General features: G+C 41.9%; 9 protein-coding genes across 16 annotated transcripts; 5 read left to right on the plus strand and 4 right to left on the minus strand.

Annotated features, from left to right (window-relative positions):
• Positions 1-5459: 5459 nt before the first annotated feature.
• phc2a (polyhomeotic homolog 2a (Drosophila)) lies at positions 5460-14561 on the plus strand. 4 transcript variants are annotated; one of them, XR_009783828.1, is made up of 8 exons: positions 5460-5743; positions 7201-7363; positions 9542-9620; positions 10011-10122; positions 10446-10572; positions 10927-11158; positions 12530-12883; positions 14305-14561. XR_009783828.1 is itself a non-coding variant. In XM_061735598.1 (7 exons), exons 2-7 carry the CDS (start codon positions 7226-7228, stop codon positions 12682-12684), a joined length of 843 nt encoding a protein of 280 aa, XP_061591582.1. In that variant the 5' UTR covers positions 5460-5743; positions 7201-7225; the 3' UTR covers positions 12685-14561. The 4 variants fall into 4 exon arrangements, 3 of the variants coding, with proteins under 3 accessions (XP_061591582.1, XP_061591583.1, XP_061591584.1); XM_061735598.1 differs by having other exon boundaries at positions 12530-14561; XM_061735599.1 differs by having other exon boundaries at positions 10945-11158; positions 12530-14561.
• An 802-nt stretch (positions 14562-15363) lies between these two features.
• On the minus strand, positions 15364-24467 carry kiaa2013 (KIAA2013 ortholog). Its single transcript, XM_061735602.1, has 4 exons — positions 23799-24467; positions 22126-22723; positions 19476-20329; positions 15364-17535 (listed from the first exon to the last, which is right to left on the minus strand). The coding sequence occupies exons 1-4, from the start codon at positions 24147-24149 to the stop codon at positions 17494-17496; spliced, it is 1845 nt and encodes a 614-aa protein (XP_061591586.1). The 5' UTR covers positions 24150-24467; the 3' UTR covers positions 15364-17493.
• A 9590-nt stretch (positions 24468-34057) lies between these two features.
• On the plus strand, positions 34058-41419 carry LOC133456305 (tumor necrosis factor receptor superfamily member 14-like). 3 transcript variants are annotated; one of them, XM_061734776.1, is made up of 6 exons: positions 34058-34289; positions 37272-37397; positions 37483-37641; positions 37748-37832; positions 38434-38460; positions 39854-39983. In XM_061734776.1, the coding sequence occupies exons 1-5, from the start codon at positions 34154-34156 to the stop codon at positions 38438-38440; spliced, it is 513 nt and encodes a 170-aa protein (XP_061590760.1). In that variant the 5' UTR covers positions 34058-34153; the 3' UTR covers positions 38441-38460; positions 39854-39983. The 3 variants fall into 3 exon arrangements, with proteins under 3 accessions (XP_061590760.1, XP_061590762.1, XP_061590759.1); XM_061734778.1 differs by having other exon boundaries at positions 38434-38446; positions 39854-39917; XM_061734775.1 differs by lacking the exon at positions 38434-38460 and having other exon boundaries at positions 39854-41419.
• Positions 41420-48082: 6663 nt separating this feature from the next.
• plod1a (procollagen-lysine, 2-oxoglutarate 5-dioxygenase 1a) lies at positions 48083-69473 on the plus strand. 2 transcript variants are annotated; one of them, XM_061735604.1, is made up of 19 exons: positions 48083-48416; positions 50353-50444; positions 50656-50789; positions 51649-51812; positions 52783-52895; positions 53152-53215; positions 54567-54664; positions 55021-55122; positions 55225-55356; positions 56846-56967; positions 59890-59994; positions 60181-60306; positions 60445-60586; positions 60682-60795; positions 62281-62346; positions 62438-62542; positions 62682-62828; positions 65463-65588; positions 68345-69473. In XM_061735604.1, exons 1-19 carry the CDS (start codon positions 48326-48328, stop codon positions 68498-68500), a joined length of 2199 nt encoding a protein of 732 aa, XP_061591588.1. In that variant the 5' UTR covers positions 48083-48325; the 3' UTR covers positions 68501-69473. The 2 variants fall into 2 exon arrangements, with proteins under 2 accessions (XP_061591588.1, XP_061591587.1); XM_061735603.1 differs by lacking the exon at positions 65463-65588 and adding an exon at positions 65818-65943.
• Positions 69474-69725: 252 nt separating this feature from the next.
• LOC133456908 (targeting protein for Xklp2-like) lies at positions 69726-83241 on the minus strand. 2 transcript variants are annotated; one of them, XM_061735606.1, is made up of 17 exons: positions 83184-83241; positions 82638-82773; positions 78175-78288; positions 77950-78067; positions 77718-77780; positions 77472-77600; positions 77099-77232; positions 76849-76994; positions 75730-75901; positions 75366-75504; positions 74395-74617; positions 74197-74292; positions 73918-74091; positions 73279-73425; positions 73075-73186; positions 71458-71624; positions 69726-70080 (listed from the first exon to the last, which is right to left on the minus strand). In XM_061735606.1, exons 2-17 carry the CDS (start codon positions 82744-82746, stop codon positions 69970-69972), a joined length of 2154 nt encoding a protein of 717 aa, XP_061591590.1. In that variant the 5' UTR covers positions 82747-82773; positions 83184-83241; the 3' UTR covers positions 69726-69969. The 2 variants fall into 2 exon arrangements, with proteins under 2 accessions (XP_061591590.1, XP_061591589.1); XM_061735605.1 differs by having other exon boundaries at positions 71458-71642.
• Positions 83242-88060: 4819 nt separating this feature from the next.
• On the plus strand, positions 88061-97193 carry LOC133456909 (rho-related GTP-binding protein RhoA-C). Its single transcript, XM_061735607.1, has 5 exons — positions 88061-88116; positions 91961-92116; positions 93401-93521; positions 93605-93735; positions 94760-97193. The coding sequence occupies exons 2-5, from the start codon at positions 91961-91963 to the stop codon at positions 94931-94933; spliced, it is 582 nt and encodes a 193-aa protein (XP_061591591.1). The 5' UTR covers positions 88061-88116; the 3' UTR covers positions 94934-97193.
• A 572-nt stretch (positions 97194-97765) lies between these two features.
• On the minus strand, positions 97766-102687 carry tpk2 (thiamin pyrophosphokinase 2). The gene is made up of 8 exons (XM_061734779.1): positions 102523-102687; positions 102182-102423; positions 100647-100710; positions 100440-100570; positions 100238-100356; positions 99194-99326; positions 99029-99125; positions 97766-98946 (listed from the first exon to the last, which is right to left on the minus strand). Exons 1-8 carry the CDS (start codon positions 102587-102589, stop codon positions 98900-98902), a joined length of 900 nt encoding a protein of 299 aa, XP_061590763.1. The 5' UTR covers positions 102590-102687; the 3' UTR covers positions 97766-98899.
• A 1283-nt stretch (positions 102688-103970) lies between these two features.
• On the plus strand, positions 103971-111672 carry gmeb2 (glucocorticoid modulatory element binding protein 2). The gene is made up of 10 exons (XM_061734780.1): positions 103971-104221; positions 105688-105853; positions 106139-106224; positions 106398-106522; positions 106640-106743; positions 108398-108555; positions 109027-109095; positions 110338-110475; positions 110578-110700; positions 110790-111672. The coding sequence occupies exons 2-10, from the start codon at positions 105720-105722 to the stop codon at positions 111356-111358; spliced, it is 1506 nt and encodes a 501-aa protein (XP_061590764.1). The 5' UTR covers positions 103971-104221; positions 105688-105719; the 3' UTR covers positions 111359-111672.
• Positions 111673-115329: 3657 nt separating this feature from the next.
• On the minus strand, positions 115330-117340 carry pdyn (prodynorphin). Its single transcript, XM_061734781.1, has 3 exons — positions 117201-117340; positions 116751-116887; positions 115330-116237 (listed from the first exon to the last, which is right to left on the minus strand). Exons 2-3 carry the CDS (start codon positions 116871-116873, stop codon positions 115662-115664), a joined length of 699 nt encoding a protein of 232 aa, XP_061590765.1. The 5' UTR covers positions 116874-116887; positions 117201-117340; the 3' UTR covers positions 115330-115661.
• Positions 117341-141736: the final 24396 nt, after the last annotated feature.

A 141736-nucleotide genomic window follows, 5' to 3' on the forward strand; every position in this document is an offset into this window, starting at 1 on the left:
TCCTTGTTTTGGTTTATTTCTCAGAATGTGTTGAATCTACTTTCTAAAACTGGACACAAAGTACAATTATACAGCCTCCTCATCTTTGTCTTCACCCATGTAACACCACGCTGCATTTGCTGAACAACGGAACTGGATGAAGTGAAATAGGATTAAAAAATAGGAGTAAAAATATGTGAAAATTATACTTTTGTTCTGTATCCTTGCGATTTTCTGACCAAATAGTAAGACTTCAAAATATTGTGTCAACTCTGGAGAAAAAATGTGTAATATTATTAGGAAATTGCACAAGTTAAAGGAATGCCTTTAATTTGTGCAATTTCTTTAGGAGGAACGGAAGGGAATATTTTCTTTTGCTGTGTATTTTCTATTTTCAAGGTATATAAACATAATAAAATAAAAGAATACATTCTTTACTGGAGACTAAGCACATCTCATAATGTATCTCTCTAAGCACATGCATCATCTCCACTGGATGCTATTATAATAAAGGCTTATTCTGAATAACTAAAGTTGCTGCGCTTCTCACCTGCACAGCTCGCAGTCAGAGTCCGCATCCTGCCGCGCCCGCGGAGCGACCCTCCTCTTCTTCAGAAATCTTCTTTTCAGAGAGGCTGAAGTCGGGCTCATAGAAAAACACTGCTTTTTCATCAAGTCCAGCGTCGATGTGAGACATTTCCTGCAACTGGAGCAAAGCCTCGGGCGGCGGCTCCGGACTCATTGCAGGTGGACGAAGCGACCCGTTATTCTGTCCCTCAAGTGACCGCCTTACTTCCGGCCAAATATCTATTTAAAAAATATTTAAACAGATAAAATCGAGATGTTGCTGACAGCTAAACAATCCATAACTCCCTGCTTTACTTTTAATTACTAGACTTTCCAAACTGCCAGTATTTGTTTAAAATATTTATATTTATTTTATTTTGAAAGGGTCCCTGGGCAGGAGGTGTAACTTTTAAAATACATATTTTTGTATTAATATTACTATCATAAAATTGTATATAGTGTTCCAGACTACAGCTTAATTTTGTGTTTTATAGTTTTATACAAAAAAAGATGAAAATAAATAATCAAAATACATTAAATGACCAAATATATTATTAATAATAATAATAATAATAATATATAATTGTGTGTGTGTGTATATATATATATATATATATATATATATATATATATATATATATATATATATATATATATATATATATATATATATATATATATATACACAATTTAGAAACTTTAAAAGACAAAATTGGCATGTTTTTAATTTCAATAAATATTTTTCTTATATAGGATTTTTTGTGTATTATTTAATTAAAAGGTGATTATTGACCTTTGTTTTGCATCCAGATTTGACAAACACATCCCGAATAGCATATTATTTCAGATATGAGCGGGATATCCTGTCAATCAGCTTGGAAATGTCTTGTGTGTTAGTGTACTTGGGACGCCAAACAAAGTTAGCCTGATAGAGGAACGGTCTTGATGAACCTGGTATTGCTGAATGTTAGAGACGTTGTCCATTTCAGGTGCAATTCAGCAAATAAAATAAAAATCAAACAAGAATGCTGCCAATGATTGACACATAAACCATGCAAAGCATGTCTGACCAGTTCCATCTGATCACCCTGGTCACCACTCCAACAAGCTGTTTCAAATCTACCGCTCTGGGTTAACCGGCTCTCTGACTCCTCTGCTCCTTCAGACTTAGACCTCGATGTTGCAACAGTTTTTTAAACTGTCCAACAGACATCTGAAGTCTTGAAGTGACTGTGAGCTCCTGAACAAACAGTTCAACTCTCCAACTTCTCTTCCCTTCATGAAAAAAATGGGATGTACCCAAGAATGTTATTTCCTCTTTTTAGTCACAAAAGCAACATGAGATCATCACCTGACATTGACTCCATCCACGTGCAATTTTTTATTCTACAGAATTTTAACATTTTATTTACACATTTGTGTCACATTTGGTGTGAATAAGCAAGCAGGTCCACATGTTGTACCTTTTATTCACTTCATCTTCAGTGTGCAAAGTCCTTAAATCTGATTTATTTGATCATTTCATTTTATGTATTTATTTATTTATTTTTGGCATATCCAATCAGAATCCAGTCTTCCTGACTGACCATTTATATTGTATATTGTAAGTGATCCACTCTGTGTGTCTTTGCTGGTGCTTCTTAATTGTTATGGGAACCTGCACACAAACCAAAGTAGAGGGTGCTAAACTCACTTTGCTGTCACAACTTAACCCTTACAGGTCAAGTGACCATGTTTGGTCACTTCAGTAGAACCAGTCTATGGCTATTACAAAATAATGTTACAATGTTAATAGTGGGCCTTTGATCTTCTCCAGTAGCCCTTAAGAGTTGAAACATTTAAATTTTTTAGTATTTTATTGCCTGCCCTATGAAGGGTTAACTGCTTTGCATCTGTCACTTCCACCTCTGGTAGACCTAGGCATGGGGTGTTATTGTGGTAAATGAATGCGGTCACATCTGAAGCCACCTACGGCTGTGTCTTTGAAAAATCTCACTCATCTGGTTTTTGGCTGTTCAAACTGTCATGAAAAGTATTTAAATGCAATCAGAGTGTGCACAGACACCCTTAACTCAGGCAGTACTGGACAGACGAGACAGAACGGGCAATCACATCAGCTCCATGTAGATGCCCGAATGAAGCCTTCAAAGACAAGAAGATTAGCTGCTGTGAAACATGGATGAAGCTGCGACTGGTACAGGTGGTCTTCAGTCTGCAGTGTACACAGAGCATCATTTCAGGACCGTCTGCTGGATTTCCCCGACCCTTTCAGCTCCTGCTGATGATGAATATTTGCAGCAAGAGCTCGTGTTGGCTGCTATTGGTGAAGCTTCGCCCCCTGACCCTTCCGGGCCGACCACAGCCAGTCACAGTGACATGAGTTTGAAGAAGAAACCCTCAAACCCTCAAACCTGGAGAAATTTGCTCCTGACGGTGGGCCAAAATCCCTGCCCATAGGTGCAGACGTCTCTTCTAGAGTTACAAAAATTGCCTGTTTGTGGCGATTACCTCAAAATGTTGTACAACTAAATATGAAGTTGAGGGTCGCATCATATTTGTCCAAGCCAGTTTCATTAGTGTGGTTTATTTAAATTTACATTTATTTAACTTTTGTTGAAACACAATTCAGGCGTCACTGTATATTACTATATTATTACTCAGTTATTTTAAAGTTATTTCAGTGACCATTGTGGGTTTTCTTTCTTTTATGGATGGGTAACAACAAATGTGTACATGTGTGTATCGTGCACATAACAGGACTTAATGACATTCTGTTGCACCACTGAAAATTTGTAAAATTTCTATTGAGCATTCTCATTCAGTGTCAAAGGTGCAACCTCAAGGGGCCTGACACTCATATTGATGTTAATCGCCTCAAAACAAACTGAATTAATTACATTGTTTAGTATAGTTACACACACACACGTGATCAAACTGATAGATTTTATTCCAATAAGCTTTACTTACTTACTTACTTTACTTGAACTTTGAATGAGTGTACAGGCCAGAGTGCGCTCGGACAGCACACCAATGGCAACCTAAAACCACTGACCCCCCTAAAAGTGTGTCTAAGATTAAAACAGCATCCCATATCCTTAAACTGGTCCCACAATGCGGTTGGGTGGTAGATTTAGGGCTCTAAAAGCTCCACCCTCTGTCCCAAATGCTTAGGATCAGTTCTTCAACATAGAACAAAACTGGGGGCTGTCAGATAAACCTCTGTTTTCATCCGCTGCTGCAACAAGCTTCACAAATAAAGTTGCCACGCGTTCATAATCACGATAGTACATTTTTCAAAATAAACGCAACACATTGGGTTCAGTATACGCCAGCGGGATCCGTGGAGGCTTTTATTTTGAAGTCCAGGACCGGATGTTTCCCTGTCAACGTGTTGCGCTTGATCGTCCAGGACGCGTTTGTAGCAGCCGAGAGTGCGACTCGGAGGAAAACGGAAAAGTGAAATTAATCGGTGCCTAAGTTTGGATAGATTTTATTCCAATAAGCATGACTTACTTACTTACTTTACCTGAACCTTGAATGATTGTACAGGCCAGAGTGCGCTCCCACAGCCCACCTAAAACCACTGACCCCCCTAAAAGTGTGTCTAAGATTAAAACAGCATCCCATATCCTTAAACTGGCCCCCATCCTCTGTCCCAAATGCTGAGGATCAGTTTTTCAGAGTTCAGACCAACTTTGGCATAGACCAATCCTGGGGGCTGTCAGATAAACCTCTGTTTTCATCCGCTGCTGCAACAAGCTTCACAGATAAAGTTGCCACGCGTTCATATTCACGATAGTACATTTTTCAAAATAAACGCAACACATTGGGTTCAGTATTGGGTTCTCGATCACACCAATCCTCTATTTCTTAAATTACAGACTTTGAAATTTGTGGACCTAGTGAAAATTAGAACAGCAATAATAATGTTCAAAGCAAGAAATAATGCACTGCCTGAAAACATTCAAAACATGTTTCAAGCTAAAGAAGGACAATATATTCTAAGAGGAAAATTACATTTTAAACAACCATGTGTACGCACTACTCTTAAAACCACGTGCATATCAGTCTGTGGGGTTACTTTGTGGAATGGTCTGGATGATGAAATCAAACAAAGCCCTAACTCTATACAGTTTAAAAAAAACATACAAGAAAGCAATTCTTGACAAGTATAAAAATGGGGACCTCTAAAAAAAGTAATTTACCTTCCATATGTATTTCTTTGATTATTATTTTGTTCTTTGTGGGATGGTTTATATACAATACAAATATAACTGCCTGCATTCAAGGCTGTTCGTGGATCATTGTAGAGGTGACTGGGAGATTGGACTTTTGAATTTAGGATATTGTAGGAGACCGGTTTAATTATGACTGATATTGTTTATTGGTTGTTTGTGTTGTATTTATTTTTTGTTATTTTGTCTTTTCCTTCTTTTCTTTTTCTTTTCTTTTTTATTTTTATAGGTTATATATGATATGATATTGTGAGGAAGGGACGGGACTAAATAAGCATTCTGCTTCCTCCTGTTCCCTCTCGAACACATTGTTTTGCTGTATTTTATTTTTGAATGAGACTGTTAAATTGTTTTGCTTTTTTATATTTTGATGCTTTTAATTTGATTAAAATATATTTATAAAAAAAATTATATTTATAAAATAAATAAAGAAAGAAAGAAAGAAAGAAAGAAAGAAAGAAAGAAAGAAAGAAAGAAAGAAAGAAAGAAAGAAAGAAAGAAAGAAAGAAAGAAAGAAAGAAAGAAAGAAAGAAAGAAAGAAAGAAAGAAAGAAAGAAAGAAAGAAAGAAAGAAAGAACGAAAGAAAGAAAGAAAGAAAGAATACGCCAGCGGTATCCCTGAAGTCTTTTATTTTGAAGTCCAGGACCGGATGTTTTCGTGTCCACGTGTTGCGCTTGATCGTCCAGGACGCGTGTGTAGCAGCCGAGAGTGCGACTCGGAGGAAAACGTAAAAACACGGTGAAGTGAAATGAATCGGTGCCTAAGTTTGGATGTGTCGGTGTAACGGGCGGGTGTTCGGCGGGTCGAGTCTCTGTCGGTCCCGGGCAGCACAGCGGCTCCTCGCCGTCCCGGCGGAGGGAAGAGCGGGTAAATGACCGCGGTGTTCGGCTGGAGCCGCGGAACAAAGAGCTGGTCTCGACCATTGTTACCAACACGGACTCGGCTGCTTTACCACTGCTCAAGTAAGACAACTCCCCCAAACTCCCTCTGGGCTCTTTGTTTAGTAAAGCAAAGCCGTGGAAACATGTGGTTTAATGATGAGGAGTCGTATCCATTTAAATGGGCTTATCCTCGGCAGATAAAGTGTTTTGGTTCGGGAGTATTAAGTTTCCACAACAATGGGTTTGACATCTATCTAAGCTATTTAAAACTGTTTGGAGTAAATCTAAAGTCCCTCGCTCATTTACATTTACGCTTTCAAATTTAAAACCAAAGCAATGAAGCTTTTTAAAGTTTAGAAGTGGCTATAAATCACAGTATTTAACTTAATAACTGCGATCTGTTACTTACGGCTGAAATGTTGCTTATGTTGTTTGTGGCAAGTGTTTAATTAGCTCTTCATACTTTACATCTCCTGGTGGATGTGAGCTGAGATTAACAACACCAGTCCCTGAGCTGCTGCTGTCTTCCAGATCCATCCAGAAATCTGTCAACTTTAGAGTAATAATATAATAATAATAATAATAATAATAATAATCATATGCTGTAACAATGCACTTTTCACTAACCATGACCACCTCATACTGCTGCACCTTTCACTTTTACATTGTATATATGTTAATAAGAGCCATTTTTCTATTACTGTTTGTAACTATTTAAATCTGGGTTCAGTGAGCAAAAAAAAAAAAAAAAAATTCCCTGTCTGGCATGTTCATACTTGGCCAATAAAGCTTTTTCTATTCTATTCTTAAAACACTGAAAAGATAAGTCCCACAGTTCCAGTGTAGTCAGATGTGTCATATTGGGTTATTGTCTCAATATAGGCTAAAATTAAAACTCAAAAAAAGGTTGTTGAACACACATAGTTTCTGCATATATTGAGAAAGGTGCTGCTAAAGGTGCATTTTCATCCATGCCAAACTTAAAGGTTTTTAGTCACAAAAGGCAAGGAACGTTTATTTATATAGCACAATTCAACACAAGGTAATTCAAAGTGCTTTACATTGACATTAAAAGCAGCAAGACACAATTGATAAGTACGCTTCAGTAAACAGTAATGTTTTTAGGCCTGATTTAAAGGATCTACAGTTGGAGCAGACCTCAGGTCTACAGGAAGTTTGTTCCACCGGTGAGGAGCAGAATAACTGAACGCTGCCTCACCTTGCTTGGTTCTGGTTCTGGAACCACAACAAACCAGATCCAGATGAACCTCAGGGGTCTGGGAGCTTCATAGGAACTAACAGATCCAGCATGTATTTTGGTCCAAGACCATTCAGGTCTTTGTAGACCAGCAGTAAGATTTTAAACTCTATCCTTTAACTCACTGGAAGCCAGTGTAGTGATTTCATGACTGGTGTGATATGAGAGAGTATTCTTAAAGCTATGGCAATATCTTCATGCATTCTTCGTGTGTTTGAACAGGCGTCCAGATCCACGTGGCTGCGTCTTGTTGAGATTTCCGTGCTGCTTGTGTTGACAGGTGAGGGGCGGCCTGTGCTCCAGTCATGACCTCTGGGAGTGGGAACACTACCAGCAGCCAGCACAATGGAGACAGCAAACCAGCCCAGGCCGTAGACACGTCCCACATCCTCACCCATCTCATCGAAGGCTTTGTTATCCAGGAAGGTGCTGAGCCCTTTCCTGTGAGTAACATGAATGCAAGTAGTCCCTGTTTGTGTTGTGAAAGCGTGAAAATGCACTTGATGACATAACTAAATAGAAAATTAGTTTTAAATCACCGACATCAAAGTCCTACCTGAAAACGCATGGCTTAGTTATTTATTATTTTAATGTCTGTCGATGATAATAACACCAAATATTGTTAAAGAAAAAACTGTTTTCAGTGTTTGTTTTAAAACTTTTTATCTTAAAATAAAATCCTGGGTCGGGGAGTGGAGATATTGCTACAGCTAAAACTTTTATGTTCCAGTTTTTTATATACTGTATATCTTTAAAAAAAATAAAAATAAAATTTGAGTCCCCCTGCCAGAATTTACTCTGAGATGAAGTGTGTATCTGCGGTGGGTGTCCTGGCAGGATGGCACGTCTTTAATTTGAATACTTTTAGTTGGGAATGTTTTATTGCATCTACAGAGGACTTATACATATACATTAGCTGGTCTAAAGCTGCATTACAATCACAGCTTGAGGATGAATGAGAAAAGGAAGCTGTTCATCAGGGCAATAAAATGGAAATTTCTCATTGGTTTCTAATCTCACAGAAATGTGAGATTAACAGGTTGTGGCCGAGTGCAGCTGACAGTTCTGGTGCACTGATTTAGCAACGATTTTCTCTCGTCTCACTAGACCGGATTCATCTAATCTTCCCCAGGTGTTAAGAGAAACTTCGGAGCGTGCAATTTTTCTGTGCCGTTGCGTTGTTATAGTATGAAAATCAGACAACATGGTTGTCTTGTTATCAGGAGTTTTCCAGTAGTGATGAGCTCGCACTAAACAGTTGACTGGCCAAAAGGGGTCAAGAATGCTGGGTATTTCAGTTTAATTTATATAGCGTCTATTACAATACAAGTTAACTCTATGTGGTTTCCACAGAGCAGAACATGACCCCCGAGCAATTATTACATAAACAATGGCAGGTAAAAACTTCCCAGGTGTGAGGAAAACCTTAAGCCAAACAGTGGCAAGAAAGAGTCCTCTTTAAAAGGGAAGAAACCTGGAGCAGGACCTGGATCATAAGGGGGAACCTCCTGCTGAAGACCAGCTGGGTAGCGCAGAAATATGAGACACAGACACACTGACAAACCTACAAAAGACAAGATATATTAGTATTAACTACCACTATAGAGAGCACTAGAGACCACTATATGAACAGGTGGAGACAGTAGACATTGGGATGATCAGAGGGGGGACTGCAGGTCAGGATGCAGCTCTGGAAGCTCTGGCCTGCAAACATGCACAGAAGAGAAAAACAGGGGGCAGACCAGCACAACAAACTACAAGAACAATGGAGAACAATGATGGTGATGAGATACTTCCAATTAATAACTGAGGGTTGATCTGAGGAAAGGAAAGGGAAGAAGAGGAGAGGGGCAGCGCTCAGTGGATCACGCTGGCGTCCCCCTGCAGCGTAGTTTCAGAGTCTGTGATGTGGTGATGACTCTCACAAAACCCAACTTGGAAGCGCTCACAAAAATGGTTTGGTGACCAGCAATGGAAATGTGGATTTGTGTCTGAACTTAACTTCTGTCAGTGCTTTCGGGTAGTATTTCGGGGGCTGGATCGTTCACCAGCGTTTCCATTTCCAGGAACGTCCCTGCAAAAGTGGCCTTCAGGAACTTTTGTGTGGCGGAAAATATTCCTGTAGTGGGAGAGGAAGTCTGATCAGCGTGTCCAACGAAGAGGTCCAGGCCGGGGGGGTCTTTTAATCTCTATCACTACCAAACCAAACAAAAACGCAAGAAACATCCCTATCCCTTCCATGTTCACCTGTTTCTTCTTCTCTTTCTTCACTCTTCTTTTACCTCCACCTTGTTGTCGCTGTGTTGTTTGTTCGGTCGGTGGTTCTTGCGTGGCGATACAGGGTGATGGAGACCCGGCTGTGTTAGAAAACACTGCAGTCAAAGCTCTTTGCAGAGGTGTAAACAAGACAAAAACAAACTGAACCTGCACCGTTTTTCCTTTTCTTTTTTCTACTGCCATTTATCATGTCAAAGAAAAAAACCTTTAATTTTTCAAATGTTCATACCAGAGTACCCAGCTCAGGAGCGTGTCAGTACTTGTGCAGTCATCTCGTCTCACAGGATGTATTTTACTTTCATTCAGTCAGCTGCAGTAGCCTTTTTTCCCTCCTCTTTCTGCAGGTGGAGCGTCCATCGTTCTCGATAGAGAGCCTCCGGAGACACACGGCTGACTCCAAGATGGACGGCCTTCTGTCAAAGGGTACACTTCTTTAGATTGTTCAGCAGTTTGCAGGAAAGGAGCAACGCTTCCTTCTGTCAGATTTGTCTTTTCTTTTCATATCAAAGATTCCCTGCTGAGGGACCGGGTGTGTCATGAAGTTGAAAGGATTCTCAGGCTCATCACGTTCTTAACATTAAGATTAATTTGTTGAACATGAGTTTCAACATTAAACCTAAACGAGTGACGCATGAGGAAAAGTGTTGCAATCACGTCTTTGCTCCGATCCTGCTGTCATGTTTCCACACTCAGCGTTAAACATCACCAGTTAATGTTCTCCGTTTATGAGGCGTGTCTACGTGGCGGCTGAGGGGTTTTCCAGGAAGGAGAAGAAGCGACTTATCTCTCCTAACAAATGTGTGTCTCCCTCAGAGATGAAGGCCCAGCAGGAGCCCATGTTGACCTGCGAGCTGTGCGGCAGAGTGGACTTCGCCTACATCTTCAAAAGGTCCAAGAGGTTCTGTTCTACAGTCTGTGCTAAACGGTACTGATGCTTCCTTCATCTCATTTTAGTCACTCCCATCTGTTATTTGTATTTACATCACTGTTGTGGCATAAAATGTGTAGATCAGTTAGTGTTTGTCATTGTATTTATGTTTGAAAAGCTACTTTCAGGGGATGAAAAGAGGTTTTTGACAAATTTGACTGGTTTTTGTGTCAGTTTTGGTGACTTTGTGAACAGTCTGGATCTGGTGTGGTGGGGATGGGGGTTGAGGTGTGGAGGACGGCTCTTTAATGACTCCAACAGTGTATTTCTGAAATGACTGCGTTGTTTCAACTCCCACGTGTGATGCAATGTGCTTGTAGCTACAACGTGGGATGCACGAAGAGAATGGGTCTCTTCCCAAACCGCAAAACCACCCTGGACGGCATGAAGAAACAGCGAGTGCTGAACGGCGGCCACAGAAGCATCAGCCTGGAGCTTAAAAAGAAGGTGAGGCGGCTGCCGACATTGGACGTTATTTTGCTAAAAGATATTTTGAATTTGAGTGTTAAATGTATTGTTTTCTGACACAAAGACACACACCAATGTTGACTTCTGAAGTTAAAAACATGTAACCCCCGACTTATCAAAACCGACCGGATATTGTTTTATGTGTTGAAAGAGTCTGAGGCTCCTGAAAGCAGCAGAATATCTAAGTGATACCATCAGGAAGTTTAAAAAATGAAATGAAAAGGTCCCAGCCTGAAATGTCAGGGCAACACGGCAGCATTGAGGACCATAGATGTGTGTAAATGATTTTTCTTTCTTATCTTTAGTCCTGTATTAACCAGCTGCCTGTGTCAGCCCTCCCCCTCTGTGCAGAAGCCCCCGGCCGCGGCTCAGTCCCCCCACCCTGCTCAGGGAGAGTCCAGCCAGTGTTCAGACTTGTCTGCCTACAAAAGAGCCCTGTCCCCCCTGTCGCTGGCCCAGCGGGTCCCTGATCTGCAGGACTTTGAGCTGCAACACGCCTTCCTGCCCAGTGACCCGGGTCTCTGGAACATAGAGGACGTCTACGAGTTCATCTCATCCCTGCCAGGTGGGTGGCGCCCGCCGTGACGACCATTACTCCTCCGCACCTTCTCAGAGGAGACGCGTGTTCTGCCAGAACGTTTTCAGACTCTGAACCTGTCCGCTGGTTTCTGTGCAGTGCTCGGATGTCGTTAGAGGAGCGGGACTCGTTCATGTTTGCGGTCTTCTACAGGCTTTTTTTTGTAAATGTCACCCACTTACAGGACTGTCTCAGAAAATTAGAATATTGTAAATTTCTGTAATGCATTTGCAAAAACAAAAATGTCATACATTCTGGATTAATTACAAATCAACTGAAATATTGCAAGCCATTTATTATTTTAATATTGCTTATTAAGGCTTACAGTTTAAGATTAAGATTCCCAGAATATTCTACTTTTTAGAGATAGGATATTTGAGTTTTCTTAAGCTGTAAGCCATGATCAGCAATATTAAAATAATAAAAGGTTTGCAATATTTCAGTTGATTTGTAATGAATCTAGAATGTATGACATTTTTGCATTACAGAAAATAAAGGACTTTAACACAATATTCTAATTTTCTGAGACAGTCCTGTAGATGTTACTAAACTCTAGAAAAGAGGACCTTCACAACGCTGAGCTTCGAGTCCCGCTGAGCAGATTTCTTAAATGAAACTTCATATGACAAAGTAAATGAGTTTGTAACCCATTTGTCACATTACTAAGATAGAGCGCTTTTATTGATGTATTTAGTTGTGCAGCACTTGCATATGCCTCATTATAAATGTGGACATTCTGATGACCTTTGACCTATGTGAAGGTCATAGAAATTGCTCAAGTCATAATCAACGTGATAATAACTAGCAACGTGGACGGGACGCAGCACAATGGGATGATACCTGGGTACAGTGAGTGCCTTGGCCACATCGTTTGTGGAAAGACGTGGTCGTGACGAAGAGTCGCGGCGGGGGACGTGTCTGATACAGCTTTCAGGCCAAGGTAGAAGCTGGTGATGCAGCGCCACGGCGGTGAATCTAAGCACGTCCAGAATGCTACAGCACGGACTTGCATGTGTTCAAATATGAGTTTTCATATTTGCTCACATTTATGAAGCATAGTCTTTACAGAGTTACACGTTCTCTCTTCTGCTGTGTCACAAACAGGGAAATTAATAGGATTTATGTCTGAAAGCAGAAAAAGTCAATATAAAAATTTAAAGGGCTGAAAAAACAAATCCCAGATTCCTCTCTTTTTTTTAAACATTAAACATCTTTAATTGAAGGTACAGATATTTAAGTGCGCCACAAAGAGGCTGAGAGAGTTTTTCCTGTGTAAAGGATGGACATGCAGATTTTTAGTTTGCTTTTGTGTGTTCAGAGCCGTGCTGAGAGCCGACTGTCGTTGGTCTGCGTCTGCAGGTTGTCTGGAAATCGCCGAGGAGTTCCGCTCGCAGGAGATCGACGGCCAGGCGCTGCTGCTGCTGAAGGAGGACCACCTCATGGCAACCATGAACATCAAACTGGGTCCAGCACTCAAAATCTTTGCTCAGATTAGCATGCTCAAAGACTCGTAGCCCATTTCCACGCACGTTTGTTTCTGCTGGTAGCAGACGAACGAGGTGCACTCAGGACCCATCTCATCCGTCTGAGTTCAGCTTCCACAGCGGAGCCGTGCGTTTGTCGTCTTTGAGTGACCTCAGCTCACTTTTTACACGTCCACACAACTTCAGTACTTCAGGAAATAGCAGTCCACGATCAGAACGACACGTCATGGTAGGTAGGCTGTCACGAATACATGTACTCTTCATAGTGCGTCAAGTGTACTGTAGATGTCAGTGGTAGTGGAGCGTCTCTCGCTGTTTCAGATCTGTGCTCCGTTTTTAGTGAACACACCCACTTTATTAGATCAGCGACCTCTCTGTGCAGCTAGTCCACATCCTGGACATCTGTAATACCCACCAATGTCCTTCAATCATAGATACAAGGAAGAGTGTTTCTTTTCCACCAACAGTAGGAGTTGCTGACACGATAAACACAGCGAGGCTGCTGCAGTTTCCTTCGGTGCTGCAGTATCTTCTTTACTTGTCATTTTGTGCACCACTCTCTCTCTGGCTGCAGGACCTTGATGGTTAACACGACAGTCATGGATCAGGGCTAACATGCAGTCCAGAGAGGGTTTATAGTCCAGAACGCATTGAGTAGCCTCGTCACAACACCGAACAGACGGGTCAGGGTGTCTCATGATGGTGACGCTGGTTTGCAGTGGGAGTCGTTGAACGGCCAAGAAACCACAGTCTTGTCAAACAGGACAGTTGAGGGTTGTTGGGCGTCTCTTCTCCCAGACTCAAACCGTGCTGTTGATAGGATGCGTACGTCGAGGAAAGCCGCCATAAAACCCCTTGTTGTCAGAAAGTAAATGAACCTCCGGCCAAAACCCAGATCACATCATGGCACTGAAACAAACACAGAATAAACCTCACGGAGCAGAGCGGGCAGCACGAGGCTGGCGCCGCTGCTGCTGTCGTAGCCGAGCTCCGAGCCGGAGCGCCGGCCGACGCCGGGATAATCTGGTCTGACGGGAGCTCCACAAGGAAAACACTTCATCTGGAGAAGAATCGGAAAATAAATGAGGAAATGTGCGGATGAATAAGTACATGTGGAAAGATTAAGTCAGAGGATTTTAAGTATTTTCACTTATTTTTATTTGTGTTTATAATTGTTTATATTTTCAAATATACGTGTACATACGTTTCTTCTGCATGTGCATTATTTTTCTCTTTCTGTCTTTTTTTCTCTATTTTCTTACCCTTTTTTTTTTCCTTTTGAGGAAAGAGGTGAAAAAATTATAGGAAGAATAGACATTTAAATTATAAAGGGAATAAAAATGTACATGCAAAATATAAAAAGGACAGAAAAAATACTTGTTCCTTTGTCTTAAGAATTCCACATTTATTGTTTCTTTAATTTCTGCATATTTCATTTTACTCGTTTATTTCATGAACTTATGGTTCTTTAGGGTTTAAAAAAAAATCTTCCCCAGATGTGTTCTTTTCTCTTGTGGCTCCCCCCAGGCTCATTCCAGATGTTTCTCTGCTGTTTGATGATAAACCACTTCACTGTGAACGCTGCGTTCAGCCTCAGCTCTGCTGCTCCGGACGCGAATGAAAGGAAATGCGACATTTCTCCCGTTTCAGGTGTTCGGCTCAGGTCTATGCACGCAGGAAGAGACGTCTGCAAGCGGCCACATGTGGGCGCCGCAGCGCCATCGAGGCTGGAAAACATGGAACTTTGTTTCCTTTAACCAAAGTCGAGTGGAGATCAAGCCAGAACATCTCTGCTGACCGATGCTTCGTTGCTGTTACTGATGCTCTCCTCTGGAACCACGAGCAGTTTTGTCTTTTAAATGTTTTTTTACACAGAATTTAAACTGTAAATAAAATCATTAGATTGCTTCTCGGTGGTATTCTGTGCAGTGGAAACATTCAGTGCCTTCGAAAAAAAACCATGCAGATGTTGAACAGATGCAAAACTAAACTAGCATCAGATTTAGTTCTAATGTATATTTAATACAAAATCAGGTGTTTTTGATCTGAAGCTACTTATTTCTGCATTTCTTTCACCAGTGGCTTCAAGTCCCACCTGACCATTAAAACAGCTTCTCTTTTACTGATGTCTACTGGTGATGTCCACACGATGTAATCACTTTACAGATTAGAAATCAACACACCAGCTTTGAATGTAATTGTTTATGGCCTGCAACGCAGGAAGAAAGGTGGGATGGGAGAAATCGACGGATGTCAGCGGGGGATTGTGACTGATTTGGTACAGAACCAGTATCCGTGAAACCGTGTGCAGCTGCTTTTTCTTCTCAGGGTCATCCACACGTTATTCATAGAAAACACATTCACCACTTATTATAAACTGCTCTGTGTACAAAGAAGCTCCACGTCAATCCTGTCCAAAGGCAGGGACATCAGTAAGACGAGATACTGTGGAGGATTTCAAAATAAAAGTATTAATGACCCCCAAACGGTTTACCTTCAGATTGGATCTAAATATCACCTGAAATTCCTCACTTCATACCAAAATGTCCCATTAGAAAACTTTTTAACTTATTGCATACAATAAATAAAAGGATGTGTATTAATAACAAGTAAGTCTAACAGGAAAAATAATTTTCTTATTTGGATCTTCAACGTTTCAAATTTGGGGGTTTTACATTTAAATTTTAGGAACAAACGACACACATACTCAATAATTTAGTGATTTATTTATTCTCCCCAAAGTAAGACAAAGATCAAACTTTTTTTGCTTCATTAATGGAAGACCACAAAGCATTCAAACACAAATCAATGGATATTATTGCAAATGTTTAGCCACAAACTCAATAAATTACCTACTTTCTTCATTAAGGCACACTCAGTAGTTCACATTAAAGTAAGAAAAGAAAAACAGAAATGAATAGTCTAATCTGCTCTCAAACATGCTGAAACACCACGAATCAATAAGCGGATGACGGGGTCATCTGCACCACGGATTTATTTACACGGCAGGGGGGTATTAAAGGTTGAGTAAATGCACACTGGACCCGTGATGTGTGATCCGCTGATGGGAATCAATACGCTGGCAGCTAAAAAAACCCTACTAGGAACTACACACTGGCGTGTTTGGATGTTTGAACCAGCGAGAGCTGGATGCAGCGTCGCCACTTTATCTGCAACGAAAAAGGAAAAAACAAAAACATCCTCGGCCAGAAACAGGAATGAACGACGACTAAAACAAGCCCAATTACCACCCCGAGAACATTGGTTTTGACCTGCATCCCATCATCAACTCTAAGTGAAAACGTGCAGCCTGTTTGCATGGCCAGCACAGCGAGGAACCTCCTGTTCCCCCTCTAACTTCACCAGCCCAGTCTCACCTGGCCGCGTATCGGAGGATCCACCTGAAATCACACTCTAAACTGGTGACTATTTCCAGAGGTTTGGTTCTTTCAGGTTACCGTGACCATCAACTCAGTTAATGTGCAGTGAGAGTTCAGAAAAACAGTTAAGTTTGACAACATTTATGTTGTATGATGTAATTTAAGACACGTAGGGGATGGACATGAGGAGAGAGCCAACACAGGCTCGAGGAACCTTCAGGGAATGGGGCTGAAGTGCTTCACACTTCTCTTATGATGCAGCACAGATCTAAGACGACCCGACACCTGCTCTGATGTCACACACCAAGTCCAGTCATCACCCTGAACTGACCCCGTCGCCTAAATGCATCGCTGCTGGACACCGCTGTTTACCAGACAATGTGGGTTCCTTATTTATGTGTCCATCAGGATGGTTTGATTAGGAAGAAACGTATTAATCAGGTCAGGGGCCTCCCATCCCCCCGGCCCCTGCAGGGGCAGCAGGCCTGACGACGACAATGAGCCGCTTTGTGTCTGAAACTGTTTAGTTTGGTCAACTCAGTTCTGTTTGCTGTGAGAGCTGTCAATCAGCCTCCTCACTGGACACGCCCCCTGCAAAACTTAAGAGTGTGATTATAATATATCATCATTATTATTATATATATATATATTTATATATTTTAAATCATTCAGTGGTTACATTTTTCTTCAGAGTAAGAAACTGTCAAATAGTTGTTGGGGGCTGCTAACATCACATACGTGTAAATTGTATAAATTTATAATCCAATATTTACATATGGAAATAAAATGGATCATGAATCTATATCGTATATATTCTATATTATAATCAACATCTTTAGATTTGGGCAAAAGAGAATCCATTTCAATAAGATAACTTACAAATTATGGCGTTAGTAGTAATTGTATTTTAAATTAAGACGATAAGCAGCTAAGTAAACACGGTGGCCCTTTGTGTTGGGTTTGAAAGGAGAAATATTTTGTCTGGTGCCTGAAATGACTCGAAAGTAAAACCTCAGAATAATATAAACGAGTCCGTATTCAGGAAGCTCTCCTCGCTTCACGCCATGAAGCACTCACGACATTAAAAGCAAGTTGAAACTATTGTTTATACAGTTAATTTAGTCCACTTAGTCTACCAAGGAAAGTGACTAATGATGCCCTAGTAGTTTATTCAACATGTTATATCCTGATCAGGAAGTCTGACTTCTAATTAGCTTTCTTGATGGTTTCCACTAAGAAGTTGAAAACTTTAATATCCCACAGGTGAGTGAACGCAGCACTACACCGGGACCAACAGCTGTTCACATTTAGCTGTAAAAACTGAAAACACAGAAGAATGCAGACGAGGAATTATGACATGATTGTTGCTGGCGTATTAGTCAGTGGTTAGTCTTGCAAAACGTTCAGCACCAGCAGGTGAACAGCTCCTCTACGCTCAAGAAAAACGCTGAAGCTGAGTTCACACAGCATCCAAGGTGTCATCCTCGCGTTTGCTGGCAACCTGGTGAAGTCAGAGGGGAAGGTTAGAGTAGCTGCAGGAAACAAGCCCGGCCCACAGCAGAACAAGCAGGCTAGGGAGGAGAGACGTGTGACTGAAGCACAGCAGCGCCCACAGGCGAGCAGAGAAGAGACCAACACCACCCACGGATTTCTTGTTAATTTAATTGACAGAGTCAATATAAAACATCATCAAAAAAGGCAAGAAGAAAAAAAGAGAACAGCAGAAAAAGACTCTTGGCAATGTGAGTTTCTCAGTCCATGCTGATCAGAGGAGAAAAAACAAAAAGATGAAATAAATAGAATAAACCTGCAACTGAGGTCTGCAGGTCAACGGCCGTAAACGAGTACGCAACAACACGAGCGATGAACGTTCAGAACCAACAGACTGTTCTTGGGTGTCCACACCAACGACCCCAGCCTCAACTCAAACAAGACTAATTCAGGACTGGAGAACGAGAACATTGAACGATCAGACAGGACGGATCCCCCTAAATGTGCTTTAGAACTCTTCATGTGGCGTATTAATCGTTTTGATCTATCAAAGCGCACCCTTTATTTATATTTAATTGGATTTAACCACTTAATAGTGTAAGCAAAAATGTTTTGATTACTAATATCTAACATGACTTAATCTAATGAATTTAGTTTTGATCTGAAGGACTAGACCAGGAGTCGACACTTTCAGGCAGTAGATCGCGATAAGGGCGAGCGTTAAAAGTTCTCCATGAAACATCCTCGTTAACGACGCGTTTTATCTCCATTCAGCAACACTGAATCTTTAAAGTCTTGTTGCACTTCATCCCTAATAAGATTATTCAAAAAGGCCAATTTCAAGGTTTCTAAGTTTTCATGCATTCATCGTCTTTGACCTCGATGTCCATGCTTGTGTTTTCATCAAGGTTTTTAGATGCACATATTAAACTAGAGCAGGTAAGAAAGTGTTTTTAAACTTGCCGCGGGTGCAGAGAAGCCAAGCTTTTGCCAGTTCTGATGCAGCCAAACTTTCACTCGCATGACTGATGAGCTGTGCTGTCCCTGGATGTTTAAAACGCTCACATAAGGAAATGAGAACAATGGATAACAATCCCTGAAGACCTTCCCCAGTTTTCTCTCACACGTGACCAGAGACAGCTGGGTTTGTTTGCATTCTCTTCCACCAAGTTTAGTTTTGGATTCGACACCACTACCCTGTTTATTAAACGCAGCTGCCGACAAAACTAGACGCTCTTGTTTATCCTCTTCCAACCAGCTGATGGACACGGGTCTGATTACAACATTAACTTGGTTGGGTGAGGATGCGGCAGCTGATATGTCTGAATTAACTGGGGTGTAAATAAAACAAAAACGTGACATTTACAACAAATAAAAGCAGACTTTAAGTCGTACCTCTGGAAATTGACCTTTACATTGTCATAACATAAAACTAGATGCTATTGTGAAAGCAAGAGAATTTGTGGGAGAAAATAAAACTTGACTTGTGCTTCTTGCTCTTCCTTCGCTTATCGTTACATTCCACAGAGGTCGTGAAGTGCAGTCGAACAGGTGGCGTGAGCAAGTGGCGCCGCTGGACAAACGGTTAACTTTGAGGTCTCTGAGCTGCTTTTTCATCGTTCACAGTCTCATTGAGGGGAAAGACGCACTAAAACATCCCCCATCAAGCTCACTCAACACAGAACAAGAACTGTAGAGTCATCTTCAGTGAGAGGGGGGGTGGGGAGGGTTATAAGGCTGTTGAAGAATAAACACACACAAAAAAACCAACCCACTCCAAAGGTGTCACATGAGATGGAAAAATAAATTTCACTCACAGAGAAAGTCAAAGCTGAGAAGCCGACCCACAGACAGAGCACTTTTTGAGAGAGAGGAAACCTTTCCAGCACACACAGAAACCGGAGCACGTCAGATCAGATTGCAGTTTCGTCTCATCAGCGCTGATTATACCTTGCTCCTGAAGAGGGGCTTCGCGCCGGGGCCGCAGTACTCGTTGTATATGAGCTTGAAGAGGAAGAGGTGGAAGAGCGTGATGAGCGAGGCCACGCTGAACCAGAAGATGAAGGGCAGGCCCGGGTACCTGTTGGCCATGTGCTCCTCGTGGGCCAGGATGGCCTTGAGGTGCAGCGTGTGGCGGAGGTCCTGCAGGTGCCGCAGGTCTGTGGAGATGTAGAGCAGCGGCGTGATGGGCTGGGTCACCATGACGGGGAAGGTGTGGCCCTTGATCTCCGAGGTCAGCTCCACGGGCTCGTTGAGGCAGCCCGCCTCGCAGGCGTACAGCTTCACCGGCTTCTCCTGCTGCTTCACCGACACGTGCAGGAACGGCTTCCCCTCCGCGTCCAGCAGCACCGCCAGATTTATGAGGTCCTGGTTGTAGTGGATTCCTCTCAGGGCGTAGCTGTTGTGCAGAACATCTGGATCCGCCTGGAACTGCAGGTGGTTCTCTGTGAACTGGAGGCCTCCGAAGCTGAGCACCATGCCCTGCATGGCCCCGTGGGCCCCGGCCGCCACCAGCACCTTGCAGCCCCTCTTCTGCAGAGTCAGCGTCCATAACGTGACCAGCTGCAGGATCTGAGCCGTGCTGCTCACCCTCTCGGGCCACAGGTTCTCTGCGTGCATGGTGGCGTGGCCGCTGAAGCAGTGGTCAGCGTAGTTGAGACTGGACTCCAGGCGTGCACGCTCCTCGCCGCTCAGCCTCCGGTCCAGCAGGGGAGCCGTGGAGGAGGACAGGATGTAGTACAGGGTGGTGTTCACTGTGCGGCTGGATGGCGTGTGGGAGTCTGTGATCCTCCTCATTTCAACACCTGAAGAGACAAACATAAGAGTTTATAATCATCAGATCTAACCTTTCTGGTAGTTTGGGCTTTTACGTCAGCTCATGAATGAACAACAAATTACATCTTAAATAAACTACAAATGTGGATAATGTTTGCCTGACCTCTTGAATTTTAATGTAGCCAGCCTGAAAAGTTTAATTCACTGAGTCAAACATGTACATTTACATCTATATAAAAACAGGTGGATTACTTCTTTGATAAAACATTTATTTTACTTGACACTGAGACTACCAGCTGAAACCATAGCCATCATTATAAATTCTGCCATGATGTAGCTCAGATACAGTTGGAGGCAAGTTACATTTTCCTCCTCCATATCTTAGTTGTCCAGTGAATCGATCTCTAACCCATTATGGATCAAAGCGTCGGCAGGAAAGACAAAGGTCACAGCAGCACAGCCAGGGAGAGACGGCTGCAGACGTCTCTCAGAAAGAGAGCGATTACAGCGGGTCAGCCAGACAGGATGAATCCCTCCAGCCCATCACTCCACCACAAGCAGCAGCTTCATTTCTCTGTGTCACACAGGAATTACTCTGAACCGATGGGGCAACGTGCAGCGACTGATGGGTCGACACAGCTGCAGCGTCGTCTCTCTTCGCCACCATTCATTCATGAGGTACTTGAGGAAAGCACCCAGAACCCCCGGCACTTCTCATGTGTGCATGGATGACTTTAATTTCTCGTTGCTCTTATTCTGTCTCCAAAACTTTTAAAATCCTGTACACAGGGGTGCCACAAGGCTGTGTTTTAGAGATACAAGATAACCTCCGACACAGACAACATGCAAGCAAGATGACGCCACCGCTGTCACACATGATCCTACACACCCGCTCCACCCTTAACTCAGCTCCTCCTCCCCACGGGTCCCTATAGGGCCGTCCGGCAAGGACAAAACTTACTGAAAAAAAGTCATCTACATTATTAACAACAAATAACGGACTGTGTTTTTAATCTATCTGCATACTTATGCGTGTCCTTGATGTTTTTAACTGTGTCTTCTTAACTTGTTAGAGCTACGTCAAAGACAAATGTCCACTGGTCTTGCCTTGGACAACTTTTTTCTGCATCTGAAAGACAGTGGCGCTTGCAGGCAACTAGCAGCTTTTAAACCTCTCACGGCCTGATGTCCAATGTGGACCTGTCAGAGATATGACCGGAATAACATTTCCTCTGAAAAAAAAAAATAGTGCAAAGCATACTGGTCTTTACAGACTCTCTCCTGTTGATGTATCATGGTAAACAAAACATATACCTCGCTTACACTTGCAGACCTTGGGGCAGACTTCAAAATTACGTTGCTGAAACCCCGGGTGGTACAACGGGATGAGCAACAACTAAAAACAAACCCAACCTTCTGGTTTTATGACTGCATGTCAAGTACCATAAAACAGAGTTTGTTTGTGCAGCTTTGTCCAGAGGCACTTTTACAACGTGTCCTTTAGACTGCACTGAAACACAGACATAACTCATGTCATTTTCACTTTAACATCGGAGCCTAAATATGTGTTTCACTGCAAGGGTCAGAGGAGTCTTTGAAGGACTGATGGTATGAAGTTTGAAAAAAAAAAAAAGTTAGAATGATCTTTGGCCATCTGACAAGCTTCACTAAAACAGTGTCATCAATTGTGTACTTTTATTACTGGCTCAATGATGAAGGCCATGCAGGTATACTATGTAGGGTGTGCAGTGAGTAGTCAAATCTATTTAAATACTGCTCCAGGGCTGTAAAAGCAGGAAAAGTCAGTTGTTGAGTCGTAGCTCACCTGAAATGAAGAGGTCGGCCCAGGCCTGCTGGTGATCCGTCACCAGATCCTCCACGGAAACCCTCAGCAGCTCCTCCAGCTCCTTCTTGGCTCCATCTCTCAGTGTGATGAAGGTCTCCTCCAGTTTGGAGGACTCGATGGGATCTGACGTCCACACCACTGACAGGATGTTGTCTTTGTAGTCAGACTTGGCAGGGACCTGGATCCTGGGGCTCAGTTTCTTGGTGACCACCACCACCAGCACCATCCGGCCGTTCTCCACCTGCACCCGGCCCGAGGACAGCGTGATCTCCCGATCGTCCACCTTCTCCACGCTGCTGGAGAACTTGGTGCCGAAGGAGGAGCTGCCGGTGGAGACGTCCAGGGCCACGTCTCTGTCCGAGGGGTTGTTGATGTGGACCCGCTGCAGGAGCACGTTGGCCCGGCTCCTGTGGGCCATGAACTCCTCCCGGACGGTGACACAGTCCCGGGAGGAGTGGGAGACGCAGCGCACCGACAGCACGGAGCCCTTCCTGAACCACAGCATCCTGGCCTGGGCCTCGGCCCGCCGCTCCTCCAGCTGGATGCTGACCCTGGGCGAGTACTCCGTCTGGTGCACCTGTAACAGGTTTGGATCCGTTGCAAGAAATGATGAGTCATAAGTTGGTTTTGCTACATTTAATTCTGCAGAAGACAGAAAAATACATGAATAAATCTTCTGGACCCTCTTTTAAACTCCTGCTCCACTCAGAGCAATGCAGCACTGAGGAGCTGAAGTAATGACCTACGGAGCCCAGGAGGTACAAAAAGAGGGTACAGCCAAAAAAGCAGTTTCCTCAAAAGACCAGAGGTGTCAAGTAAAAGTACAAATACTTCGTTACCTTACTTAAGTAGAAATTTTGGTTATCTATACTTCACTGGAGTAATTATTTTTCAGACGACTTTTTACTTTTACTCCTTACATTTTCACACAATTATCGGTACTTTTTACTCCTTACATTTTAAAAACAGCCTCGTTACTCTATTTCATTTCGGCCTTTAAAAAAAAACTATCCAGTTAAATTGCTCCATCCGGATAGAGTGAATTTGGTTGTGGTTGTTTCAGATGTTCTTGTCCAGTTTTGTTCTTACATCCGTTCCCTCAGATTCCTGCAACTAAACTTGGATGTACATTCCAATAAAGGTTAGGATAAATGATAACATGCCTCTGAAGTTTGACTTTTTGCACCATTACAATACTTATAGGCAACTAGTCATCATATCTTCTGCTCTCTGAAACACATGTTAATGCTCAATAGTACACATATATGGTTCTTTAATATATTTGCATTATACTAAGATGCATTCATTTTCAATGGCTTTTGTCCTTAATGGCTTTTTTCCCCCTTACATTACTTTTACTTTTATACTTTAAGTAGTTTTGAAACCAGTACTTTTATACTTTTACTTGAGTAAAAAACTTGAGTTGATACTTCAACTTCTACAGGAGTATTTTTAAACTCTAGTATCTATACTTCTACCTGAGTAATGAATGTGAATACTTTTGACACCTCTGCAGAAGACGCAAATAAAAATAATAAAATAAAACAACTAATTTAGATAAAATTCAAAAACATTCAACAAAATAAATAAATGATAAATAAGATCCCTAAATGGAATTTGAAAACAAAAATGATTAAAGTGGTGTTACATACCGGGGCCGAGCCCGGCTGCGAGGACGAGGCGACCCACAGCCGGTTCTGCTCCACGTCCATCAGGATGTGTCCGTTCCCCGACACGAAGGGCATGTCCAGCGGGTCCTGCTCGGGGGTGCTGTACACCCCCTCGCCCCGCTCCACGATGGACCTCCAGCGGTGCATCTCGGCCAGCAGGCACTGCCCGGCCGCCCCGCTGGGGGCCCCGGGGCCGCCCAGCAGCCTCCAGCGGCGGTCGGAGCCCAGGTACCAGTAGAAGATGAGCAGCAGCAGCAGCCCGAGCAGCAGCCTGCGGGCCCAGCTGCTGGACAGCAGCCCCGGCAGCCCCTTCAGCCGCTGCTGCAGCCACATGTTGGGAGCAGACAGCGGTCCCCGGTCGGCCCCCAGCGTGCTCTCAGGTCAGCCCGTCACATGGAGGCTCCGCCCCGGCGGAGAGAGCCTAGCAGCGGGGTAGGGAGCTGCTGCTCACGGGCCCGGGGCCGCCATGTCCCGCCTCGGCTCGGCTGCAGGAGTCAGGAGCATACAAGGCTTTGGAAACGAGTTATTTTCTAGGAAACTACGTTTGTCTGTTTACGTTTGAGAAGAAAAGCGCAGAGGACTTCGTGCTGGATCTGACACTTCTGGGTTGTCTCCACTGCCGTCAAGCGAAACGGTGCAGCGCCGCATGGATGTATTATATAACTGGATACCGGATCGAAAATGGCCGCCCATTCATTTCAATGGAGTTTGCTCACCCAGCGCATCCGCCGAAAAAATTTCTGACTTCCTGGTTTACTTCCTGGTACACGGGCCCATAGAGCATGCGCAGTTGAGTCACCTCCCATGATGCTCTGGGGCCTCCCATCATGCCCCGGGGCAATGTGAACGAGCGCTGCGCGCTCTGGACAAGCGCTGCGCGCTCATGAGTCCTTCAGACCGGTAATGATAGATGTACACAATGAAATTAGGGATTTATAGGGCAAATCAACCGATGCTGTTCTCAAAGTCATGGTTATAGACTATACATGGTTCATTTGTGTGTGTTTTTTTAATTAAAGATAAAACGAGTCATTTTTATTTAAGATGAGACACCCCAGGTTAATAGGCTAAAATAGGGTAAAAATGTAAGTATCACCATGAAACTTCCCAAGTTTATTACTTACATTAAGACAAATATTTTTTGTATTACAAGTTTTGTCAAGTATTATGTTTAAATATGTAAAATATTATGTTTAAATGTGGTTAATTTACTGCGTTACACAGAGGCTACGCCGTAGGCTCCGCGGCTCCGCGCACCCTACGGCGTAGGAGCCGCGGAGCCGCGGACTGCCCACTGCCCACTGCCCTGCGGGCACTGCCCGGCTTCGCAGTGCCCGCGGAGCTGCGGAGGTGCAGCTTCCCCGGGAGCACTGTCATAAAATAAGCTGAGGATTAAGGGTTAAGATGATGTTAAACACATGACATCTAAAACTCCACGGCACCGTCGCAACAACTACGACACATCTCTCTCCCTGCACGTTTGCTCAAACCTGATGGAGGTCAGTTTTATTGTGAGGTGGGGATCTCACGCCACAAGCTCATTTTGTTAATATTGACCCTCATTTAGTCCCGTGCAGGGCGCTGCCTCCAAATGAAAGAGCAACAGAAGAATACATATTTGAAGTGCGTTAGGTGTGTGTGTGCAGGAGGATCTCAGTGGAAACACCCACACCTGCGCCTCCGCGGAGCCGCAGATGATCTACAGGATCATTAGAATGCTTATGAATGTGGTCGAAAACGCAGATCTTCGGTTATGTGTGGATGCAAATGTTTTTATAAACGGAGGGGGGGAAATATTCGTTTTTAAAAATACCCGGCTACGTGTGGACAGGGTCTTAGACTTGTGTTATTCCTGCCTGATATCTTATTTTCACAAACCATACACCGTTGGCTACAACGGAAATGTTTAAGTATGAATGAATGAATGAAAAACTTTATTTCGAACATGCTAAAAAATATATATTTAAACCAAAGAACAATAGTTAAATAATAATCATGATAAATACAGTATAATACAAATCATAACAATTTTTCTTTTTTTTTTTCCTTTTTTTGCATGCTCGAAATGGAGCAGGGAGAAGTTAAAAAACTTATTTAGCCCTGCCCCGGTTATTTACAACACAAAATATAATTCGCCACCCTAAATTAAGCCGTATACATATACACATACATAAACCTACATACATACATACATACATACATACATACATACATACATACATACATACATACATACATACATACATACATACATACATACATACATACATACATACATACATACATACATACATACATACATACATACATACATACATACATTATAATACTCAATTTACACCATGGAGCAATACATTATACTTTATATATTATACATACATACATACATATATATAAGTACAAGAATGACAAACCATTATTATTCTTGCTATTAAACATTTCTGTTTGGTGCAAATTGGCAATGCAATGTGTTTCTAGGCTCCATAGTTTCTGAGTGATTATTCCGCCGAACGGCTTAGTTTCAGCCATCCTCGTTCCCGAGACACACACGACCGCGCTTTGCGAGTGCACGGCACAGCCGTGACGTCACGCCCAGAAAGAGACTTTTCTTTGACTTTTCTGGCCGTTATAAAACATTTTTGACGGATATAAAGTCCATGACTTAAAAATATAGAATACAAAGATTAGTAATTGGTGTTGATTACAGCTGGAGGTGTCCTGTGAACAGTTTTAGAGGCTTCTCTTTTACTATTGCGGTCTATGGAAAAAAAGCTTTCTGGGCCCCATGGGATTTTTTGTTGCAGTACCGCGGCTGGCCACTGGAAAAAATCGGCGTGCCTGCTGAGCGCGAGACTGGGGGCCTGCAGCGCCGAGATAAAGTGTCGTAAACGAGGTCATGTGGGCGCATGCGACAAGCACGTGACACACACACACACACACACACACACACACACACACACACACACACACACACACACACACACACACACACACACACACACACACACACACACACACACACACACACACACACACACACACACACACACACTATACCCGTCAAGTCTCCCGTTTTGGCCGGGAAACTACCGTATTTCACCCCTCTTTCCCGCCGTCCTCCCGTATTAGTATTTTCCCGTAAATTTGCCGTGTTATAATATAATAATTTTTAAACTGCAAACCGAATTGTCACTAGCCTCGCGAGAACTGCCACCCAGGCAGCAGCAGGTGGCAGTTCTCGCGAGGTTCTTGCCACAACGGGGGCAAACCATGGATGTATTATAGAAACTGGATTGGAAACTAAAAATGGCCGCCCATTCATTTCAATGCATTCTGTCACTACCTGATGTGAGTCCGCTACCCGATTTGAGTCACGCATGCGCAGTCACGTCCAACATGTGCATTTCAGTGGAGAAGTAGTGTTGTCATTATCCGATTATTGATTAAAATCAGCGACTTTAATGTTTTCCATCATCTCCATGCCTACATGGAATCCGGAAGTCTCATCCTAGTTTGGGAAAAGCTGACAAATGGAAGATTACTCGTTCTATGAGTAATTACATCTTGAAAGGTAATTTGGCTATCATGTTTAGCTATGCTTGCTAAAAATAATATAAATATTTTTTGCCAAAAATAATATAAAGATTTTTTGCATCAATACCCTTATATAGCATAACATTCCCTGTTGTTGGACGCAACTGCGCATGCGTGACTCAAATCGGGTAGCGACTCACATCAGGTAGTGACACATTCTGCTCAGCCAGCGCATAAACCGAAAAAATCTCTGACTTCCGGGTTTACTTCCGCATACAGCGGCCCATAGAGCATGCGCAGTTGAGTCACCTCCCATGATGCTCTGGGGCCTCCCATCATGCCCCGGGGGAATGCCGCGAATATTAATATAATATGTATTAATATAATACATAAATTAATGTATATTATTACATGTATAGCATTACATATAATATTAATGTATTAATATAATATAATTACATAATATATATTAATATAATCCATCCGTGGAATGCACGGACACGGCTGTGACGTCATCCGTGACGTCACGCCCAGAAAGAGACTTTTCTTTGACTTTTCTGGCCGTTATAAAACATCTTTGACGGATATAAAGTCCATGACTTAAAAATATAGAATACAAAGATTAGTAATTGCCGGTGATTACAGCTGGAGGTGTCCTGTGAACAGTTTTAGAGGCTTCTCTTTTACTATTGCGCTCTATGGGAAAAAAGCTTTCTGGGCCGCATGGGATTTTCTGTTGCAGTACCGCGGCTGGCCACTGGAAAAAATCGGCGCGCCTTCTGACTGCCAGACCCGGGCAAGAGTACCTGGCTGCAGGCAAGATGGCCGACAAGGGCGCGGCCATCTTGCCTGCAGCCAGGTCCCTCTCGACCCGGGGGCTGGGGCAAACCATGGATCTATTATAAATCGGGGCAAACCATGGATGTATTGGGGCAAACGGGGCAAACCATAGACATATGGTTATATATATATGTATATATATATATACGTATATATGTCTATGTCTATGGGGCAAACTCCACAACAAACAACAAATCAGATGGATGGATTTTTTTTAAAACTTTATTGAACAAATGTCTGTAAGGTGTCAATAAAGGGCACATGAAACAAACAATCAATTATCCACAGATATTCAACACTTGGAAGGGGGGGGGGGGGGGGGTGAGATAAAAAAAAAAGAATAAATTTACTGACTTAAGCGATGGGAAGTGTATTAATAAAATTTAAGAAACAAAGAGATGAATGGATGAAACGAGAGAGAAGACATTTCTGCATAAAAAGTGAAGACTTCGTGTAAATATCTCTAAAAATGGGGAACCGAATTTACTTTCCTAAAGAGGAGGAGGACGGGGCAGAGAGCCACATGAGTGAAAATTACAAATTAAAAGAAAATATAAATGTTTCACTGGAAGACAACCAATGTGTATATACACTGAAAATATTTAATTCCCCTTTGTATTTACATTTAGACTCTATTATAGTAATTACATACACATGAATGTCCACATCATCTCAGTGTCAACAAAGGTCTGATTATCAGATTCTGAGCACATAATTGTAGTTTGTAAGTTTTTGACAGGTAGTTATTTTGGATTTCTCGTAAATCTATCTTAAAATGTAAGATACTGGACCTCAGACAGCGGGGAAAATTTCTCGTATTTTTAAATCCAAAACTTGACACACGCACACAAACATAATAATAATAATAATACATTTGATTTGTTAGGCGCCTTTCATGGCACTAAAGGTCACCGCATAAAATGCACGGAAGATATCATATTTACCTAAATACATTATTAAAGAGGCAGGTTTACTTTTATAGCAGTAAGTCATGTCAAGGTGCTTTACATAATGAAAGCATTAAAAGTAAAGGAAAAAGAAGAAGAGTGCGTGTTACAGTGCAGTGGCATATTAAAAAAAGTTAGACTTAAGCTAGAGTTACTATATTAGTACCAACATTAACACTAAATAAACAGACAGATTGGGGACATGAAAACAAAAACTCTGGAAAAACAAGAGGTGCTAAAAATATTAAATGATAAAATATTACATTTTGTAACAAATTGAAAGTACTTGGCACAGATCGTCTACCTGCAGTACCGTGACGCAGATGGGTGGGAGGAACAGGCCTGGGTAGCCGACAGGACCACGCCTACTTTATGTCAATCAAAGTTAACTGTAGCTACCAGCTCCTTACGCCAAACAAGTGCCAACCATCTGACTTCCAGATTGAATCTCATGCGGAGTCCTCATCTGACCATCAGAGGCTGGCTGCAAAAGCAAGTCAACCTCCATTAATTCCCACGTTAAAATGTCCAACTCTAGAGTAGAAATAAACATGTTAAAAGCCTGGTTAAAAAAAAATAATTCATTTTTTTGGTCTCCATCGTTTGATATTGAAAGTGCCATGTAGAAAAAAAAATGTATTGCCAAACTTATCCTTTGACAACTCTGATGGGGGTGCATTTTTTGTTAGCACTTCAGGAGAATTTATATAAAATAATAAATTAATTTCTAAAAGGATTGATTGACGGACAATAATCCTTTGTCTTACATTCTGACGAAACCACGCTTGGATGCATGTGATCAAAGGTGGGTTGGATGTGTTGGATGTGAACAGTTCCTCCCCTAACATGTTTAAATTAAATCCAATTGCCCTAAACAGATGCCTGCGTTCCCATAAAATGTTAAAATTGTTGATAAAATGCAAATGATTGGTGAGCACATGCCGATAAAAGCCATTCATCCAGTGCCAACAACCTCCTGAATTTTTCCTCTCTGACATTTGCAAATAAATAATAGCTAATTCAATGAATAATTAATATGTGATCTTTGTGATTCAGGGAAGGGTAAGATCATGTGGGCCACTAACAGGGGCGTAGCACCAAATTCTGGGACTTATACGTAAGCCTCATGCCACCCCAAAACAAACTCCCAGCCGCTCCACAAACACACACACGTTATAGTCTACCCTTAAGTTGTTTTACTTTGTTTTGTGAATTATGTTTGAGTTTACAGTATTTCTGATCAAAATACAGGTGTTTTAATGACCCCCAAAGTAGACTATTACATGATTCTCATAGTTTCTTCCTAGAGGTTACTTCAAAAAATGTCTTAGGCTTCTGTACAATAAAATACAACCAGACAAAACCTGGGCGGCGGTCAGTCTGATTTGACTTTCAGGAGTGCAAACAGGTTTCCTTAAACCCACACACGACTTAACACTGCTGTGATATCTGTAAGGCCAGATTCCTCTATCAACTTTATTCTCCAGTTTTGTGCAAACAAATAATTAAGTTGATTTGGAAAAATGTGTCACTCAGGGTACAGTATAAATAAAATTAAGAAATTAAATAAAATGATATATAATAATAATAATCATTGTTGTGGAAAAACCTATTAAATGGTCTTTAATATGTTCTTTCCCACTAGGTGAATATCTAGACTGAAACCGAGTGCATCTAAGTTATTAAGAATAAGACTTGAGAGATGAGCCACATTTCAATAGATCTAATTAAACATTTGTGAAAATTCTTTTACAACACCACAGACAGGTTGGAACGGGCATTTATTACAGAAACACGCCCCCTGCTGGTTTCATCGCAGTCATGCTTCTGTGATGTAGAACTTGGAATACACAGAGTAGAAAACTTGTTTTTACATACGACAAAACAATTAACAAATGAAGCTTTAGCTGGAAAAATAAAGTAAGTGAACAAATACATAATACATCACTCGCTGTTTGGCGTGAAAAAGGTTTTACAGCTTTAAAATCAGTTATTGGCAAATTTACACTTACAAAGGCAGAAATAAATCAACACATGATCAAAAAGAAGTAAAAAATATATCTTAACTTCTGTTTACATTAAATATAAATCTCACAAAATATATTTTTATTTATTTTATTTTATTGTTGGCTTTGTCTCGAACAACAACAAAACCCATCAAATTAAAAGCCTCAAAATATCAAAAAAAGCAAAAACAATTTAACAGTCCCATCCAAAAATAAAGCGAAACAGCAAAACAATGTGTTCGAGAGGGAACAGGAGGAAGCAGAACGCTTATTTAGTCCTGTCCCTTCCTCACAATATCATATCATATATGCCATAAAAAATATATAAAATTTGAACAAAATTATTAAACAAATTACAAATATGAGAAAGCTTAACAACATTTACAACCTCTGAAATAGAGCAGCATAGCATAGAGACAGCACTTTTAAACCAGAAAGTTAAAGTTTACAGTGATTCCAGTACAAATAAATTAATCACAGCTGAAGTCGGTAACCCCATACACCAAGACTTTGTTATCTTTTAGCTAATAATTTTGTTTAAAATTAGTTGAAATGTTTTAGTTCTACTTGCTTGTGCGCACATTTAGATAGGCTATTATTTGTATAGCTGTGCATCAGTCACTATGCAGGGAAACAAGTGAGATTACACCATCATTCTTTTAATTTATGTATTAGGGACATCAACGACTGGATGTCCGGAAATGTTTTGCTTCTAAATTCAGATAAAACAGAGGTTATCATTTTTGGTACAAAGCCTCTTAGGAAGGGATTAGATGCTGTTGCGATGGCTTCCAGTGCAACTGTGAGAAACCTTGGTGTTAATTTCAACCAGGATTTGTCGTTTAAACCATATGTGAATCAGGTTTGTGACATAGCATTTTTCCATCTCCGTAATATCACAAAGATTAAGAAAATCCTCTTGCAGAATGATGCAGAGAAACTAGTTAATGCATTTGTATCTTGTAGACTAGATTACTGTAATGTGTTATTAGCAGGATGTCCGAGTGATTTACTGAATATCCTCCAGCTGATCCAAAATGCAGCAGCCCGAGTGCAGACAGGAATCAACAAGAGATACCACGTCTCTCCAGTCTCCTCCATTGGTCCCCGTAAAAGTCAGAATCCAATTCAAAATGTTATTACTTGCGTATAAAGCCCAAAACGGCTTAGCTCCACAATATTTAGAAGACCTGATAGTACCATATGTTCCTAACAGAGCTCTCTGTTCTCGGAGTGCAGGTTTACTCGTAGTTCCTAGAGTATCCAAATGTAGATCTGGAGGATGGTATTCTGCTATCAGGAATCTTTACTATGGAACCAACTTCCAATCTGGGTTAAGGAGGCTGACACCACGCCCCCTTTAAAACCAAACTAAAACCTTTCTGACCACCTCAGCGTCTGCTGTCTACATCTGTTTATATAGTCATCCCTGTAGTGCACCAGTTAGCCATTGTGTCTGTTTATCTCCTTTCTCTGTTCTTCATTCTCTCTGTCTGTTTTCTCTTTTCCTGCTCTGCCCAGTCTGGCCTTCGGTAGGAGGGTCCCCCCCTTATGATCCAGGTCCTGCTCAAGGTTTCTTCCTCCTAAAGGGGAGTTTTTCCTTGCCACTGTTAGGCTTAAGGCTTTTCTACCAGTAGGGGAGGTTTTACCTGTTTATGTAATAATTGCTCGGGGGCAGAGCTGGGTAGTAACGAGTTACATTTACTCTGTTACATTTACTTGAGTAAGTTTTGTGAAATTTTGTACTTTTAGGAGTAGTTTTGAATCACTTTACTTTTTACTTTTACTTGAGTAGATTTGTGAAGAAGAAACTGTTACTCTTACTCCGCTACATTAGGCTACGTTGAACTGTTACTTTTCTTTTATCCCTTTTATCCGCGAACGCGTCAATCTCATGACATCACTGGGTGATTCTTTGAGAAAAATGTTTGTTTTTGCATGTTTTGTCACATTTACACAGACTCAAAGTGAGTTCATGGGCTTGTTCTAGTTCTGCCTGGTTAAAAAAAGAAAAGTACAAAGGCTTGAAATTTTGTGCTACTTGTGCTTAATTTATTTTTTTATTCTGTTATTATTTTATTTATTAAAGTACTTGAATTTACTTTAAGATTATTTTAATTTTAGCTATTTTTTATTAATTTTAATTTATTTTATTATTTTATCTATATAATTTGCCTGAAGATGATTATTTTGTACTTTTGTCTGTTTGAATGGTTGTGTTAAAAAAAAAATCAGACGTTACTCAACAGTTACTCAGTACTTGAGTAGTTTTTTCACCAAGTACTTTTTTACTTTTACTCAAGTAATTATTTGGATGACTAGTTTTTACTTCTACTTGAGTCATATTATTCTGAAGTAACAATACTTTTACTTGAGTACAATTTTTGGCTACTCTACCCAGCTCTGCTCGGGGGTCATGTTCTGGGTCTCTGGAAAGCGCCTAGAGACAACTTCTGTTGTAATAGAGGCTATATATAAAATTGTATTGACTTAAATACGGGTATTAAATACCCGTATTTAAATTGAATAAGGCGGGGGTATTTAAATACCCCGCCGGTCCGATGTTTTCCTCGGTAAATGAGCAGCAGCCAATGAGCAAGGAGGACCTTGCGCCAGTATTTAAATTAAATGAGGCGTGTCCGATGCCTAAAGCCTGAATTATGGTTCTGCGTTAAATCGACGCAGGGGCTACGGCGTAGGGTTACGCAGCCACGCGCACCGTACGGTGTGTGTCACCGCGTAACCTACGCCGTAGGTTGTGCGTCGATTTAACGCAGAAGCATAAATCAGCCTTGGTAAAGCCTCGGTAAATGAGCAGCAGCCAATGAGCAAGGACCTTGCGAAGCCCCCCCCCGGCCCGCAGGATGAATGAACGCCTACGTCTTCATGCTTCATGCGCGCTTCCTGCTGACCGGTCTCCCTGCCGGCCCGGCACGACTCCGTCTCCAGGCTGCGGACAGACTGCACTCCCGGTGTCATCTCGTTGTGTTAATTTCCAACTCGGATACAAATGATGACCGTACTACGTGTGGTTCTTGCATCCGTCGCCGCGGTCTCTACGGCCCACATCTCCCCACCAGCGTCCTGCCAGGGTCACGAGTACTCCTCCTCGGATGATGGCCAGTGCTGCCCGCTCTGCCTAGAAGGTAAACAGGGGGGGGGGGGTCCGTGTGGTCGGGGGTCACTGTCATGCATGTTTTAGCTGACAGACAGACTTGTAGACCTCGATCCTCCTTGCTAACTTGGCAACTTTGTAGCTTCATCTTAGCGAGTTTTCTTTTTTTTAAAAGAAAAGCGACGTCAGCTATTATTGGGGACTTGTGGCAACTCTAGTGTGAAAGCACATATATGTTAAATCGACGGCGTAGCCTACGGCGTAGGGTACGCGGCGACGCGCACAGTACGCCGTAGACTCTGCGTTAGTGTAACGCGGAACCATAAATCAGCCTTTAGGCAGCTCAGCAAATGGGATGCGATGGGGGAAGCCACAGTCGGCTGCTCCTGTCCTGGCCCAGCGCTATTAAATATTTATTTATTTATGCATACATACGGATTCATGTCATAGAAACACTGGGTCTTATTTTCCAGAGAGATGTGTTTTACACTTAGTAGGCCCGTTTGCCCGACCTCTGCGTGCCTGCTGCAGCGCGTGGAGGGCTCATTCAAGATACAAAAACACATCTAACTGACGTCACATAACTCAAAAACCACAAGGTTCTCTGAGAGAACTTCTCCGACACCAGAGACATGCGTTTGTGGGTATGGGAGTATGGGCGGGGCTTCGGGATGGGGGCGGTACTCCCCGGCCCGGGGCCCAATGGGGCCGCTCCTGAGGCAGCAGGCCCCGCCCGAGAGAGATGGGTTTTTTTTATTTTGTGGAACCACTTTTTTTTTAGGATAGGATTCAACTTTAATAATCGCCAAAGGGGAAACTTCATTGCCACCATGGCCACAACAATACAACATAAAACAATCAACAATACACATTAACAATGTCTCCACCTAGGGACAGCAGTGGATCAATATAACAGCAAAATAACCAGAAAATGACCCCCCAAAAAAGGGTGATAAAAGAAAAAAAGAATACAAATCCATTTAAATGTGCAAGACAAGTATAGCAGCAAATTAAACAGATAAGAATATAGCTGCAATTTAAAGTGCAATGTACAAGCAAATATGGCAGCAAGTTATGACAGCCTAAAAGAGTGGCTGCAGTTTAAAGTGCAATGTGCAGTACAAGGGTTAATAGCAGCAAAACATGACATCAGCAGTCCAAGTTAAAAAGTCTGGTTGCTGCAGGAACAAAGGACTTCCTAAATCTCTCTTTGGAGCATCTGGGCAAAAGAAGCCGTCTACTTCTGCTACTTCTCGAAAAAAAGCTGTACGGGGGATGATCATCTTGGGACAGGATAACTCTGAGCTTCCTCCTAGTCCTCTGCTCGGTTCTGACCTCCAGAGAAGAAGGGCTCATACCAATGACAGATCCTGCCTTTTTAATAAGTTTGTTAATCCTGTTCCTGTCCTGTCCAATGTCAGGCTGCCGCCCCAACAAACAACCGCAGAAAAAAGGACACTTACCATTATAAAAAAACATTTAAAAGGAATCTGCTGATGTCAAATGATCTGAGTTTCCATAAGAAAAATAATCTGGACTGGGCCTTCTTAAAAAGAGCATTGGAGTTCATCTTCCAGTCCAGTTTACAGTCCACATGCACACCAAGATATTTATATGAGGGTACAATCTCTACGGACTGTCCTTTAACCAAAATAGGGTCACTTGGTTCATATTAGGTATAAAGCATTGTATTATGTTGTGGTGAGATTTTCACACTCACAGTTAACATTAAAACAAAAATTGCAAGTGAATCTCTTAATGTATTTTGGATAAAATCGTTCGTAATCAACAGCCATCTATCAACGTCATACGTCATCATCGATCACTTGTCAACAGAGCACAGTAATCCTACAGCCTAAACATGAGCGGGAGTTAGAAACCCAAAAGTGGAGTGATAAAACGCAAAGAAAAAGAAAAAAGGGAGCAAGAAAAAGCCAAATTGCCCAAGCTAGACGCATATTTTGTTCACCCTAATCCTCCTCCTGTGGGAGATGAACCACGTTGTTAGCAGCGCTTCATCTCCGGGGATAAATGACGAGAGGCTCCGGGCTGCAAAGGGCCCGGTCATATGTCCCGCCCCCCGGCTCTGATATGTTCCGCTACTGATCACCGACTATAGGAGGAAACCCAGCTGTGCTAAGGTAATATCTGCATCTCTGCCAGATGACCTCAACAGCTTTTATGCACGTTTTGAGCCCACTTTCCTGGCTGAGGTGGTACAAGCGTGCCCCTGCCCCCTAGTAACCTGATGGCATACCTGGCCGAGTTCTCAAGGGCCTCCCTCAGGACAGCCAGTAGCTACTGTTCTTGCGGAGGAGTTGGCAACACTGCTTGATGACAAGAGGGTGATGATCTTTAATTTGAATCAAGTGTGCTGAAGCAGGGAAACATCTAAAACATGCAAGCCAGTGGCACTCCAGGACCAGGATTGACTTAGACTGAAACTTTGTGAATTTTATTTTTAGTGATGGGATGTGGGTGTAACATTAATGATGGGAAACATCAAGAAGCCTTGTGTATGTCTTTGTACACAGGATTAGGGCAACACGAAGTGCCCGATCACTTTTGCACGAAAGTAAACCAATCAGAATGTTCTCAAAGATTTGACTTTCAAAAGTATTGTAAGAGGTTTAATTTAGAATATGCTATTTATCATTTAAGAATCAGTCATTTTTAGAGAACCAACTTATTGTTCACAATCTCACAAGTACTTAGACTAAGTCACAACTGTAAATATATCTATGATGTTTAATACTTGGATGAAAAATCTTTACATTCGGATTGCCTGCAACTCGTCACCAAATTCAGATTTTTCTCTCTGGTCGTGTTTTCTCACCTCCACTGCAGTCGTCTTCAGTTGCTGCATGTTTGTGGGTCTTTCTACCTCCAGGTTTGTCTTCAAGAATTGAATCTACTGGGATGTGAAGTTGATTTTCTGAAAGGCATCGTCTATTTTAGTGTAGCAGGGCTTTGGTTGGTTCTTTACTAACCCGGACTGGGGTGTCTCACACAGGAATGAAAGTTAACAAAGACTGCACCGAATACAAGGGCACGCGGTGCGGCCATTGTGAGACGGGCACCTTCATGAACAAACCCAACGGTCTAAAAGAGTGTCGTCCCTGCACTTCCTGCAACCAGGGTACAATCGGGGGAAATGTTTCAAATTCACATAAAATTAAAAGAAAATGTTAAAATAATTACAATAATTGCTTCTATTTTTTTAGGTGACGGTCTCCTCGTCAAGCAGGAGTGTACAAACACATCTGACACGGTCTGTGACGCTTTAAGCGGTTATTTCTGCAGAAATTACTCAGACGATACAGGTTGCAGTTTGGCCAGCAAACACTCACGATGTGCAGCTGGACAGAGAATAAAAGACCATGGTGAGAAAAATTAGAATCGACCCGTTTTCAACACTTTCTAAAGCTGATTGGCTTTTTTCATTAATCTGTGGTTTAATCTTATGTAAACATGTCGGGTTTCTCTAAGGAACGGCCAGACGTGACACAGTGTGTGAAGATTGTCAGCAGGGGTATTTTTCTGTGGATGGCGTGAACTGCACCCTCTGGACCAGGTAAGGCATCACTTCACTCACATAGTCCATCTGAAATCAAATAACTGATCTTGATCAGTTCAGTTTTTGGTCAGTGTTGTCTGAGAATGGTTTCTCCATGTTGATCGGGGTACTCCGCCTGGTCCAGTCACTCAGATCAGGACCTGTAGTGTTTAATTTTGTTTTCTCCACTCGTCCTCGTGCATCCTGGGGGATCCGGCCACACCTGGACAGATCTGAGTATCAGTGGTCACATCTGGCTGTGGGAGCCGTCTCCCTGTAGAAAACCTGGGTGCAGAAACCAACATAAAAGATGGGACGGGAAGCTTTGTGTGAATGAGAAATCCAGATGTTTTCTCTTTTTTCTTTCTGGAAATTTCCTTGGGGAAACTTTTGCTTGTGCAGAGACGCATCAGATCAGTAGATGGCCCTCACACCTAAATAATCACATCCTGAGATTGTGCTCTTTTATATTTTCTATCTGTCTACTTGTCATCAGATTACCCAGGATGCATCACTGTTGTAGACTGCATTCATAGTACTGGTGGCCTGTTGCTTGTCCTCCTGTCGCGTGGTCTTTCGGCACATCACTAATTATCCAATTTGTTTGTTTTTATGCCAGCCTGTAAGGACCTGTAAGTAAATTCAGGTACATTTAAAAGTGTAAAACATTGAGAACAATTCATAGTTGATGAAAGAAAAGGAATAATGCATGATGGACAAAATATTTGTGAAAAACTCGCATCAAGTTAAATAAACTAAATTTCCTTTTTTTTCTTTTTTTCTTTTTTAAATGATTTGAGGAAGTATAATTGATAAAATCTCTCCCCTACCTATCTATTTGGTTGTCAAGTGCAAGGTCTTGGCTTTACATGAAAACATTTAAAAGTAGAGTGTGCAAAAGCAGAATAAAGAACTAAAGACAGACATACCTTAAACACATAAAATTAACAAAAAAAAAGTTGCGATGCATTGTGGGAGATTACCGAAATGCAGCAGTAAATAAAACATTTTTTTTAACCTGGATTTAGGTCACTAGGATCGCTCAGATCCATAAGAACCAGGCCTGAGTTGATGCCGTTATCGGCAGCGAAAGTTCAGAGCATCTAATAACAATCCCGAGGTTCAACTGCAAATTGCCCGCTGTAACATTTAGTAAATACTCCATTACAAAAAATCTCTAAATATAATAAACTCTATATATTTGATGCATCACAAATGTAGTTTTTTTACAATGTAAATAGTTTTGGTCCTAGTACTGAGCCCTGGGAGACTTCACACCAATGTCCAAGCTTGTTCTTCAATTATCTTTCATCTTTAAGAATTGCTGCCAGTGGTTTGATATATTGTTTCAACATTTTCAATCCAGCACCCCAATAACATGCCATTTATGTCCCAGTTATTTTATCAAATCATCTATATTGTTGTTGTACTTGTCTTTTATTTTACTGCCTGTGATTGTGTGTTTTGCGTTCTGCTGCCTGCTCCCCGTCACCAATCTATTAATTTATTTTATTAATCTGTACCACCACTAAAGTAACTTGAGTTAATTCCTCCCTGCTGAGTCCCGGTTGACTTCCTCCTGAACTCTTTTGAACAAATATGGTAATACTGCTTCTTAAGTGGAGGCTGTTTTCAGTGTGCTGTAGGTGAAACTGTTAATAGTTCAAGAATCCAGCCATAATCATTTGAGGCACATCACTAACCTACTCCTCTGGATCCAAGGCCTTGTTGTAATCTATGACCCGATGTTTGGTGTTTGCAGCAAAAAAAATTCTAACGGGCATCAATCTGTCATGTGATAATCCAGTGGATTCTTGAAGATGATGCATCTTGATATTGTTGATGTCTTGTTGAAATCACAGTCTCTGCAGATCCTCTGTAACTGTCATTGTTTATCACAACATGCCTTAAGAGTAATTGTTGCATGTGTTTCTGCACGTTCTCCCTCATTTTGACTTCAGTGTTTTGACTCGAGTAATGTTCCATTGAAATTCTAGAAAGATGTCAAACTGTCTTCTTTTTTATCTTTTCATTAACAGATGCTCTGAAACTCAAAGAAAGGTCAAAGATGGAGGCTCGACCAGTGATGTCGTCTGCGGGACTGAATCAAGAAGCCATTATGTTTTATTTGTACCTTTTAGCCTTTTCTCAATTGCAGTTGTGTTTGTGGTCGTGATGATTGTGAGGGGCCGAGTTGGTCCGAGTTGGTTGAAGCATAACCCAACTTTTAGCACAGCTGACCCAAACTAACGTAACAAATCTGCAGGTGTGCATTGCTGCTGTTTTATGTTTGTGTATTGTTGTTTTTTTTTGTGATCAAATGTTTTTATTTATCTTTCATGATTTTCTTATTATAAACGGTGGCATGCACAATGATGCCAAACAAACATTAACACATATTTTCCTCCCTTCCAAACCCACCCCTTGGACCTAAGCATTCGGTGAAAACAATTAATAATTAATAATAAGAAAAACCAAAAAAAAGATAATACAACAATAAAAAACAAACAAAAAGAAACGACAAAACAAAAACAAAGGCAAAACATAATAATATCAAAAACTGGACAAGGATAGCTGCAACAAGGTAGTCTATATCAATTTTAAATACGTCTTTCAAGTTTGGCTTTAATTTGATCTGCTGCCATATACCAAAATAAAATATTTTGTTGTTTTTTATCATGGATTCGGGCTGTAGATATTTCCAGATAGATAATATCAAGAAAAGTCAAATACTAATGGGAGATGTTAAGCGTGTGTGGTGGTTTCCATTTTACTGCAATTATCTTTTTTGCTGCTTAGGCCAGCAAGCAAGATTTGTTTTTGACATAGTGAAGCATTGATTGTGGATAAATTATTTAAAATAAGTGTTTGAGGGTTTACTGGAATATTCTGTACTGTTATCAAGGATAATGCAGTTGCAGTTATTTAAATGCCGAGCCACAGCAATGGATTGTAGCCGTAAAATAAATATATATAGTATTTCACCAATGAATAGTCCGGGGGTTTAATTACCAAAATCAACTTTAAAGAACCAGGCATTACTCCAGCACTTTAAAACCAACATGTTGTACATTTTTAATTTTAATATTATTTGTTCTTTTGTATTACACCATGCACCACAATAAATTCCTGTGTAAGAGCCATTTTTTATGTTGTGCAGGTCTTTGTTCTTCCACTAGGGTGCAGTATTATTTCAGTTACTTTCTTTTACCCCAACCCTTGCCCCAGCTGCTGTTGATCAGAAGTGTTGATTAGTTTGAGGTGAGTGGTGGTGGGAGACACACAGTTTTTACACGGCAGCCAGAGAGACAATAGAAACCCTTTTTTGTTCTGTCAATTTATCTTTTTGTTCAAATAAACAGGAACCTCAGCCAAAGATATTACTTTTGCAACCTTTCCTTTTTATTCACTGGAGTGGAGTAAAGAACAAACCATCCAAGTTTAGTTTTTTGAGTAGTCACACCTTGTGTCTGTTAAACTATTTGGCAATAAACATCTTTCTGCTTCTGATTCTGATTCAGTTATTTACTGCCTTTATTTTTACACAGACCTGCACCAGGACATTATTGTGAGGAGAGTTACCGTCCAATATATTTTTTACTACAAAAGTACTGTAAAGTAAAAGTAAACATATTTACAAATATTGCAAACCATATATACCGGTATCTAAACCATCGGTAGACAAGGCATTTATATATTTTATAACTCCAAGCTTCAATGTAACGTCATAGTTTTTATTGTTCTTCTCTGGTACGTTAAGGTTTATGTCCATGATGATAAATGAAATTGTGAATTGAATGTTTCTTTCTCAGCTTCACAGTTTCTGTTTTCTTACCTGGTTCTTGAGCCTGCACTGTCTCCTCTCCTCCCCCTATTCAACTAGATTAAAAAATAAACTATTCTAATAAATGCTGTACTTTAGTGTGAAAATATTACGTTTAAATCGTATACTGTATTTTAAACATGGACATACAACAAAAAATGAAAAATAAAAATCTCTTAAATGTAAGGGTGCTGCAGCACCCTTAGCTTGCTCTTAGAAGTAGATACCAGCTTAGATGCTACCTGTGAAATATTTAATCGCTAGTCCTTACAATATGAGCTCATCATTGTATATTTTAATTTTCTCAATTTGTTTGCTGACTTAAGTTGTTTATGAGAAGAGTTCAACATTTGCTTAAAACCTTGTTTGTGTAAATGCTAAAATTATGTAAAATATAGCAATTTTGTCTGTAATAAAATTCAGAGATAACATTTTAACTAATGTATGGAATATTATCTTAAGTGTTAAACCATACGAAATAAAAGACTAAAAATCGATTCATTCAAGCATTTTTATTGAAGTGTCTTTTCTCCAAGGGGATTTCTCCTGTTAGACACCAGTTCCCCTGCCTTAAAAAAACTATTTCACAGGGTACAGATGAAGATGGTGAGCATGTTTTATGGTTATTTTTCCAATATTGTAACGGGTCTTGGATCGATGAAGTCAGTGAAACAAGGTGAGGGCAAACAAAAATCTTAACAGCAAAACTCCACCCAACAAATACACAATATGTCGACACAGTTTGTTTCTTTAGAAACACAATTTGGCACGGCACATCCAAACGACACACTTGTATCGGTCACATGTTTTTTTTTTGTTTTTTTTTTCCTTAAAGCGATACATGCACCAATACGGGGTTTCACCCCATATTCACACACCAGTATTGTTTGGCCCATCACTAGTTTGACCACCCGTCAACCCTCCGTGAAGACTCTGGACTTCCTCAGCCACGATTGGCTTCACAAGGATCCTCTTCCTTCCTCCCTCAGCTACAGCAGAACCGGTCAGCCCTCCAACTTACTGGACACCTCTTGGCTACCTCCGCCTGGACTCATCCTCCCTGATCCAATTCATTCCTCCCTGGTGGATCTTCATCTTCAGATCATCGCCATGTCCGAATTCTAGGTCTCACCCTTCCCCACTTTGTCCCCAGAGCTCCCGATATCCCCCGACTCCAGAAAACACCTCGGCACAATCGTTCTTTTCTTTAGAAATAAACTCCTTAAACCGACTCGCCTCCTGGGAGTGTTTTGCATTTGGGTCAGGTATTCACAGAAAACCATGACATGGTTTTAAGGCCTGGCAATATTCAAAAGGTCACATCCTCTTCAGATTTCCATGTGTCGGACATCGTTGGAAAGCTTATAAACTATACTTTCATACTCTGTAAATGACCGTCGGGAGACTTGGAAATGGTTTTTCCGAGGCTGGACACAAATGTGGTCATGTCTGGTCGGCGCGTGACTCTAAAACACTGACATGAAATATCACGTTGCATGGAAGGATGTCACATCTGACCATGTTACGATTACCTCGGCGCAAAACATGGTCGAGAAACTCTCAGACTGCCTTAATGACATTAAAGCCTGGCTCTCATTTAACGTCCTTTAGTCTAAATGAGGACAAGACAGAAGTTATGATGTTTGGACCGAGTTGCTGTCCCTCCCCAGACCCGTAGGCGCGAGCACATCCATCCCTTACTCGCGTCCCTTCACTCGCTCCTTGTGCACTACAGAATTAATGTTAAGCTTTTGCTATTTGTTTTTAAATGCTTGAACAATCTTGCTCAGAAGTGATGGAACCGCTGCTGCTAAAGGCCCCCCAACAGGATCTAAACCAGGAACCTTGTTTCTGCGAGGCAACAGTGCTGACAACCACGACGCTGTGCAGCCCCAGAGGTTCAAACTGTTAAACATCTTCAAATTGTGAAACTGTTTCGGCATAAAGGTCCTTTCCATAAACTTGCACTATCCTTGAATATCTCATATACTCTTCTGTTATTAACACAGTAATCTGTATTAGGGTGTGTTCAAGCAGAGAAACCAAAAACACGCAGGACAGCAGCCCCCCGAGGATGGGAGTATGACACCTATGATAGAGGAAACTGAGCTTGAGACAAGCTTGTCAATCGATCTTGGATGCCAGTGATCTTCAGGCACCGCTGTATGCCAAGAGAAATCTGGTGGGTTTAAGAACAACTTTGGAAATAACTTACAGTTTACTGTGCCTACTACAAACGTAGGTTAAATCTCAGTCAGACCACGACATGCAGGAGCTTGATCCAGAAATGCTGCCAAATCTTTTTCATAATTGATTAAGACAAAGTGGAAACAAAATCGAAAAACATTTCGGTGGCCAAAGAAATAGAAATGGGAATTATTTTTTTTTGAAAACGAATGAGAAGAGGAGAAATATGTCATTTTGCCAGCGCTCATTTTAAAAGGCTGGTATGCGTTTGTAAAGGTCTGGAGGCTGATGCACACCTAAAAAAGACTTGGTGAAACAGGTGCGTAGGAGTAGGTAGGAGTGAATCAAGGAAAAAAAGGGGGTCTCCCGCACACTGTAAGGTCAAGTGCAAAAAACTTTAATAGGGTAAACAAAAAAGCAACGTTTCGGTCCACAGGACCTTTCTCAAGCAGAGATTTTTAAAAGAAAGATCATTTCAGGTACATATATGGCCTACTATAGATGGGACAGCCAATCACCGGCTGGGTCAGTGGGGGGTCGCAAGAGGACCTGCAGCTGTAGGCAACTAGTGGTGATTGTATTGCAGCTCCGCCCAGGGGTTGTACCTGTAAAATTAATCTCACCTCTGTCAAGACAGGAACACTCACAAGTGTATATTAACACAATAGCGGACAAATAAAGAGTAGAAAAAGTAAAGATACAATGCATGTACTATACCAAGGGAAATAGCCTTGATTATTTTAAAAACTTACAATAACAGTGCATGGAAAGGAGGATCATAGTCATCGTAAGACCATGCCGGTCATAAAGTTACAGTACATATGTTGATACGGTTTTAAACACAAAAAACACCTCACTGTGCATGGATGAAAGAAAGTAGTCATAGTAAGTCCATGCCTGGTATCCTAATAGTCACATAGAGGTCGGGAGGGGGGTGGTCCAGTAGGGTTTCAATACCTGGTGATAGATGCATGTAATGATGAGCAGAATAAATAAGATCTTTGTTGATCATAAAAGCCGTATACTACTAAGTACAAAATTATAGCATCACATTCAATAAAAAATCATCGTTAAGACCTTTAGGGGATAAAGTCTGTAAGGTGAAGATCCAGAATGCTTCACGTCTCTTCAAAAGGAGGTCATGATCACCTCCACGAGGTGGTGATTTAACCAGTTCAATGCCATAAAATCGCAAGGTTGCGATGTCATGCTTGGCCTTGTTGAAGTGTAAGGCCACTGGTGAGTTTCTGTCCTGTCTGCGGATGGCACTCTTGTGTTCACTGATTCTTACTTTTAATTTTCTGATGGTCTTGCCCACATAGCATAAACCACAGGGGCATTTTAACAAGTAAACGACATGAGTAGAGGCACAAGTGATAACACTTTTTATGGGAAAACTTTTTCCTGTGTGAGGGTGGCAAAAAAATGAAGCTTTGGAGGTGTTGTTACATTGTGCACAACTGCCACAGCGATAATTTCCATTAGGGAGGGGACTCAAGAGAGACTGAGTAGGTTGAGGTGAGCTACTCTGTGTGAAGTTGGCATGCACCAGATGATCTCTGAGGTTACGGTCCCGTTTGAACACAAAAAGAGGGGGATCTTTGAAGAGAGGGGCCAGTTCTGGATCAGAATTTATGATGTGCCAATGTTTTTTGAAGGCTGATTTTATCACATGTGAGTTAGGGGAGTACGTAGTAATACAAGTAAAGGAGAAGTTCTTACTCTTCTTTTGTCTGGCGCTAAGGAGTTCCGAGCGAGGTTTGTGAAGTGCTGCATGAAATGTTCTTTCTTTTAAAAATCTCTGCTTGAGAAAGGTCCTGTGGACCGAAACGTTGCTTTTTTGTTTACCCTATTAAAGTTTTTTGCACTTGACCTTACAGTGTGCGGGAGACCCCCTTTTTTTCCTTGGTATGCGTTTGTGCCTATGCTACTGGCAGCAAGCACATTTTGGGAAAAAACATTTTTTTAAATGTCCTAAAGACGGACCCAAGTTTCAGGAAAACCATCACGGAAACATGTTTGATGGAAGGCCTTGCATCTTTCAGCAAGACAATGTCAAACCACATAAAGCATCCTTTTCAAAAGCATGGCTCTGTAGTTTCAGAGTCCAGCGGCTGAACTGGGCCTTCCTGCAGGCCAGACCTTTCACCAGTCTAACACATTTGGCATGTCAATTAAAAAAAAAAACATTACAACCCGTGTTGAGCATCTTAAATTTACCCTATAAAACACAACAACAATAATTCTTCCCCAAAACTCTTCCGTTCCCAGAAACATCTGGACTGTTGATAAAAGAAGCGGAGACACAACGACTTGTTTTGATACTTTATTTGGGAGTCATTGTTTGGATTTATCTGAGCAAATGGTTCAGAGCCTCCCGCTGGAACGGCACTGCACCGATCAATACGCTGGCAGAAAGTTACTTCCCCCTAACTTTTACAACAGCACCAGAAGACACATCCTTTGGAGGTGGAATGTTTTTATGTATTGTTTCTCAGAGGGGATTACAGACTCTGTCATCCACGTTAGAGTCATTTTTGAGTAAGGACAAAACCTTCTGGATGGAAAGTGAAACATCTGCAAGAACCAGGAAAATAAAGTCCTGTTGCCTTGATCCAAGTTTGGGTTTTTACATTTCAGAAGGATTAGATTGTTTGCACCAAACAAAAATAAAAGGTTGAGAACACAACAAAATGGATTAAGAAGATTGTAGCAAGACCCAAATATAGGAGAGGAGGCGTCAGGTGTGGTTGACAAAGTCATTATTTAAACAAAAAGCGCTGCCAGGCAGGGATGTGAAAGAATAAACCAAAAGGAAACTAAACTCAGAACTGACACTCGGGACAAACTAGACGAGGAATCTGAACAGAGTAAGGACATAAGGAACAAACCAGCATGAACGAAAATGAAGGACAAGACAATTTAAACTCAAGGGGCTGAGAAGACACAGGCACAAACTCTGGTGAACTCGGACAAGTCAAAACAGAGCTAAACTCAAGGATACAGCCTTTCAAAATAAAACAGGAAGAACTATAAACCCCAAACCATTACAGTTCCCTCATCATTAAAACCTGAAAGGATAAGGACGAATCATTATAGTGATAGAAGAAGTAATGTTTGTTTTTCCTTCATATCCGACTGAGGAGGTCACCTAAAACCTGGACAGGCTCAGGTGGAGACAGAGCAAGAGTTTAAATCATTTATTTACAGAGAATCGGTAATCACTGGTTAATTAAATGGATGAATTAGAAGTAATGACGAGGATACAGCTGGAAATACTAGAAATGCACCATTATATGCTTCACTGTGGCTGTGGCGTCATATTCAAGATGGGCCGACTGAGACAAAGTAAGACTACAGGAGGGACTGCGGTGTTCATCAACAACAGGTGAACTGATGGACAGACGTGACTGTGAAGGACCATCTTTTCAGCCCAGATACTTGACTGCCTGTATCGAGGTTCCTCCATCCACGTTTCCCATCACCACCTGTGTAACATGCATGTGACGTCATCACTTCGCTTGTTGCCAAGCAACAAATTCAACAAATCCAGATCTCTGGATATTTCAGTTTCAGCTGTATTCATTTATTTAGAATCAGAATCAGAATCAGAATCAGCTTTATTGGCCAAGTTTGAGCATGCCCGACAAGGAATTTGACTCCGGTTATTCCGCTCACTGTACCCAGATTTAAAAAGTAGCAACAGTAAATAACAAATGTACAGCAAATAAACAATGTGGCACTTATTAACATACCGTATATACAATTAAAAAATGAAAGGTGCAATAGTACTGAGGTAGATATAGTAATGATAGCTCTTAATAACAAATATACATGTATATTTTTTAAAGAGAGGTGTAGCAGAATGAGGTGCGTTATTACAGCATATTGCACGGAGTTTATGTAAATTTCCTCAATTTATTCTGCAAAAATACAATTATCTTTGATTAATAATGTTTCAGTTCAACTTAATGTGATTTTTTTTCCCCAGGGAAAAACTTTTTCATGTTTAGTATTTGATGTGTTGCCTTTGTGCAGTTCCACTGATAAAATTGTGTAGCCACAATTTCAAATAATTGTGTTTTAGTCTTATTTATACACTTATCACACATAATCAAAATAAAAGGGGAAGAAAAGGGAGAGAAAAGGAGAAAGGGATAGAGGAAATAAGGCTACGTGCAAGAGCTCATGTCCCCCGAAAGTCTCTTTATCCCACCCATTGGAGAGAAGTGGGCGTTATACTTGCAGTCTACACACACACATAAACTCACTGTGTAACTAAAGTCAAAACCGTAAACAAGGCATGCAACCTTGAGGTTTTAATATGATTAAATCGCTGCATGGGAAGACGGCGAGTGTGTGAAGAGAGAGAGGCTGAGGCAGGTAGAGAGAGCTAGGCGGGCAGCGGCAGCCCTGCGGGCTTCAGTCTGCCCAGTGTGCGGAGGAATCCCCCGGAGAAGCGGCTCCACTCTGCAGCACATTCATCCCCACCTCGGCAGACATGAGGCCGGCGTCGCTGCTACTGTTCTCGTGGGTTTGTTTTGGTGCACTTTTCCTGCAGACCAGCTGTGAGGACAGAAGACTCCCGGCGGGTGAGTGGACCGGTTCACCCCGGTGTTATTGTTATTATAGGTTTTCATGGAGGTTTCTCGTCCCGACGGTGCAGGTCGGGACTTGTACACGACTGAGGGAGATTCCTCAGCTGCCAGCGCCGCCAGAACCTTCCAGCACTGCAGCCCAAGCCGTCCTCGGAAAAGTTACAAAAGCTGTGATTTTTGTTTGCATAATCGTAGTTTCGTGATGCTTTTTTATCGCCGAATTGTCGTTTACAATCCCGAAACGCAACTTCTTCCTTTTTGAGTGTTGTTTTACATCACATTACAGAGTACAATGATAATTTAGTTAAATATAAGTGGAGTTTGGTGTGCGTTCATGAGAGCAGATGTGACGTCCATGCCGCTGACGTGGACGGCAGTCCGGCCGTGGCACAGGCTGATTTATGGTCCGCGTTGCACCAACGCAGAACTACGGCGTAGGGTACGCGGCGACGCGCACCGTACGGACCGCGTCGCCGCGTACCTTAGCCGTTTGTCTGCGTCGATTTAACGCGGAACCATAATTCAGGCGCGAGAACTCCAACTATCTGCAACATTTATACATCCACGTTAACATGTGTGCAGCTGATCAAAATACACACATTTCAGTTAATTATAATAGTTATTCAGTTTCCCTTCGCAGATGTCTGGAAATGAAAAGTAGCTTGAAAGAAGACAGAGCTTAAAAGCAACCAGAGCAAATAACGTTTGACTGGGTTGAAAAAAAGGAAAAACCTTTTATTATTGTCTTTATTATTGATTTATATAAAGCTTATTAAACTGCTATGTCGTTATATGATTAAATTCTACTATATGAGTGGGTGAGGTCTTTGTTATATTTAAACGTGGTTCAATCATTTCAACAATTAGTTTTGTTAGTAAATCTACAATTATTTTTCTTATACTCTGAGGTAGATGAGTTTTCATCTTTGTCAGGCGTTGCTTTTATTTTGACTTTTATTAACTTGATTTTGACACATTGTAAGACATTATCTGAGCTATCATTTTGTTTTATGAATAGAATCTCTGTATTTAATTCAATTCAATTGTATTTGTATAGCGTCTAATACAACAAAAGTTGTCACTAGGTGCTTTCTAGAGACCCAGAACATAAACCCCCGAGTTATTATTACATAAACAATGGCAGGTAAAAACTCGCCTAGTGAGAGAAAAGCCTTAAGCCAAACAGTGGCAAGGAAAAACTCCCCTTTAGGAGGAAAGAAACTTGGACCAGGACCAGCTCATAAGGGGGGACCCTCCTGCCGGAGGCAAATTCTATTTTATGATAGTATATCCTTTAAAATGAGGGTGTAATTGAGCGTAACATTTGTATTTGGCTCATTTTTGGACATGGTGAAACACAATATTGTACTGAACATCTTATAATATATATAATATAATATATATTGAACATCTTTTTGTTTCTGAAAACACCAATCTTAAATTTGATTCCAATGCCATTGTTTAAAAAAAGTTGAACATTAGTGAAGAAAAAAATTGGCTAGCGCGAGGTAACATGCCCGAGTGTGAACGGGTCCAGAGGCTGGGGAGGGTTTAGCTCTTTGAGAAAGACCGCATCAGCAAATAGTTGATGTCAAATAGAAGATGATCATTTCATGTACGCTAAATGTCATGCAAACTGAGGGTGATGTTCAGGCAGTGCTGCGTTAAAAGTAGACATGAGTTTGTGCACAATTACCAGCACATGAATTCAGGAACACTACTGAATGCATTTCACGACTTTCATCCACGTTAAGTTAAAACTCGAGCATACATTAAAAAAAAAAAAAAAAGCTGCTTCTCTCTTAAAGCTGAAGATTGTTTATATCATCGTATTTGTGAGATGTCACCAAACTTTATTCAGCAACTGTAACCCCACACTTTGGATGCTTTTATACACTGAATCGTTCCTTTAAAATGTTTTGTCTTGCAGAGAAACTTCTAGTAGTGACCGTTGCAACCAATGAGACAGATGGCTTCAAGCGGTTTTTGAGGTCAGCTAAACACTTCAATTACACAGTCAAGGTAAGAACCTCTGGTCCTCGGACCTGCTGTCTTGACATGAAACCTCGTTCTCTCTTTTTAGGAAAGCAAAACCAAATCATGTCTTTGTTGCGGCCTTGCCTCTTACACTGTTGGTGCATTGATGCAAGATAGTGACTGGTTAAAGGAAGATGAGCTGATGGTGATTTCTTCAGATAAATGACTTGAGCTATAATACATCTGTGTGATTAAGGTCCTCGGCCGAGGTCAGACATGGAGAGGAGGGGATTACATGTCGGCTCCAGGAGGAGGCCAGAAAGTGAACCTCCTCAAAGCAGCTCTTCAGGAGATGAAGGACGACGACCTAATCATCCTCTTTATTGACAGGTGAGACCGAATCCCAGGATTTGTTTATTTGTTTATTAAAAAGGATCCCCATTAGTCTTCACCATGGGAAGACTATTCTTCCTGGGGTCCACACATAGACATACAAAGATTACAATAATATAATAACACAACTCAAAAAGGGTGAAAAACATTCTCTAGAATTCCTGAAAATAATGAATTGAAACAAAAAATAAAAGATTAAGTAACCAAGCAAAACTATCCACATCTTAAGTAACAATATTTGCTACTATCACCAGATCTTTTCCACTTTTGGGCAAATAGTTTGCAACGACTTTATAATTTATAATATACCCATACCTCTATTTATAGTAGTATAAATATACTACATATCATAATATACTCATACATTATAATATACTCATACTTCTAAACTATATATACACTCATAGCCTACAGTGATTTAGAATATATTTACTATTTAATTTATAATATATATAATATACATACAATTTGCACAATAATCACAATATATACCTATGACCGATCATGACTTCCTTCTGAACCACAGCCTGCTTCAGTCTCCTTTTAAAACTTGACATCTTGTTTATTGCAACTATACATGGGGGGAGATGGTTCCAGTGTGTGACTGCTCTATACATTACTGTTTTTTCAATGCATTGGTTCAGGATCTGTCTGAAATAACCCCCTATATAGTGAGACTGATAAAAGGGACACCACTGGTGTCTTTGGCTGATTCATCAAAGCCGTCGGCGTGGTTTTAGCAGACAGGCACGCGCTGAAACAACCGTGTTTGGCAGACACTTTAACGGTTGCATCCCGCTGATCTGAGCCACGCGCAGCAGCACGCTTACGCTTTTAAATCTTTCTCTTGACACAGCTATGACGTGGTCTTCGCCTCGAGTCCCAAAGAGCTGCTCAGGAAGTTCCAGCAGGCCAAGCACAAGGTGGTGTTCTCGTCCGAGAGCCTGATCTGGCCCGACAGACACCTGGAGGACAAACACCCCTACGTGAGGGAGGGCAACCGTTTCCTGGGCTCAGGAGGTACGTGACCCGCGCCAGCGGCAACACCTGCGGCTGCAGCAGTGACTATCAGAGCAAACTGGAGAAGGACGGTCTCTGGCTTTGGAAAATGTGGAACCACGTCTTGGTTTTGTGTGTTTTTACTGTTAAATGGGTCCTCTATTTCAAGTAGTTTATTTGAAGTACTGTAGGTGCAGAACCTCCGGGGGACAGAGACGTAGCGCTCCTGGGAGCCGGGGGTAGTTTCAGTGCTGAACAGTTGGGTCGGGGTTAGGGAGAGACTTTCGGACGGAGCAGATGTGTGTTTATGAGCGTGTTAGGACATCATAGTCACTCACGGTGTTCTGAAGTGTTGGCTCAGCTTCACAATAAATATAAATGTGTTGGTGTTAATTGGTCAAGTCGTCACTGAATCACATGTTCAATCAAACTGCTTTTTTTAAACAGTTAAATGTGTTCCTTGAATCTAGTAAATAGCAGCTCCTAATTATAACGAATCATTCCTAGAAACAAGGAACATGCTATATTTTACTCTAAACTATACAGAGGAACAGTAACTTAAACGCAAAAACTAAGAAACAATGAAATAATGTGTAAATCAACGTAAACAATAATAAACAACTCTGGAGAGAAACTAAATGTTAAATGTAAGTTGCTGCAATCTTTCTTTTCCCAATGAAACTTTTCCCTAATTTAGATTTAATCACATCGATTATATTGTCATATTTTATCCTCACACAAAAAACACTTGTGAAACCGCTGCACGTTGTCACGGTGCGTTCACGAGCTGTTGACGTGGCTGTTTGTGCTCCCCAGGCCCGTGAAAACTTCCCCAAATGCACCTCGTTAGCTATGCCACATAAAGCAGAGGCAGCATTTTATTTCCCTCCCCGGAGTTGCACGTGCACACCGAAAGACAAGAGTTCACATATGAGGATATAAACGCTTTGTTTTACAACTAAAGGGTTGTTTCTTTCCCCACCGTCTTTAGGTTTCATGGGCTTCCTTCCCAACGTCAGAGACATGGTCGCTAACTGGACGGGAAAAGACGACGACAGCGACCAGCTGTTCTTCACCAAGATTTACATCGACCCAGTGAAGAGGGTGAGACGCGTTGCCTAGCAACAACGCCAGCCAGCTCCCATAAATGTTCAAAGACCGAGCTTCTGCTAATGAGCCTCGGCTTCCTGCGCGTACGCTCAGCTGTGAAAGCCCGTCAGCGTCCCGGCGGCTGACCCGGCCGTTGAGTGGAAGCTGTTATAAAGACGTAAAAGTCAAGCGTGTTGTCAGGATGCAGAAGATGCTGTGGATTTTTTTGTGATTTCAACATTTATGAATTTATTTTTCTCACCATTTACAGAAATCCTTGAATATCACCCTGGACAGTAGATGCAGACTGTTTCAAAACCTCCACGGAGCCCTGGGTGAGTGCTGTGAAATGTTTTTAGTAGATATAAGTGAGAAGACCTCATCTCCCGATTATGGACGTCTGCTCAGCACTTTCCACCACTGCTTGTTCACCACTGTGAGGCGACGCGCTCGGTCAGCACCCGGATTCAGAGGAAAGAAGCGCTGACGACGATATCTGCTGGCCGGGGTTTTAGTTTCACGCAAATCTGAGCGCTGAGAAGTGGGAGTCAGAAAGCAGAAGTTTGAAAAAGGGCGAAAACTCAGAGGCAGGATATTTAGATTTAAAGGAGCTTGAGGCTCCTTTTAAGAAATGAGACTCTCTAGCGCCACCCTTCACCACGACGGCCGTCGGGGGTACTGCAGCCAACAGTGAAGCCGGCACGGGAGAACGGGGAGAACGCGCATGCAGCGTCATGTGACGTCACATCCACAGCCCAGCGCGGGAAATTCGGGACCGAATTGCAGCACATTTTGCAGCACACAGCCTGTTCAAGGCAACGGAGAGATACGCTAGAGGGATCATTCTTTTGGGTTTGGAATGCTTCATCTGACATTATTACTAGAAAACTTAAAATGTATACGGATTTTTTTCATAAATCTTGCCACAATCCTGCCTCAAGCTCCTTTAAAGGAAAACAGAACAATATCTCTGCGTCTCAGAAAAAGAAAACAATATTCGGTTAAATAAAAACCGTAATATCCCCTGGGATGAATGTTGGGTGAACCGATCAAAGGAAGCACTGAGCCGTACAGCAAAGTATCATCCTCGTTGAAGTATCGATATGATGAAGCATGGATAGAAACAGTGATGCTTATTGTTAAATGTCTAAACAGTTCACTAAGATAAGAACTCTTCATCCACTTGATCTTCGGTGTTGAACGTACAGCAGAGTCGTGCATCTTTAGTTAAATGCTGTGGTAGGAGGGTTTTTACGATTGCTCGAGACCGACTCTGTGTTTGCTGGGACGAAGGAAGGTATTTGTAGTATTTGTAAGACGGAAACGTCAAAGTTGACACAAAATCAAGACTTTGGGGGATGAATGGAGGGTCTGAGGACGAGCCGAGGCTCGTCTCCTGAACCCTGAACCCTCCCCAACGATGCAACACTCTCCTAGTTTGGCTCTGACATCCACAGTTCTTGTTCTTTAGAGATCGTGGCTATGGTGACCTGTTATCTATTTATGTAATAAAAGAAAGAAAATATTGACACTGAATTTGACAAAGCCGCTAAAAGTAGCTGATTAATGTAAAATTCACAGCAAGAGTTATTCAACTCTGGGTAAACCAGTCGCTTTAGTTTTCTTCTCTAATTGTGTCACAATCCTGAAGTCAGACGTGAGATGAACTTGATTTTGTGCTTTCAGACGAGGTGGTGCTGAAGTTCGAGGACGGTCGCGTACGAGCCAGAAATGTGGTGTACGATACGCTGCCAGTCATCCTGCACGGAAACGGACCAACAAAGGTACCGAGCTGCCAGAGCTGACGGGGGGGGTGGCAGATACATAACATAGCTGCAGGGAGTCAGCGGGGGCGTGTTGACTCAAGTCCTGGAGTCTCACATTGTGTGCGTTTGCAGCTATCTCACACCAAAACGCTGCAGTTTCTCTACCGTGTTAAAGCGTACCCGCACTTATTTTCCATTTCAACCCAAGTGGGACCACAGTTTTCAATATCAGGGTCGGAACAATTCACCTCATCATACCAGGTTAAAGCTGGAAGAAGCTGAAAACGTCACCTTTCTACATGTTGAAGCTGAAGCTGAAGATAATGCTGAAAGGGGTTTTAGACTTAAATCAACACATTTCATTTGTTTTCCAGTTGCAGATCAACTACCTGGGCAACTACATCCCCAACACCTGGACGTTTGAGACTGGCTGCGTCGTGTGTCACGAGAATCTGCTTTCTCTCGCAGCTCTGAAGGTCCGCTCACATCTGGTGGACAAACATCTGGTGGACATTCGTCAAAAGTACCGTAAACCCTGTCCCTGGTAGTTATACTCTGTTGTTGTGGTTGTTTAACAGGAGAGTGAATACCCACTGGTGATGATCGCCATCTTCGTTCAGGAGCCCACTCCATTTGTCACGGTGTTCTTTGAACGCCTCCTGAAGCTCCAGTACCCGAAGGACAGACTAACACTCTTCGTTTACAACCAGGTGATGCATCGTCAACGCAGCCGTCGCTCCGCGCGGCCGTGGAGCTGCTCAAATGCTACAGGAAGTGTCTTCAGGGCTCACTTTATCACCTTATCATAGAAGACAGAAGCGTCTTTTAAGAGGAGGGGAGAAATGATTCAGACCTTCATGCCTCACATGTGCTGTTTTGTTCGGTCCACAATTGGCTTTGAAAGAAGCGGCTGACTCAGGGTGAGGGTGGGCACCTGAACTCGTGGTCCAGATCTGCATCAGATTCTGACCTCATGCCTCATCTAACCCCCTCAGGGTCAGCTGTTACAAAAGTCTGGTCCAGCTCACAGACATCAGGCCTCATCTGGCCCACGTGACTCTCACCAGTACTGTAACTGAGTAAAAGGTGACAAAGGTAGCTGGGAGGATATCCACCGGGCCTTGAGGAGTCTAAAACACAAACATCTGACTATGAGGCCTTAAAAAGCACGATGAAATGATGTGCTAGGATTTGATACATCGTAATTCACCAGAAGTCATTTTAGTTGTTCACCGTGAGCCAGTCCCCAGGGTTCGTTAAACTCTTGCCATCTCCACACGTATATGTGGTACCTCAGAAAAACATTGTGTTCAGGACAGGAGGCCTTCCACTGGGCCATGTCAGTCAGCTGATTTTTAGAAAGAAAGAGCTCATCTTGAAAGGGTTTTGATCGTTTTTCCTAATGTTTTATAAAATGATGAATGAAGCAAATAAATCAAAGAGGTTGGAGGTGCGTCTCTGTTTCTGGGACGGGGAGAAGGATCAGTCGGGATAACTAGGGTTCCAGCTCGTATCACAGCTTTGCATAAACGTGATCGGATCCTGGTGGAGACGAAGTCCCGCGGAGGTGGGACAGGCGGCACTTTGACGGACAACGTCACCTCCTGTGTCACACTTTACCTGTCGGGGCTGTTTATTATTTGTCCTTAGAGCTTAACTGCCGTGAAACAGTCAGCAAATGACATTTTATTTCTGTTCTCTTTATTCTTATTTCTTAGTCTCCTCGTTCTGTCACTCTCCCACTGATTTTGTTGAACTAGTAACAACCATCCTGGAGGTCACCGGGCGTACGCTGGGATTTAATTTGAGATCTTGTTCTAGTTCTGAAACATTTCAAAGCATCGCCAGCTCAGCAGAAACGCTGACCGGTTGGAATCCCGCTCCAGCCGGGCTCGCCACGATTCTGCTCCTTTGGTGTGAGAGATGCTTTCCTCAGCTGTTTCCTTCACCCTGTCAAGACTTGTGACATGCAGACAGTTTTGATCTATAACTTTTCACTGCCTGTTCAAGTGGGCACGTCCTACATCGTTTTGTAAATTGCACAGTGAGGGACGTGAGGGTTATTGTCGGTTTATAATTTACCCAAATTGACTGTCATCAACTGCACGGATATCCTGCTGGTTGTGCAAACGTGTGATTATGAATCCACCACAGATGTGATCTGCACGACCTCTGACTCCTGCGTTGTTTCTCCTGCAGCAACCCCATCACGAGCGTCAGGTCAGCTCTTTCCTGCAGGATCACGGGAGCCTTTATCGGGGCGTCAAATCCATCGGGCCCGAGGAGGAGATGGACGGAGCCGCTGCTCGGGACTTGGCCTTGTGAGTAACCGGGGCCCGTCAGCAAGACGCACCTTCATTTAAAACTATTTTTAGGTGCACTGCACCAAATCATGTTTTTTTCCACACGGCAAACAAGCTATCTTTAGATTTCAAAATGTGGAAAACTGTGTTTTTCTCATTTGGTTGCAACTAGCAAGCAGCTCATGGGATTTCTGCGAGCTGCTTGTTTGGCCAACCTGGAGCCAAGGCCCTGAAAGGTGTCGCAAGATAAATCCAAGGCGTCAGAACATTTTAAATGAACCAACAGAGAAACATAAACAAAGCGGTTGTACACACAAGGCCATAAGATCCGGAGAGTAATGCTTCGTTTTTGGCTGCAGAGAGTTCTGGTTCCTGGTCCCTGCAGATCCATGAATATAAAGTCCTTTACCCGCTAAAACGCTCCTGTTAGTTTCTGAACACGTCAAGCTTTTATCAATGCTTCTCCATCTCGCTCAGCTCACGTTTAATCTCCTCCAGAACATGTAAATAAAATAGATTTCAAGCGTATCACAGAAATTGGTGTTAAAGTTTGGGAGCAAAATATTTAAATTTCAGCATTCACTCTAAAAGCTGAAGGTGCGAAAAACGCGTTGAAACGGAAAACTCTCACATTAGTTCCTGATCATTTGACAGTTTTTACATTTTTAAGCCTTTAATAAACTTGAGGAATGTGCCAGTGGGCTAATTGCTGATGTTTTATGTAAGGCAGGCAAGGCAAGGCAAGTTTATTTATATAGCACAATTCAACACAAGGTAATTCAAAGTGCTTTACATCGACATTAAAAGCAGCAAGACTTAATTAGACAGTAAATAACAAATAAAATGAAATAAAATTATGAGAAAAGAAGATAAAATAATAAAAAGCACAAGTTGCTGATTTAAGAGTACGCTTACGTGTAATAATCGGAGAGACATGATCTAAAGGGATGCTTTTGTTTTAAATGTCTTTTCTGGGCACTTTCAGATCAAACAGTTCTGGAGTCCTGCTGGGGTTTTTTATTTGTTTCTTTGTTAATAGTTATTGCTGTTGTGGGACGTCGTACCATTAATTACATTTTTGTTATGTGATGGAGCATTCTGGTGTTTGTGTTTTTATGCTGTTAGCATAAATCTATGTATCAGAGGAACTTCACAAGTCCACGGGAGGAAAACCCATGACTCACAATTGAAAAGCAGTTTCTCAGTGGTCCAAACAACAAATGAAGACAACATTTCAGGGAAACGTGGGCTTCAGAGTCTTGTCCAAAGACATTTCCATGTGCAGACATGTCAACATGTAGACTGGGACAGATCGGAATTCAATCAGCAGTCTTCCGGTTCTAAGGGCACCCCTTTACACAAGACGAGACAACCCCTAACCCTGAACCTCTAACCCTTAACCCCTAAATTTAACCCCTAACCCCTAACCCATAACCCTTTTTTATAATTTATTTTGTATTTATTTATTTGTTGAGCAGGGACCGTACATATTAATGAATACACATATTAATAAATACACATGGTTGTAGCCAAAGGCTAATTTCCACCATTCGTCCCCGCGACAAATTAATACCAGACACAGAACTGGACACCAGCAGACATACGAGTCATCAAGGCCATACATGAGCAAAACACAACATTAAAAAACACAACTGGGCTAGATAAAAAACATTAAGCAATAAAAACAAACATAAAAAAACAAACAAACAAACCAACAAAAAAAAAAACCCTTACATTAGAAATACAGTTATCAAATTTCAGTTTCAATATGAAATTTATTCTAATAGTCCAAATTAATGTTCACACCTCTGGTTTTCCTTTAGTCAGCTTTTAAGTTTAGCTTTGAAAGAGGGTAAGGTACAGCTGTCTCAGACTATTCCAATATTCTCCCACAAGATAGACAGAACATTCCTGCTGAACGCAGTGGCCTGTAGGGAAACTCAACATCTGCTCTGTCTCAGGCCCTGGTGTTCATGCCTTTGACAGAACTTTTTTTAATGAATTCCCTCAGAGGCTAGACCATGTAGGCTTCTTTGGATAAAATAAGCCAATTTTGAAAACTCTATAACTATAAAAACTTAAAAAAATCATATTTTTTAAAGATAAGACAGATGTGATAGGAGTACGGTATGTTTTTTTTATCCAATGTCTTTAAGGCTTTTTTATAGAGTGCCTCTATAAATGACTCGGTTTAAGTGCTGTAGAACATGCCAGTGCCCAGCTTGTAAAACAGTAATCAATATGTGAAAAATTCATACAGTGTACAAACATGAGAGCTGCAGTAGTGGACAGTGAATTCCTTATTTGTCTAAAATTAGCTAGATTATATTTGACAGACTTTATCACCTTTTTGATGTGTTTCTTGAATGAGAGAGTTGAGTCAAGGACGACTCCAAGATACCTGAACTCCTTTACCAGAGCAAGCTCCTCTCCTCTCAGAAACATGCCAGAACAGACAGTTTTAGGTGGCTGTTTGGAAAAACATGCAAACACTTTTTTTGACATTTAGGGAAAGGCATGAGTTTACCAGCCGGTCCTGAACATTCGTCATTGCTGAGGTCAGACTCTGGGCAGCCTCTGTGGTGTGTTTTGCAGGGACAAAAATAGCTGCGTCATCCGTGTAAAGCTGAGCATGGACATTTTTACAGCAATCAAAAAAGTCATTATATTAATATAGACAGAAAATAAAAGGGGACCCAGGACTGATCCTTGGGGGACCCCTGCTGGACAGTTTAGGTAAGTGGATTTGGCGCCGTTGATCACAACACACTGTTTTCGATCCCTAACCCTGATCCCCCAAACTTAACCCTAACTCCTCACCCCTAACCCCCTGAAGATTTGTGAAACATTCTGACCAGTTTTGTCAGTTTTTTGTACGATCCACGTACCAAAACAGATATTTACTTCTTCATGACGCACACTTGATGTCCTGTTTTTCAGGGACGTGTGCCGGAAGGACAAGGACTGTGAATACTTCTTCAACTTGGACATTGAAGTTGTATTAAAGAACGAGAACGTTCTTAAAATCCTCATTGAACAAAACCTGTAAGTACAGTTATAAATACTGAATTATGAGTGATGATCAGATTCCTGCTGATGTCTTTGAGCCGCTGCTGTCACGCTCACGTTTAATAAATAACGTTATTTCTGCCGCACCTCGGCGTACAAAGCAGTTTGCTTGCATGTGAGGTGAGAAGCGTGTTGAGTAACATGTCTGGAACTGTTCTGCAGTCCAGTGGTGGCGCCCATGATCACTCGAACGGGACGGTTGTGGAGCAACTTCTGGGGAGCTCTGAGCGCAGAAGGCTACTACGCAAGATCCGAGGACTACGTGGACATCGTCCAGGGACGGCGGGTGTACGTAATGTTCTCTTATAAATCGTCAGACGTCAGTGCTGAAGTCTCGTCTCCCGTGGAAACCCTGCTCTATCTGGTTTCTCTCTCTCATTTTGGATCCTTGTTTTATACGTCTTCTAAGAGTGAGTTTCGTTGCAGGGGCGTGTGGAACGTCCCGTACGTGTCTAGCGTGTACCTGGTGAAAGCCAACCTCCTGCGATCAGAGCTGAAGGACTATGAGATGTTCAGCTCAGAGAGCCTGGACCCCGACATGACCTTCTGCCTCAAGATCCGGGACAAGGTCAGTAAGAGACCGGAGAGAACTCCAGATGGACTCATGTGCAATGTCTCATGAAGGGTCTCTTTTAACGTCTGACCGGCCACTCTTTCCTCCAGGGGATCTTCATGTATGTGTCCAACATGCACACCTTTGGTCGCATCCTGTCAACAGAAAACTACCAGACGGATCATCTGCACAATGACCTGTGGCAGATCTTTGAAAACCCCCTGGTGAGATGGTTTCAGCAGTACCTTACACTACCCGCTCACACGGTACTACCAGCTGACGTGGTGGTAGTTCTAGGATAATGCCGGCGTTCAGGAAGCTCTGCACAAGTTCCTCATCCAGGGAAAGAAACCAGGTTCAATCTAAAAACCCCTTCATTAGTTGTAAATGAGAACTTCAGAAGCTCTCGTCTCTTCTTTACTGTCAGTGGCTTCCCGCTAGGGATGGGCGGTATGGACTAAAAAATTTATCACGATAATTTCTGGCATTTATCCCGATAACGATAAAAAAAATTACCAATTCAACTCCACCTTTGTAACTATAAATCTATCGCCACATTCAGTCTTTGGAGCCAAAACACTGGTCTAAAAGATACTAAATGCAACTTTCTTTCTTTTTCCTTTCTTTCTCATTTCTTTCTTTCTTTCTTTCTTTCAGGCTCATATCTTTCTTTCTTTCTTTCTTTCTGGCTCATTTCTTTCTTTCTTTCTGGCTCATTTCCTTCCTTCCTTCCTTCCTTCCTTCCTTCCTTCCTTCCTTCCTTCCTTCCTTCCTTCCTTCCTTCCTTCCTTCCTTCCTTCCTTCCTTCCTTCCTTCCTTCCTTCCTTCCTTCCTTCCTTCCTTCCTTCCTTCCTTCCCGCACACGTACGTTGTGCGTGGATTTAACGCAGAACCATAAATCAGTTTTACACAAAAACGTCATCAATGGGAATTTATCGTTTTTACCGCGACATGACAAATTCTTACCGTGGGGAATTTTTTTGACGGTTTATCGTGAACGGTAAAATATCACCCATTCCTACTTCCTGCCTGACTGGAGCTAAACTAAACCCCATGATATGGAAATACAAAGATTAAAATATGTCCAGCTTTCTCTCCCACTGTAATGTTGGTGACGATGATAATGTTTTACATGCATTCAGATAGACTCCCCTAGAGCTGAACGGCTGCTTCTCCCATCAGTCTGAAGGAGTTAACTGTTTGTTTGGTTTAAAAAATAAAATTAAAATAATGATATGTGCAGAAAGGGTTGCTGTGTCGGCGCCCCTCTACTTCTGTTTATAGAGGAAATTGTGGAGAGACTGGCAGCTCTGTGGCAGCAGTTTTATGGGGGTTTAAAAAACAGTTAACAATAGAGCTCCACATCCCACACTGTAAAGACGGCGCGAGTGGAAAACCACAGCTGATGAAGGGACACCCGTACCGCGCCACAACATGCAAGCAAGCACTGAAAACAGCCAAATCCAGCTGTTCGCACCGCGTTAACGCTGGCGTGAGTCGCCTGACGCTGCATTTCAGATGGAGGTCCTCCAGCTGCACAGTTGCTGTTTGAGTCCAGCAGGTTTCTGAGCTCCAAGTGATCTCCACTCATCAAAACAACAAAATCCTCCCGTTTGGTCAAACCTTTGAAGTGTGAGAGCGATGAGCTGCTTGCTCCGTGGTTGGGGGTGGTAATCCTGCTCTTCCTCCTCATGCTGTGTTTCCTCCAGGACTGGCAGGCCCGCTACATCCACGAGAACTACAGCCGCATCATGAATGACAAGCTGATAGAAACCGTGAGTCTCTGACCGAACCGAGCACGAGCCAGATGAACCCGCTCACAAGTTAGCTGTCAGTAGTTTAATCTGCTTTTCCGCTGCCCTCCAGCCGTGTCCAGATGTGTACTGGTTCCCCATTTTCAGCGATGTTGCCTGCAACCACCTTGTTGAGGAAATGGAAAACTTTGGAAAATGGTCGGGAGGCGCGAACGTGGTACGTGCTCCTGTGTTTCGTACCAGAGCAGTGAAGTTAACGGCTCTAGATAGCAACAGTGCTGTCCTTTATTAATGTGTTACTGCCTGTTAAATGTTTCTCTGTGCTGCGTAGTCATTTATACGTTCTCATTTGTCAGGATCAAAGGATCCAGGGAGGCTACGAGAACGTCCCCACCATCGATATCCACATGAATCAAGTCAACTTTGAGAAAGAATGGCAGAAGTTCCTGGTGGAGTTCATAGCTCCCATCACAGAGAGAATGTACCCAGGTTACTACACTAAGGTAAGACACCCAAACGCGCTCTCACCAGCTGACCGCTTCCTGTCTCTTCATGTGTCATCAGAACAATGATTTATCTTCACTCCTGTCCAGCTCTGTTGTACGGGGGACGTTGCTGCGACGTCTTAACCCCGTAATGCCGGACGTGTCACATTTCATGCTTGAATTTCTGGGACCCCTGAACTCCCCCCACAATCAGAAAAGGAAAAGATAAATACATAAACGTACCTAATGTATTCATAGTGATGGGAAATGTTTTTATTTAGAAATTGTTAAATTTAAATGAATTACAATAATAATATATTGTATAATTAACGCTTCAAGATTTTCTTGGGGAGGGTGTTATTTTATACGTCAGGCATTAAAGGGTGAACAAATGTGCTCAAATGCTGGATTTGGTTTTGGCCAAACGTAAAGCTCGGCATTAAGGCCAAAGAACGTTCCTTTGGCCTGATTGGACATTGTTTTAGGAGTCGAGCTGTCAGGGCCGCCCCTCCCTAACAGCAGAGTACGCGCCGCGCGCAGCGCAACGCACTGTCACGTGCGCTGCCGTGAGATGGAGGAGAGAAAAGAGTAATCTGACAGCGCAGTGATTGACAGAACTCGACGTCTGACCAATCACAGGGCTGCACCTGCAGGCTGGCTCTTGCAGAGCTACAGAAGGTGAGACTTCAAAATGTCGTCCAAAAGACGATACGAATCAGGTTACGAAAAAAAAAGGCAAAACACGAGGAAACTTCGCTTGAAGGTGGGTATGTTGTTGAAATAAAACACCGAAGCTGCTGCTCGTTAGACAGGAATCTCCGTCTCCAGTCTCTGTCTAGACTGGAGGATTGTGTTTTTCCAGCGGCCCTGATGAACATTTATTGAATGTCTTGTTAACGCCCTCTGCATTCACCTCTGTTGAAAAAGAGTGGTAACATGGCCAGGTGTTCGACTATTTTTAAAAGGAACCCTGCATATTAAGACATGTAGGTCTTAAAAGATAAATGTTGGTATCAATTATAACAATGTGATATAAAAAACCTTGTCGATGTCTTCGTTTTTATAAAATTTGAAAATATAATTTAACATGTAGGTCGCCATTGTTTTTTACGTTCTGGGTAGTACGTCACACGGTGGCTCCTGCTGGCCCCCGTCCACTGTTCTGACACCCAGAAACGGATGAAAACACAGCTAAACAGGTGACGGTGCACCAGAAACACAGATGAAAACACAGCTGAACATTAAGGTGACGGCGCACCTACAAAAAAGTAAAATAAAATTAAAAAAAAGTGCAGCACCATACAGCATGAACTATAAAAACACCATAAAACTCAGATAGACTAACAGACCACACGTTTCAACTAGCAGATAGCCGATGCTACAATAAAAACCCCAGCCAGATCTGGCGTCATTAAATTAAATAAAGATGTTCTTGCCTATTTGAAGCGAAGTCTGCGCCTCCCGTTTCGTCAAAGTCCCGGGCCAGTCCCCTCAGCGTCGGGTCTGTCATCACCCAGCACCGAGGCCGGTTTTAGGGGGGAGAGGGGGGGGGGCTATGCCCATCCAAACGTGCATATTGCCCACCGGCGTCTCCATCCCGGCGGCGGCAGCGAGAGCGGAGAGCGGAGAGCGGAGAGCGGAGAGCGGCGAGCGGGTGGCGGAGCGCTGCGGGCTGTAGAGCCCCGGCTACGCAGGCTACGGCGTAGCCTACGCCGTCTACGCCGTAGGCTACGCCGTCTACGCAGGAGCCTAATGCACTGGTAAGATGCGCACAACATTGATCATTTTTGCAGATCTCCCGTGCATCACAGAACTTTGATCCAGTTTGCCTGAACCGAGACGTCTTATGGGCTCCCTCGTCAGCCTCCACGGCCGGGAGATGCTGCTCATCTATGTTTTAGATACCTGTCCCAGTTAAACTAATGGGGCTTATCTTCCCAGAGCCACCGTCGTACGTCATCGCCCCCAGAATGCATTGCGCAGGTAAAACATGGCGCCTCCCGCAGGTCAAAATATGTAATAAACATTGTAGATTTTTAAAGCAATTAGATTATTTTATGTGTTTCTAACAACATATTTTAGTATAAGAGAACAATTGTGGCTAATTAGGGACTACATGTCTTAATATGCAGGGTTCCCTTTAAGGAGATAAATGTCATCATCTGTTGGTGAATGTAATCCACAACAGTCATCGTTTGAGGAGACGTTTCAGAGAAATACTGATTGAAATGATAAGTGATGCTTTTGTTGAACTAAACGTTTTGCTATGTGCTGTCATGAACTTTAACATTTAACATCCTCAGTGAGGCCTGTCTGCTCTGAGATCTCTTGCCATTTTATCCCCAAACAGTTTACCATCTGACCTTGGACTCTTCTGGGACATCCACTCATGGGAATATTGTACTTAATACTATCTTAAATCTTTTTACTTTAGAGAACTGATATTTAAATTGCTTAGAAATTGATTCTTGTGCTGCAAAAGTTGCTCCTCTAAGACGATTGCTTATTTCTTTCCCTCTCAGTAATGTGTTAATAGGTGCAGACTTTTGCACGTGACTGTTCCGTCCCACACGGACTCAGCAGTTTGAAGTGATTTTGCTGCGTTTCCTCCCGGTGTTTCCCGTGTCTGACGAGCATGTCTTCTCTCATCAGTGCTCCAACCCCTTGAGCTTCGTGGTGAGGTACAAACCTGACGAGCAGCCCCTGCTCGAGCCTCACCATGACGCCTCCACTTTCACTATTAACGTAGCTCTCAACAGCAAAGAAACTGACTACCAGGTAAATGGAGGAGCGCTGGCGGGTAGTAGACGCCTCAGGACGTGAGGATGCAGGTGATCGTCAGCTCTGTCTCTCTCTCTCTGCTTCTCTGCTCCATCTGCGGGAGTGAATGCTGGAGGCTTGTGTCCCCCTGAGCAGGGGCCGGGAGGGCGTCCCTGCGTTCGGCGGCCGGATCGGCAGGACTGTGTGCGAATGCTTGCATGACTCCTGTCTGTCTCTGTGTTTGCAGGCTCACTTTGACTTGGCCTTTGTAGTTAGATATAAGCCAGATGAGCAGCCCTCTTTGAGGCCACACCACGACGCCTCCACTTTCACTATAAACATTGCGCTCAATGAAGCGGTCCTTGAGTACCAGGTGAGTGTTCGGAGCAGCCAGAAACCTGCTTTCAGTTGTTTTTGGACAGTAATAATTTGAAGTAATGACTGACAGTTAGAATAAATGTCAGCTGTCCCCCCAAAAATAGCATAACTCCAAATCTTTCACATTTCTGTGGAAGCAAAACTGACCCCCCCAAAAAAGCAAAGGAAAAAAGAAACCTGTTATTCCTGCAAAGCTGTTCTTCACTTATAAACACAGGGCACAGAAACATTAGATTAGATCAAACTAAGAAATAAAAGAACAAAGTAATGAACAGTTCAGTCAGTGTGATAAATATTAAAGCTCAAAGTGCAAAGTGTAGCTCTGATTCGACGACGCATGATGCTGAAATGGTGTGATGGTTCTTGTGGCATGCGCCTGTTCGTTCTGTGTTTGTGAGTGTGCCGTCTCTGCATGACACACGACGCCGAAGCAGGACTCTGTTTTTACTGTTGCTTCCATGTTGTTTCCCTGCATCTGCAACAAACTGGACTGAACGGGCGGTCGCTTCATCCGCGGCAGTTTTGGTTTGTTGCTTGTGGACCTGAACTGGGAAGAAGAACTTCTTCTTCTAAGCTGCTGTTTACTGCGTAGAACCAAAAAGGTTCAGACGCTGGTTTTTTAATGTAAACAAAGAAAAAAAGCAGCTACTTTATGGAATATTAAACAGTTAAGATTCATCCGAGGTGGAAATTGAGATTTTTCTTTTTTTAGTTGGGGAAAAATTTCACTCATTTTGATTTCAATGCCAGCGAGAATCGGTGCAGAAGCTTCTTTATTCCTTGCGATGCCACCAGGGGTCAAAGTTAGCTGAAACAGCCCAGAACTGGGTTCCAGTAAAGGGGGATGAGGTGGGACACCATCCCAGTAAGGGAAGAGAGCAGCTGGCTCTCCAGAACCCACATCCAAAACCAGCACATTGTGTTTATTCACGGCTTTTAAGCCAAAGTCGCCTCTTGACCTACGGAGGACCACAACTTACATAATTATAAATAAAAGCATAAATATATATATTTTGTTTTTCCTTTTCCTTATACGTGCATTCTTTGTTTGTGAGCTGCTCCAAGAAGGCCCGTCCTCCTCATTTGCATAATGAGGCAGAAATGCATAAGGTAAAGTAAAAAAAAAGGTGACGAAAGAATGTAAAAACAAGGAATGCATGTATAAAAAAAGAAAAACATTTTCTATATCATTATATATATTATTATATTATACTATATATATATATATATTTCTGCTTTTAATTTTAATTATGTCAGTTTTGGTCCTCCATACTAATTTATGAACAATGATGAGCTATGATTTTCAGCTCGCACTTTTAACAAACACGCTGCCTGGAACATGCTGGGGAACTGCAAACAACACGCCACGACGTTAACTTGAAGCTCAAAGAGCGGCTGTTGTGGTAGTTTCCTTGGTTCACGCTTAATAACGCACGTTGTTTGATGGAACCTGGTAACAGAGCTGCAGAATGCCACTTGTTTGTGTATCTGTGTGTTTGGACGACAGACCTGAACAGCTCCACGGTGAAGCAAAGTAAGAGCTACTTGGGGGGGGGTTCTTTACTGAGGTTCCCGGTTTGACTCCCCGGCCCAGCAGGAATCTTCCTGCGTGGAGTTTGCACATTCTCCTCGTGCTTGCATGGGCTTCCTCCCCTCAGTTCAAAAACATGTCTGTTGGGTAGATGTGAGTCTGAGTAGTTTTATTGTATATATGTGCTCCTGTAATGTACTGGGGACCTGTCCAGGCTGTACCGCTGCCTTGCACCTCAAGAGAGCAGGGATAGATCCCCATGACCCTGCTTTGGCAGGTATAGGTGATTGATTGATGGGAGGATGGGTTTCTTTACTGTCGAACCAGCTCTCGTGGGGGTGGAGTGGGCCGTACGCAGCTGAGGTGGCTAAATATTTAGTTCCCTGAGTTGGAGCACTTTGCATCTTGGTTGATTGAAATAAACTGATTGCTTTAATGTTGCATAAGTTTATTTTTGTTGTTTGCATGTGTTCTGCAGAGGACTTTGGGCTACGCTGGTCTTAGTCCTTAGTCTCTTGTTCCATACAGATGTACAAGCAAACACAGTTATAGCTACAGATGTTAAAGGCAGCTGAACAAACTTTTAATTCATTAAAGGGGTCAAAACAACTTCCACTGCATTTTGTAAAGTTTCAGCAGTGAAAAAGTACAATTTCTTATCAGTTAACTAGGTGATAAGTTAAAAGCCTCTTCCCAAACAAGTAGGGCCCCAACCCGCTGATGGTCGCCTCGTTCTTAGTGATGAAACACGTTGCTGATATTCAAATCAAAATGAGTTTTTAAAAGTTTCCACGTGTTAAAAAGCTGTTTTCATATGATGTTCATATTATGTACATGGTGTTTTAACATGTTCTCCTTGGTGCAGGGTGGGGGATGCAGGTTCCTGCGCTACAACTGCTCCGTGCAGGCTCCTCGTAAAGGCTGGGCCATCATGCACCCGGGCCGCCTCACCCACTACCACGAAGGCCTGCCCACGACCGCGGGCGTCCGCTACATCGCCGTGTCCTTCGTGGACCCCTGAACAGGCCAGCAACTGTAGTCCAGGCCCAACGGGACGCGCTCCCAGCATGCACTCCAGCATTGGTCCTACTTCTCCAGCTCATGTCTTTTATCCTCAAAGCACCACATCCAATATCCACAACCATCTCCTGCAGAAGCCCGGCTCCTTCCAGAGCGTTCATCCCATCCTCTGACACAAACATTTGTTTAGACCACATGCTCTGGAAGAGTTCATCAACTCTGCACACTTCTGAAAATACGAAGGCCTGCAGGAACTTTGGGATCCAAACGTACTTTGAAGGCCTTCATCTCTTCAGTTATGCAGACTTTTAGGGGTTCAAGATACAGCTTTTTTCATCTTTTAATTAATGCATTTATTCCAGCTGAAAACGTTACGAGGAATAAAGTCATCCTTCATGGTAAAATCCAGTCAGTACAGGTGCATCATGGGATGTGTAGTGTCCTGTGTTTTGGATGCCTCCTTCACAAGGGATTTGATGCAATTCACCGTTTCTTCCAAACACTTGCAGTAAGCTTCTGTGTGTCAGCAAGTTGGTGCTAGTTTAACTAAAATGTGCACAAGAACAGGAATTAGGTCTCTTGAATCAGCTGGTACTTTGTTACACTCACACCTGGTTTGAAAAGGATGCTGGAGTGACATTCGGGCTTCTGTTTGGTCTGGATCACAAACCTGTTTCTTCCAGTCAGCTGTTCGGCTTTGATCCTTTTTTAGCTGCGATTGTAAAAACTTTACCTTAAACCTTCACAGCAGGTTACATCAGCGGCCTTCTTCCATTTCAAAAGTCTTTTTTAATCCGAGACACACCAAAGATGATCTATTTATTTTTTGTACACTAGATCTTAAAGCCTCATGTCAGTGTCCCTGCTTTCTACGAGATTTCTTTTGGAATCAGAGCTCAGGTTTTTCTATAAATGTGTGGCGATGTTGATCACGTTAAAGGCTTTTAAACAACTTGAATAAAGCGGTGAACCCGGCTGAGATGTGTTGGTCTTAACTGTCAATCATCATGAACATCCATATTTTAACGTTAGATTTAGTTCATTTAAGACTTTGTATAAATATTGATGCACAACTATTGGCTATTACATAATACTTGAAATAAGTCTAAATTCATTTTAAACTATAGAAAACAAAAGCTCCTTGTTCTTGATTAGTTAAAAGCAACTCTTATGTCCAGTTTATGGTGGGAACCTATTAAAATAAATTGAGACCCTGGTCATGTGAGAAAGATGGTTTAATGACTACACAAAAACTTTACACATATTTATACAACGTTTAGTACAAAATGAAAGTACTTATTGGAAAGTTTTGGAACAAAAACAAGTCAAAGCTAAAGTTGTGGCAGATTTGACTAAATTACCACAAAAAAAGAAAAAAGAACAAGACTTTTATTTGACAACATAAAAAATACATAGGGAGTAGAGCAGGAGTAAAATCTCAAAAATCGTAAAAGCAAAGCAGGCGGCTGCTCACAGTCGGAACCGATCAGAGAAGTTTGGGGACTCCGGGACAGTGAGAGGGACCTCGCTCTTCAGCACCGCCACGGGTCTATAGTGTCTGATCGGCTGAGCCTTGTGGACCTGAGGAAGAACAGGAAAAAGCCGTCAGGCACCTCGCACTCTCCAACCGGGTCAGGATACATGTTTGAGGTGGATTCACGGCTCAGCTGTTTGTCCCCCTTTAACCCTTCAAACTTAAGAGGGAGAGATTCATAAGCTCTGTGACGGTTTTAACAAAAAGACCGAACACGTGGATCTTGCCAGATGAAAGTCACTGATGATGAAATCTCCTTAAGACAAATTTGCTCCTCTTCTCTGGGGCAGGCAAAATGGTTAAATACAGATGTTACTAACAGACTGTGGACAGTCATAAGCGTACTGTTGGTCATATTGATGGTTCAACAGTTTTTAGATTCAGATTTACATCCAACTGAAAACATTTAAAGATGGCAAATTATAATAGACTTGTAAAACCCAAATATTTGGCACCCTCTAAGGTAGCTAGATGCTAATGTTAATCTGAAAAAACAAACAAGGCAGTTCAACGTAGGGAACCGTTTGTGCAGATGTGGTGGTGGGATGCAGAGTTTAAGTGTTTGTGAGGCTGCAGCTTGGTGTTAATGCTTCCTGGCCCGTCTGTAATCATTCTGGGTTGCACTGTCTACTTCAGACAGACCATTAGGAGCATGCGTTTCCTGTTTGGCTGTAATGTCCAGCTGCTCTGGCAGATCTGGACACGCAGCTGCAGAAATCTCAAGGAAATGTGTGTCTGATGCTTTTTACCGACATTTCTTATGAGACAGTCCTGTTAAAAAGAAACCACAGCCTGTTCAAGGTTCTTACTGGGTCTTAAAATGAGGTAAATATGACCTCAGACTTCCACATGACATGATGCAGCGTGATTATTTAACAAAAGCTAAGCTGGAAAACAGAAGCGGCCTGTAGCCACTTCACATGACCTTGAGACATCAGACAGTTGATATATTCTGGTTTCGACCCACTTAATGTAATTCAGAATTTGCACAGCCGTACGTTGCTCCTGTTGTGTCAAGGCGTAGGCATCAAGCTAAAACTTGAACAACATGAAACTGAGCAGCAGTGACCTGATGTTGAATCAAATCTTAAAGCAGCACAATGTAACTTTTCCACCTTAATCTAATATTTCCAGAGTCATTGTGATGGTACATCAACTTCCAACAGGTTTAATGACACCTCTATCATGGACTGAGGGGTCTGTATCGCCTTCACTGGAACTATGTAACTTGGAGGTGGATGGTAGGAACCCTTCCACACTACTGGTAAAGCACTACCGCTTTTGTCCAAAGGAGCCGCCAAACTCAACAAAAGCTGAAAGTTACATTGTGCTGCTTTAACTTCACAGCTGCCCAAAAACTTAAAAAAAAAAAAAAAATGCATTCTACAGTCTTCTTAATATTTTTTAAACCCCCCAAAAGTTACCTGGTCTTGTCGCAGCTGGGCTATCTCCTCCCTCAGCTTCTGCTCCTCCTCCTTCTTCTGCTCCGCCTCCATGCGTGCCCTGAGCACCTCCTTCTCGCCGGCCAGCCGCTCGTACTCCTGCCACTCCCGGGCCCGGCGCTCCGTCGCCAGCTCGAAGGGTTCCACTACTGTAGAAGATTGAAGGTCTTCTCAAGTGAGCCACGGTGGCAGTTGTGAAGACAAGGGCACAGTGAGTGACAGCAATGAAGAATGCTTCAGCCTCTCAACAAAGCTGGAGCATTCTTCAGGACCTGATCCTGTCAACAATGGGCACTTTCAGAGTAGACAAACTGCATCTCTGCTGCGACCACGCTGAAGGAACCAGGAGTTACAAACGCTCCCAGAACCCCCCTTAAGTGTTAAAAACAAACAAAAACCTCTTCCTCTGATCGAGTCTCAGAAGTCTGATCAAACATAAAAGCACAAGTAGAACGAAGTGTGTATAAAAACGTCAAACACTGCAGTCGCATCATGCAGACCAGTTGCTCCATCGTGACACACTTGTCAGCCGCTACGTCACTGATTTTTAACAGGTCATCCACCTGAAAGCACCGACCGACAACATCTGAATACCAGACCCATGAAGAGTCAGGTTTTTTTTATTTAGTAGGCCATCCAAAAGATGACTTGAATTAAACTAAATATACGCTAACTTGCAGATGCATTCAACAGTTGGGTCAGGAAAACTTCATGTGTTCTTGTGACAGCTTTGAACATGAGCAGATAAAAACTTCTCAGTGAAGCCTGCAAACCGTTCAGATTTGAAAAGTTGGGCATAAGTGACCCAAAACATCAAGTTTGTCTTATAAAGAGTCAAAGTAATGACCGAAAGACCTATAAAACTTGTTACAGCATGTGGCCGTTTCTTATTAGGATGTAAAAGAGTTGGTGGTGTTTAAAGAATCGAGATTAATAAAGTCCAAATTAAAAAACGCACTTAAAAAGTGTAACTATGACGAAAACTGTTCAACATGCGGTAAAAGATTACTAAACCATCTCTTATCAGTTTAAGTTCATTACATCCAGTCAGGCAGATAGTTTACAGATGTATTGATTGTGTATCGACGAGGTTTGCTCCGGTTAAGTTTAGAGGTCCAGTCCAAGTATGGTAGAAGAAATTAGTCTGATGTTGGGTTAGATTTAGATTTAAGTTACACAAACTTTCCCAAAACAACGACGAGCTAAAAATCCTGCTATTAATGCGCCTTCACAACACGCTGTGCAATTTAGATTTTGCTGATGTTTAAAACTGAATTGATTTTAATTTGCATGTCGCAGCGTGAACAATTCCACGGCCCGCCGTAGATCCACACAGGTCCTTCAGTTGGCCAGAAGTGCTTCGTATTTGTGACGTCCAACACCGTGCAAACTACAGTCTGTTGTCAAGTTCGTCTCTAGCCGTCTGCTACGCGGCCGTTTGTTTATTTCAGCGTCTTAAGCGAGTGGGAGAAGAACAGCGTGCACAGGTCAGCAAGAAAGACCCTACTACTAAATTGGATGAAGGGTATAAATAACTAAAAAAAGCCTCCAGGTTGAGGTAACGCTGCTTGCTGCATTGGGGTTGGTGACTTGTCTTACCTACTGCAGGTCGGCTGTCCTTCTTGGGCCGGAAAGGTTCTTTATGAGTGACCGAGTTGGGCCTGGCTTTGAATATCGCTGCACCCTCTTGCTGTTTCTGCTCTTCTTTTACCTGCAAGACAAGAGTTTAAAATGACACTTTTAAAAATGCATAAATCAAGAACAAAGGCGGCTTTATTTGACCAGTAAGAGGTCAGGTTGTACCATCTGTTCCCAGCGGCTGCTCTTCACAGCTCCCCGTTGGTCTATGAGCAGTCTGAAGGGTTCCGGTTTCGTGGGCTCCAGCTTCTTCTTCTCAGGGAGGTTCACGGCATCAAAGTCCGGCAGTGGCTGGGCTTTGAAGTGCGGGACCTGTCAACATTCAGGTAAGAAGACTTTGAGATTCAACAGACGTGTCCTTTAGGGTTGGGTATTGCCAGGCCTTCACCATATGATACACATCACAATATTGTGATATAATACATAGTTCGCTGAAAACTGTAAAAGGCATTATGTATCTTAAAATCAGAGTTGCATGTACATCAGATTATGGTGATCATTCATGCGTCAAAACAATGTAACTCAAATGATCTATGCCATTTATTGTAACTGTACAAGCTAAAGTGACATTTTTTTCATATTATTTACATTATATCAAATGAACAACAATTATTAAAGCCCATGTATACAATAAAGTCGTATTGGATTTACAACCCATCTGAAACATGATTTATTATTTGAGAGGAAAAAAAAACAATACTCAAATTTTGAATATCGAATTGGCTGGTCAAGTATCGTAATATATTGCCAGTTTGCCCACCCCTAGTGTCTTCACAGATTCCGGTTCTGGAAAGGAAACCTCACCTCTTTATTTCGCATCTCCTCCAGCTTCTTCTCTTTCAAGACGAGCCTCTCTCGTTCCCGCTCATCGAAGGAGAACGCGCAGACCTCCACGTGGTGGTTTTCTGGGAGCCGGGGCTGGAATGAAAGGCCAAAGTGAGGCGCCGCATGGGCCTTCACTGGGGACGGGGGTGTCACCTGACAAAACAAACAGAAGTCCATGAGACAGTCGCCACGTCTTTATATCGTCACCAGTTGAGCAAACTTAATGAAACACAGATAACGGTTTAAACATTCCCTTACTTCTTCAACTTTGCGCTCCATACGAACCCTCTTCTTGAGGGCAAACGCCGGGGATTCTGGCACGGTTGGATATTGCACTTTCTTGTCTGGCAGTCCCTGTTAATAGGAGAATACCACCTTTACTACCCGATAAAACTATGGTAGTTTAGCCATTTCTGAAATAAAGATGCTTGGGTGTAATCTGTGTGCAGTGCTCACCACAACTCCCTCCATGATGCTCTTGGGCATTGGCTTGGCTTTGAAGCTGTGAGGCTTTTCTTCATCTTCCTGGGGCTTCTTGCTGGTCTGTCTCTCCTGGAGCCTTTTCTCAATCTCCAGTTCAAAGCCTTCGGGTACGGTGGGTTCCTTCACTGGTGGCTTCTTCAGCTCCTCAGCACCATCCAGTATCTTCTTGTTCAGCTCCAGGGCCTTGATTTTAAACCTGCGAATAGCAATAATGACCCAGAAATTCAGTGGCTGAAACTCAGACTTGAAAAATCCTGAACCATACGCTTAAAATAAAACTATTTACTAGGGCTGAAATGATTCCTCGAATAATTCGATTACAAAAAATGATCGAGGAATTTTCTCTGCCTCGAGGAATCGTTTAATTTCTTTTTTTTCCCCGTTTAATTTCACCAGCTCGAATCCTCGTATTACGCCCGGACTACATTTAATGCGACACAACGCGCTGACGCTGCGCCATACATCCATGCGCTGCGCACGTTAAAGGGGGAAGAAAGAGGCGGTGGATATGTTTGTTTTGTAACATGCCGTGCTCAGGCAGTCTGCAATGGCCCAGACGGGAGACACATGTAGTTCAGTGCTTAACTTTTATTTTCAATCCACGCTATATTCTTCTGGTCCGTTCTCCTATGTTCCCCCTCTAAAGCCAAAATTATTGTTCCGCATTAAATCGACGCAGAGCCTACGGCGCTCTCCGGCGAGGGCGGAGGTCCGGCTGTAGTCATTCATGGATAAAACAAGCAGCACTGGTGCCAAATGTGCTCCAATACAGCAGGGCTCATCATTTTATTTTGAACACTCTAACTTAAAACTTAACTAGAATTACCGATTAATCGATGGAATTTTCAGTAGAATACTCGATTACTAAAATATTCGATAGCTGCAGCCCTACAATTTACTAAATCTGAAGGTTCATGTGGAGAGAGACAAGGACAGGTCCTTACTTCTGAAGCTTTTCCAACTCTTCAGCCTCCTGTTCTGCTCTGCTCTTCACAGTGGGCAGTCGACCTCTCCGACGTGTCATCAGAGCAGGGGAGTGAGGCTGCGTGAGCTTCAGGTGGTTCGCCTTCACTGGAGATGGTCCTGAGATGCCGTTTTTAAATGAGAGAAAAACTTTTATGTCTGTTTACTGCTTTTCCTTTTTTTCCCCATTTATTACATTTGCCAATATTAAACAGGCTTAACTAGGGCTTTGAAACAATCTATATCACAAAGACAACATCATTTGCCAAACAGTTCGTTATTTACTTATAAAAAGGAAAAAAAAAAGTGATGGAAAATGCTGAAAAGTTGGCATGCTCGTCCCACCTCGTTCTTGGGTCTGGCGACTGTGCCGATGGTAACGGGTGGGGGTCCGTTTCTCAAACTGCTCTATTTGCTGAGCCACGGACACGTAGGCGCCTGACTCCACCTCCTTTCTCTTGTTGCCCGTTGACAGATTGAAGGGTTTGGGCACCGTGGCTCCTTTCCTGGCCTTCGCCTTTAAAGAAACAATAACAATTAGGTTTGTGGTGTACATGTATATACCACAAGTTTATAAATCTGATCCTCCTGAATAACTTGCACCACAACCACTAACTCAAACGTCGGCACTGGAAGCACCCTCAGTGTCAAAGTCTATTCAGTTTGTGCGGGTGATGAAACACTGAACTCTGGGTTTCATACGTTGCATTAGCAGCATAGCTTTTGTAGAGCAATCTTCAACTTCTCACGCTTCAAAACGAGGGTCAGCTAATCAAATTGCTCCTAAACAGTGATGACATCACACACAGGGCTGTTTCAAAGCATAAGAGATGAAGAGCTCATCAGAAGCACCCCCACCCAACGTTGCTGAGGATAACTGATAAAATGTGGTGAGACTTGTTCCACATGATAAACGCAGCTCGCTATGCTGCAACAATCTTCTGCACCGGCCAACGCACCCTCCACTCAGTCCCTGCCAGTCGCTTTCACACTGCTGCAGTTTATAAACTCGCCGTCGTGCATTTGCAACGTCATTGGTAGTCAGCTTGACAGTTTAAATGACTCAGCAGTGCTCATGGCCCTCATCCCTCACCCTACACTCTGAACTCACCATCTTTCTGCATCTCTTAAAGCTTTAGAGTAAGGCTCCAGTCATAAGTGGGGTACAGTGCCCCATACGTTTAAATATGGTACATAAATCCATAAATATTTACACTTTCAAACAGTAATACATTAAAGCAAGCACTGTATATTAACAAAATTATAATCAATATTCTGTAAAAGTGTATCTGTATCAGTCTCAAATTAAGATACACGATAACCATCTGCATTAGTCCATGTGATCTGTACACAAGCAAAACATCCCAAACCGGTGTTTTTAAATCAGCCTCCTCCGGCTACGTTCCATACGTGGCAAATTCTGTGGGTTTAATAGTTTTGCTCGTTATAATGAGATGTACGTACTGGGGAGGAAGGCTTGCGAAGCTGATTGATGAAGTCCACTTCCTTATGCGCTGTGTTTGAAGCAGACGCTTTGATGCGAGTGTCTGTGGTGAAGTGGAAGTCTTTAGGCACAGTCGTAGACAGGACCATCTTCTTTGGAAGTGTATCTGGGGTAACAGGGTTTGACTTTAGTTGAAGTCGTGACGGATCTGCTGAGCTCCTTTAAATGCAGTTAGCATGAAGAGCTGCAGAGTCAGCGATGAGAACTCACCGCCAGCCAGAGCAGCCTTGTAGCTGGCCTCGTTCTTCTTGCGATGCAGAGCCACCTCCCTCTGAAGGGTTCTGATGCGCTCCATCTCCAGCTCTTCAGTGCTGCTCGGCTTGTTTGGACCCAAATTACTATTGCTGGTGACAACAATAATCATTTATTTTCAACAAAAGTTTTTATACAAGAATTAACATCTTTAAGCTGACACAATTGAAATAAAAAAAAAAAAAAAAAAAAAAGTAGTCTTTGAGGCAGGGGAAATTTGTTAACCATTTCCAAACATCGTCCCTCCTGTCGCCCTTTAAGAGCTGACAGGTTTTAACTCTGCCTTTCAGAGCGGCAGCGCCGGCTTCACTGGAGAAGATGGGAGACTCACTCTGCATGTGAGGAGGTGGACTTTGCCTCGGGGATCTTCTTCGTCTTCCTTGCACTGCTTAGGCGTGTACTCCTGCGGCTTCCAGGTCTGACACTGAGCTGCCCATTTCCGGATTTTTGATTAACACTCCTACATCAAATATACAGGGTTTTATAGAAAGAACAGTTACTGTATTACGACCAATCAGTCAGCGTAGACCTGAATATGGCTTAAATAAAAAGGTAACAGCACAGTTGTAACACTTACTCTTTTTGTTTCTTTAATGGTGGTGCAGTTTGACCGCTGGACACCTCTTTACGTTTTGAAACCCTGAAAATAATAAAAAACAGCTTGATTACACTAAACTGAGACACTCTGGTTGAATGTTTAATCTGAAGTAAACCACACGCACCCAGAAGTATGACAGGACCTCACCACAGGTCTCAGACTTAAAACTTAACTTCCGGTTCAAAATAAGTAGCCGTTTCATGAGTTGTACCTGCGTGGCTGTGCAGGGCGTTCGGCAGCCGTCCTCCTCCTTGGTCGGGCAGGATTCTTAGGTTCCGGTCCCCAGGATGTAACGATGTTTGAGGACAGAGATGTGGGTTCGCTCTGACCTGCAATTATGATCGGTTCAGAAATGTTTTTATTGGTGTTGCGGACAGAAAAATCTCTTTCAAACAGATGCCAATACAGAAGAAAACAAATTAAGAAATTAACGGACCAGAGTCCTCATCTCTCCCAACTTGAGGGTTTACGTCGACCACGGGTTCATTAGCGTGCTGGGCAGGTCTCTGAGGGGTGATAAGCTGGCCACATGCTCCCTGGGCCTGACAATCTGCTCAAAAGGGAGGAGACGGAAAAAAGAAATCAAACTTAATGACTTTACACAGCTTAAATTAGCTAATTTTGAAGGCATACAAAGTCTTGACGCTTGGTCCTACTTCAAGGCAGTATTTGTTGGCAAAATTAAAGCGATGAAGACACTAGGGGTGTAACGATACACTAATCTCACGATACATGATATTGAGGTCACAATAACGATACGGCAGTATTTTTTAACAACCTTGAATGAGGAACTTATGACTGGAAAAAATAAATAAATAAATAAATAAAGGTCTTTTATTTGAAAGACACAAAATACAAAACAATACTGTGCGTTTGCCCTATTGTTACAGTTTGTAATGCCTTATAAAATTGTTTAAGTTTTAAAGAGAAAGCCAGGCCAACTATTTTCCACAAACTGAACTAAAAGTAAATGTCAGGTTTGCATTATCCATCTTCAGTTTCATACAAGTAAAAATATTTTGCCACAAACTGAATAGTTTCTCTATCTGTATGATTTGACTTTTTCCTTTTCCAGAAATTTAACAACTAAAATTAAATAAAAAGTACCGTAAATGAATACATACAATTTTAAATCATAAAAAGATTTATTCATGCTCACCTTATAAGTGTAAGAGGATATTTATTTCTGTTAAGGTTATTTTGGTAATTCAGGGTTCTACATTTTATAAATATATTCTGATGTAAATCAGGGACTATAATGACACTAGTCAGTTTATCTGTAGTGATTAGTCTGTTTTAGATTGGGCGGAGTGATACGCCACAGTACGGCACTAGGTGCTGTGTTGATGTTCTAAAATCCTACACTGTTGAGGGACATTAAAGTACACTGGAACTCAGCAGAAGTTGTCCCCGTGTTTATCCTACTCACGACCCGAAAAAGGTTTGATTTAGAGTTTAGAGTTTATTAATTTAGCACAAAAAGATGCATGAAGCACTGCGCAAGGAGGGAACGAAGTTCTATAGCGAACTTGTACAAGGTTCCACCCCTGTCAAAAAAACAAAAGACAAGCAGACAGCATGCATGAGCTAAACAACAACAAAAGACAAAGATCAATAGCAACAGGAATTCAAGTACTTGAAACAACTAATAGTAAAAAACACAAAATGTGACAAAAGCAGAACAATGAGAAAGAATATATAATTAAAGGTCGATAAAATTAAAGGTCGAGTAGAGAAAGTAAATTAGGTTCCTGTGGAAAGTAAAAATTCCTTTAGGTTTTTTTTGAAAATGCATTGGGAGGAGGTGGACCTCAGTGAAGAGTTTAAGTCAGACCAGAGCTTGGGGCCTCTATAAGTAATGTTGAATTGGTGACTTGAGGTTCGGGAGGACGGTATAGATAAGCTATTGTTACTAAACCTTGTTTGATATGAGTGAAAGTCTGTTGTCACAAACTTGTCAGACTAAAGAAATTGTGAAAAGTAATAGGCAGATCTTGTTTCCTGTATATAAACTTATGAATAAAAAGGCATGTTTGATAGGCATTCACCTTATCAATAGGTAAGAGTCGATACTTGAGAAAAAGAGGCGCTGATGGCGCATATCTAGAGGAGTGGGAGATCAATCTCAGAAACCTCTTCTGCAATAAGAGTAGTTTTCTTAGATGAGTCGGATAATTAGCTGCCCAAACAATGTTACAATAATTTAAATGAGGGAACAAGAAACTATAATATAGGGTTAAGTAAGCTGAGGAATGAATTAAAGGGAGAACTTTCCTCAAAATGCCTAGCATCTTCATGGATCTTTTGGAGACGAGATCAATATGATTACACCAGTTGAGGTGTTCATCTAGAATACTTAATAAAGTAAGGTTTAACTCTACACCATAGGGTAAGGTTTAACTCTACACCAGCCTTACATAAGTAAAAGTTCAGAGCTCAAAACGGGACCGCAAAAAAAGAAATGGTACTAGTTTCTTCTGAACGGAGTCAGATTTTGGTCCGCGGGTCGAGGCACGGTCGTCACGCGTGGTCGGATGCGCGTTACTAGCCAACACACTAGATTAATATTAATAACCCAATATCGCGATACAGTTTGTCACCTCCATGACACGTTTCGTGACGTTTTTGTATCGCAAAATTTCGTGGCACGATATATTGTAGACTAGAAGACACCGAACTTTATGATTTAACCATTTAACGTTAGCTACCCAAAAATCCAACATTACCTGATACAAAATGGGAACCGCAAATCCATGTTTCAGTGCCTGGAAAACCGATAACTCCGATTTATAACTAAATCTATGAGTACAGTTGATCGCACAACAGCTCTTTCCCATTTTAGATGTTTGAGTTGCTCAAACTGAAAGTCTACGCTGCCACTCAGTCTTTCTGCCACTCAGTGGGCGTAACCCGCTGTGAAGTCGCATCTGTGAGGTCATGTGCATTCCCTCTATTATTTAAATAAGTTAGAACCAGGAAATTGCCAATACATTTTAAATTCTATGAGGGAAAAAAAAAAAAGCTCAGAAATAGTAGTTACAAATCCAATTTTAAGTTGCTGTCATGTTTGACGTCATCTTTTGTTTGGCTAGAAACTTAAAATTCTAATTTCCTTATTGCCTCCCCTGAGAGTCAAAATTAACCGAGGCAAACACTACAGAACAGATACAGAAAACAGGATATTGTGTACCACGAGCCCGGACTAAACTACTGAAGTAATGCACCGTTTCCACTCAGTCTCAGATATTTTACTCTATGATGTAATAGGTGAGCTCTGCGGGAGTCTAAACGTTACAAGCCCAGGAGCTAACCTACCAATTCACAAGCAAATATTGTACCAAATCATAATGTCAATGCTCAGCCATGTGTCCGTCTCATTTCATCAAAACCAAATTTTTAGGCCTTAAATCTGAAGTGTACTTTAATGTGGAGCAGGGTGATAGGGTTAGCTCTTGTTTACCTCAAGGAATTGACAGATTGATTTAAATATTAGTCCTACAGAATGATGCAAACACCATCTTTATAATTGTATGATTTAGCACCCTCACACAAGGTCTCAAATATGACTTTTAAACAAAACAACCACAGCCCTCCCCCATCACAAGCCACCCAGAAGTCAACTTTACATCCTTTACTGCAGCTTTCACTCAGAAGAGGGTTCACTGGGCTCTATGATGTCGTCCTTTATGAACCCCTCACAAATGAGCACACAATTGTTTGCAAATAGAAAACTTGCTACAGCCTCGATGTAACATTTACAGCAACCTACGACTTTAAGAGTAACTGATGCATGTTGCTCTTCCTGCATGTAAACACTCATTAAATGAACGCATGTTGTTGGATATTTACAGGAGGTGGGTAGTAACGAGTTACATTTACTTGAGTGAATTTTGGGAAATGTACTTTAAGAGTAGTTTTGAATCACTATACTTTTTACTTGAGTAGATATGTGAAGAAGAAACTGTACTACTACAACTAATTGTACTTGTCTTTGTCTCTGTTTTCTTTTTCTTATTGCATTTTTACCTTTTCTGCTTTTAACTGCCTATATTGGACTACAGATGGAAACTAGCCTTGTGCTACAATCTGGCACATTTACATATGTATATATGTTCATCAATGTACATTGTCCTGAGAAATAAATAAAGTAAAGTAAAGTACTCTTACTCCGCTACATTAGGCTACATTGAGCTTGTTACTTTTCTTTTATCCCCTCCGCGTACGCGTCAATCTCATGACATCACAGTGATTCTTTGGGAAAAATGTTTTTGCATGTTTTGTCACATATAGACAGACTCAAACACACACACACAGAGTTTATATGAGTTCATGGGCTTGTTCTAGTTCTGCCTGCGGAGCCTGGTTAAAAAAGAAAATTACAAAGGCTTGAAATTTTGTGCTACTTGTGCTTAATTTATTTTATTATTTATTAAAGTACTTGAATTTACTTTAAGCTGATTTTAATTTAAGCTATTTTTTATTAATTTTATTGATTTAATTTGCCTGAAGATGATTATTTTGTATTTTTGTCTGTTTGAATGGTTGTGTTAAAAAAAAAAAAAAAAATCAGACGTTACTCAACAGTTACTCAGTACTTGAGTAGTTTTTTCAAGTACTTTTTTTACTCAAGTAATTATTTGGATGACTAGTTTTTACTTCTACTTGAGTCATATTATTCTGAAGTAACAGTACTTTTACTTGAGTACAATTTTTGGCTACTCTACCCACCTCTGGATATTAATAAAAAAAAATTAAATAAAAATGTATTTCAGATTTACGGTGTCTTTGCACGGGGTGTGGGTGAGATGAAGCAGTGGGGGAAAAAAACAACAGTTTAATGTTTGTAAAACCTTGACAGTGAAAGGTTACGGTGGATTGACAGGTTAATGAAACACGTACCAAACCAGTTGTCGTCGGTTTCAGCATTTACGAGCTCTTTGAAATCCACAACATGAGACGGGGCGTCAAACTCGTAGCACTCGGACGGGTCGCCAGACTGGGCTTCCATCTTCACACCTTCTGTTTGGTAGTTTATCTAAAATACACATTTATCAAACAAGCCTTAAGTCAGAGCAACCACACAAGCACTTTTTGATCTTTATCGTGGTCATTTTGACTTCAACATAGACACTTAGTGTTTAGATGACGGAGGACACGCTAATAGAAGATTAAACGTCTTGGAAAGGGTTTACAACGACACATTTCTGTTTTAATGCAACATTATTCAATGAATTATAAAACATTTGTAAATCAAACAAACAAAAAACAGTCAAAGCTAACGAAACACATCTCCATAATCATGCAACAGGCAGCATTACCGAGAGCGAACTACCACAAACATTAAAACTCGCCCACCGTAATGCTCCTATCGCGCTAATCAATCAAACTGTGAATACAGAAATATAAATGTACTGATATACGGTGATAAACATCGCTAAAACTCACCGTAGACGCCTGAGTCCACAACAACCGGACAAAATGCAACCGACGCGCGCACCCCTGCTTAAGGTTCAAACGGCCTCCTTTTTGAATCATCCAATGAGAAACAAGATCCTTGCTCCGTCGCCGCTGATTGGCTCATACAACTCAACTTCCTGGGACTTAACCACGTGACGAGTTCCGGACTGCAAATTAACTGCATCCATGAAATTAACACATCAAACTTCTCACTTATTCTGGTCATGTGAATTCACTTATAAATTCTGGAGGGACTTCCACAAGTATATTGCTGATTCTGTCTTTTCTGATTTCCATCTTTATTTTAAGAATGTTATTTTTGGTTATCATAATTTTAATCACAAAGATAGTGACGCTTTCTTTTTTATAAATCTGTCTTTATTTTTAGCAAAGTTACACATACATAAGTGCAAATTTGATTTGACCAGGACTCCCTGGCAGAAGAGATATTGTATCTCAATGGGACTTTCCTGGATAAATAAAGGATAAATAAAAAAAAAAAATTCATCCACAGAAAGCCTGAACTGCTTATACCCAAAAAAGAACTTGAACAATATATGAGGACGATCTACTCATCAAAAAACACAAAGGCACAAAAGGCATCTGTAAATCGCTGAATTTGTTTACATGAAACCTACTCTTGCACATTATGCTGTTTTTATTTGTATTTATCTTTTTAATTTACATTCAACTGTATTGTGCTTTGTATATATTCTTTTGTTTATTTTTTTTTTCAATTTGGTGCTTGAATCTCTGTATTTGTATGTTGCCTGTGATCTTAATTTTTCATTGTATTTCAAGATTTAAATAAATAAAAAAAAAAGAACACTCAAACAAGTTCAATTTACATTAATAATAACTATATGTGTTCAGAAATAAATACATTAATTTGTTTATGATGTTGAGCAGAAGCAGAACTCTTTTCATTTTTTGTGGTTTAAGACTGAATTATGGTTCTGCGCTACACCAACGCAGAGTCTACGCCGTTGCCCGACGCCGTCTTGAACCCTTCGGACTTCAAGGTGTTGGAAACATTCCAAGCTGATAGTTGCACAGACATGATGTGAATCTCCTGCTCCAGGTGTTATATTGTATTGAGATCTGGTGACTTTGGACCCAAACCCGGTGGAGGCCATTGGAGTACACTGAACCCACTGTTGGCTTCAGGAAACCAGTGTGAGATGGTTTGAGCTTTGTGACATGGTGCATTGTCCTGCTGGAAGTTACCATCAGAAGATTTTTTAACCGTGGTCATCAATGGATGGACTTGGTCAGCAACAATACTCAGGTAGGCTGTGGCATTAAAACCGTCTCAGTTGCTTTAAGGGGCCTAAAGTGTACCAAGAAAATATCCCCCACACTATTTTACCACCACCACCAGCTGAACCATTTATACATGGCAGGATGGATCCATGCTTTCATGTTGTCTATTTATGCCAACCTCGGCCCCTACTATCAGATTGAGAGTCATCAGACCAGGCAGTTTTTTTCAATATTCTATTGTCAAACTGCTTACTGGAAACTCTCTTTTAAACCATATGCTTCTGTGGTGGAGCAATCATCAACCACCACCTCTACATAGATGACATCAAGCCATATGCCAAGAATGAGCAAGACATTAACTCGCTGCTTCACTTCAACAGGGTACACAACGGTGATATTGAAATGTCAGTCAAATTAGATAAACATGCTCAAATTGTAACAAAGAACAATAACAATAAAGGCATTCAATTTGAAGCAAGGGCAAAATGATCCCAACTGAGGGGGTCAAACAGCCACAAAGCAATGTGTAGGACATCTACAAATACCTTGAGATCCCACAAGAAGTTAGCCACTTTAGGGAAACTGCAAGGACATCGGTCACAGCCAAGTACCTGAAAAATGAAAGGCAGATCCTGAAGATCGGCGAATTAGGTCTGCAGAGAGGATACTTGGGACTAACCTCCCATCTCTCCAGGACCTGTACCTGTCCAGGACCAGGAAACGGGCAGGTAACATCTCTGCAGACCCCTCACACCCGGGACACAGCCTGTTCCAACTCCTGCCCTCTGGACGGCGCTACAGAGCTCTGTACGCTAAAACCTCCAGACTCAGAGACACTTTCTTCCCCCAAGCTGTTGCTCTGATGAACTCTCATCACTCATAGAGTCTCAGAGAAATCCATCACTGTGCAATAATAATAATAATAATAATAATAATAATAATAATAATAATAATAATAATAATAATAATAATAATAATAATAATAATAATACTAATAATAATAATAATAATAATAATAATAATAACCACAATCATATGCTGAAACAATGCACCTTTCAATAAACATGTCTACCTCATACTACTGCACCATTCTTTTTTTTTTTAATTGTATATATGTTAATAAGAGCCATTTGTCTATTTACTGTTTGCAACTATTTAAATCAGGGTTCAGTGAGCGAAACAACCAAAGTCAAAATCCTTGTCTGGCATGTTCATACTTGGCCAATAAAGCTTTTTCTATTCTATTCTATTCTATCCAGTTGAAGGGGAAGAATGAAGTCCAAGCCATCAACACATATGCCTTCTTTGTATTCAGCTACTCTGCTGCTATAGTAGCCTAGCCACGACAAGAGGTGGAAGCCACTGAGGTCAAAACTAGAAATCTTCCTATGATGCAAAGAGGAATTTACCCCAATTTCATCATCAGGAGACTCTACACAGGGTTTTTACAAGTGTCAAAGCACAACAGTTTGAAAGTATAAATGAAAAATTGAAGACACGTCTGACACTGAGAAGTCCTACCTGTAGCTGGAATGAGCCGATCTGTAGGACTGCACTGATGCATCAGTCATAGCAGCACAAGAACAGGCCTTGAGCTAAAGAGAAACAGAGGCCAGGATCTATCACCAGACACCATGTGGCTGTAGTTTTACAGGTATTTATGAAGCATAACTTTAAAACATGAAATAAAATGTGTGTTTTGAAGGGAAGCAAATGGAGGGAATTTCAAAAAGAGGAAGTAAATATACACACACTCCTGTATAAGGTCAGTTTTGGATCTAATCTCAGTTTCTCAGGCAGCTGCCTCAAAACATTTATCATTGAAATATATTAAACATTTTCAATGGTCTCTTGGAGACACAATTATATCAAAAAGAAAGACCAAAACCAAACTATTCATTTCCTGGTCACGATCAACACCCATGTCAGGTGTTCGAAATTAGCTACCCCAATCTGTTTACTTTCTGTCATATATGAGCGTCTCTGATTTCTCGGTGATTGGATACACGATTATAGTAGACTCAACTTTATTGATCCCTTTGGGATGACTCCCTCAGTAAAAATAGGTAATAAGCCATGAAAAAAATAAACAAATCCGTAATGGAACATTTATGATTTTTAAGTGTCCACATTAGCTAGATGTTTTCAAAACAAGTGCTTCTGCTAAAGTAAGTTAGTGCCAGTCAATTACTGCAAAAATTGCACAGTGGAAAATGTAATGACAGATGCAGCTGGTGAGGAATGTAAATAACAGGTCAAACTGGTCAAGCAGCCTGAGCATGCCCACTGCTGCATATTGGACTTAGCCAGTACTGGAGTTGAGGGGGGATGAGGGGTGATGGCATCCCACCTGAAATAAAAACAGTCCAAATCACCCCCCTGTAAAACTGCCATCCCCCCTTTCCATCCCTTATGTCATTTCATCAATGAATGTGGTTTTACTGCTATTTCAACACTTAGAGTCATCACCTGAAAAATAACTTATTTGACAATTTTAACCTGTTTTAAGTACATTTTCACTTTAAATAAGTAGGAAAATCTGCCACTGGGACAAGATTTATCTTCTTATAACAAGCAAAAAAATCTTGTTCCACTGGCAGATTTTTCTACTTATTTCAAGTGAAAATCTACTTGAAACAGGTGAAAATTGTTGTCTTTTCCAGTGATGAGTCTTGTTTTAAGTGTAATGAGTTTTTTTTACTAAAATGAGACATTTTAACTAGAAATAAGACAAATATTCTTGTTAAGATTTTGAATTTTAGCAGTGATCCATTTTGTGTATCCTGTGAACGACAGAGTCATATTGATAAGTTCAGAAAACTGTTTTTTATTTTTGTGTTTTGATGTATTTGATGTAAGCCCAGTGGATATTTAAAGCTTACAGAAGGCTGCATTTAACTGCTGCTATGTAATTTTTGGTCAGTGCTATTATTTGTAATATATTATATTATTTGTAATCAGCACAAATTATCTGTCCCCATATGATGAAATCCACCATCCCCCCTGAATTCTTTTTACAACTCGAGTACTGGACATAGCAATAATTAATAAACAAGACAGTATAAAAGTTAAACACAACAAAACACTGTAACCTCTGCCCCATAGGTGGTCAGTTATTACGGTATATTAAGTCAATATATTTCAGAGAGGTTTTGTTGGTGCTTAACATTAAGTTAGGTGATTAACTTGTGAATTTTATGGCATGGACATGTGTGATGCAGCAAATACCCAATGTTTTTGTTAAATAGGTGAGCACATGGAGCACGGCCCAGCTGGGGTTGTGCTCTCTGTGCAAGCACAGGACATGGGCTCTGTGAGTTTATAAGGAGGAGCATGAGTAGTAACAGGAAGGAGGTAATACAAAGGATTATTATGTGAAATCCGCAGATCCAGATACTTTCAGATATGGTTGGCCAATAATGTAAAAATTTAGTCTCTGCTGCTTTTTATCCCTTCTTGATAAAAGCCACAAGGTTGAATACATGTATGTGTGTTGTGTGTGCGGGCGCGTGTATGTGTTCTTGCTGTTGATTGGTCAACAGAGCCTTCACTCAGGATTTGGCGGCGTGCCATTGGCTGGAATCCTCGTGGGGGCGGGTCTCCAGGCGATGCACTGGTCGGGGCGGGGCTGCTGGTCCAACAGGAAAACTAAAGAAAGGCGAGTATCTCACTTTTAACGATTAAACTCTTTAGAAGTCATTTCTCTACATTTTTATCCGCTTAGTTGTTTGGTTGGACTACTAGCTGATAAAATCGGGTGATTTGAAACTAGTTGGTTTTGTAGCTCCCCAGAAAAAGAAAGTATGCAAAGTTAGCAGCTAGTAGTTAGCCCGTCGAGAAGGGCTAGGTTAACTTAGTTGTCACTCACTTCCGTGAGGACTGTTCTCCGAACAGGGACACAAATAACACCGTTTACGAGATATGTGTAGGTTTACTCGCTCTACTAGATCATTAGCCAATGGTCAGAAGTTTCAGGTGCATTATAAGTAAACTGGAGGGAGAAGTAAAAGTTAAAATGTAACGAAAAGCTGCCCATTTATGTGATACGCCAGATGGCTAAAGAGCTTTAACTTTCGGTTATGCTCGTTTTCTCCTGGACTCTGTAAAAAACTATATATATATATATATATATATATATATATATATATATATATATATATATATGTATATGTCTTTACACTTTACTCTTTGTAGAGTTCATGATTGACTATATGGTCTAATTTTCCCTGAATCCTTCTTTCACAATTAACCATGAATGTTGACATTGTCATATTAGGGGGCATAAGGCTGCTGAGTCTCACACTGACCCACCAGCGTAGTCCCAGACCATGATACTCCCCCAGACCATGATACTCCCCCCAGGCTTGTAATGTCGACCTTAACCATGATGGGTGTGTCCACCCCGCTTCCTGCCCTGATGCACCATCACTCTGGAACTGGTCCAATCTGGGTTCACACATCATTTGAACTTGGACTGTTTTTCCCCTAGAGTTCAATCTTAATGTTCCCAAGCAAATTTTAGTTTTTTTTTGTTTGTTGTTTTTAATCAGCCTCATAGGAAAGTGGTTTTCTTGGGGCTATACAGCTATTGAGTCCAAATATTTTGGGTTCTCCTTGCACTGTACCTTTTGAAGATCCTCACATTTCAATATCCAACATAGGATGGAATCTTTTTGTTGATTTCCTTTATTTTAATTGTTAATTGTTTAAGGGATTTTTTTAATCCATACCCATATTTCTTCCTGGAAGATGATGGTTTACACACCTTCCAGGTCTTAATAGGTCCGTTCTTAACTCAGTTTTAGTTGTTTTGGCTATCCTTAGTTGTTTTGTTTGCTTGATTTAGACTTTGATGTTGTCTTTGCTCGTTGGAATGCTTGCTGCTAGAAGCGGTAGTCATGGAAACATCTTTTCCATGACTACAGGATGTATGTTCCTGCTAGAGGTGACAGTTGAAAAGCAGTTGCACATTGAAAGTTTGCCCCTTTAAACCTATAATTCCATTTAGGGCTGCAGCTATCAAATATTTTGGGAACTGATTATTTTATTGAATATTAATTAATCGAGTAATCAGATAAAACATTCTTTTGCTTAATTAAAGCCCAATTATAAATATACAATAGAAAACAGGACAGATCATCTAATAAAACAACCAATTGACATTGATTTACATATTATGAAAACTAGTAAACTGTTTGTTAAATTTTCCCAATAAAACTAAATAAAATTACTTCAAATTTAACATTTCCTGCGACATAAAATTAAATAAAATTGTTTCCCACTTATTTTTTAGTATGAAAGTATGAAAAAAAAATTCTTAAACACTGCCTTTAAATTGTGCGACGTTTATCCGCTTTAGAGGGGATGCATACCTGTAAGCATGTTGCTTCACACTAAAAAGAATCCGTGCGAAATGTGAGCTTTAAATTTATTTTTTAATTAAACAAGGTTTCGATGCAGAGGAAATTCCTCGATCATTTTTTTGTACTTGAGGTACTCGAGGAATTGTTGCAGCCCAAATCCATGGACAATGTGAGCATTTCCCAAAAATGATCGTTGAAAATCGAAAGATAGATGAGACATAAAATATTTACTTTGACATGCGACGATTCAGAGAGGGACTCACACTCGTGTGTAGCTGAAGTGTAAGTGCCGTTGGGAAATGCTTTTATCCAGTGTTCTTGAGACTGTAAAGCAGTTTTTTGAAGCTGAAAATAGCATATCGATGGTGGCATCAGATTCAATAGAAGTCTCATCAATTCCCATCCCTACTTCCCACATGACTGTTTAAGATCACAAGTTGATGCAGTTAAAACATATGAATCCTTTTTTAAACTAAGGAGGCTCTTTTTTATTTCCATTTCATTTTTATTTTATTTTTTTCCTTTAATCGCGTCGTGTATCTTGCCATTATCCGTTATGTTTTTCAAATTAAAAAAACTGATAGCTCAAGCTTATTTTCAGGTGATAGACTGGCCGGCAGACCCAATCTTAATAGCACTTTAAAGATAAGATATGTTTCCAACAGGTTGATTTTTGAAAGGAGGAATAAGAGGGGTTTGGGATAGAAAAATTAACAAAATTGGAAGGTGAAAGTTGATATAAATATATAAACTGCAATAAATTAACATAATTTTACAATATTAGCAATGGAATTAACATATATCTGATGTGCCAATGCATCATTTTAGGAAAGTGACCTCAAGGGGGAAGTTAAAAAAAAAAGTGAAGTAATGTCATTATGATGAAATGTATGCCAAGTGACAAATTAAGTGATTTGACTTCTGACTTTTTATCTGTTTCCAAAAAAGAAACAGCCCTTCAAATCTTTTCTGTCATTTATGTCATTTTTTGTTTTTTCTCGTCTCAGCATGACAGCATGCAAGCAAATTTCTTTTGGCTTTTCCCTTTCAGGGTGGCCACAGCGGGTCATGCTCCTTGTATTGGTTTGGAATAGTTTTTATAGCATCTGATGTAAAAACTTCATTTAAAAAAAAAAATCAACATGCAGAACATGATAATCCACAGTGAGAAAAAAAAAAAGGGAACTAGAATGACAACAAAATCAAGGAACTGCTACATGGTAATTTCTCTGTAGATTAGTGGCACTGGTGCAACCATTTGCCAATCTGCAAACTGAAAGTGATTAATAAAATGAAATTGCAGGGAGAGCTGCTGACCTACGAGAAGCGTACGCTGATAGGAGCAGGTCCTGTACAGGCGAGAAAATAAGTCTGTCCCGTCTCAGCCTCTCTAGATTCAGGAGGGGGATTTCAGTTGTAGACATTATTGATATGCAGTTTCATATCAGTCAGGACATGCCGACCAACTCCTGATTCAGACGAGGAGGTTGGACATAGAATTAGAAATGAAGAAGCCGGTGATAGAACTGACTTCAGAATAAAGAAGATGTTTTTATGAGTCTGAATTTTGGCTATCGCTAATTTAATGGCATTTAAAGGCCTGTCTGATTGGTCACATTTCCTCCCTCATTAAAGTGTTAAATAAATAGGTTTTGTGCTTGAGAACAGGATACTTTTTATTTCGTAAATCAGAGACAGAGGAGGGGGAAATCATTTTTTTCTCGTTATCTAAGCTGTGTGATCAACTAAGAATCAATAGATCCAGAACTCAACCAGCCTTCTCGGTACACCGTCGGCACATTGCTGCACATTTTCACCCAGCCACAGTCCTGTTGTTGATGATGCTTAGTCTTCGGTCTGATTGTGCAGTTAGACTGGAAACACCGGCCGAATACAATGAGAGGACAGGAAACCAGTAAGACCGCTGTTCTCAAAGAGTAGATGAAATGTTTGAAGCATGTTATCAGTGAACAATTCGTCCCAGCTCTTAGGAAATGTTTTTTCCAGATATCAATAAAACGTAACAGAAAAAACACAGCACGTTGAGCTTGAGTAAAAATGAGCACCACAACCACTGGTCTTGGCTGCAAACAACCCTCATTATTTAATGGTGAACGTCTGTAATCTGTTGTCTTTCAGATGGCTGCGATCAGAAAGAAACTGGTGATCGTCGGCGATGGAGCCTGTGGAAAGACATGTCTCCTCATAGTGTTCAGCAAGGATCAGTTCCCTGAGGTCTACGTCCCCACCGTGTTTGAGAACTACGTGGCCGATATTGAGGTGGATGGTAAACAGGTGAGCTGTCAATTAGTGACAAAAAAGTCATATTTGCAGCCCTTGATTATAGTACCATCATGTCTGAACTCGGAGCTTTAACACTTCTCAGCTTTAAAGTTTATAATTTCCTGAACCGGACTGAGTAATCAGATGTGCGGAGATGCGTACATCTTCAGGCTTCACATCTAGAGTTTGTTATCTGCAGCCTGGATGGTTCCAAGTTTTCGTCATTGAGATGTTTTTCCAAGTATGAAAACTCAAAAGAGTGTGAAATCTTTCTTACTGTTAAAGATGAAAATGTCTTGATCTGTGCTTTCTTGAAAAGTTCCAGCTGGTCTGTAGGTGCTTTTGTAGTTTAAAGTTTCACATTGACTGATATAATAATATGTTCATAATACAATGATGAAGATACAAATCTCTTAGATAACTCACACAAATCTGGAAATATTAAGAGTTTTATGACTTAGAAACATTTAAAAGTGTAGTTTTGTGATACATTAAATGAAATATACCCATGTGTAACTGGACTAATTTATAGGTCAGTGATTAGGCCAATCAGATCGAGTCCAGATCACATCAAAGGCCCGTTCAGCTAAATCTACCTGAAGCAGGTCTTCGCCTGTGACAAATAGGACTGTGGTCCCTGTTTCCAGGACAACTTAATTGACTTGAGTGGCAAGAGATCAATAGTTTCATAACTATTGTATAATAATAGAAGTCAGATCAGTGTTAGAAGCAAAACGTCAATCATGGCTAGACTCACGTTTTACTGTGAGGATTATTGTACTTTGATTTTTATGTACTTTTTATTGATCCAGCACTGTGTTGGGTCCGGATATTCACCTTTTTAATAAGCATTTTCTGCTCTTCAAAACTGCTGTTTTAATGTAACACAGACCAGAACTTTAAAGGATGCTCTGGAGCTAGTGGAGAATGTGTTGTTGTGCATTACGAGACGGACACCACCTGCAGACGTTTGTAAAATCACAGATTATAGTTTAAGACTTTTGGTTGTGAATGAAAACTGCAGATTTTTAAAACCTTTGGTTCTCTTCACCTTTTGGCTTCTCTCAGATCTCATTTATTTCATAACTGAACTGATTGAAATATAAAAAAAAAAAAAATCATTAAAGTGAATCTGAAGGTGTTGATGGCAGCACGGTGGCTCAGTGGTTAGCACTGTTGTCTCACAGCAACAAGGTTCCGGTTTGACTCCCTGGCCCGGCAGGGTCTTTCTGTGTGGAGTTTGCATGTTTGCATGATGAAGTGTCTGTTGTAATCCTTTGTGGTGATTTCCTTCAGGTGGAGCTGGCTTTGTGGGACACGGCAGGTCAGGAGGACTACGACCGCCTGAGGCCCCTCTCGTATCCAGACACAGACGTCATCCTCATGTGCTTCTCCATCGACAGCCCCGACAGCTTAGGTGAGATCTCCTCGTAAATTGCTACTTGTAACGAACGTGAATTCTGCTGGAAGCTCAACGTGTCCATCTTGTGCCCGGTTCAGAGAACATTCCAGAGAAATGGACTCCAGAAGTCAAGCACTTCTGTCCCAACGTCCCCATCATCCTAGTGGGAAACAAGAAAGACCTCCGAAACGACGAGCACACGCGCAGAGAGTTGGCCAAGATGAAGCAGGTCAGTCCAGCTCCTTCAGATGGGTGTTCCTTTGGGACAATATCTTTATTAACTTTTGTCTTTAAACCTGCACATACAAATGTCTCCAACACATTCTTTCTTTTCCTCCTTTCTACATACGTTCACAGCATTATTGCCACAATATTTTATGCACAAAACGGAAAACAAAAAGTTATAAACAATAAAGAAACCTACAAGTTCCCAGATGAGTAAACTATCAGTCAAAAATTAGAAAGCTGTTCAGAAAACAGCAAGTAGGCGCTTATATTTTCTATCCTTTGTCTTCTTAGCTGTGAGGTAAATAAATATTTATTTTGCATTCTGAAAAAAGCTCTGATATGGTTCCCTTACCTAGATTTTCTTTTGTTAGTAAACCATTTTGGTTGTTCTGATGAAGCTTCTAAGCTGTAGAAACCTGAAGAAGATTTTTTTAAATCTATATAATGCTTATGTTTAACGTTCAAAGGACATCTTTGTATCTGAATTAGGCAAATATAAATCCATGATTTTCCCCAAGGCCTGTAATTAACACTTTTTAAATACTGGGTCTGCTCTCCTTGGTGTAAAACGCTGATTTTGACAGATTATTTTGTGATAAAGCTTTAAACTAAAACCAAACTTTAACCATTTTCTTCGCATTGTGGGACAAAAGAGAATTATTTTATTACTGTTTTTATAAGTTAATTTTGCATTCTTCTTTCAACTTTTAAACCTGTAATAGACCTTCCAATACTTGACTTTCAAAACAAAAGATGTACAGAAAACAAACAAATCTATCACGAGTTACTGCAAAGAGTTTTGTTGCAGTTAAACAGAGGAATTCTTTTGGGACATCTTCTAAGATCAATAAATTGGCCTGGGTGTCGTCCACTTTAGCTCTTGAGCTTTAATTTGGGCTGTACTATGATTTCTCTAAAATAAAGACTCCTCTTACTATTGTTTCATATTGCAACTTTTAAATCATCCCGTTTATTTTGGGATATTTGAGCCGGCTTTGCCTCACAGTTCTGTTCTATCCAAACAGGAGCCCGTGAAGTCGGAGGAGGCGAGGGACATGGCAAACCGCATCAACGCCTTCGGCTACTTGGAGTGCTCGGCCAAGACGAAGGACGGCGTGAGGGAGGTGTTTGAGATGGCCACCAGGGCAGCCCTCCAGGCCAAGAGACGGGGGAAGAAGAGTGGCTGTGTCCTGCTATAGAGAGGCAGGGCAGGGAGGGAGTCTGCTGCGTAACCGCGGCAGGCTGGTCTCAATTTGATGGGGGTGAGTGGGGAGAAAAGAGGTCAAATCAGGCCAAATGGGAAAAAAGGAAGAAATTTAACTGCAGAAAAAGGGAGATTATACAAAGAAGCCCACGGTCATATATTTTAAGTCTCAAATTTAAAAAATATCTTCGTTTAGGATTCATTAGACTTGTATTTATGGTCGGGTCCATCTTTAGAAGAGACCACCGCTGTTCCCATGCGGCATCTTTCTGTTACATGATACAATATGGGTCGGACCTTTTGGTCTTCTTCTGAGTTACGTCAGAGATACTGATGCATTTTTTGTACTTTATCAGATGAGGCTCCCAGCATGAACCAGTAACTACACTGGGATGTAAAGATGCTGCGTAGGTGTCATCGACAGGATTTTCACCAGTAGCCACAGATGTTGAAAGATTTTATTTAAAAATGAGTAAAACTACCAGCAGCAGCTGTATCTTTGTCTGACAACGACGAAGCAAGCTTATAAATCCAGGCTGTGGTCATCCCAGGAGGTTAAACTTTCCTCAGATTGGTTGTGGTGTCATAGCTTCTGTTTTGTTGTTTACGTTGCATCAGGATAAGGGGTTAAAAGTAGCCGGCTGGCGCTGTGACCACCCTGAGGTGGTATTACCTCCTGTGGGAAACAAAATTCCTCCCTCCCTCATGGAGCTGTGTCCAGCCCTGCAGTACCATGACATAGAAACAGGCCTGTGGATGTATGCCTGCCTCATTACCTGTTGAAGGCTGTGCTTGCGTCAGTGCATCCTTCAGGAGATGAGGCGTCCTCTGAACAGACGCCATGAAACGATCATAGAGGTTAATGGCTTGTTCTGTAGGTTTTCCATTTTCCTTTGATTTCCCTGCAGATACACAAATCACCTTTTATATGGACCTGCTTTTCTCTTTTATGAAGCTATAGTATGCTAAAACACATGATGGATAATCAAAGTAATTGAGTTTAACGTGGTTTTTAACCCAGAAATCGATGGGGTTTAATTGATGTGGACCGTTGAGCCCGACCGAGGCCAGATTTACTGCATAAATGGTTCTGAGATGACTTCTGGCCTTTCTTCGTACCGTATACTGCATTTATAATAGTGCAGTGCTTTTTCGAGGGGATTGTAATCGAGATTATTTTCTGTAGCTAGAATTTACTAATGTCACCTGAACCTGTCACAAGCAGGCGGTCCATAAATGTCTCACATGCAAGCAGTTTTACTACAAAAATGTGGCGACCACTTCTCCAACCCTCGTGTCCTCAGCAGCTCGCCTGAAAGCTGAGGTGGATTAGATCAAAGGGTTGTTGTGGAAAAGCGAAGAGCACAATGCATTTGTCCTGTAGCTTGTTCCAAGTGAGATATTTATGTGCATATATTCATCAAAGGGAAAATGGCGTGCATTAACATTCACAAACTGATCAGAAGCTACTTAGCTGCAACATGATCAGCTGGATAACCTGTGATGACATCATCTCTGAGGTTATGTCCTTGACAGACCAAGATCAGCTGATCAGTTAATCAGTCGGGTATTAAAGAGTGTTTTTTACTCCAGACAATTCTTGTAAATTGTCAAACATAAGGGGGGTGGGGGGTCTTACTTTACCTTCAGAACAGAAAACCTGCTGTTTTAAGTGAAGCTGGGTTTTATTTGAGGCAAACAGGTGTCTTCAGTAGTATTTTAGTTACAACCCTCAATGTTTTCCCATCTGCTTCTGTCTTGACAGATTCAGTAAAATGTAGATTTCCCAAATACAAGTTGGGAGAAAATGAAACAGGAACAAAAACCCGAAAAGTGGAAGTGACTGGAAACAACCGGTGAAAGACGGCAGTTGTTCTTTCCAAGAGACGCTGCGGCGTCGTTGTGAGGGAACGTACATGATACTGAGTTTGATTGCGTGAGACTCGCCGTTCTGTGGCTCCGACATTATTTAAAAGGAAGCTTTGATTTGAACATTTATTCGCACATACTTTTCTGTGTTGTACTCCACCGTATGTTACTTAACTTCATGTGATATTCTACTGGCTTACATTCAGCGAGAGGTCAGTGTTGTGTTCACTTTAAAAACGTAACCTTGAACTCTGCAACGCAAGCAGCTCCTACAAGATTGGTTGTGAGAGAAATGTTCTTTTATATACAAACGATTCTTCCAAGATTCTGCCTTTTGTCTTTTTAATGTATTCTACAGGAAATAAATTTAACAGAGAATGACCAAACTCTGTCCTGTGCTTTTCTGTGAAGTAGTTTTTAAATGTGGAAGACAAAGTTGACAAAAGCCGTTGACTGTTACTGGAAACTCGACGATCCAAACCATCAAATACTCTCACATTAATGAAGTTTAATTTACTGTATTTAAGTAATGCTGATGATGATAAATCTGTGCTTTTTACTTAATATCTTCCCTCTAGAGCAGAATACGCTCAGTTTTGACTATAAAGAAAACAAGATTGGTTATTGTAAACAAACATAATTAAAAGTATCGTAATAATATTTACTTCTTGACTATTTGTTTTCCACTAATATCATGAGGAACACGTTGATCCATTTCTAATGTTAAACATAATCCCATTAGTGTTTAGGATGTACCAATAGTCATAAAACAGCATTGAAAGTCAAAGGGGATGATTTTGAACCTTTAAAAAAAATTAGATTTGTTGTTTTAAGTTTAAACTGGTGGCATCTTTTTAAAAATGCATAAAAAAAACGAAGAAAGTAGAGTTAAAAAGCCAAAAGCGCTTCAAGAAGACAACAGATGTGTATATTTACATATTTTCATTTAAGCGTCAAAGTTCAGTTTGTTTTTTACTTTCAACACATTGAACGTTTTAATTAATATAAGCAGTAGTTGTCAATCATCCAAACGTGGGCATGTCTGGATCCTCAGACGAGCTCAGGTGGCTCCTTCACCGCCTACGGCTGATCCGTCTCCAGCCCTGGACCGGATCACCACCAGAATATATATTAACATACATACACATTATATATATATATTAACACTCGGGGCAGATTCTTCAAGCGATCTGATTTATTTTGCAGAAACCCCAAAAAACAATTAAAAAAAAAACATGAAAGGATTTTAAAATCTGAGCATTTTGTATTTTATACACAAGTCATAATTTTTTTTTACAATTGTTGTAATTAATAGAACATTTTTTTAAATCAGGTAAAGGAAAAACCACGCACCCCTTCCTTGGGCTCCCTGTGTGTTTCTTTTTATTACCTTTTCCTTTTGTTTACCTGTTCAAAGTCTAAACTCTAAAAGATCCTTTGAAGGGGAAAGAGAAAAGACAAAGAGACATTTGTAAGGAGACATGCACTGATTGATCAGCTGTTGGTCAGTTTTACCTGACAATACCAGTCAATATTGATGTGGGTACATTCATTATTATAAGATAATTATTATAATAATGTGTTATTAATACATTTTGACCATCAGTAAACGCACCACGCACAGCCCTGAGGGGTTCGGTCAGTAAACGCACCATGATGATGCACTAAAAGTGCGCCGGTGGCAGCTTTCCTCTCTGCGCTGCCTGCCAGGCAAAAATAAGCTGTGGAGGAACAACAGCCAAAACATTTAGGATAAAACACTTAAAGCTACATCTCAGCTCAGCAAACACAATTTTACGAATCTAAAAATAAAGTCAGCACACAGAACCTGCGGCCTCTGGCCTCCTCCCGACAGCTCCATTTCTGACCAGGAGGTAGTTGGACAGTTCAAGGCAGCAGTCTCTGAGGCGTTGCATGTGACAGAATCCTCTTGTGAAACCGTCATTTATCTTCCAGCCACCGCCTGAACCCCCCCCACCTAAACTCAGCTGCCGGCTAGCAGACTCGGCGTCACTGCTGCCATCCGGGGGGGTTTGCTGGGACTGATGTGAACAACGGTGACACGCGAAGCGGAGTCGTCCTCCGCTTCGCTCTACAGTGTGTGATGGAGTCCCGTCACCAACTCCTGGTAGCACGGCTCTGTAACGGGACGCAGACGTTTGACAGAGGTTAAAGTTCAGCTCTGATTTCAGCAGCTGAGGATTTGCAGAAGACCACCGACCTGAATCTGGCTCAATGAACGAGTGCCTAATGAGGAAATCTAAGACGACCATGGCGGAGTTGGGTTTAAAGTCGTCGGTGGCCAGCAGGTCCTTCACCTGAAACAGGTAAACCACCATGAACCTCCGTGCCCTTACTGCCGCCTCTCGGGACACGGGACACTCACCTTCTCTATCGGCAGGAGGTAGAAGTCCTGCACCTCTCCATCCCCGACTCTGGGTCTGAACCCCAGAGGAAGCTGCAAGTCGAAGACGAACTGGCTCTCAGGGAATACGCCCTCCTCGTCCTCGTAGGTGTAGCTTGAAATAAATTCAAATGCTGAGTTAGAGACGCCTCAAATACAGTCTGGCTCTTGCATACCTACAATGAAAAGCATGTGCATATCGAACTGTGGAGTGACTCTGTGGAACAGTTTGGAGCAGGAAATGAAACAAAGTAATAACATAAATCTGTTTAAAAAGAAATACAAAAAATTATTTATAAACAGGTATATTCAAGAGGAAATGGGTTGACGGGGAGTGTGAGAAACAAATAAGGTGGGGAAAAATGGTATATTATACTTGCTTAGGATATGTTTAGATATTTATGTAGTATATATTATCTATTGAGAGGGATAGTTGAAATTATGTAATGTATGTTATATATTTATTGGGTATGTAGCACATATATATTTATAGGGATATTTATGTAGTTTATATAGTGTATATTTATATAGATGTATATAATAGTTGTATTTTCTAGATATTGATATACAGTAACATTTATGTAATATTTATATTGTCTATATACTTATATGGATAATTATGTAATAGGCATGTTTACAGAGTATTTATATAGATTATATTTATATGGATATTGTGTAGATATAATACTGTAATAGCAATAATGTAAATCCATAGTGTTATAAAGGGGTAGGAACTAGGAAAAAGTGTACACTTCTTCCTACTCCTTTTTTTGAACATATGTTTATATGAAGATGTAAATGTTTATCTTTTTTTTTATTATTATTTTTACTTTCATTTTATATACATGTTCGAAATTCAAATTCAAATTCAAATTCAAATATCAGGACATGACGAAGAAATGACTTGTGCTCACCAGATATTTACCAGATTTTTAAGTCAGGAAAATGCAGTTACGACGTATTAGACCATTTTATTATTATCATTATTGTTATAAGAAACTTGATGAACATGTGATTCACGCTCACCTTACTGTTGCTACGGGCCGGGCCGCTGCAGCAAGGTCTGCTGGGATACAGGCCTCCTCCTGACACTCCTTAATGAGAGTGTGTTTGATTCCCAAACCAGCAGCCAGCCCGCCTGCCGCCTGACACAAAGATACGATGCGGAGGTCAACTGTAAATGGTGAAACTGTGTGTTTTAGTTGCTACGGCTACGGGCGGCACTCACCACGTTGTCCAACAGTCCAGGGTAGGTCTGCTTCGTTTTGGAGCGCCGTGCCAGCCACATGCTGACGTCTCCGCCGGCGCCGACCGTGTATCCATTCACGTGGACTCCGTATCGCTTCACCCCAAAAAGGCCTGCAGCGCAGCAGCATTTTAAACTCAAGACAACAGGAGCGAATACGCAGATCTGACACTTTCTACCAGAACTCACTCGTAGCCGCTCTTTCCATGCACATCAGAGGAGGCTCGGAGAATCTGGACATCACGTTGTACTTCTGAAAAACAACACTTTCTGATTTAACGTGGTGACTCGGCACGTGTCAGGTGATTTAGGATGCAACTTCACTACATGTTCATCACTACAACAAATCAGCAAACAATATGGATGTTACAGTAAATGCCAAAACATAAAAGTTATAATAACATAATTTTTGATTTTTACATTTAATTTAACTTTTTTTTTAATTTTTTAAAGACAGTATGAGATTTTATGTTTTTTTTTTCAATTTCAAGCCTGCAAGACATTTTTAAATAAAATAAAATGTATTATTATCATTATTATTAATAAAAAAAAGTTGGACCAATAAAACTTAAATTACTTCATAATGCTGCCATTGTTTCTCACAACAAATAAAAGTTTTCTGACATGAGGATACCAAGTGCTGAAGAGTTGCTGGTGTTCTTTCTTTCGCTGCAAACTTGTCTTGAAGCCGCTCGATGTGGCGGTAACGTTTCTGACCACGCGGGAGCAAACTCAAACCCCCAACTATGCATTTAAAGGGGTCCTATTATGAGAAACAGGTTTTCTCTTGCTTTACACATATAAAGTGGTCTCTCCTCAGCCTGCCAACACAGAGAAGGAGGAAAGCAACCAAATTCTGCAGTGTCTGTACAGCCGCCCGGATGAGCCGTCCAGTGTGATGTGGATCTACGAGCCGTTCAGATTTTGCTCCCGTCGTTACGTCACCAAAATGCAAACCACGCCCACAACTATACACTGTGTAACTGCATGCGAGCGTCCGACTATCGCGTCGCACTGCGTGACATCGGACGCTCTCTGTCCATCTCCCTCCAGCCAGCTGCCACTTTATCGAGGTTTTTGTAGTGAAATGAGGAGGAATCATAGAGATAACTTCTCATTTCAACTAACTGGATCAGCCGTTCCTCATCATGACTGTTTCCTACAGCGCTTTCAACCGGCTTTCAACGCGAGCAGCAGGAAGAAAATAGAAGCAGGGTGTCCGACAAATGTTCAGCTCAAAACGGCGCGCCGCGTCGCGCTGCGTCACTCGAGGCCAGTTAGGACAGTCCAATAGAAAATAAAGCAATGGAATTGATTTTGGTCGCTGACGCTCGCTCGCATCGCATGCAGTTAGGACACGGTGTAACTCCGCCGGCCGGAGCTTCCGCCATTTTTCCGTCAGAGGCTGAATTTCTAATTTATTTAGCAAAAACAATCAAAAGCTTGTTTTTAATACATTCAAGGCCTGTTTAAAATAGGTATTAGATGCCACAATAGGTCCCCTTTAATTATTTCTGCTGCAAAGCTGGACTCTTTAACATGGGAATCAGAAAACATTGGCTCCCCCAGTGGGCAGTGGAGGAACTGCAACTTTTCTTATTTCCACATTGGCTTCAACGTTAAAGCCGGAGTGATATGTTGCCCCAATGCGGTCAGACGTGGCATTAATAAAATGAATTTCGTTGAATTGTGAGTGTGATTTGTGCACGGCCTGAACCTGTCACCTCATCCCTCCACCCTGCCAGGCAGGTGAGCTGCTCCTCCTCCCTCAGGCTCTGCAGCAGCGCCTCCACCGCCTCGCTCCTCCGCTGGTGCGTGTCCAGCCCGGGGTGCAGCGCCACAGCGCCCCCGTGCGGCGGGCTGAACACCTGCGGGTGCTGCGCCAGCAGCGCGGCGACGTGAGGAGGGATCCAGCCGACCTGCGCTCCGCTGATCTCGAACCTGAAGCAGGCAGCCCGGCCGGAGCCTGGGGACACACCACAACCAAACAACCAAACACCTGCTGCTTACAAACTGCCTGCATGCCCTAAAAACATGTTTCAATTCACTCGGCGCGTGCAGCTACCTGGTAGATTAAAGTTATTCATTCGACGGAGGAGTTGGAGGATTTTTTCTGACCACACACTTGACATTTTAAATCCCAGAGAGTCAACAAAACCAACTTTCCACAGTAAATGTTTTTAGACGCGTTCAGTTGATTCCAGCTCCTGCCTTTTCATGGATATGTCACGTGACGCGCATGTCTCAATCAGGCCTTTTTTTCTTAAGACTTTATTTAAAAACTTCAGTTTACAAACACTTAACTGAATTTAAAACGTAAAATATATTTACAGTCTGTGGTTAAAAGTTAAATTTTGCCCTTGTTTGAAACGAGTTACTTTTTTTTCTATTTTTCCCAAGGTTTAAAAAAAAAAAACGTGTCTCCATCCTGCCAGGACTGATTTATAATTCACTTTTATTTGCTTCCTGACCATAATTTGATATCAATAACAATTTTAAAAATATTGTTTTGAACACAATTATTGTATTTTATATTGAATTGGCCTTTTAAATTTAAGCACCCTAATATTTTATATATATTTTTTATTTTTTACTTTTTAGTCTTTTTTTACCCCTCCCCTGCATGAGTGTGCTAAGTGTACTGCTGCCAACAAAATAGGTTTCCCCACTGAGGGAGAAAATAAAGGATTATCTTATCTTATCTTATCTTATTTGTTAATCAACACTGTTATATTTCGATTTTGTTTTTTAAATTACAAAAAAAAAATGTGCTAAAACATCACTTGGTGAATTTGTCATTAATGTACATCTGACTAATTTTCTTATATTTCATATAAACCCATGGATGAATATCATCTGTTTTCATCCTCCATCAGGAGCAGGTGACTCAAGTCTATCCCAGCTGAAAGGCTGGGTAAACCAGTATTTTATTTGTTGTTTTATTTGGACATACCTGGATAAATGACGGATCTGCGGAAGAGACACAAAGAGACAAGCAACTGTACACACTAATACTAATACACACACCAAGAGTAAATGTAGACTCACTAATCAGTCTAATATGTGGACTGTGTAATATTGTAATGGAGCAGGGTCATAAGGTAATTATTGTAGTTTTCCAGTGATGTGGTATCTAGTAATGTGACATCTAAAGGTCCATTTAGAAATCTCTACAGCTACATATAGCTGTAGAGCTGTATAGCTATTATATATAGCTATATAATAGCGATGTTATTTTTCATGTGGTGAACTTTATGCCAGAACATGTTCTGTCATGTTCTGTCAGATGGTTATTCTTCTATTCTTATATGAACTAAAACTACAACAGGGGACACAAAGTAATTTAAGAATCAAATATTTTTTTATTTATTTTTTGATAATTCAAGAGTGGCCGCTGAAGAGGATGTGATTGCTAAAGATCGAGACGTGTCCCCAGCGCTGCGGTCCTCCGGCCTGCCTGCAGGGGGCAGCAGAGCGCCCTCTGCTCTGACTGGAGCAGACGAAGAAGAAGACAACCGGAAGTTAATGTACACAGAGGAGAAGCGCAAATAAAATCATATTCATGAATTTGAAAATCAGTTTAAATGTCTTAATCTTCACGTTCACACTTAAAAATCGTAACCGAGCTTCACATATAAAGGAGGTATCTGCTGGCTAAATGGATCAACTAACCGCGGTTTTGTTTTGGCTGATTTGAGTGAAGGGAACAGGAAAACATTGAAACATTTGCGCATTTTGTCCTCAACAAGCAGCAAAAACCAAAGGTACGTGTTATTTATTATATCAAATCATCTGTACCTGCGCTTTAGTGTAGTGTCATCGCGCTGCACACGCCTACTAGAGTCGAAACCAAAGTTAATTCAAAACTAGAGCAAGTTTAAGTTTTTTATCTTGTGTAACAAACAGACGAGATGATGAAGTTAAAGATACTGACATATTTATATCAGGCGTTTGTTCGGTTTACACGAATTACACCGATACATCGGTTGTCGATGACTATTTCGTTTTCATCGCGGGGCTGTAAAAAAAATAAATAAAAGAAAAAATAAAGCTAACTTTAACCAGGTCCAGATCAAAAACCGTTATACTGAGATTGGTCAAACCAGAATTACAACCATTCTTTATAGTGAAAAGCAAGTAAGTCATATGATTTATAAGACATTGATTCTCTTTGTAAAAGCCCAAAGGGGGAAATTCCTGCCACACATATCGCTTAGTCTGACCTGATGAAATGATCTTTTAATGTTTAATGACACATAAAATAGTGTAATTAGTGAAACCGTTATTCTGTTTGTGAACATGTCAGATGGACCATTTAATCGAAGAAATCAAGCATTTTTAAATCACAAACTGAATAGTTTTTACTACTATAACACTACTATAATATAATGGATAATATATTCCAGTTTTGAACAATCTATTTACACTAGTTTTATACAGGACCTGGTTTAAGATGGTGTTACTGCTCGGAAGAGTCATCTGAGGAATCAGAATGAGACTTTAGCTGATCTGATAGAAACTGTTGAAGACATTTGATCTGGTTGCTAACTGTGACTCCACCACTAAATGGCAGTAACTGTTACACAGTTTTACATAAACTATATTTCTAAGAACACCTTTATGTGTCTGCAGCCAGATGTCACATTGAGTCAGAAAAAAAAAGAAAGAACTTACATCTATGTTGAAGGGAATGAAATGATTTGGTCTATTTAGTAAGCATCCTTTTAAGCGTACAAAGTTAGTACGTTCCCAGCAATGAAGTGGGGGAAGACATCAGGTCTGTAGCTCATGTTTCTGCAGAAAAATTCAGGGGTAAAGGAGAGGTGGGCCGAGAAACACACTGTCTGTTACCAATTATAACAACAAAACATTACGTTTATAGATCTAATTTGAAAAAAGAAAACTGCCATGCAGACCTCCACTTCTCTCTCCTCGTGACTCTTCCTTGCCTCCCACACTTGAACCTCAGGTGGGAGATGAACTGCTCAGTTTGTTGATACATGACTAAAGGCCCCTGGGCTGCTCCACGTATTTAACGTCCTTGAACTTTTAGAAGCAGGATTATTAAAAGAACTCCCCCTCTCTCTCTTTAAAAACATGTCCGCCCATCTTTCTTTCCTGACAATACTTCGGTGTGTTTTTGAAACCCTTTTATCGTCATCATCGGTCTTTAAGAACTTCACACCAGTTCTATTGATGATAATGAAAACAATCATCTCCCCGCTGTCAGAGCTTTTGCTGTGAAGGTCCAGCCGTACCTCCATGGCTTCATCAGAGGTCAGCATGCAGGAGATAAGTGAGGTTGTTATCGTCACCATCCCGGACTCTGTGGATCTCCCCTCTGTGGTGGAGGAGGACAAGGCTGTGCTGGTAACCACAGAGCTGACACAGGCTGGGTAAGACACTCACATGACCACATTACGGTTCAACAGAAAAATTTATACGAACACATGTAAGCACAAAAACACAAAATAAGCATATTTTTACTACCAAAACACTCATTTGTAACATAATTTGATACCTCAAGTATTAACATAGTCTGGGAATACAGAGTCACGAGAAACGGGAACATAAAAATCTTCTGTACGACTAAATTCTCTTGTTTGAAAACCGCTAAAATGATCTGAAAAGAGCTGAAACAAGCAAAAACTTTTCTGGATATGAATCCTGTGGTTTTCCAGGGAGGACGTCCTCACAGTCGCACCAGTGGAAGCAGAAGCCGAGAGCAGCAGAGCCGAGTCATTATCCAAGGAAGAGGCGGTTATTGGTAATACAATCTGAATATAAATGACCAAGAATGTCTTTGGTCCAGTTGTATTGTAGTTATTTAGCTGTTCTACTGCGCAGTTTTTCTGTGAGTAAATAATAAAACGTGGTTAAATGATACATTTACAAGTCCAGTTGTCTCCAGAGTGTGTGTTTGTGTGTGTGTTCCTGCAGTGAAGTTGTCTGAGGAGGTGGACGTCGAGGCTGACGTCTACTATCCCATCACATGTGGAGACGCTAAAGGCACTCTGGTCTGGAAGAAGTTTGTCTGTCCTGGGATCAACGTGAAATGCGTCCAGGTGATTTTTTTTTTTTATCTTTCCCTTTTTACTTGTGTGTGTGAAGAACTAAAGGAAAAGTAGACGACATGTTTGGTGAAATGATTCTCAGCCTGTTTTTCTTTGCTCTCTGTTCAGTTCAATGAGCAGCTCATCAGTCCAAAAGAGTTTGTGTGTTTAGCTGGAAAATCCACTTTGAAAGACTGGAAGAGGGCGATCCGCCTCAACGGCACCATGCTCAGGTCAGAACCCCCTCCACAATTGCTCCACATGTGAATTGGACTTGGTTTTAATGCTTCATCTGCTGGGTAACAATTATTTAAGAAGAAAAAGTTTTTATTATTTAGTATATTCATGGAAAAGGTGATCATAACACAGGTATTAAGGATGCTTTTATGTAGTTTATGTTTTCAGAACATGGTTATTTTGATATCCATCCGAGGGTTCTGGTGGAAGTGAAATGTTTTTTTTCCCTCGGCTGCACGTGTGAGCGGTCCCGGTCATCTGTGCTGCAGTTCCATGCAGCAAGCGGTCGTCAGAGTTGTTGACTGTAATGGCTCCGAGGCATCAAGCTGATAATTGTCTTGCGTATTTATTTGGTCTGGTTCCTGTCTAGATGGGTTTTTAATTTTTTTAATTTTGATTATTAATAATAAATAATAATACATTTTATTTGTTACGCACCTTTCATTAAAAGACATCTCAAAGTGCTACAGAAAATAAGAATAAAAAGAGATAATACACGATATACACACTTAAAAACATAAGAAACCTTTAAAGGACCCCTGGGAGTTTAAGAAAGATTAAAAGCATCTTTAAAAAGAAAAGTCTTTAAGTGCTTTTTAAAAGATGCCAGTGTCTGAGGGGTCCTGAAGTAACTGGGGGGGAATTCCTCCGCGTTTACGTTTGCTGACTGATGAGGTCTGGTAATTAAAAGGGGGGCAGTTCCATGGATGTGTGGGCAGCTGATGAGTGCAAGTAAGTTGTAAGTTATTTTGAGGTGATGGGATGCCAGTGTAACGTATACAGAGTTTTGACCAGAATCCGTGCAGCGCTGTTTTGGATGAGATGAAGTTTGTTCATGCGTTTCCTTGCAACGCCGGTGAGGAGGACATTAAGTGTGGAGAAGAAGGTGTGGACGAGCTTCCTAGCTTCAGATGCAGTGAGGGTGAGACGGAGTCTGGCAATGTTCTTGAGGTGGAAAAAGCAGGATTTTTAAAGATGTTTAATGTGGTTTTGAAGGTTAGATGAGAATCCAGTTTCACACCAAGGTTGGCGACAACAGATGATGGGAATATTCTGTCCAGAGATCGTAAAGGTGGTTATGGAAGATGACAGGACCTGGTGAGGGGTGCCGATTAGTATGGCTTCGGATTTAGAGCAGTTTAGTTGAAGGAAATTGTGACTCATCTCCTCCAGGTAGGTGGTGAGTGTTTAGAGAGGGGATGATGAAGATGACAGAGGAGTGGATGAGCTTTAGTGGGTCCTGATGTACAGCTGTGTGTCATCGGCGTAACAGGGAAATGAAATTCCAGACCGATTTGATTATATGACCGAGGGCGAGCATGTGTATGATGAATAGCAGAGGGCCAAGGACAGACCCTTGAGGGACACCACACGGGACTGAGAGTGTTTGAGACCTTGCAGATCCCACGGTGACAAAGTGGCTCCTCCCAGAGAGGTGGGATGTAAACCAGTGCAGAGCAGTGTTGGAAAGAGACACTTGAGGAGAATGACACGGTCGAGCGTCAGCATCGGTGCGAGGGGTTGCAGACTGTGGTTGGTGTTTATACAAACGTTGGAAGGTGGATTTGCTGAACGTGCAGTTGACTAGCCCACCGCAGGATGGTGCTGTCCCATCAACGTTCTACTTTTTTCTTTTTCTCCGTTTCCCAGGAAGATCATGGATTCGGGTGAACTGGACTTCTACCAGCATGCGAAGGTCTGCTCCAACACCTGCCGCAGCACCAAGATAGATCTGGTGGGGACCAAGGTGGCGATGGGCAGCGATCAGACTGTGGACCTGGTTTCTGCCGCAACTTCTTCAGCCGACTGTAAGTCCTGCAGCCTCACGGCGAGCCTTCAAAGGGGTTCTGGTCTTGGAACTGGTGTTGCAGATGTCTGGAGACAGTCCTACCAGGCGTGGCCTGCAGACAGCTGGAGACGGTGGTACCAGCACCCACATCTGTCCTCATGGCATCGGCTGATACTTAAAGTGCAGCCACTAATATATCAAATAAAAAGACATAAAACGTTTTAGCTGATAAGTTCTGATAAGTTCAGATCGGTTTGGTCTCCAGAAGTCACAGCTCTCCTGCTGGGATTCTCCAGCCCAAAATATAAAAGCGTACCACCAAAATAAAGCGAGACAGCGGGCACAGTCCAACAGCTGGAGGCTCCAAACAGGACGTTGAAGAAAGATAAAGAAGAATCGGGACTCTGTTTATAAAAATGACGGTATCGGTATGTTTTGGTGCGCTGGGTGAGTGTTTGTGTCTTTAACCCCTTTGTCGTATGTGTCGTAGTGAACGGAGCTGCTGTCTCCTTCCCAGAGACGACGGAGGAAACGTCGGAGTGGGTCACAGCGATCAGAGGTGATCAACCATCCTCACAATCACACTTATGTAGTTATTATCTGCCCACCGGACTGCTCTGTGGCTCATGTAATCAGAAAAAAACTAAACACATGGAACTTAGTTTGATCCCTTTCTAAGAAAAAATAAAACAGCTGATGATGTGTAACATCAGGGTCTTGTTTGAAAACGCCTGGATGTCCCTGGAAAAGGCTCGGAGAACGGTCCTGCCTTGATTGTACCATTCCAGGAGTGGAAATGAGCTGAGGCAACTCCGTCCCATCTCCGAGCCCGACGTTCAGACTTGTTTCTGATAGCTGCAACGCTTCTTTTCATCTTGTGGTCCAGAGCACACGGTGCCTGTTTCTTCTAGAAATTGGCTGAGATGATGATGCGTCTGACCACAGTACACGTCTCCACCGTGGGATGGTCCGTCTCAGAAACCTCTGAGCCCACAGATGCCAATGCTGCATGTGGAAAAGGTCGACGCGAGGCTTGATTTTTGTGGTGGAACGCCTCAAGTGGGATTTGTTGGTGTATTTCTGTATCGTAGTGTTTGACATTTGGTGATCTCAGCTGCTGGTGATGCAGTGACGGACCAGAGGTCACCGTCAGAGGTCACCGTTGTTCATGTTAGACTTCTGCTCCTGTGCTTCAGGCACTGAAAGTCCTACAGACTTTATTGAATCTTGAATAATATAAGATGCTGAAACTTTGTTTTTTTTTTTTTAAATTCAATGATTTTCTGACATTTTTTGAGAGAGTAGTAGCAGGAGTAGCAGCAGCTCCAGTAGCAGTTGTAGTAGTAATAGCAGTAAGTAGCAGTAGTAGTAGTACAAGCAGCAGTAGTGATAGTAGTAGTAGGAGTAGCAGCAGCTGCAGTAGCAGTAGTACAAGCAGTAATACTAGTAGTAATAGTAGTAACAGCAGTAGCAGAACTGGTAGTAGTAGTACCACCAGTAGTAGTAGCAGCTACTCCTCAAAGACTTGGCCCTTCCTGTATTCTGCCTTTGTACAGACCATCTTAAACAGCACCTGTCTAGAACAACACTATTTTCTTCTTTCACTTCCAAACTATCACACAAAAGTCGGTACCAACATCTGTTTTTGGACTCTGTTGCAGGTGTGAAATTGAAATTAAGTTATTGAGGAAAAAAAAACCCATTACATTCGGGTTCATATTTGGTTCTATAAATGAATAAAGGTTGAAATAGATGTTTATTTTCTTACTCGTTGCGGTTGTGATATGTTGTGTGTTTCCAGAGGACTCGCTGATGTTCTGGCGTGCGGTGAAGGAAACGGGGCTGCTGGAGGAGGTGGTGGAGGACTTTCAGAAGGAGCTGCAGGAGGTGCTGAAGGGGCTGCAGGAGAGAGTGTGTAATCCACCGCTTCAGGTCAAAGGTTAGACGCGTACACACACACACACACACACACACACACACACACACACACTGGGCTCTTGGACTGACTGAGAGCAAGAAAGTTTTGATGTTTTTTTTTCAGATGCCGTTTTACTCAACAACATCGTGCAGAACTTCGGGATGCTGGACCTGGTGAAGAAAGTCCTGGCCAGCCACAAGAGCCAGATGGACCGGTACCGGGAGCAGTACACTCGCAGCCTTGTGGGTCAGTACACGAGGGAGTGGGGGCGTTTTGTTCATCCGTCGCAGAGATGTGAGTGTGGATGTTTGTTTGACGGCCGTCTCCCTCCGCAGCTCTGGAGCAGCAGTGTGACGAACACAGGAAACGCGCTAAAGAGCTGAAGAGTAAATCGCAGCACCTCAACAACGTGCTGATGACCCTCACCCCGGTCCCCGCCCCCCTGGTGACCAAACGACCCCGGCTGACGCGCGCCGTGTCCGGCCCGGCCACCATCAGCGCCGCCCCCACCCAGATCACTCTTCCCTTCAACCAGCTGGGCGGCCTGCCGCTGGGCAAGGTGCTGACGGTGGCGGGAGGCCAGGCGGGCACCAACCTGGGCGGCTACACCTTCCTGACCTCCCCGCTCTCCGGCTCCGAGCTGGTGGCCGACGGCTCCAACGTGACGGTGCTGTCCTCGGCGCTGGGCCAGGACGGGGCGGCGGGGTCCGGCGCCTTCGTCAAGATGGTCGGCCCGCAGTTCCAGCTGGTGACGCTGCCGCTGGCCGCCGCGCAGGGCAGTCCCGTGCGGCAGCAGCTCACCGGCATCACCGTGGTGGACGCCGTGGCGGCCGAGGACGGGGAGGCGAGCCAGACTGAGGGGGGCGATGAAGGTCAGCCGGAGGAGGACGGGGAGCAGCAGTGAGACGGGGGAGACAGCTGGACGGCTCCGGGGTTGGCTGGAGTTCATCAATTATGTTGCAGCGGCAGATTTGGACTTTTAAACGCCATTTCATGCCACGACATCTATCAGACGTGTGAGCCCGCCATCCTGCCGCCACTCAAACTCAAACTGCTCATGACAAGTTTGACTTCCTTATGTTGTTTGTAAATGATCTTTGATACGTACTGGATTCACGCCGTGTAGCCTCGAGCTCACCGGGAGCTTCATCTGTCATTAAATGCTCCTTTTTTTAGACCAGTTGGTTGAGTGTTACATAATTACAGTGTTTGAGGTGACGGCGATAAAGACCGGGTTACATACAGGACTGTCTCAGAAAATTAGTATATTGTGATAAAGTTCTTTATTTTCTGTAATGCAATTTAAAAAAAAAAAAAAAAAAAAAAAAAAAAAAAAAAAAAAAAAAAAAAATCATACATTCTGAATTCATTACAAATCAACTGAAATATTGTAAGCCTTTTATTATTTTAATATTGCAGATTATGGCTTACAGTTTAAGATTAAGATTCCCAGAATATTCTAATTTTTTGAGATAGGATATTTCAATTTTATTAAACTGTAAGCCATGATCGGCAATATTAAAATAATAAAAGGCTTGCGATATTTCAGTTGATTTGTAATGAATCCAGAATGTATGACATTTTTGTTTTTGTAATTGCATTACAGAAAATCACAATATTCTAATTTTCTGAGACAGTCCTGTATGTTAAAGGCTTCTTGTAGTTTTAAGGTTGTTGATTTGACTGAACGATCAAGGTAAGTGGTCTCTCTAGGTCCATCCGTTCAGTTTGAAGCAGGTGTGTTAATAACTGACTTCAGATCATAAAGGGAGACGCGGGCCCTTCTTCCACATGCGGGCGGGAGGGAACGCTTCAGTCAGGGAGGCTGTTCACCTACAGTCTAACCCTGGCCTGGGTGAGGGACGGACGACGGGAGAGACGGGGGACGTGCAGCAAACTCTGGTCCAGGTCCGACACGTGCAGCTCGGGGACCAGGGGCCACGGAGACCTGCAGAACCTGATTCATTCTGACGTGTTCAGACAGCTCTCACATTATAACCAGTACTCGAGTTGTAAAAAAAAATCAGGGGGGATGGTGGATTTTATCATATGGGGACAGATAATTTGTGCTGATTACAAATAATATAATATATTACAAATAATAGCACTGACCAAAACACCTGCAGAAATACTGCAGGAATGACATAGCAGCAGTTAAATGCAGCCTCCTGTAAGCTTTAAATATCCACTGGGCTTACATCAAGTACATCAAAACACAAAAATAAAAAACAGTTTTCTGAACTTATCAATATGACTCTGTCCTTCACAGGATAAGTAAAATGGATCACTGCAAAAACTCAAAATCTTAACAAGAATATTTGTCTTATTTCTAGTTAAAATGTCTCATTTTAGTAAAAACATCTCATTACACTTAAAGCAAGACTCATCACTGGAAAAAACAACAATTTTCACCTTTTTCAAGTAGATTTTCACTTGAAATAAGTAAAAAAATCTGCCAGTGGAACAAGATTTTTTTGCTTGTAATAAGATAAGAGAAATATTGTCCCACTGGCAGATTTTCCTACTTATTTCAAGAGAAAATTTACTTGAAACAGGTGAAAATTGTCAAATAAGTTATTTTTCTGATGTTATTTTTCTGGTGATGACTCTAAATGTTGAAATAGCAGTAAAACCACATTCATTGATGAAATTACATAAGGGATGGAAAGGGGGATGGCAGTTTTACAGGGAGGATGATTTTGACCGTTTTTATTTCAGGGGGGATGCCATCTCCCCTCATCCCCCCTCAACTCCAGTACTGATTATAACGTTCATGAGTCATTTATAGGCTTTAAAGCAGCTGATGAAAAGATTCCAGCTGGATCGTGAACGTCAGTTTTCAGCTTTTCTCTTAAGTTATTTTTCTCCAGCTTCCTTTAATCAGTTTGTTTACCGTACTTCCTCTTTATGCATCTAAACCAACTCTATCCAGCCTCTCTTACTTCTCCAAGACGTCTGTCCCCGCCTGTCGTTATTCTGATGTTCTGGTTTTTCTATCCATCCTTGTCCGTCCCGAAGACAGTCTTAACATCTTCATCTCACTGCCCGTGTCTTCTTCACCTCTTTCCCAGAGTCCCCAGTGCTCTCAACAGCTGAGAAGATCCTCAGTGAACTCTTATTTATTTTCCTACATAAAGAGAATGGTGTTTTAATATTGTTTCCCCAAGAAACATGTTGTATAAAGCATTTTGAGTACAGGAACAGGAGCAAACGTCACTAAAAGAAGATTCAGGTTCAGCCGAGCGAGATCTTTACCTAAAAGGAAAGTTAAGTTTAATCCCGCAGCTAGGTGGTGTCTTCCTGCCCTCCCAAACCCAAACTAGGAGCTGGTTCCACAAGAGAGGAGCCTGAAACTTGGGTTTATTCTGGTTTATTCTGGTTTACGAGGCGTTCAGGTTGGCAGCAGAAAATCAATCCACCATCCACCATATTCCTGGAAACATATAATAAATTTAGATTCAAAGCTGGCTGCAAACATCAGTTGCTGCTGCAGAAACATGATGGAAAGATATAAAAAAAATAAAATAAAATAATAATCTGACAGTGTTAATATGTAAATAAAAAATGGGCATGTCACCTTACTAAAAACGGATTACACTGTATTTGCAGATGTGTTTTATTCAGTTTTTTTTGTCTGTGTTTTAGTAATAAATACTTTTTAACCTCAGTTTTTCAGGTTCATCTCTACTTCCCCTCTACAAGCTCAACACGACGAAAACAAAACAGTTTTTAAATCCATCATCAAAGATATTTTGGCAACGCAATGCGACAATTGTCCAATTAAATGATGTCGAAGTCTTAGGGATTTAACTTACACCGACATATGTGACTGAAATGTGCCCTCAGACAGCCTGAAACTGTAGCAGCAGTCTGAGAAAACTGGAAGAGACGTTTTAAAGTCCCGTCATCTTCAGTGAAGGACATCGTGGACATGTTGCTGTCGGTGTCTCGACGCAGACGGTGGCTGAAGTTCTGCTTTTGGCCACAAGATGGCGCAAGAACGTTACTTGTTAATGTTTCATGAAGTTGATCTAAAATAAATGCTTGTGACAATATTCTTATTTATGTGATTGTTTTTTGAACAACTGAAATAAAACGATAAAAAAACCGCTAACATGGCTCGACAGAGACGGCACGAAAACAAAACTATTTGTTTTTTTTTTATTAAAAAAATGTCAGAAAACAGTTTTATTAATTGGTTGAATTATTCACAATGAAAACAAGTTTGTTTTCAAATTCAGGAAATTGGGTTTCATTCTAGTGAGTTAGTCCAGTGTTTCCCAACCCTGGTCCTCGTGGACCCTATCCTGCATGTTTTAGATGTTTCCCTGCACCAACACACCTGATTCTAATTAATGGTCCTCATTAGCTTGTCACCAAGGTCTGCACAACTCTGTTGATGACACACGTACTTTTATCACGGTGTGCTGAAGCAGGGAAACATCTGAAACATGCAGGATAGGGGTGCGAGGACCAGGGTTGGGAAACACTGAGTTAGTCAACACTGTTGTACGAATTTAGGGCACATTTTCTTTAAAATTGAAAGAGGCATTTCTATTTCTTTTTCGAGACTGATTTTTTCTTTCAATTTTACGTCAAATAAAATGTGTCCGTTATTGAAAATGTTATGTTAAAACCAATTCCGAACCGAACTAATTATCTTGGCATTTCTGCGCACAATAAAATAATAATTTCAATTGTACCGTACATTCCTGTCACACATTCAGGGTCTTGACAGTTTGAAGAGCTGCGTCTCCGCATGTGATGGCTCCACGTGAATCTTTCCGACTCATTTAAGAAACAATAAAAACACGAGTGTGAGCTGTGATTTTTGCTATTTTCTTTGGGTTTGTTCGACACACAGGAAGTTGGATTTATTACTGGTTTTATTAAACAAGCATTGTTTATTTAATGACAAACGTTGAGGCAAAAATGACACAGAGATGATAGTTTTACACAGAAAGGCAACCGAGTAAGCAGGAAAGGCAGGCATAAGATACTGTTTCGATAAACTTTTGAGATTTCTGGTGCGCCTGCACAAGTTCCTCTTAAGGCTGATTTACGGTTCTGCGTTACACCGACGCAGAGCCTACGGGGTAGGGTGCGCGATAACACGCACCCTTCGCCGTACCCTACGGCGAAGGCTCTGCGTGGATTTAACGCGGAACCATAAACCAGCCTTTAGTTTTCTGTGCTCAGCGGGGTTTTTACAGACTCGAGTCATCGTAGGAGTAGTAGGGCTCCTCCACCGACCGCACGGAGATCTTGAAGTGTCGGCGCAGAAAGCCTCCGTAGCGCTTGTCCCACTTGAGGTTGTTGAGCTTGGGCCGGACCCTCCGCATGAAGCCGCCGTAGCGCTTCTGCAGCTCCTCGGGCTCCTGGGGCCCCTGGGGCCCCTGACCCTCCTGGCTCTCCTGGCTCTCCTGCTCCGTGGAGCTACTTCTCCGTGATTTAGGGCCGAATTTTCGTAAAAATCCGCCGTACCGCTTGACGGTAGTGTGCAGGGTCTGGTCCTCCAGGTCCCTTGGCGCCTGCAGCCGCTTCAGCCAGTCCTCGTACCTGCGGGGCAGCAGCACGGCCTTCAGCACCGAGTTGTCGCGCCACGGGGACGACGTGAAGACTTTGTTCTTGCTCTTGTCGATCCTCTTGATGAAGCCGCCGTAGCGCTTGACCAGGTCGGTCTCCTGGCTCTCCTGCGCCTCCGCCGCCTCGTCCTGGCTGAAGTCCTGGCTGAAGTCCTGGCCGCAGCTCTGCAGCTCGTCCTCGCACTCCGCACTGCACGGCTGCAACACACAGACAGGAGCGTTGACAACCGATTTATGGTTCCGCGTTAAGGGTACGCAGCGACGCGCCCGTATTGTGGGCGTCGCCGCGTAACCTACGCCGTAGGCGCTACGTTGGTGTAACGCAGAACCATAAATCAGCCTTGAACCTACTGCGGCACGCCGAGGCGCACACGAGCTGTTCTTATAGTTTTGTGTGCTGTTTATGAGAGTGAAAAGTGATGCAGTCTATCCAAGTCTTTTTGTCTGGATGTTTAGTTTCATCCAGAAATATTCCAATGTCAATATTCAACATGTGGTGGGTTCAGTTTGGAGATACTGCCTGGAAAGTTTTTTTCCTTTTCTTTTTTTTTTAATGATTTTGGATGATTTTTATCTTCACTAAGTAGAATTTGGGTGTGATTCCAATTCCATTCCATTCCATTTTTTTTACATAAAAACACAAACGGTAAACAAATAGACTCCCAAAAGATTGGTGTTTTCGTCTGTCTTTGTGCGTAAAGTTGCTCCTACCAGGTTGCTGAAGGCGGCGTCGGGGCGAAGCATCTGCTGCACGCATTTCTGGCATTGTGACGAGCAGTCTGTGCGGATGGAGGGCGGCAGGCTCAACATCAGCACCAGGACATACCACTCCATACTTCACCTGATCCCTGCATGGCGCACGCAAACACGGACAAACAGAGCGCGCTCACAGTGTGGAGAAGATCGTTATAGGACTCACACTCAAACATTCACTACATGATTTCACCTGTACGGATAAAACACTTGAAAATTCAAAATTTGTTCTGTTCTAAATCAAATTAAATTGAAATATCCAGATGTGCTGCGTGTGCAGAGCTGAGCGCGCTGCGTCATGACGCGCCATCGCCAAGGCTGTCTTTCACCTCAGTTAATTACAGGAGGATCGTGAAATGTTATTAAAAAAAAGCTTCAGTGATGGTATTAAAATATAAAAGTTGGTACCTCAGGAGTTGGATAGATTCTTCCAGTCGTTTTAAGACTCGCAGAGGCGCATCCACGTTTTTTACCAAACCGCTGTCCTCCGTCCAATACTTATTTCTCTTGCGCTCCTTGTCGTTTCTCTCTTTTTATCAACAGACCTCGGCCGTGTCATCAGAAGAGCCTCTATTAACGGACCAATGGGAAGAAAACGAGAGCCTCTGCATAAATAACCCCACCGCCTCCCTGCTTCAGGAGTTTTTGACAACGCCTACACGAGAAGGTATGGAAGCAGCAGCGCGTTCACCCCATCAGCACCGTCACGATCACCAGCACCGCCATCATCACCATCACTCCATCCCATAGGTGTCTGAACCAAACCTCAGGCTGGAACTGACGCAGACATCAGCCTCCTGTCACAGAGGGAAAGTAAAGCCCAAAACAAGATGGAGTGAGAAGTCCCTCTGATCCAGGTGTGTCGGGGGAGAGCTGCTCATAGATGCTGGAGGTATGGCTCATCCTAAACCAGCTCCACACTGGAAAAACAAACATTTGCTTTGCTTATTCTTACTTGACTTGTAAAATGATTAAAACACTTAATTGTGATCAGTCACGTCAATCCCATGTCATTGTAAATGCACCTAACAATCCACTTATCTCTTGTAATTTTACCTAAATGATACATTTTGAAATACAGATATTATATGCAAATGGTCTTTTATGAGCGCAGTCGTTCTTTTTGTGTACAATTTGTGACCCAGTTATAGTAGGATGTGATTGGAGTGCATTGAATAAAAATGTCCCTAAAGGGGAAATTCACAACAGTCAATACAAACACACAATCACATAAAAACAAATGAGTAATTAATAGGCGTATAAAAGACACAGCATAATAACTGCATTTAATGTGAGTGTAAATAATTGCAGAAGAGTGCTGTCTGGCTACAGTTAAGAAATTCATGCTCACCGTATGATGGAATAATGATTCATATTGTGTGCCAGTGGATGAATCTGATTTATTGTGTAAATTAGAGACTGAAGACAAGACCAGAAGACTAGAAAAGTGCAGTCCATTTTAGAATTTACCATTTTAAGATGAAGTTGAATCTTTTCCTGAACCCTTTTCCTTGAGCTCCTTTAAACACGTCTGGAAACTGACTTGATATCAGTTGGGATTTTTCTGCAGCTGTAAAACGAAAGATATCCAACACAGAAGCTTTCTTACGCTTGTCTGGCCAGCAACATTTCTGGGGGACAAACCAGCCAATACACAAAATAAATTGTGCGTGGACACCACTGATGGGCGTAAACAACCAGCAGCCATCTTGGCAGTGTGGTATAGTGGTATGAGTGTTGGTATAAAGCCGCCCCTGCCCTGTTTGCAACCTTCTGCACTGGTGGAAATGGCTATAAGTGAAGTGTCACATAATTAATGAATCTCATCAACTGTATTAGATATAATAACCATAACTGCAGTCTTATTAATAATTGCTAATAACTAAATCCTTGTGGATTCCCAAGAGAGGAAATTAATAGAGCGAGAGAAGAACAACTTTTTTTGTAATATGGTGTAGCATTGATGCTGCAGGCCCTTTTTCCAGTTAAATATTTATTTGATGTTGGCGTAAATGGCCTTCCAGTGCCCTGGTCCCGCCTCTCTGGATGCAGGGCTTTTGTTGGCTTCAACCTTGGAGGAGGTATACGGTCTCACACTGCTCTCGTTTGTTTCCGAAAGGTACAAAATTGAGAAAGGGGTTTGCAAACACGCACTGACAAGCTCTTGAAATGAAGCGTCACCTTTTATCTCTGAACCGAAGACGTGGGTGACACCTCCCCCGCACTCGTTTTGGCCTCTGTTTTGTGCCTTTGACGTTTGCCATGAATCATCATTTTATTTTGTGCTTATAGTGATGATACAAACAGGGCCGTTGTATACAGATCTAAATGGACCAGCACCTCACACTCTGATGCGGGAGTCTGAATGGAACATGTGTTTTCTCAAAGTGAGCATAAAGATTTTCATCTGACATCAACAACCTACCAGACCGAGCCTCCGGCAGGAGGTCCACGCCTGCTCCACGTCACGGGCCACACGTGTGTTTTCAGTGTGTTTCGTGAGCCCAGCCAGGCTTGGAGGTGTGTTGTCTGAGGGAATAACTCAGATGTGACCCTTCACGTTGGAGCGTTTAACGGCTCGCGGACAGCGGCAGAGGTCACGGCCCTGAATGTTTCAGAGACGTCGCTGCTCCACGGCACCTTTTCAACAGCTTGTCGTTAAGATCTGGAAGCACAGTGCTCAGTACGGATCCGGTTGTCTGAATCCGACGGATCAAATAGTTTCTTTCAGCTCATGAAGGTTCCAGGCTTTCATGGGCAGCCTAGAAGAAGATTTGCAGCTGGGACACACAGGAGCATCTTTTACACACCTTTACTCCAGTGGGAGTACGATTTTTATCCCCAAAAATACCTTATAATTATAAAATATAAATATTATTCTTATGTTGTGCATGTAGGCCATTGTTGATGAAATAAGTTTTGCAATACATAGGTTTCACTTTACATATCTGACTTCCATTTCTGAAAAAGACTAAGATTGATATACATATTGAAGAAGTCAAGCACCTTTAAACATGCCAGTGTAGTAATGAGTCTGTCTAATACCCCCGGGGGGGAATTTGATTTATTAATACACCAAAAAAAAAAAAAAAACAACCTAAAAATGAGCTATTGTGAGGCTTTTCTTTTCAGTTTTATTACACATGTTCCAGGGACACTGTGCATTCTGATTATTGCTCCCAAGGACATCCATTCACGCTGTTGCGCCAGAGAAAGGTTGTTTTGGGCTCTCTGCAGGCTATGGTTGAACACTGTTTGATTAGCAGCCGTGCAGGAAAGCACGGACCCACCATCCTCTCAGATCCAGCAGCTTCCATGTGCGATGCCCCGGTCACTAAACTAAACTAAACGGGGATTTGTTGAATTTATTTTTCATATTTACTTTACTGTTGATGAGAGCTGGAGGCGATGAATTCTATTACTGCAGGAATAAAAGCTGATTTCATATTTTCTCACAGCAGCTGAAAGCCAGACACGAGAGCGTTACATTTGTCCTCTCTGATGGTCTAACACCACTCGGCCCCGCGCCGCCAGTTTAATGAGGCTCCGTGGGATATTCACACGGTTTATATTCAATTTGCCTTTTTTTCTTTCTGCTCTTGCTTCTGTTCTCCTTATTGCTACTTTTCACCTTTTGTATTTATGTTTTCTACTTTTATTTGACCTTTTTAATATCAACTATTATACAATCCTCCCAGTTCTGACCAGTTGATGATGTTGGAGAAAAATGCTTCATGGCACTTTTCTAACAGGTCTCTTTATTTGCGTTCCCTCCATACCAGGAATTGGCAAAAAACGTATCAAGATAAGAAACAAAACACAGCAGTCTCTACATGTATCAAAATAAAATGCTGTACTTTAGCGTTTTGAAAGTACTCAGATACTTTCCCTGCGGTTCTCGGCTTATTACTCGGTGGTGAGCTGTTGGCTCACGGTGGAGAGCTTGGGGGTTCAGATCCCAGCTGGTTCTCCCAGTGCTGACTGGGGGGTCCAGACTGAACCAGTGGGAGTGGCTGATCCTGGAGCAGACTGGCGGCTCGGCCTGAAGACGGCCGCTGTAACCTCCAGAGGAGCTCAGAGAGCCGTAAGCTGATGTGCAGCTGCAGCCGACCCACATCTCCCTACTTCTTCCTTGTTTAAACTATAAAACCAATCAAAGGAAAACTAGAAAACAGAATGGTAACACTGATCAATGTTTACGCCCCCCAGAAAGTACCAAAAGTTTTTAAAAACCCTATTTGACACTATTGCTATAGAAACTGAGGGCATCTTCATATGTGGAGGGGACTGTAATGTGGTCATGAACCATAACTTGGATACAACAAGCTCTAAAGGAAGCAAGAAGCATTTAACCAAGTTTATTAATACAGCAGTGCAGGAAATGGGACCCATTGATGTGTGGAGAGAACTCCACCCACTAGAAAGGGATTATACACAGTATTCAGTACCACATTCTGTCTACTCCAGAATCGACTACTTTTTAATTAATACAAGTGAAAGCCACAGGGTCACAGAGTGTAAAATCGGGGTGGCGGATGTGTCAGATCACAGTGGGATCAGCTTGACAATACACTTGAATAAAAGAATAGTAAATACTGTATGGAGGCTAAATGTGGGCATCCTGAATAATAAGGCAAATGTGGAACAGATAAGAGAAGAAATAAAAAGGTATACAGAAGAGAACGATAACGGAGAGGTAGACCCTGCAATACTGTGGGACGGTATGAAGGCAGTTATTCGTGGAAAACGAATCGCTTTGACAACATCACAAAAGAAGGCTCGGTTACCTATTTATAAACCTAAAGTAGAAAAACTACAAGAATTGGAGAAGAAACATAAAACCTAACCAATTAACACATGAACCAGAGGAAATAGAAAGAATATTACGAGAAACTTTATTCTAAACCATTAACAGCCGATGAAAAAACAATTAGAAGTTTCCTTGACTCACTTGACTTGCCATCTATTGGTGAGACACAGAATTACACTATTATGTCGCAACTTACAGTTAAAGGAGCATGAGGCCGGATTGAGGCAGGATTTATGAAAAAAATTCGTATACGTTTTAAGTTTTCTAGTAATAATGTCAGATGAAGCGTTCCAAACCAAAAAGAATGTTTCCTCTAGTGTATCTCTCCGTTGCCTTGAACAGGCTGTGTGCTGCAAAATGTGCTGCAATTCCGGTCCCGAATTTCCCGCGCTGGGCTGCGGATGTGACGTCACATGACGCTGCATGTGCGTTCTCCCCGTTCTCCCGTGCCGGCTTCGCTGTTGGCTGCAGTACCCCCGACGGCCGTTGTGGCGAAGGGTGGCGCTAGAGAGTCTCATTTCTTAAAAGGAGCCTCATGCTCCTTTTAAGGAGCTGGAAGCTGCAATTATTATGTTAAAAGCTAGTAAATCACCAGGCAGTGATGGGTTTCCATCGGAATGGTATAAGGCCTTTGGGAAGGAGCTAACACCCTTGCTTCTGTCCTACTTTAACTTCACTCTTAAAAAGGGCAGGGCCCCAACATCGTGGAAAGAAGCAATTATCACCGTTCTACCTAAAGAAGTCAAAGATAAAGAAGAATGCAAAAACTATAGGCCGATTTCACTTTTAAATGTAGACTACAAACTATTTACATCAATTATTTGCAAAAGATTTGAGACCCTCATACCAGACTTGATTGATGAAGACCAAACCGGGTTTATTAAAGGACGCCAAATGCATGATAATATTAGAAGAACCCTCCATATCTTAGACAATGCTCAAAAAAGTGGTGCAAGTACAGTTCTGATTAGTTTGGATGCCGAAGAGGCATTTGATAGTGTTAGTTGGTCATTCTTTTATGAGGTTCTAAAGAGATTTGGCTTCAATGAAAACGTAATCCAATGTATTAAAACTATTTATCAAGAGCCCACAGCTAGGATCAGAGTAAATGGAAGCCTGTCAAATACGATTCAGTTGGAGAGGGGACAAGACAAGGTTGCTGTCTGTCACCTACCCTCTTCGCTTTATATGTTGAGCCGTTAGCGCAGGCAATAAGGCAGAGTGAGGAACTGCAGGGTGTCAGTATACGGGGGACAGAACACATCATTGGTCTTTTTGCCGATGATGTCATTATTTTCTTTGAACAGCCGGACAGATGTTTCCCACACCTAATGTCTCTACTGGAAACGTATGAATACTACTCAGGATATAAACTGAATATATCAAAAACTAAAATTCTCTCGTTGAATTATTCTCCATCCCGAGAAATAAGAAATGCATATAATTTGAAATGGAATTCTAAAACAATGAAGTATCTTGGTGTAACTTTGACTAAAACACTTACCGACATGTTGGAAAACAACTATAGTGAAACTGAAAAAAAAAACATACAAAGGGGCATTGAAAGTTGGTCTACCCTTCTGTTGGACTTCAGTGCTAGAATACAAACGGTCAAAATGTATATACTACCTAAATTGTTATATTTATTTCAAGCACTGCCAATTAATATCCCCCAAAACAAATTTCTAGCCTGGGACAAAATGATCTCTAGATTCATTTGAAATAGAACAAAACCGAGAACCAAATTTAAAACCCTCCAACTACCTAAAAGTAAAGGTGGAATGGCCTTGCCTAACCTTAAAGAATATTTTTATGCTGCTCAACTCAGGCCTCTGGCCTGTTGGTGTAGACCTGACTATGAGTCTAAATGGCAGGAAATTGAAAGGGAAACACAGGGTTATCAGACCCAGATATTGGTGGGAGATAAACACCTGGGTGCAATACAACATACTATGAACCCAATAGTCGCATTCACACTAGAAATATGGAGAGTATACATTGAGAGGATGTACGGAGAAGTTTTTTCACAAATGGCAACCCTTTATTTCTTATTTTACAAATCTAGAGGTACTGCCCAACTGAGTGTGTCTGTTGTTGTTGTACTTTGGAATGTATGAGTAACCACTATTATCTGTTGTCATCTTGAGCCGTGGGGGGGCGGGAGGAATGGGAGTGGTGGGCGGGTGGGAGGGTAGGTAGTTTGTTGTTTGTTCTTTTTTTTTACAATTTAACTGTATTATTTACTATTCTACTTGCTTTTTTTGTATTTTAAGTTCTGTATAGGTTTAACAGAAAAATGTAGACTGTGATTAAGTGACTGGAATTGTCTTATGTTCTTTTTCAATAAAAACATTGTAAAAAAAAAAAAAAGAAATATGGAGAGTTGTAATAAGAAAATACAAACTCAAGAGGAATATATGCACTCTGAGGTGGTTCACATACGATCCAAAATTCATACCAGGGGCGCTCGATCCAGTATTAATGGACACAAAAAGGAATGACAGCAATGTGTACGGTTTCGGAAGGTGGGGAATTTTCTAATCTCCCACATCCCAAATCCCAAATACTTGCCCAGTGATGTATCTTGGGAATATTGGAAAGGTTGTAACGAGAGAAGATCTGTATTTGACTAAAGTGTTACTCGCAGCAAGTAAAAAAGCAGTCACAAGAAACTGGCTCAATGTAAATGCTCCGAAACAGGAACAGTGGTTGGAAATTGTCCAGGAAATTTGGTTATGGAAGAATTGACATATCTTTTAAGGATCAAAGAGAATGTATTTGAAAAGAACTGGGAAAAATGGAATACTTACATGAGACGTGACAGTAACTGAACAAATGCCGAATGGAACAGTGGACTGAATAGAGGATCATCTCCAGACAGTTTGTTAATGTTATTATTACTGTTATTCTAATCTGTAACTTGTTTGCAGTATTGTTTTGTTTATTTACATGTGAAAACATAATAAAAATTTAAGTTATAAAAAAAAACCTATAAAACCATCTCTCATGGGGAAAAAGGGAAAGTTTTAAACATCCGGTGCACAGCTGATGTTTATTTAACAAAATAATGGCCGAAGCACTAATTTGTGTGAAAAAAGGAAAAAAAGATGCACGGGCTTCTCCGAAAACACCAAAGGTTGAAAAAAAGAACTAACTCAGGAGTTACTTTTTTTTCCTGACATGAACCGACATCGCTTCGCAGCAGTAATGTGACGTAATGATAGTTGGAGTGTGACGTCATTAGCACTTCCTGTTGCTTTTCAAAACTGCATCCTCTGCCTGGAGGAGTGGACCGCCGGCCCCAAGTGGCACTCGGGCAGTACGCGTGACCCGTCTGCAACCCAACACCTCTCACCTTATTCTGTTAAGAACATTTTATTAACATTAACTGTGGGAAAGAATGCAGTTTGAAGACATGAATCTGCTCATGAGCATAACGAGCGTTGGCACCTGTGTGGAGATGCTCTGCAGGGTCAAGGTCGGAGGATGATGGCAAGATTTCCACTCTTTGCATAGCCATGGCAACTGGGGAGTCAATTGTGTTAAGTGCAGCACACGGTGGATGCTGCATGAAAACAATTTTATTATCACAAGTGGTGTCATTTGTACAATGAGAGGAAACACCCACTTCGGAACGCCACATATCTCCTGGAGATCATTTCAACACTCAAGGAGCCTAAAAGTGAACTAAATTGTTTGTAAATTAGTCTCCATTGGTCTTATTTCTTACTTTAAATTATATTATTATTATTTTGTCATTTCTTTGATGTTTATATGACTAAAGTCATGACTGAACAACACTTTTCCACCCTTTTGATAAAAAAACAACCTTTATTCCTCCTAATATTGAGGGAGAATGGAGATTTCTCCTTCATAAGGATCGTATGGCAGAAATATTAGGAATGTATGCCTACTGATTCCTATTGACTATTATTGGCTATTTCCTGGAAACACCTTCCTTCCTTCCCTCCTTCCTTCAGGTAGTATCAGACAAACCCAGGCCTCCTTGTATCGAGAAGCCTTCTCTGTTTCCTCGGTGGCCTCCAAACTAACTTTCACCCCCTAAAGTTCTTGGCTGTGGATGACGGCAGGGACGTCGACAGACTGTTTCACTCCCTCTGCTCCGCTTGCACCAGAGCAATAATCACATCTCTGCAGAGGCCGCGCCTTGCTTTTTAAAGGATTTCCTTTTCTGGAGATCCGCTAGTTCACTAAACAATTATTTGAGCCCAGTGTGCAGTTATTTATTGCCTTTCAATGGTCAAACATCACTTTTTAAGAAGGTGTATGATTAGTTTTGGAAGACACACTGGTAACAAGTAATATATGAAAAATTTTAAGCCATGAAATTAATGCAAGAAGTACTTATATAGTGTTTATGGTGGCGTTTTTATATGATGGGGGCAGGAAGAGTCCAAAGACTGAGATGAGACGTGCTGCTTCCTTCCATCATGCATGTGTAATTCTTCTCGTCTGCGCCCGTCTCAAAGGGGTCGACTAATAAGCGTTGGAGTAACGCGTTATCTCATTTGTATGGCGTTTCTGCCACGGCGCTGAAAGGTTCCCAGGCAACCTGCCCTCCTTTCTCCCTGTCGTCTGCTGAAACGGCATGAGACTGGAGCCGATGCTACACGCTCCTAGTTACTTCTGGAGTCTCCCATTATTGTGAGGTCAAAACAAATGGTCCAGTTTGAATGCTGATTTATCAGAACTTGATAAAGAGAAAGTGGCTCGGATGAGCAACTCGTGATAAACTCAAAATGTTCCAAAATGTGGATGGAGTAAGTGAAAAGCAGAGTAGACCTTTGACTGCTTCCTGTTTTAATGAAGAGGGATGGCCAACTGTGCACTGCTCAGATACATGATAACGTATATAACACCCATGACGCTACAGGCCTCAGTTAACAAGCTTGTTAAAGTTCCTGACAAAAGAATTAGAAAAAAAGACTGAACAGGTATGCCTTGTTTGGAAAAGACACCAGATGAAAGGTTTTTTATTCCTCTAAAAGGCTCAGGACTGTAAAATGTATTAACCCCAAGATGTCTGGAAACATGAACCCAAAAAAGAAATGTTTTGGCCAAAATGCAGAAGCACACATTTGATAGAAGGCAAACGCAGCGTAGCACCAGAAGCACGGTAGTGGAGGTATGATGACTGGGGGTTGCTTTGCACTATCAGGACCTCGCAGACGTGGACTCCTCAGTTGTAACGCCGTCTGTCTGGCAGCTAAAGCTGGTTTACTTTTCACAGAGATATTTAAGTTTAGAAGTTTTTGTTAGTGGTGATACAAGATACAAATGTTGGATGTGAGGACGAACACACGTGATGAATGAGAGGAGAAGATCCACAAATGCAGCACAACGATGAAAATACAGACGAATGCGACGCCAACATTTGTCACCACTCAGCCGCCTCGTCCTTCGTGCTGAACCCCCACATAGCTTGTTGGTTTGAACCTGCCGGCGGCCGACGTTCAGCGAGAGCAGCATCTCTGGGCAACGGCCCCACAACACAGCCGTTTCCGGTCCAAACCAAACGAGACGCTGGTGTTTCTGCTCACCTCCCGAAGGACACGGCCGTGTTGTTTTTTTTTCCAATAAATGATTAATCCACTCGCACACATGCACGCTCGCTGATCGCGGTATTTGGTACAAAGCTGATATTTTCCTCCCGACGTTGCCAAGAGCCGGCAGTTGTTCTGTGTTATGTGTTATATTTCACATGAGTATATCCATAACTGCATGCTCTCTTACTGCAGGATCACAGCTTGATCGATAGATGGGTGGATAGTGGATTATGGGATGTCAGAACACTCAGATTGTTACCTTAAGTTCCCTGAATCGTTCTTCCAGGAGGTTGGGGTTCCTGTTTACTCTGTGGACCAGAGAGCAAACACCATCAGGGCAAATAGAGCAGAGTTCCTTCTCACCAAACCCTTCGCTCAGCTGGGAAACCTTAACTCCACCCGGCGAGCAGGTGAGGCCGGAGATGCTGCCAGCGCCGGCCGACGTGAGCAGCGTGACAGAGGATCCCTCCAGCTGTGATTAACTGCTGCAACGTTGCGTTTGGTGTTTACATCAGTAAGCCAGCGTGTAGTCCACAATCCAGGTCACCCCGATGGCACCATCTGCAGATTTCCAGTTGTGATCAGGTTGCTGCCTTAAGTGGAGGAGTTCAGTTCAAGTACCTCAGGATTCATGAGTGGGAGCAGGAGGGTGAGAGGGTGACTGGATAATACACGCAGGGAGGCTGGATTGGCCTGTCGCGGTGGACAGAACTGAAACCCCGGCCTGCTCTGGTTCTCACCTGTGGTCAGGAATAGTAATAATGAGTTTGGGAGGTGCTGACATGAGCTTTCTTCAGAGAGCAGCTGAACTAACAGAGTTGGGAGCTCACGCATCCAGGAGGATGGAGGTTAGTTGGGCATGTGGTTCGGATGCTAGCGAAACACCATCCAGGACGGTTGTGGACGTGTCCTATCGCAGGGAGGACTTGACCCAGACGCAGACCCAGGAGAGACTATATCCCTCAGTTGGCTTGTGAAGACCTCTGTGTCTCCTTGTTAGAGAGGTCAGAGGTCGGGGAATCTCTGTTCAGACCGTTGACCCATGACCTGATCCTGGATGACTGACAGAAACAGAAAGGATGGCCATTTCTGGAATATCAGCATGTAAGGGATTATCCTCCCGGGACTTCATGCAGCTCTAAGAGAAAACCATTCAACTCCACAGCGAAGTGTAACATTATCCTCAGTTTTGGTTGACTAATTTTTAGCTACAGCTGTCATCAGGTAGGAGACGGGGGTACACCTGGACGAGCCCACAGTGCGTCACAGGCAGAACCCGGAGAACATGCAAACTCTGCACAGAAACAATACCGGCGAGATTTACAAAGCGAGCCGGCTTGCTGCGAGGGGACGCTCCCGACCACCATAACACCCGATCGCCCATCATTTATTCATTTGTATACAATCTAAAGCACATTCACGTGCAGCATGAAGGTCGCTCAGTCTTAGCTGCTACTCCCCGACAACATCTTAACTCCTAAACTAAAACTAAGCATTCCTACATTTGTCATGTATCGGCCACTTGTGAGGCGTTCTGACCCTCACCCCACACACCCACACACATTTATAAGTTCTCTCTCTCTCCCTCAGACACACACACACACACACACACACACACACACACACACACACACACACACACACACACTGAGACAAACAATGTGATGATGTGTGCAGCCCCGGGTTTTATAAACGCTCCCCTCTGCTCTGTTTGAGCAGCCTTGTGTGCATTTACATTCCCCAGTAACCTGGAGACACCTGCATCTCCTCGTATAGTACACCTCCCACATGCTGCTGGACGCACGCGCACACACACACACACACACACACACACGCACACGCACACGCACACACAAATGCACGCACGCGGGCTACACAATCACAGCCTGGTCTTATCGTCCATGTCATGGTTTACAGCACAATCACACACAGTTACTTCTTTTTGTTTGTGTTGAGTTCAATGAGCATAAAACAACGAGGTTTCGTTCCCACGTCTTCGCTCTCCTTCACCAACAAGCTGCCGCGCGTCTACAAGCTCTCCATCGTTGTGACACAATGGCCGGCAGAGCGTTTGAACAGCAACCCGTGACCTCTCCTCAGGCTTTTCCTCGGATCACGATCATCCTCATGGCACACACACACACACACACACACACACACACACACACACACACACACACACACACACACACACACACACACACACACACACACACACACACACAGACTCCTTGGTGACGCCTCACACCTCCGCCAATGAAACAGATCTGTTATGAGACAAAAGTGAGGTGAGCGCACGAGCGGCAGCAACACCGCCAACCTGAGCTCCGCACCATATCTGGTGTGAAGGTAACCATAGCAGCCGTTAAGAGAAGCTGCCATCACGACCATAAATAAACCTTCTTGATGGGTGGAGGATCACGTTATACTTTTTTTTTTTTCTTTCATCTCGTCGAATAGAGACACAAAATTAATCTCACGAAGTGGCAGTGACGATGACGAGCGAAACAAAGGAGAGTGAAACTTTCATTTACGTCACCCACATTGTGAAACCAGAGGTTTTAGAGTCGTGTGAGCTGGTGCTGTGAGCTCAGGCTGAATGTGACCAGGGAACGGTGGTCTGAAGGGACTGAAAACTCCGAGTGCATTCAGCCTTAACTGCAGCTGCGTGAATACGCTTTTAAACCCACAACATGAAAGTGTGTGAATAGGCAGCCTTGATGCTGGTCGGTGGTGGACAGTGACAGGCTCCCATCACCACAAGTCTTTACAAACAATTCAAGCCTTAAAAGCATGTTGTACCAAAGACCTACATGCATGACTCTGAACGGCTCTGCTTTCACAAGATATTTGATAAAAGGTTCATGGGTTTGAAATCATTGCAAATAGACGATGTGGACCATAATGGACCATTAAAGTCTCCATTTCAACAGCTGTACTTGCTTATCCCAGTTGATGTGCGGGTCAAACCCTGCACAAGAAGACGTGTAACCACTGAGGAGATTCATAGTTTACCAAACATTTGTGTTTCGTGACCCATTCAGCCACAAAGGCCACGGCACGCCAACCCCGTTCAGAAAAGTCTGTCTGGACCCGCTGCTGTGACTAGACACCGTAGTAGCCTAACACGCTCAATTACATGAATGGTTATTATCCTGACATGAAGGTGTAAAAAGGGTGATTAGCAGTCTATAGATGCATTCTGAATTAAAACGGAAGGCAGAAGATTCAAATGCTGACTGACGCTACCAGGTAGAAAAGAAGCATAAAGCACAAGATGTTAGCTTCGCCTTAGCTTGGACAGCAGCTATGTCATCTGCATCATCACGCCATCTTCTTTCCCTCTGCAGAACTGTGAAGTTAGCACCTCCCGCTGTTTATCGCTGCCCCGATAATCGCTCACAAATGATCTGACCCTGGTAAAGTCTGCATGGGGAGGATCTAACATTTTTATTTTTTTTTATATTTAATGTTTATTTAACAGGGACGATACATACAACATTGTCACAAAGAATGAAAAATGTGATGCATACAAGACGTCTAGCTTCAGCTAATTTGCAGTCTTTGTCCCTGGTCAGGCAAAAGAAGGATAAAAGATACTGAATACAAAATACAATAATACAAATACAGTGAATAATGCAGTGAACAGATATCATAAACAAATAAACACAGCTCCAAAATTTAGATTTAAAATTGCACAAGTTAAATACACTAAAGATTAGTAAAATACTGTACTGACAGTGACTTGAGAGAAGTTAATGTTTACATTTCTGCTGCTGCTTAAGCCAATGTTTAGCTTTGGCACTAAACATCCTTAATTCTGTTTGGGTTTTTTTTTTGGTGGTAAAGAATTCCATAGGTGTGTACCCAGCACTGAAAGGGATGACTGACCAAATGTTGTCCTGCATCTTCTAATTTTACAATTTTGGTTTCTCATGCTCCTTGTCATTGTCCCACAGTTGTCTGCTTTGATAAAGATCTGTGACATTGCTTGTGGGGCCAGTCCGCTGACACACTTAAAAACAACTTTCAAAAAAGAGAATTTTATAAAGTTGGAAAAAGATAACAAATTATATTTCTCAATTTTTTTACAGTGATGCCACTTTTGTGGCTTCTGATCTAAAATTTTTAAAGCTTGTTTGTGGAGTGAGAATAGAGGTCTTGTTGCTGTGTCAGTGGCCTGGCCCCAGGCAGTGAAAACCCTCGCCAGGGTCCTAGAGGGGCCATGGGTGTTGGCCCAACTGGTCCATATATGCTTTGTGGACCTGGAAAAGGCATTTGTCTCTTGGGTTATACTTTCACGGTACTGGGTCCATTGTTATGGGCTGTATAAAAGGAGTGAGAGTTGGGTTCAGGGTGGGATTGGACTCTGCCGGGGCTGCCCTTTATCACCTATTCTGTTCATAACCTTTATGGATAGAAATCATTTCGAGGCGCAGCCGAGGAGCGGAGGAAGTCTGTATTTAGTCGATTGCTTTTTGCAGATGATGTAGTACTACATAAGTACTGCATACGTTCAGAAACAATGGAGCATGTTTCTGAACATTATATTATGTATGAACTCTGGTAGCTTGCCTTCAGTGAGGACTACTTCCTTGAGTCATGTCGTCAAGCATTGATGTAAAATAAAAAGGTGTTTGTCTGTGCGCCGATCCTTTTAAAACCAAAATAATGATATGATTGAGCTGTTCAGACCTGAGATGCCATCTTTCTGCTGTTACGTCAAGGTCAGTTTACATTCTAAAGGGATTTATTAGAATAGCGTATGATCATTTATGGTCACTCCTAAATAACACCTTAACATTAAAATGAAGCCATGAAGAAAGCAGAGCTGAAAAAAACCCTTGTAAAGATGAATTCCTGAGTATACTGTATTTGATTTAACTTGAACGAAAAACAGCATTGATTGAATTCTCACTATTTTGAAAAGCTGTTGATCATCACCAGTGTGCACACATCGATATAATTTCTCAGATAACTCATACACAAAGACATTCATAAGACATTTTACCTTGTGAATGTGGATTTCATGAATGATACATTGACGACAAAAAAGAAATCTTTAGTCTGTTTGCACTGATTAGAGCTGAAATGTAAAGAAATGCTTGAGCTTGTAATGCGTTAATCATTGAGATCCCTTAAACATTGATGATGTACACGAGTGAGTACTGGACACCGTTATGAAACACTATAATACAAAGTCACATTTACAAATGCAAAAAAAAAAAAGCCTTATGTTAAGTGTAACCAGAGGTGGTGTTGACAGCCTGGGCTCTGAGGTGTCTTGGATGGACATCATGCAGTGGAAACGTGTATTATGGTCAGATGAATCAGCATATAGCATTTTCTTCACTTTGAATCAACAGTTACAGACTATTTAATCTGGACAACAAACCCCAAAGCCAGGTTCTGTGCATGTGGTGTATCAGGGTGCAGGTACTGGACTGAGGCTTGACTGCAGGCCCTGTGGCCCCACGGAAAACACGTTACGAAAGGTGACGCCCCTGTATGCAGAGCCGCCGCAAGGGGTGTGCGAACCGTGCGACCGCACGGGGCCTCGCACCCCAAGGGGCCTCGCGCTATAGGCCGTTTTTGAAAAAAAAAAAAAAAAAAAATTTTTTTTTTTTTCGTTTTTTTTTTTTCGTTTTTTCCCTTATAAATATCAACAGTCACATTCCATTACAGACCTAAATGTGTACTAGTCTGTGCATATCAATAAAATATATGTGCAAAGATGCGCATGTCTGTTGTTCAACACAACTGATCAGACCAAGCGCAGACACAAGCTGCTCTGATCCAGACGGGTGGAGTTGGAACAAACTGTCACACAATGTCGAGAGAACGAGACAGAATCAGGAAATTTCCATCAGGGGATGAAAAAAGAAAAAAACTAAAGAAAATGGAAGAGTTTAATGCCTCTCTGAAAGGCTCGTTTGATAAATTTGTTAGAAAAATCACCAATCCGACCGGGTCTCAAGCAGCCGTGGGGCCCCGCGTCGAGGCAAGTAAAATGATGATGAGGCAGGGGAAGGTATCCAGTATTTTGCTAATTGGAGAGTTAAAATTGCGCATATAGACACCCGATCCGACCCAAAAAACCCCAAAATTTTGCACGCGCTCGCTACGCTCACGCGCGAGGGCCCCCCCAAGCCATTTCGCACAGGGCCTCGCAAATCTCCCAGACGGCTCTGCCTGTATGTTACACGATTTCCGATGTGTTTGCAGGTAGGACGGTTAGAGACACCTTTTAGCTGTTACCAGAGGGGACAGCAGCGCTACGGAGGTTAAAATGCTGTCATCTCAGTTTTGTTTGGAACGTGTTGTTGGCCTGAAATGCAGGAATTGATGCATGTTAACAAATTAAATGAAGATATTGAATGAAAATACAAGAACGTTTAGGTTCATATTGTCCACAAAGGCAAATAAAAAGTTGAATAAATTAATGTTAGAATCACTGTGTTTTTTAAATGTGCATTTTGCACGCAGTTGCAGCGTTTCACTGGTTTGAAGCTGGGCGTCTCATCTGTTTGCTTTGCTACATGTTTAAGGGGAAAAACTACACAGACTTTCCACTGTTCTGGTACTCACTAATGAATGATTCATCGGAAAGTCACCTGCTTGACTTCCCACATTTCCTTTGTGTGGTTGCATCCCAGCATGTTGTTGAGACTTCCTGCAAGGAACCTAAAAGCATTTTGCCATTTCCTCCTCAGCAACATATGGCTTTTTTTTCTGAGCCCTGAATCTAAGAAAGATCCCCAGAAGTCCCTGAATGATTCTGAGCCACAAGCCTTCCCTCCTGCTGACGTACGAGTGTCACCCCCACCTAATGTCAACGTCATAAGCCCTCGGCAACGTGGGGAAGACGCTCTTGCTAATGTACCCGTCACCAGTGTCCTCCACAGTAGTGAGGATTCCACTAAATAGCTTAGAAATGTTTATACATTAAACACCTTTATACCTTAAATTTGGAAATTGGAAACTTATAAGGCTTTTAAAGCAACTGCAACCTCATTAATTAAGAGGACAAGTAAGAGTCAGGCATTACTGATGGATAAAGTTGATCATTAGCAAGTGTGTGCACCTCTATAAAAACGGGCAAAAACAACCACCCACTCCCACGGGCAATTTAGAATCACCACACATTCAGAGTACCTGCGGAAAAACCCTTGCATTCACACGGACAACATGCACACTCCACACAGGAAAGCCTCAGCTGAGATTCGAACCAGAACCGTTCTGTGAGGCAAAAGTACAGCGACGACGATTGTTCTCAAGGGGAGAACACAGGAGACACTTGCCATCCTTCCCAGAGGGAGACACCTCAATAAGTCCATCCCAAAGTCAGATCATGCCTTGCTCTGAGAACAAAACCCAATACAGCATGGCTTGTTTGGAGGGGCTGCCAGGAGCGAGACTCTTCTCTCCAGAAAGAACCTGACAGCATGGCTTTGGTTCGCATGTTCTTATCTGAATAAACCACAAAACTTCTGGATTAATTTCCCTTGAAAAGATGAGACCAAAGAGGAGTCTTTTGGTCAGAATGCCAGAGTGTCACTGCGTTCGTGAAACCCCCCGTCAGCTGTTGAGCATGGCGGTGGAGGGATGATGAGCTGGGCTTCTTTTGACTTTTCACCAAAGTGCTCAGAGTCAAATGTGATGCGATATTTCTCAAAGCTTGACTGAAACGCGGTCGTGCAACCATCCCAACATGATGGGAACTTTACTTGTGGACACCTTGAATCCTGTTCTGTGTGTTTGGGGAAGGATCTCCAATAAAAGGTTTATATTTTGTTATCACGGCTGGGCTGACATTTTAAAGACAGAACAAGTGATTTGTACTGCTATTATAAGAACACGGTTGATTGTTTCAAGGCAATGAGATACATTTTTACAGTCTTTATATATAAAATCTTAAAATTGAAGGTGTGCATTTCCTTTTTTATGTACCTTTATCGCACTGTGACAAATTGCAACAATAAAGATTACACATTAGGGTTTATGTTGTCCCTCAGTCTCTCAGCATCCATATATGTGTTTGTGTGCATGTGGGAGGTGAGGTAAAACATCTGAAGACAAGAAACAAAGAAGTTACTGATCCTGTTGCCAACCTCCGTTGACTCCATAGTCGGTTATCAGTTACACTGGTTGCTTTTTGTTGTTTTTTATGTTAAAGCTAGCATGAGATGGATCATAAAGGCCTGAAACTTGGCCACTACGCTCTCTGTATTCATAATAGTTGCTCTATATCACTGGTTGCCAGGACAACACAGACACTTTTCTTACTGCTTCTTTTCTATTCTACAGTCCTTTGTGAAGGTTTCTGAAAGTCAAATACAACTTTCCCTCACAAACAAACCAAGAAACAAACAAACAAACAAACAAACAAAACAAAAACATTTCTTTGGAGACATGTTAGAAACAAAATGAAAATGCTTAGTTAAATGTCGCCCTTGGTCCTTCCTCCACAGTCATAAACAACCATTTTTAAATACAATGTTTGGAAAAGAAACTCCAAAAGGAAGCTTTCTCAGCATTGAAAAAACTGTTTGTTTGTGCACAGGAATACAATGAAATCTGTGTATTTTGTTTTCTAACAAAATAAGTGAAGGGTTTGCTACCTAACATGTTTTATGCTTTTAGACTTATCAATATTTGACCTCATCTTGATGAATGTGGTACATGTGGCAGCAGCAGATTGAACTCCAAGGACGAGGTAATTATTAGAGTATTATTATTATGAGTTGAAGAGGCCAAGATTGTTGAAATGAAGAGCAAAAAAGAAGATGTTTTAACCATTTTTCATCCCCATTCATCACATGGAGTGTGAGCTTGCTTTGAGGTGGATGGATGAGCTTGTGGCACTTACAGGAGACAACAAGAGAACTGTGTTTTTGGAGATGTGGCTGCGGAGCAAAATCCTCGACATCTCTTGACAGATTTTGGATGACGCAGGTGGACAAACGTCTTCAGACAGACCAACAGAAGTGGAGCAGGAGTGCTACAGTCAACCCCAGATGATGCAACCCTGGACCTGAGACTGTGAAGGAACGCCGCTGCTCTCCAGATATCCAGACATTTCCATCTGTGCTGTCCGAAGGTAGAGTTCACGCGTTACCTGCCCATGCTGCATGGGACATCATTATTACAGTTGTTGCCAGGCGACGGACACAACAAGCCAGTGCATGCATGAGGCTCTCCAGAGATGTCAGTACCCACAGCTGCTATCCAAGAGATTCTCTCCTCATGTTTATCATAACTTACACTCCAACAATTCAATTCACTTTAATTTTGCTGCCTTAAATAGGAGAGAACAAGAAACAAACACAATGTAAACAGTCACAAAGTGAGGAAGCAGGTTGATTTATATATGTATATAGCTTACTGTTTTTTTTTGTTTTATTGTTTTACCTTTGTTAAATGCCTTTGAGTATTCAGCAAAATGCTCTATAAATAAAACTATTATATTAATATTAATAAATTAATATTATCATAACTATCATGAAAACAGCCCCGCTGGGTTCTGAGCTCAAAGGCCGCGTTCAGACTGCAGGCAAATCAGATATATATCTGATTCCTTCTCATATCCGATTTTCAGGGCTGACTGTCCACACTGTTTTTAGCAAGTGTCCATATCGGATCTGGCTCTGTTCAGACTGGGCCACATCACTGACTGATCTGACGGGTTGCCATAGCAACGACGTCGGAGCGGAGGCGTCACCCAGCGCGTGTATTGTGTGAAGTCATGTATTTCTTTTATATATATAAAAAATCTCAAAATATCTGTACCGTTTCTGATTGGGTCGGCACTGCGCATCATTTTTAGACATAACAATGAACGCATACCGCAAAAGTTGTGTCTCGGCGGAGGGACCCGGCGTCCCAGCAAAATGAGAAACAGAGAAAGGTGTTCAGAACAAAACCACCAGCAAACTAACAAACCAACCAACAAAGCTCATAGTTAACAAAACGAACCAGCAATTAATAACTGGCAGCCCCGCTCCATAACCTCTCCTCCTAGGAGGAGAGGGGCTGACGGGCTGCATGTTCAGGCTCACAGCGCGACTGAAGGCTGATTTATGGTTCCGCGTTACACCGACGCAGAGCCTACGGCGTAGCGTACGCGGCGACCCGCACCGTACGTGGAAATGCGGTCTTTTTTTCTGCTATTAAAACATGATTTGTAATGTGAATTTGCAACACTCAAACTACAAATAATAGTTTTTGACGTGACATCAGAGATTGTACATGCTCTCTGTGAAAGGATGAGTAGCTCCACAACTGGAAATGGGCGGGTGGTTTGGAGCGTCTGGGACAGTCATATCTGATCTGAGTGTTTGGAGCTATTCAGACTGACACGCATCTGCCCAAATGAGATATGGATCGGATATGAAACTACCTCCTGGAGGTGGTTTCGATCTGGTTTGCAAAAATCGGATATCATGCGGTTTGGGACTGTTCAGACTTCAAAAGAGTCATCCAGTTTCAATCTGGATGGGCTAAAAATCGGATATTTGCTTGCAGTCTGAACGCGGCCTAAGTACATTATTGTTATAAACTGTTGTAAACTTTTCTCAGCACAATAATATTAAAGGGGACCTATTATGAAAAACAGGTTTTCTCTTGCTTTAACATATATAAAGTGGTCTCCCCTCAGCCTGTCAACTCAGAGAAGGAGGAAAGCAACCAAATTCTGCAGTGTCTGTACAGCTGCCCGGATGAGCCATCCAGTGTGATGTGGATCTACGAGCCGTTCAGATTCTGCTCCCGTCGTTACGTAACCAAAATGCAAACCACGCCCACAACTATAAAACCGTGTAACTGCATGCGAGCGTCCGACTATCGCGTCGCACTGCGTGACATCAGACACTCTCTGTCCATCTCCCTCCAGCAGCTGCCACTTTATTGAGGTTTTTGTAGTGAAATGAGGAGGTATCATAGAGATAACTTATCATTTCAACTAACTGGATCAGCCGTTCCTCATCCATGACTGTTTCCTACAGCGCTTTCAATCGGCTTTCAACGCGAGCAACAGGAAGAAAATAGAAGCAGTGCGTCTGACAAATGTTCAGCTCAAAACGGCACGCTGCTGTGTCTCTGCGGCCAGTTAGGACAGTCCAATAGAAAATAAAGCAATGGAATTGATTTTGTCGCTGACGCGCGCTCGCATCGCATGCAGTTAGGACACGGTGTAACTCCGCCGGCCGGACCTTCTGCCATTTTTTCGTAGCGGTGTATCGCGTCATTCAGGCAGCCAATCAGCACAGTGCCTCATTATCATAGCCCCGCCCACTCAGAATCCCTCATAGATAATGAGGTTAGAGAATGGGAAGATAAAGACATGGCTCAGAGGCTGAATTTCTAATCTATTTAGGAAAAACAATCAAAAGCTTGTTTTTAAGACATTCAAGGCCTGTTTAAAACAGGTATTAGATGCCATAATAGGTCCCCTTTAAGTTAAAAGACATAATTATTTAGCTTCTCTATATTCACCTCCACTCAACTTCTGTTCACCACCTGTCCCCCGTTTCCTAGGTGTACCTCCTAACCGATCCCCCTCAGAAGTGTTCAAACCTGCGGTCTATCTTTTACGACTCTGCCGGTCGACCACGTGTGCGACGGTGGTGTCATCTGCAGACTTCAGGAGCTCCACGGAGCTGCACAGAGGGGTCAGAGGAGGTGCTGGTTGATCCTTGCTTTCTCTGTTCTCTGAAGTCCTGTTAGTGTCCTGGCCGTGCTCCAGTTCTTTAGTCCTTGTTTTAAGCCCAGACGTTGTATTTGAGGCCAGCTCCAAGTTATGATAAACACTGTTTCATAAACTTCTGGATCCTCGTTGGACTGAGCTGGACTTTACCTTCCCCTTCAAGGGGCACTGAGATGACTTTTGTTGTAAACTGGCTCAAAATTGACACCAAAAAAACAACAGAATCCAGTTACATATGTCAACACACAACATGACATGTATTAATGAAGATACAAATGAGAGTTTTCTGGATCCGGTTGTGGTTGTCCGAGAAACCCTGCGATGGTTGAGTTTGAGTTCATCATTATTTTTGAGCATTTACTCTCTCATACATCAGCTGTAACTATCCATTCCTGCAGGCGCCGTTCCTCCCTTTCATTAATTTTGCTTATAGAAGCATCCCCATTAAAATGTGCCCCTCCCTCTTTATTAATCTTTGAAGGAAAAGTATACAATTATTCATTCATTCTTTAAGTTAGATGACTTCTACAACAACTTCTATTTCAGCAATACTTCCCCTTTTCTTTCTTGTTTAATGTGCAAAACATAAAAACATGAAAACATACCAAACAAACATACCAACATACCACAAAAATCTGTTTTCTGGGAAAAATGTCCACCCTTTGTTTCAACCTATGGGATGAGAGACGTCTTTCCAATGCCAGTCTCCTGGCACCCCTCCCCTCTCTCCCTCCCTCTCTCCCTCCCTCTCTCCCCCTCCCCCTCTCCCCCTCTCTCCCTCTCTCCCTCCCTCTCCCCCTCTCTCCCTCTCTCCCTCCCTCCCTCTCTCCTGGCAGCTCCTTCCCGGTGATGAGGCTGGCTGTGTGTAATTCAAGTATAAGAGGAAACGCTGTCTGCCACAGCTGTGTTTCTGCATCTAGAGACAGGAATAATTAAAAGATGCACAAAAGATGCTTGTTGAGCTTGTTTGTGTATTTTTATATTTATTTATTTGATAACACAACAGACCAGGTGCTGAAAACCAAAAATCTGCCCCTGTCTGGGAGGCTGTTGTTATTAATTTGTATTTGTATTTATTTGAATCTGGCATTATTGATGACATCTATACCTAGAATGTTGAATATCATGTTAAATATTCAACAATTGCTGTATGAAAGCACTTATTTTTATTTAACTAGTAGATATGAAGTTTGTTTTACCGTTGTAGAAGTTTGCTTATGCAGCGTAATGCAACATTCACATCCAGTCACCAAGTTATTGGGGCAGAAACTGCTGGAGAAGTTAAATCCTCTTCATTTCTAAGGCTAAATACCAGACGTTCCAGCGACCATGCAATTTAAAAACCAATCAGCTGTGTGTTCTGGTAGAAAGGAACTCTTTCAAGTTGGAGACTGACCTTTGATCCAAATCAATAGTTGCAGGAATGAAAATAATGTTTATTAAGAAAGCTTTACACACTTCTCAAGGGATTTGGGATAATGGAGGCAGTTGAAGGATGATTAGAGGAAAATAAGGCTGTCAGCAGGACAGATTTCTTTTCTTCTAGGACACTATCATGTTTTCCCAAATGAGGACAGCTATTAACTGGAGTGGTCTGAAAATGATTGCACATAACTTCTACAAACTGGAGTCTTTCCTGAAGAAGCATTGCTTCAGATATTGTTTTGTATGTCTAAATCAGTCAGTGTCACCCTCTGAAATAAGTCATCTGGAGAATTTGAAGGGGGGATGTCATATTCCGTCAAAGGTTTGGACAAAATTTCCCATACAAATGAATGGGAAAGTTTGTCCCAACCTTTGATTGGTAGTGTATACAAAGATAAGGAAACAGGAACCACGCTTGGGTAGTGTCAGCTCCTGTCAAAATGACATCATAGTTGTGGAAAAATGGGCTTGTATGTGTGAAAAGATGTTCACAAAAGCTCTTCATGGTGTGAAAAATGTCCCAACTTTTTCTTTTCTTTATCAAAATAAATCACAATTTCCGTACGCACATTCACAACGGTGCATTTCTCAGGAAGATTTATTTCACAGCTTGACACAGATTGATATACAACTACAAACTCATTTTTAGACATTCACTTAGAAGCTCAAAATATTAATGACTGTAATTTGAGCGCACACATGCGAGAAGTAGCCCGGACCTGGGGGATCTGAAATCAGGCGTCCACACTCCATCCTTCTTCCAATTTTCACCAGATATATGCAGCAATTTCTAAACCACTTCATTTAATGGGTAGAATGTCAAGAGATCAGTTCCTCATCTGGGAAAAAACATGACTCTTGCCCTGAAGAAAAAAAAAAGATCCTCCAGAGCTCAAAGTCTTATTTGTATTTAATTATTCTCCAATTCTGAGTCCAATCGAATGTTCATGCCTGACTTGCCCAGAGTCTCCTGATAGAGATGCATCACAGCACCAGCTGCTGCAAACACATGCGCTCACCGCCTGCTTTATAAGGTACACCTGCTTTTGTTTTGTTTTTTAAGTGTGTGCATGTATATTTGCACACGGCTTGTCACAAACACCTAGCAAGGTCGTTTCCTTATCCAGCTACAAAGTTCTCCTTCAGAAGTAAGTTCAATGTCTTCCTGGTCATATTTAGAGCTTCAACAAGACTTGACACACTCCTTTTTATCAGAGTTTATATGAATAAAAAATTACAGAATGTAGAAAGATTACTGTCATCTTCTGAGCGGTTTCATATCAAAGGTGGGCTGTGCTTTTAGGTCCAAACACTGGAAATGCATCTCTGTCATTGTTTAGTCAGTGGAAGATGCATCACTCACCTGTACGAACTGCTGACTGCTGATTCTGTCGTTTCCTGCTTATATTCGTCCTGTTGCTATATTGCTTTCATTGTG

The sequence above is a fragment of the Cololabis saira genome, chromosome 12 (genome assembly GCF_033807715.1).
Source record: "Cololabis saira isolate AMF1-May2022 chromosome 12, fColSai1.1, whole genome shotgun sequence".
Taxonomy (NCBI): domain Eukaryota; kingdom Metazoa; phylum Chordata; class Actinopteri; order Beloniformes; family Belonidae; genus Cololabis; species Cololabis saira.

What these genes read in the sequence shown, in the direction of transcription:
- phc2a (XM_061735598.1), top strand. Translation starts at nt 7,226, where the DNA reads ATGACCTCTGGGAGTGGGAACACTACCAGCAGCCAGCACAATGGAGAC. An exon ending in AAGGTGCTGAGCCCTTTCCT is followed by an intron (nt 7,364 to 9,541) that starts GTGAGTAACATG and finishes CTCTTTCTGCAG; the next exon opens with GTGGAGCGTCCATCGTTCTC. An exon ending in GCCTGGAGCTTAAAAAGAAG is followed by an intron (nt 10,573 to 10,926) that starts GTGAGGCGGCTG and finishes TGCCTGTGTCAG; the next exon opens with CCCTCCCCCTCTGTGCAGAA.
- kiaa2013 (XM_061735602.1), bottom strand. Translation starts at nt 24,149, where the DNA reads ATGTGGCTGCAGCAGCGGCTGAAGGGGCTGCCGGGGCTGCTGTCCAGC. An exon ending in GGCCGACCTCTTCATTTCAG is followed by an intron (nt 20,330 to 22,125) that starts GTGAGCTACGAC and finishes TTGTCTCTTCAG; the next exon opens with GTGTTGAAATGAGGAGGATC. An exon ending in AGCCCCTCTTCAGGAGCAAG is followed by an intron (nt 17,536 to 19,475) that starts GTATAATCAGCG and finishes TGACTTCACCAG; the next exon opens with GTTGCCAGCAAACGCGAGGA.
- LOC133456305 (XM_061734775.1), top strand. Translation starts at nt 34,154, where the DNA reads ATGATGACCGTACTACGTGTGGTTCTTGCATCCGTCGCCGCGGTCTCT. An exon ending in CTGCACTTCCTGCAACCAGG is followed by an intron (nt 37,398 to 37,482) that starts GTACAATCGGGG and finishes CTATTTTTTTAG; the next exon opens with GTGACGGTCTCCTCGTCAAG. An exon ending in AACTGCACCCTCTGGACCAG is followed by an intron (nt 37,833 to 39,853) that starts GTAAGGCATCAC and finishes TTTCATTAACAG; the next exon opens with ATGCTCTGAAACTCAAAGAA.
- plod1a (XM_061735604.1), top strand. Translation starts at nt 48,326, where the DNA reads ATGAGGCCGGCGTCGCTGCTACTGTTCTCGTGGGTTTGTTTTGGTGCA. An exon ending in GCTGCTCGGGACTTGGCCTT is followed by an intron (nt 56,968 to 59,889) that starts GTGAGTAACCGG and finishes CCTGTTTTTCAG; the next exon opens with GGACGTGTGCCGGAAGGACA. An exon ending in ATCCTCATTGAACAAAACCT is followed by an intron (nt 59,995 to 60,180) that starts GTAAGTACAGTT and finishes ACTGTTCTGCAG; the next exon opens with TCCAGTGGTGGCGCCCATGA.
- LOC133456908 (XM_061735605.1), bottom strand. Translation starts at nt 82,746, where the DNA reads ATGGAAGCCCAGTCTGGCGACCCGTCCGAGTGCTACGAGTTTGACGCC. An exon ending in TCCACCTCCTCACATGCAGA is followed by an intron (nt 77,233 to 77,471) that starts GTGAGTCTCCCA and finishes TGTTGTCACCAG; the next exon opens with CAATAGTAATTTGGGTCCAA. An exon ending in GGACAGCCGACCTGCAGTAG is followed by an intron (nt 71,643 to 73,074) that starts GTAAGACAAGTC and finishes TCACTTGAGAAG; the next exon opens with ACCTTCAATCTTCTACAGTA.
- LOC133456909 (XM_061735607.1), top strand. Translation starts at nt 91,961, where the DNA reads ATGGCTGCGATCAGAAAGAAACTGGTGATCGTCGGCGATGGAGCCTGT. An exon ending in TTGAGGTGGATGGTAAACAG is followed by an intron (nt 92,117 to 93,400) that starts GTGAGCTGTCAA and finishes GATTTCCTTCAG; the next exon opens with GTGGAGCTGGCTTTGTGGGA. An exon ending in AGTTGGCCAAGATGAAGCAG is followed by an intron (nt 93,736 to 94,759) that starts GTCAGTCCAGCT and finishes CTATCCAAACAG; the next exon opens with GAGCCCGTGAAGTCGGAGGA.
- tpk2 (XM_061734779.1), bottom strand. Translation starts at nt 102,589, where the DNA reads ATGTCAAGTGTGTGGTCAGAAAAAATCCTCCAACTCCTCCGTCGAATG. An exon ending in CTGGACTGTTGGACAACGTG is followed by an intron (nt 100,357 to 100,439) that starts GTGAGTGCCGCC and finishes TCTTTGTGTCAG; the next exon opens with GCGGCAGGCGGGCTGGCTGC. An exon ending in GTTCATTGAGCCAGATTCAG is followed by an intron (nt 98,947 to 99,028) that starts GTCGGTGGTCTT and finishes GTCCCGTTACAG; the next exon opens with AGCCGTGCTACCAGGAGTTG.
- gmeb2 (XM_061734780.1), top strand. Translation starts at nt 105,720, where the DNA reads ATGGCTTCATCAGAGGTCAGCATGCAGGAGATAAGTGAGGTTGTTATC. An exon ending in CGCAACTTCTTCAGCCGACT is followed by an intron (nt 108,556 to 109,026) that starts GTAAGTCCTGCA and finishes TATGTGTCGTAG; the next exon opens with TGAACGGAGCTGCTGTCTCC. An exon ending in TCCACCGCTTCAGGTCAAAG is followed by an intron (nt 110,476 to 110,577) that starts GTTAGACGCGTA and finishes TTTTTTTTTCAG; the next exon opens with ATGCCGTTTTACTCAACAAC.
- pdyn (XM_061734781.1), bottom strand. Translation starts at nt 116,873, where the DNA reads ATGGAGTGGTATGTCCTGGTGCTGATGTTGAGCCTGCCGCCCTCCATC. An exon ending in ACGCCGCCTTCAGCAACCTG is followed by an intron (nt 116,238 to 116,750) that starts GTAGGAGCAACT and finishes TGTGTGTTGCAG; the next exon opens with CCGTGCAGTGCGGAGTGCGA.